At 44.9% G+C, this 144,179-nt stretch overlaps 2 protein-coding genes across 4 annotated transcripts; both read right to left on the reverse strand.

The window, feature by feature from the left end:
- Nucleotides 1-19,356: 19,356 nt before the first annotated feature.
- LOC129831796 (phosphatidylinositol 4,5-bisphosphate 3-kinase catalytic subunit beta isoform-like) lies at nt 19,357-97,595 on the reverse strand. 3 transcript variants are annotated; one of them, XM_055895254.1, is made up of 24 exons: nt 97,444-97,595; nt 82,180-82,253; nt 50,071-50,257; nt 43,395-43,623; nt 38,027-38,265; nt 35,754-35,936; nt 34,698-34,865; nt 33,493-33,582; nt 31,523-31,774; nt 31,234-31,330; nt 30,723-30,853; nt 30,577-30,627; nt 29,502-29,690; nt 29,179-29,300; nt 28,827-28,970; nt 24,704-24,803; nt 24,127-24,323; nt 23,903-24,012; nt 23,484-23,562; nt 22,767-22,934; nt 22,422-22,545; nt 22,172-22,317; nt 21,914-22,046; nt 19,357-21,802 (listed from the first exon to the last, which is right to left on the reverse strand). In XM_055895254.1, exons 3-24 carry the CDS (start codon nt 50,221-50,223, stop codon nt 21,665-21,667), a joined length of 3,243 nt encoding a protein of 1,080 aa, XP_055751229.1. In that variant the 5' UTR covers nt 50,224-50,257; nt 82,180-82,253; nt 97,444-97,595; the 3' UTR covers nt 19,357-21,664. The 3 variants fall into 3 exon arrangements, with proteins under 3 accessions (XP_055751229.1, XP_055751228.1, XP_055751226.1); XM_055895253.1 differs by lacking the exon at nt 97,444-97,595 and adding an exon at nt 96,534-97,099 and having other exon boundaries at nt 82,184-82,253; XM_055895251.1 differs by lacking the exon at nt 97,444-97,595 and adding an exon at nt 96,534-97,099.
- Nucleotides 97,596-117,324: 19,729 nt separating this feature from the next.
- On the reverse strand, nt 117,325-119,307 carry LOC129831797 (forkhead box protein L2-like). The gene has a single exon (XM_055895255.1). It carries the CDS (start codon nt 119,050-119,052, stop codon nt 118,135-118,137), a length of 918 nt encoding a protein of 305 aa, XP_055751230.1. The 5' UTR covers nt 119,053-119,307; the 3' UTR covers nt 117,325-118,134.
- Nucleotides 119,308-144,179: the final 24,872 nt, after the last annotated feature.

Raw genomic sequence — 144,179 nt, forward strand, 5'->3', positions numbered from 1 at the left:
ATGGGGTGCAAAGGAGCAAAATAAATTAATAAATAAATACAGTAGGTAAAGAGGTAGTTGTTTGGGCTAAATTGTAGATGGGTTATGTACAGGTGCAGTAATCTATGAGCTGCTCTGACAGCTGGTGCTTAAAGCTAGTGAGGGAGATAGGTGTTTCCAGTTTCAGAGATTTTTGTAGTTCGTTCCAGTCATTGGCAGCAGAGAACTGGAAGGAGAGGCGTCCAAAGGAAGAATTGGTTTTGGGGGTGACTAGAGAGATATACCTGCTGGAGCGCGTGCTACGGGTAGGTGCTGCTATGGTGACCAGCGAGCTGAGATAAGGGGGGACTTTACCTAGCAGGGTCTTGTAGATGACCTGGAACCAATGGGTTTGGCGACGAGTATGAAGCGAGGGCCAGCCAACGAGAGTGTACAGGTCGCAGTGGTGGGTAGTATATGGGGCTTTGGTGACAAAACGGATGGCACTGTGATAGACTGCATCCAATTTATTGAGTAGGGTTTTGGAGGCTATTTTGTAAATGACATCACCGAAGTCGAGGATTGGTAGGATGGTCAGTTTTACAAGGGTATGTTTGGCAGCATGAGTAAAGGATGCTTTGTTGCGGAATAGGAAGCCAATTCTAGATTTGACTTTGGATTGGAGATGTTTGATGTGGGTCTGGAAGGAGAGTTTACAGTCTAACCAGACACCTAGGTATTTGTAGTTGTCCACATATTCTAAGTCAGAGCCGTCCAAAGTAGTGATGTTGGACAGGCGGGCCGGAGCAGGCAGCGATCGGTTGAAGAGCATGCATTTGGTTTTACTTGTATTTAAGAGCAGTTGGAGGCCACGGAAGGAGAGTTGTATGGCATTGAAGCTCGCCTGGAGGGTTGTTAACACAGTGTCAAAAGAAGGGCCAGAAGTATACAGAATAGTGTCGTCTGCGTAGAGGTGGATCAGAGAATCACCAGCAGCAAGAGCGACATCATTGATGTAAACAGAGAAGAGAGTCGGTCCAAGAATTGAACCCTGTGGCACCCCCATAGAGACTGCCAGAGGCCCGGACAACAGACCCTTCGATTTGACACACTGAACTCTATCAGAGAAGTAGTTGGTGAACCAGGCGAGGCAATCATTAGAGAAACCAAGGCTGTCGAGTCTGCCAATGAGGATGTGGTGATTGACAGAGTCAAAAGCCTTGGCCAGGTCAATGAATACGGCTGCACAGTATTGTTTCCTATCGATGGCGGTTACGATATCGTTTATGACCTTGAGCGTGGCTGAGGTGCACCCATGACCAGCTCTGAAACCAGATTGCATAGCGGAGAAGGTGTGGTGTGATTCGAAATGGTCGGTAATCTGTTTGTTGACTTGGCTTTCGAAGACCTTAGAAAGGCAGGGTAGGATAGATATAGGTCTGTAGCAGTTAGGGTCAAGGGTGTCCCCCCCTTTGAAGAGGGGGATAACCGCAGCTGCTTTCCAATCTTTGGGTATCTCAGACGACACGAAAGAGAGGTTGAAGAGGCTAGTAATAGGGGTGGCAACAATTTCAGCAGATAGTTTTAGAAAGAAAGGGTCCAGATTATCTAGCCCGGCTGATTTGTAAGGGTCCAGATTTTGCAGCTCATTAAGAACATCAGCTGACTGTATTTGGGAGAAAGAGAAATGGGGAAGGCTTGGGCGAGTAGCAGAGGGGAGGGCAGTGCTGTTGTCCCGGGTAGGGGTAGCCAGGTGGAAAGCATGGCCAGCCGTAGAAAAATGCTTATTGAAATTCTCAATTATAGTGGATTTGTCGGTGGTGACAGTGTTTCCTATCTTCAGGGCGGTTGGAAGCTGGGAGGAGGTGTTCTTATTCTCCATGGACTTTACGGTGTCCCAGAACTTTTTTGAATTTGTGTTGCAGGAAGCAAATTTCTGCTTGAAAAAGCTAGCCTTGGCTGTTCTAACTGCCTGTGTATATTGGTTTCTGGCTTCCCTGAAAAGTTGCATATCACGGGGGCTGTTCGATGCTAATGCAGAACGCCATAGGATGTTTTTCTGTTGGTTAAGGGCAGTCAGGTCAGGAGAGAACCAAGGGCTATATCTGTTCCTGGTTCTAAATTTCTTGAATGGGGCATGCTTATTCAAGATGGTGAGGAAGGCATTTTTTAAAAAAAATGACCAGGCATCCTCTACTGACGGGATGAGATCAATATCCTTCCAGGATACCCCGGCCAGGTCAATTAGGAAGGCCTGCTCGCTGAAGTGTTTCAGGGAGCGTTTGACAGTGATGAGTGGAGGTCGTTTGACCGCTGACCCATTACGGATGCAGGCAATGAGGCAGTGATCGCTGAGATCTTGGTTAAAAACAGCAGAGGTGTATTTGGAGGGCAAGTTTGTTAGGATGATATCTATGAGGGTACCCGTGTTTACGGAATTAGGGTGGTACCTGGTAGGTTCATTAATAATTTGTGTGAGATTGAGGGCATCAAGCTTAGATTGTAGGGTGGCTGGGGTGTTGAGCATGTTCAAATTTAGGTCACCTAGCAGCACGAGCTCTGAAGATAGATGGGGGGCAATCAGTTCACATATAGTGTCCAGAGCACAGCTGGGGGCAGAGGGTGGTCTATAGCAGGCGGCAACGGTGAGAGACTTGTTTTTAGAGAGGTGGATTTTTAAAAGTAGAAGTTCAAATTGTTTGGGAACAGACCTGGATAGTATAACAGAACTCTGCAGGCAGTCTTTGCAGTAGATTGCAACACCGCCCCCTTTGGCCGTTCTATCTTGTCTGAAAATATTGTAATTGGGGATAAAAATGTCTGAATTTTTGGTGGTCTTTCTAAGCCAGGATTCAGACACGGCTAAAACATCCGGGTTGGTAGAGTGTGCTAAAGCAGTGAACAAAACAAACTTAGGGAGGAGGCTCCTAATGTTAACATGCATGAAGCCAAGGCTATTACGGTTACAGAAGTCATCAAAAGAGAGCGCCTGGGGAATAGGAGTGGAGCCAGGTACTGCAGGGCCTGGATTCACCTCTACATCACCAGAGGAACAGAGGAGAAGTAGGATAATGGTACGGCTAAAATCTATGAGAATTGGTCGCCTAGAGCTACCAGAGCAGAGAGTAAAAGGAAGTTTCTGGGGGCGATAAAATAGTTTAAAGGAATAATGTACAGACAAAGGTATGGTAGGATGTGAATACAGTGGAGGTAAACCTAGGTATTGAGTGATGATGAGAGAGATCTTGTCTCTAGAAACATCATTGAAACCAGGTGATGTCATCGCATATGTGGGTGGTGGAACTGCAGGGTTGGATATGGTATAGAGAGCAGGGCTAGAATCTCTACAGTGAAATAAGCCAATAAACACTAACCAGAACAGCAATGGACAAGGCATATTTACATTAAGGAGAGGCAAGCTTAATCGAGTGATAAATAAGGGTCCAGTGAGTAGAGGTTGGTTGGGGTCGTGGCGATCCAGACAGCTGGCCGGGTATATGGCTATCGGTAGCAGCATAGGATGGAGGTCTGTTTGTAGATACCTCGTGCGTTTCCGTCGGTAGGTTCCGTGTAGTGGGGTTTTGTTCAGATAGCAGCCGATAAGACAGCTAACGATTAGCGGGCCTCAGATGAGCGTTCAGGTAACGCCGGGACGGAGGTGCCGGTTGGATAAATCCCTCGGGCAGATAACGTCGGCAGTCAGTCGTGAAGGCCCGGTGGGGTTCCGTATCTGCAGCAGCAACAAAGAAGCGGGTCCGGATGGTGATGGAACTCCTCAGCTGGCTAGCTCCAGCATGATTTGAGTTAGCTCCGGGGTCGACGTAAGCCAATAGTCACACGGTATGCAGCTAGCTAGCTGCGAAATCAAGGTGCAAGTGTCCAGAGGCTGCGGTTGGAATCCGGGGAAACTGAGAGAAAAAAAAGTCCCGGAATGCTCCGGTCCGAGTCGCGTTGCACAGAAGTGCCGGTAGATTATCGAGCTAGAGGAATAGCTGATGACCGCAAAAACGTGGGCAGCTGAAACACCAACGCTAGCCAGCAAACCGGCTAATTTCGGGGCAGCTACAGATTAGCTTCTGGCTAGCTATCGGAGTAGCTTCTGGATTAGCTTTCAGGCTAGCTTCTGAACTAGCCCCTGGCTATCTTCCACGATGGATTTTCAGATTGAGGTAAATAGTACTTATTGTAATTGGTGAAGCGGGTTGCAGGAAAGCTTTTGCAGGAAAGCTTTTGTAGTTGAGTTCTTGGATAATAAAATAAATAAAAGATATGTGAAGAAAGGTGTAAATATATATATATACAGGACACGACACGACAACACGGAAAAATACGTCTGAACTGCTAAGCCACCTTGGTAAGATGCTTCAAAGTAGCCACCCTTTGCCTTGATGACAGCTTTGCACATTTTTGGCATTCTCTCAACCAGCTTCACCTGGAATGCTTTTCCAACTGCCTTGAAAGACTTCCCACATGTGCTGAGCACTTGTTGGCTGCTTTTCCTTCACTATGCCGTCCAACTCATCCCAAACCATCTAAATTGGGTTGACTTCGGGTGATTGTGGAGGCCAGGTCATCTGATGCAGCACTCCATCGCTCTCCTTATTGGTCAAATAGACCTTACACAGCCTGGAGATGTGTTGGGTCATTGTCCTGTTGAAAAACATATGATAGTCCCACTAAGCCCAAACCAGATGGGATGGCGTATCGCTGCAGAATGCTGTGGTAGCCATGCTGGTTAAGTGTGCCTTGAATTCAAAATGAATCCCTGACAGTGTCACCAGCAAAGCACCCCACACCATCACACCTCCTCCTTCATGCTTTACGGTGGGAACCACACATGCAGAGATCCTCCATTCACCTACTCTGTGTCTCAGATACAGCGGTTGGAAACCAAAAAAATCTAAACGACAGATTTCCACTGGTCTATTGTCCATTGCTCATGTTTCTTTGCCCAAGCTTGTCTCTTCTACTTTTCGGTGTCCTTTAGTAGTGGTTTCTTTGCAGCAATTTGACCATGAAGGCCTGATTCACGCAGTCTCCTCTGAACAGTTGATGTTGAGATGTGTCTGTTAATTGAACTCTGTGAAGCATTTATTTGGGCTGCAATTTCTGAGGCTGGTAACTCTAATGAATTTATCCTCTGCAAAAGAGGTAACTCTGGGTCTTCCTTTCCTGTGGCGGTCCTCATGAGAGCCAGTTTCATCATAGCGCTTGATGGTTTTTGCGACTGCACTTGAAGAAACTTTCAAAGTTCTTGAAATGTTCTGCGTTGACTCACCTTCATGTCTTAAAGTAATGATGGACTGATGCTTCTCTTTGCTTATGTGAGCTGTTCTTGCCATAACATGGACTCTGTCTTTTAGCAAATAGGGCTATCGTCTGTATACCACCCCAACCTTGTCACAACACAACTGATTGTCTCCAATGCATTAAGAAGGAAAGAATTTCCACAAATTAACTTAAGATGGCACACCTGTTAATTGAAATATATTCCAGGTGACTACCTCATGAAGCTGGTTGAGAGAATTCCAAGAGTGTGCAAAGCTGTCATCAAGGTAAAGGGTGGCTAATTCGACGAATCTCAAATATAAAATATATTTATTTTTCCTTTAACTTATTTTGACTTGTTTAACAATTTTTTGGTTACTACGTGATTCCAGGCTGTATCACATCCGGCCATGATTGGGAGTCCCATAGGGCGGAACACAATTGGCCCAGTGTCGTCTGGGTTTGGCCGGAGTAGGCCTTCATTGTAAATAAGAATTTGTTCTTAACTTGTGTGCCTAGTTAAATAAATGTTAAATAAAAAAAAAATATAAGAACGTGTTATTTCATAGTTTTGATGTCATCACTATTATTCTACAATGTAGAAAATAGTAAAAAAAGAAAGAACGAAAAAACATGGAATGAGTAGGTGTGTCCAAACCTTTGACTGGTCCTGTAAATTATAGGCGGTTTCAGAGGAAGGCCCCAAAAACCTGTCAAAGACTCCAGTCACCCAAGCACGGCCAGCAGTACTGGAGTGCCAAGTCTAGGACCAAAAGGCTCTTTAACAGCTTCTACCCCCAAGCCATAAGACTACTGAACAATGACTTAAATGGCCACCTGGACTATTTACATTGACCCTCCCCCTTTGTTTTTACACTGCTGCTACTCGCTGTTTATTATCTATGCATAGTCACTTTACAAGTGACCTTGACCAACCTTTACCCCCGCACATTGACTAGATACCGGTACCCCCTGTATATAGCCTCCACATTGACTGGATACCGGTACCCCCTGTATATAGCCTCCACATTGACTCTGTACCGGTACCCCCTGTATATAGCCTCCACATTGACTGGATACCGGTACCCCCTGTATACAGCCTCCACATTGACTCGGTACCGGTACCCCCTGTATACAGCCTCCACATTGACTGGATACCGGTACCCTCTGTATATAGCCTCCACATTGACTCGGTACCGGTACCCCCTGTATATAGCCTCCACATTGACTGGATACCGGTACCCCCTGTATATAGCCTCCACATTGACTGGATACCGGTACCCCCTGTATATAGCCTCCACATTGACTGGATACCGGTACCCCCTGTATACAGCCTCCACATTGACTCGGTACCGGTACCCCCTGTATATAGCCTCCACATTGACTGGATACCGGTACCCCCTGTATATAGCCTCCACATTGACTGGATACCGGTACCCCCTGTATACAGCCTCCATATTGACTGGGTCCCGGTACCCCCTGTATACAGCCTCCACATTGACTGGATACCGGTACCCCCTGTATACAGCCTCCACATTGACTGGGTACCGGTACCCCCTGTATACAGCCTCCACATTGACTGGGTACCGGTACCCCCTGTATACAGCCTCCACATTGACTGGATACCGGTACCCCCTGTATACAGCCTCCATATTGACTGGATACCGGTACCCCCTGTATACAGCCTCCACATTGACTGGGTACCGGTACCCCCTGTATACAGCCTCCACATTGACTGGATACCGGTACCCCCTGTATACAGCCTCCACATTGACTGGATACCGGTACCCCCTGTATACAGCCTCCACATTGACTGGATACCGGTACCCCCTGTATACAGCCTCCACATTGACTGGATACCGGTACCCCCTGTATACAGCCTCCACATTGACTGGATACCGGTACCCCCTGTATACAGCCTCCACATTGACTGGGTACCGGTACCCCCTGTATACAGCCTCCACATTGACTGGATACCGGTACCCCCTGTATACAGCCTCCACATTGACTGGATACCGGTACCCCCTGTATACAGCCTCCACATTGACTGCGTACCGGTACCCCCTGTATACAGCCTCCACATTGACTGGATACCGGTACCCCCTGTATACAGCCTCCACATTGACTCGGTACCGGTACCCCCTGTATACAGCCTCCACATTGACTGGGTACCGGTACCCCCTGTATACAGCCTCCACATTGACTGGATACCGGTACCCCCTGTATATAGCCTCCACATTGACTCGGTACCGGTACCCCCTGTATACAGCCTCCACATTGACTAGGTACCGGTACCCCCTGTATATAGCCTCCACATTGACTGGATACCGGTACCCCCTGTATACAGCCTCCACATTGACTGGATACCGGTACCCCCTGTATACAGCCTCCACACTGACTGGATACCGGTACCCCCTGTATACAGCCTCCACATTGACTGGATACCGGTACCCCCTGTATACAGCCTCCACATTGACTCGGTACTGGTACCCCCTGTATACAGCCTCCACATTGACTGGATACCGGTACCCCCTGTATACAGCCTCCACATTGACTCGGTATCGGTACCCCCTGTATACAGCCTCCACATTGACTGGATACCGGTACCCCTGTATACAGCCTCCACATTGACTCGGTACCGGTACCCCCTGTATACAGCCTCCACATTGACTGGATACTGGTACCCCCTGTATACAGCCTCCACATTGACTGGGTACCGGTACCCCCTGTATACAGCCTCCACATTGACTCGGTACCGGTACCCCCTGTATACAGCCTCCACATTGACTGGATACTGGTACCCCCTGTATACAGCCTCCACATTGACTCGGTACTGGTACCCCCTGTATACAGCCTCCACATTGACTCGGTACCGGTACCCCCTGTATACAGCCTCCACATTGACTGGATACCGGTACCCCCTGTATACAGCCTCCACATTGACTCGGTACCGGTACCCCCTGTATACAGCCTCCACATTGACTGGATACCGGTACCCCCTGTATACAGCCTCCACATTGACTCGGTACTGGTACCCCCTGTATACAGCCTCCACATTGACTGGGTCCCGGGACCCCCTGTATACAGCCTCCACATTGACTCGGTACCGGTACCCCCTGTATACAGCCTCCACATTGACTGGATACTGGTACCCCCTGTATACAGCCTCCACATTGACTCGTTACCGGTACCCCCTGTATACAGCCTCCACATTGACTGGATACCGGTACCCCCTGTATACAGCCTCCACATTGACTGGGTACTGGTACCCCCTGTATATAGCCTCCACATTGACTGGATACCGGTACCCCCTGTATACAGCCTCCACATTGACTGGGTACTGGTACCCCCTGTATACAGCCTCCACATTGACTGGGTACTGGTACCCCCTGTATACAGCTTCCACATTGACTGGATACCGGTACCCCCTGTATATAGCCTCATTACTGATATGTCATTTTCTTGTGTTACTTATATATATATTTTTTACTTTAGTTTATTTATTTTAAATATTTTCTTAACTCAATTTATTGAACTGCATTGTTGGTTAAGGGCTTGTGCTGTAAGGTCTACTACACCTGTTGTATTCGACACGTGACAAATGACATTTTATTTGATGAGATGTCCACAGTAGCCTACAATGAGACCACTATAAAAAGGACTTACTTTGAGGTTTCTAAATGAACCTGAAATTGTATTGTATTAGTGTATTAGGTCTACATGCAAGGCCGGCACAAGCTTTTTGGAGGCTGAAGCCAGATTTTGTTTTGGGGCCCAACCTCGAGGGTAAAATATTTTAGTGGTCCCCCTCTGTTGCAGTTTTAAAGCAAGTTTTATTCAATTCTACACTTTTTGCCGTGCGGTGGGGAGAAACATTTGCAGTTTTACAGCCAATATCGTGCAATTCTACATTTCTTGCCATAGTGGAGATAATTTTTTGCAGTTTTAAGCTAATTTCCTGCAATTCTACACATTTTACCATGACTTATGCCATGTTAGTATGACATCTGGATTAGAGGGACTACCAAAGTCAATGGGGGCACCCTAGAGGTCAGGGACCCGAGGCACTTGCCCTTCGTGGTCAGATGATTAGATACATTTAGATAGCTGACTAGATTAATTTACCAATCTACATATTGTTAGCTGACATAGCTAATTGAGTGACTGTCAGTGACTGGACATAAGAGAAAAACTGCTGATGCACAACCACATCTCCAAATTGCACCTGGTGTATTCTACTATTCTACCTGGCAACAGCAAGTTGAGACCCAGACTGAGTTCTTAAAAAATATAAATAAATTGTGACCACTTACTGTATAACGTTTCTTCCCTGCCTGTATCATCACAGCCTGCACTTCAACAGAAGAACTCTGTCCATCACAAATACAATACACACCCACACTATGACACTTATCCTTATCAAATCAAAATCAAATCAAATGTATTGGTTACATACACATAGTTAGCTGATGTTATTGCGAGTGTAGCGAAATGCTTGTGCTTCTCGTTCTGACAGTTGTTGATGATAATTCTTTTACTTGAGACAGGAGACCAAGTGGAGACATAGGACGAGGTGGATAATTTTATAATAAGGCAGGTTTATTCAAGTGTAAAAATATTATGCAAAGCGTGCAGCACGGCTCTTTTCTATCCGATCCGTATGGGGTCATTTGGAAAAAAGGGAGTTTCCACAGTCATACAGTTTTATATATAGACAACAAGCAAAGTAGGTTGATCTGCGAGTCTGGCCTTCCGATTGGTCGGTCTGGGTCTTGGGTAGTCCTGATCAGGCCTGGTGTCCACGTTCCATTGGTTCCTGAGAGTTCTTTGTCCTGAGGTCCAACCATGGGTTGGGTGTGTCTGTGTGATTGTCATGGGGGAGGGGAATTGTGGGTGCCGTGTATATGTCCTATGTGTCCAGCATATGTCCAAGAGAAAGAGGGGGTGTGTATGTTGTGTCAACTTATAGGTAATGTTGAGAAGTTGTTAGAACAAGTTACCAATATCTAATACAATTTCTTACACAGTGCAGCAATATCTAACAAGTAACATCTAACAATTCCACAACAAATACCTAATACACACACATCTAAGTAAAGGAATGGAAAAAGTATATATCATTATATGTATGAGCAATGTCAGAGCGCATAGGCTAAGATGCAATAGATAGTATAGAATACAGTATATACATATGAGATGGGTAATGCAAGATATGTAAACATTACTAAAGTGGCATTATTAAAGTGGCTAGTGTTCCATTTACGGTGGCCAATGATTTCAAGTCTGTATGTAGGCAGCAGCCTCTCTGTGCTAGTAATGGCTGTTTAACAGTCTGATGGCCTTGAGATAGAAGCTGTTTTTCAGTGTCTTACCAGCGGAAGTACTTAGTGACAGAACAGATTTATTTATCCAGAAATCCTCTCCATTTAAAACACACCCCAATATTACTGTACTAAATATTGTATTGATCTCAGATCTGTATGCATCTAACCATTGGAACATTTATGGATATATATGATTGAGCAATGCATATCCATGCAATGTCCATATGTTACGAAATTATTTGCTAAAATTACATATACTGAACAAACATATAAAACGCAACATTTTACTGAGTTACAGTTCATATAAGAAAATCTGTCAATTTAAATAAATACACAAATACACAAAATTTCACATGACTGGGAATACAGATACAGTGCATTCGGAAAGTATTCAGACCACTTGACTTTTTGCACATTTTGTTATGTTACAGCCTTATTCTAAAATTGATTAAAACATTAAAAAAAAAATCTACACATAATACCCCATAACGACAAATCAAAATCTGTTTTTAAATTGTTTTTTTTGCAAATGCATGAAGAAAAGAAAACGATATCACATTTGCAGAAGTATTCAGACCCTTTACTCAGTACTTTATTGAAGCACCTTTGGCAGCGATTACAGTCTCGAGTCTTCTTGGGTATGACGCTACAAGCTTTGCACACCTGTATTTAGGGAGTTTCTCCCATTCTTCTCTGCAGATCCTCTCAAGCTCTGTCAGATTGGATGGGGAGCGTAGCTCCACAGCTATTTTCAGGTCTCTCCAGAGGTGTTTGATCGGGTTTAAGTCCGGGCTTTGTCTGGGCCACTCAAGGACATTCAAAGACTTGTCCTGAAGCCACTCCTGCGTCGTCTTGACTGTTTACTTAGGGTCGTTGTCCTGTTGGAAGTTGAACCTTCGCTACAGTCTGAGGTCCTGAGCACTCTGGAACAGGTTTTTATCTAGGATCTCTCTGTACTTTGTGCCGTTCAGCTTCCCCTTGACTAGTCTCCCAGTCCCTGCCTCTGAAAGACATCCCTACAGCATGATGTTGCCACCCCCATGCTTCACTGTAGGGATGGTGCTCTTTGGCCAAGCGCCTCCAGATGTGGCGCTTGGCCAAAGAGTTCAATCTTGGTTTCATCAGACCAGAGAATCTTGCTTCTCATGGTCTGAGAGTCCTTTAGGTGCCTTTTGGCAAACTCCAAGCAGGTTGTCATGTGCCTTTTACTGAAGAGTGGTTTCTGTCTGGCCACTCTACCATAACGGCCTGATTGGTGGAGTGCTGCAGATATGGTTGTCCTTCCGGAAGGTTCTCCCATCTCCATAGAGGAACTCTGGAGCTCTGTCAGAGTGACCATCGGGTTCTTGGTCACCTGCCTGACGAAGGCCCTTCTCCCCTGTGTAACGGCTGTCGCTCTCCTCATCCTCGGATGAGGTGAGGAGAGAAGGATCTTCAGACCAAAACGCAGCATTTGGGAAATAAGCCATCTTTATTATAAATACGATGGCAACACGAAACGAAACAAAACACTTTCAAAACTACAAAACAAGAAAACGACGTTGACGAAACCTGAACATAAACTTACATAACTAAACATAAACTCACGTACAGGAAACAGACGACATTGAAACGAAACGAAACAAACAAACGCTACAGTCCCATGTGGCACGAACATACATACTGACACAGGAGACAATCACCCACAAACAAACAGTGAGAACGCCCTACCTAAATATGACTCTTAATTAGAGGAAAACGCAAACCACCTGCCTCTAATCAAGAGCCATACCAGGCAACCCAAAACCAACATAGAAACAGATAACATAGACTGCCCACCCAAAACTAACGCCCTGACCAATTACACATACAAAAACAACCTAAAAACTGGTCAGGACCGTTACATAACCCCCCCCTCAAGGTGCGAACTCCGGGCGCACCAGCACAAAGTCCAGGGGAGGGTCTGGGTGGGCAGTTGACCACGGTGGTGGCTCCGGCTCTGGACGCTGTCCCCACACCACCATAGTCACTCCCCGTTTTTGTCTTCCCCTCCTAATGCCCACCCTAAAACTCACATCCCCTAAATAAACATCCAGCACCAGGAGAAGGGGCAGCACCGGGACAAAGGGCAGCACCGGGACAAGGGGCAGCACCGGAACAAGGGGCAGCACCGGGACAAGGGGCAGCACCGGGACAAGGGGCAGTACCGGGACAAGGGGCAGTACCGGGACAAGGGGCAGCACCGGAACAAGGGGCAGCACCAGGATAAGGGGCAGCACCAGGATAAGGGGCAGCACCGGGACAAGGGGCAACACCGGGACAAGGGGCAGGTCCCGGCTGATAAACTCTGGCAGATCCTGGCTGAGGGACTCTGGCAGGTCTATGCAGGCTGACGGCTCTCGACGCTCATGGCAGGCTGACGGCTCTCGACGCTCATGGCAGGCTGACGGCTCTCGACGCTCATGGCAGGCTGACGGCTCTCGACGCTCATGGCAGGCTGACGGCTCTCGACGCTCATGGCAGGCTGACGGCTCTCGACGCTCATGGCCGGCTGACGGCTCTCGACGCTCATGGCCGGCTGACGGCTCTCGACGCTCATGGCGCTCTGACGGCTCTGGCTGCTCATGGCTCTCTGACGGCTCTGGCTGCTCATGGCTCTCTGACGGCTCTGGCTGCTCATGGCTCTCTGACGGCTCTGGCTGCTCATGGCTCTCTGACGGCTCTGGCTGCTCATGGCTCTCTGACGGCTCTGGCTGCTCATGGCTCTCTGACGGCTCTGGCAGATCCTGTCTGGTTGGCGGCTCTGGCAGATCCTGTCTGGTTGGCGGCTCTGGCAGATCCTGTCTGGTTGGCGGCTCTGGCAGATCCTGTCTGGTTGGCAGCTCTGGCAGATCCTGTCTGGTTGGCGGCTCTGGCAGATCCTGTCTGGCGGGCGGCTCTGGCAGATCCTGTCTGGCGGGCGGCTCTAGCGGCTCCTGTCTGGCAGACGGCTCTAGCGGCTCCTGTCTGGCGGATGGCTCTGTAGGCTCATGGCAGACGGGCGGCTTTGCAGGCTCATGGCAGACGGGCGGCTTTGCAGGCTCCTGGCAGACGGATGGCTCAGACGGCGCTGGGGAGACGGATGGCTCAGATGGCGCTGGGGAGATGGATGGCTCAGATGGCGCTGGGCTAAGGATAAGCACATCAGGATTAGTAGGGGGAGAAGATACAGTTTGTACAGGGCTCTGGAGACGCACTGGTAGCTTAGTGCGTGGGGCCGGAACTGGAGGCACCGGGCTAGATACACGCACTACAGGGAGAGTGCGTGGAGGAGGAACAGGGCTCAGGATACGCACTGGTAGCCTAGTGCGTAGTGTAGGCACTGTAGGTACTAGGCTGGGGCGGGGAGGTGGGGATGGAAATACCGGACCGTGGAGACGTACTGGCTCTCTTGAGCATTGAGCCTGCCCAACCTTACCTGGTTGAATGCTCCCGGTTGCCCGACCAGTGCGGGGAGGTGGAATAACCCGCACCGGGCTATGTAGGCGAACCGGGGAAACCATGCGTAAGGCAGGTGCCATGTATGCCGGCCCGAGGAGACGCACTGGAGACCAGACGCGTTGAGCCGGCCTCATGACACCTGGCTCAATACCCAATCTAGCCCTACCAGTGCGGGGAGGTGGAATAACCCGCACTGGGCTATGCACTCGTACAGGAGACACCGTGCGCTCTACTGCGTAACACGGCGCCTGCCCGTACTCCCGGTCTCCACGGTAAGCCTGGGAAGTGGGCGCAGGTCTCCTACCTGCCCTTGGCCCACTACCTCCTAGCCCCCCCCAAGAAATTTTTGGGAATTACTTACGGGCTTTTTGGGCTTCCGTGCCAGACGCGTTCCCTCATAGCTCCGGTTCCTCTCTCCGGTAGCCTCTGCTCTCCTCAGTGCCTCCAGCTGTTCCCATGGGAGGCGATCTCTACCAGCCAGGATCTCCTCCCATGTGTAGACACCTTTTCCATCCAATAAATCGTCCCATGTCCATTGCTCCTTCTTCTCCTGTCCCTTACTCCGTTTATTTCTCCCTTGCCGCTTGGTCTTAGCGTGGTGGGTGATTCTGTAACGGCTGTCGCTCTCCTCATCCTCGGATGAGGTGAGGAGAGAAGGATCTTCAGACCAAAACTCAGCATTTGGGAAATAAGCCATCTTTATTATAAATACGATGGCAACACGAAACGAAACAAAACACTTTCAAAACTACAAAACAAGAAAACGACGTTGACGAAACCTGAACCTAAACTTACATAACTAAACATAAACTCACGTACAGGAAACAGACGACATTGAAACGAAACGAAACAAACAAACGCTACAGTCCCATGTGGCACGAACATACATACTGACACAGGAGACAATCACCCACAAACAAACAGTGAGAACGCCCTACCTAAATATGACTCTTAATTAGAGGAAAACGCAAACCACCTGCCTCTAATCAAGAGCCATACCAGGCAACCCAAAACCAACATAGAAACAGATAACATAGACTGCCCACCCAAAACTAACGCCCTGACCAATTACACATACAAAAACAACATAAAACTGGTCAGGACCGTTACACCCTGATTGCTCAGTTTCACCAGGCGGCTATCTCTAGGAGTCTTGGTGATTCCAAACTTCTTCCATTTGAGAATGATGGAGGCCACTGTGTTCTTGGGGACTTTTAATGCTCCAGAAATGTTTTGGTACCCATCCCCAGATCTGTGCCTCGACACAATCCTGTCTCGGAGTTCTACGGACAATTCATTCGACCTCATGGCTTGGTTTTTGCCCTGACATGCACTGTCAACTGTGGGACCTTTATATAGACACGTGTGTGCCTTTCCAAATCATGTCCAATCAATTGAATTTACCACAGGTGGACTCCAATCAAGTTGTAGAAACATCTGAAGGATGATCAATGGAAACACGATGCACCTGAGCTCAATTTTGAGTCCCATAGCAAAGGATCTGAATACTAAATAAGGTACGTTTTTTATTCGTAATACACTTGCAAAAATTTCTAATAACCTGTTTTCGCTTTGTCATTGTGAGGTATTATGTGTAGATTAATGAGGATTGTTTTTATTTAATAAATTTGATAAGGCTGTAATGTAAACAACATGTGGAAAAAGTCAAGGGGTCTGAATATACTGTTGGTCACAGATACCTAAAAAAAATGAAATAGCGTTGTGGATCAGAAAGTCAGTATCTGGTGTGACCACATTTGCCTCATGCAGCTCGACATTTCCTTTGCATAGAGTCGATCAGGCTGTTGATTATGGTCTGTGGAATGTTGTCCCAATCCTCTTCAATGGCTGTGCGAAGTTTCGGGATATTGATGGGAATTGGAACACGCTGTCGTACATGTCGATCCAGAGCATTCCAAGAATGCTCAATGGGTGACATGTCTGCAGGCCATGGAGAACTGACATTTTCAGCTTCCAGGAATTGTGTACAGATCCTTGCGACATGGGGCAGTGCATTATCATGCTGAATGGCACGACAATGGGACTCAGCATCTCGTCATGCAGTCTCTTCTGAGCATTCAAATTGCAATTGATAAAGTGCAATTGTGTTCGTGTTCCGTAGCTTATGCCTGCCCATACCATAACCCCACCACCACCATGGGCCACTCTGTTCAAAACGTTGACGTCAGCAAACCGCTTGCCTACATGTGACCTACTTGTTGTGTGTATGTACTGACATGTATGTGTAACAGATAGATACACACACACACACATATACATGTTCATGTTTTTAAAAGTATGTAAATTGTAAAAGTATTTTATCCGTAACGTCTTGGACCCCAGTAAAGACTAGCTGTTGCCACTGGCGTCGCCTAATGGGGATCCTAATCAATCAAATCAAATGATGCCATACACGTGGTCTGTGGTTGTGAGGCCGGTTGACGTCCTGACAAATTCTCTAAAACAATGTTGGAGGCGGCTTATGGTGGATAAATGAACATTCAATTTTCTGGCAACAGCCCCGGTGAACATTCCTGCAGTCAGCATGCCAATTGCACGCTCCCTCAAAACTTGAGGCATCTGTGGCATTTTGTTGTGAGACAAAACTGCACATTTTAGTGTGGCCTTTTATTGTCCCCAGCACAAGGTACACCTGTGTAATGATCATGCAGTTTAATCAGCTTCTTGATATGCCACAACTGTCAGCTGGATGGATTAACTTGACAAAGGAGAAATGCTCACTAACCCGGATGTAAACAAATGTGTATGGAACATTTCTGAGATATTTTATTTCAGCTCATGAAACATGGGACCAACATTGTGGTTGCACAATCTCTGCTATTCTGCAGGCTTCAGAGGTTTCATTGATTTAATGGACTTCTGATTGATTACTCCATTTCTGGAGCTGCAGGTGACAACCATTACCCACATATAAAGGTCACAGTGAAGAGAGCGTTAATCAGCTGAACATGTAGAATATGCTCTCTCATGTTTATGACATGCGCATTGATGTGTAATGTATGATTTATGAATATGCATAATTTCTGAACATGCATATAAGATTTGCCATGACGTGAACTGCTGTCTTAGTGATGAGCTGGTCTAGTCTATCCTGTTACTGGAAGAGGACTAAATAAGTAGCTTCCTTGGCTCCCTCTGCTGGTCATTCCTGGAAGTCATAACATAGCAATGGGAAAAGGGGATACCTAGTCCGTTGCACAACTGACTGCTTTCAACCAAAATGTGTCTTCCGTATTTAACCCAACTCCTGTGAGTCAGAGAGGTGCTGGGGGCTGCCTTAATAGACATCCCCGGGAGGTTAACTGCCTTGGTCAAGGGCAGAACAGATTTTTACCTTGGCTGCTCCGGGATTCGATCCAGCAACCTTCCGGTAACTGGCCCAACGCTCCTACACGCCAGGCTACCTGCTGACTAATAGATACCCTTCTATTCCAGTACCCTTCATTTTCTAATATCACAACTTGTGGACCATACCCTTCCACATGTATCAACAAGGGTATTAGTTGATTGACAAATTTAATTACATTTACATTACATTTAAGTCATTTAGCAGACGCTCTTATCCAGAGCGACTTACAAATTGGAAAGTTCATACATATTCATCCTGGTCCCCCCGTGGGAATAGAACCCTGGTCCCCCTGTGGGAATTGAACCCACAACCCTGGCGTTGCAAGCGCCATGCTCTACCAACTGAGCCACACGGGACCACAATTTAGGGCATTTTTTTTTTAAAGCTCTCAACCCGCTCCACTACAGCCCCACTTGGACGGGGGCGCGCTCGACCATCCGTTTCCTGTAGTCCACGATCAGCTCCTTCGTCTCGATGACAATGAGGGAGAGGTTGTTGTCCTGGCACCACACTGCCAGGTCTCTGACCTCCTCCCGATAGGCTATCATAGACCATAACAGACACGTTGCACACAGATCTACAGAAGGCAGGAAAACACTCAATATCAAACAAGCCTCTTACGTACCCAGGAGACCAAGATCGAGGGCTCTAACCCCATTACCATTCAACGGTGGTGGACATTGAAAAGGAAGTTGGTGTCAAGCGTGAGTCACTGGCCAAATGCCACAAACACACATCACATGGCTTGTGATTATTAGACACCCAGTATCTGCTTCTCTGGCTTGTTACATTCACTAATGTCCGGGTTTAAGGCCGTTAATGACCTGTTTGGTATTCACGGAGGTCAACGCGGTCAGCTCGGACTACAGTCATTTACCTGATTGTCAACTTTGAACAAGGTTTGGATACATAGGAGAAAGATAGACAGGCCCTCTGACAACAACCTGTTTGGCCATCACTGACGTCAAGAGTGACCTATAGCTGTGTTATGACGAGAATATGGTACCGGAGGAAGATTCAGACAGAGTGAGTGGGCCTCCATCAGTGCCACTGGAAACAGAGCAATATAAAAGACCAGTTATTTCAACTGCAGACAGAGAATAGGGGACAAACACACAAAACTGTGTAGGAAGAAAATTGAATAGGGGAGGAAGGGGCTATCTACCCAACCATTCCCCTTTTTAATTCAGAGTTCTTGAAGTAAACAACTATTACCCAAGCTAGAGTGCTGGGGAAATAATAGAATGGTAGTTATTCCATAAATGCACCATAATTAGCCATTGCAATCAAAGATGACAGCACATGTAGTAGTTGAGTCAATGAGTGTTGCTGACTTGGAACAAGCTGTATGTAATTATTTCACTTCATTTTCACATGCATTTTTTCCCCTTCAGTTATCAATTTTGACCCGATAAAACAAGCTTGTGTTCAACTTGACAGCTCATAGGAGGTTGCCAAGATACCCACTGACACCTTTCGCAGAGAAACAACAACCTATTAATCATGGCATTTGCAGTTATTAACAGCTACATGGCACTGTGACCTGCTATCTCCAGATTGAATCCAGGTAGCTGTTGACCCACAACCAAGTTCTATTCAGGATCCATAACCTGGCAATAAGGGTTATTGGCTACTCCACCATGTATGGCATCACCACCACATGCCATCAGTAGAGAGGCATGTTGGTCCCCTCCAGCAGAGCAGAGCTGGGCCCCACTGTGCTCTCCCTCCTTCACTCACACAACCACAGTGGAAAGAATGCAGGCTCTCTGGGCCTGGAGTCAATCTGTATTCATCACAGTGCCATAGCCACAGGGATCAAATCTGTGCTCGTCCCTGTGCACTGCCAAGTTGTTATGCAAATATACCACATCTTATACACAGACTCGCTGGCACTGCAGTGATTGAAGGGGCACACACGCACGTTCGCACCCGCGCAAACACACAAAAATGTATTATTACAAAAGAAAAATGCAGTTAGATGGAAAATAACTTTAATAAAACACATATGAAAACAAAAAACTGCAAAACCATTAAAGCCTGTACATTTGACAATATTCAGTGTCTGAGAAACTTAAGAAGGCTAGCGGTGAGAAATACAGCAGCAATACACATTAACCCACAGTGACAACCATTATAGCCTCAGGCATTAGGGCCCAAGGGATCATTTACATAATATACATGTAGACTCCTATACAGATATTGCACAAAATCAAAACACAGATACTGGAAGAGCCCCTCATGACAAACCCAGGAAGTAGCTTTGAATCGCAGTGTTACGCCTTCTGCTGGCAAACCCCTCCCACAGGTCCTAAACTCTGCCCATTTCAGCTGATCTAAAAAACAAATACTCGTTAAAAAAAAAAGACACATTTTTCACACAAACATTCGATTTTTTAACAGATTATTAAAAACAGTCAAAACAAACCTAAAACGACAAAGTTCTCTCTTTGTTTTGGTCCTAAAAGGCATTTTAGTTACATGTTTCAGTTATTTCTTAGTGAGTTCTTTCATTGTGGTTATCATGTGAGCAGTTTTGTGCTTTGAAAGACTAGTTCTGGCATCCTTAGGCAAGTCTGTCTAAGACATGGGGTAGTGTGGGGTAGTGATAATACCTCTATGGGGTAGTGATAATACCTCTATGGGGTAGTGATAATACCTCTATGGGGTAGTGATAATACCTCTATGGGGTAGTGATAATACCTCTATGGGGTAGTGATAATACCTCTATGGGGTAGTGATAATACCTCTATGGGGTAGTGTGGTGATGACTCACCCTTTGTGCCCGTTCTGTTTGCCCAAAAACAACCATGATTTGATAAAATGGAACACAGGAATGTTACATCCACATTCCAAAGCAGGAACACAAAATAAAGTTTTAGAAACATTTTAAGCTCTCTTTCCCTCCCTCCCTCCTTTCTTTAAAATGGTGCCAGTGTTTGATGGTCCAATTCACCCCTTTTCTCAAAGGCAGAAGCTGCGTGACCAAATTGAACCGCCCCACCCCCATGGATGCCTCTTCCCTAAAGCTAAACCACCAAATCAATTGGCGAATGTTAACTCAGCCAAATCTTTCCCTACAGTTTGTTTTATTCCACGTAGGATAGCAGCCTTCATGAGAACTATTATAATATTGGTAACCATCTGGATGTCACCGGGATGGTCTATTCAGTGTGGAGCGTACAGCATGCACGCCAAATCTGTGTTACACAGTGTTCTTTGCCCCAGCATGCTGAGCACTGCTTTCCCGCAGTTCTGTTAAGGTTACAATGAGGGAAATAACTAGCTAGCTACTAGGAGGACAGCGGAGTGCGTAAAGTTGAAAAACCTGCACATAAACTTTTGTTTAGCTGTCGGGAGGAGGCGTCCAGAGAATTTGGTCATGAGTGACTCCGTTTCTCAAGACCACAGGATCAGAGGGTCTCTCTCTCTTTTCTCTCTCTAGTAGTCTGGCACATATACATCTTAAACATCTTAGATATAATTAAATCTTAAATGGCAATAAAATAACTCATGGAAAAAAACTAAAAGATACAATCTGTTCCAGTTTTTAGGCACACTTTCAAGATGAACTGGAGGCCTCGTGAGGATAAGTCCAATAAGACCCACTTCCTCTGGCCATGTGCACGTTTTGGTGTTATTTAAAGACACACGGGTGAGCCGCTTTGGTCCTCAGTCTTTACACACCCAGTCTTTACGTGTGCTGTCAATCAAACTGTCTGGTGCAAGGCCTGGAGTGGGTGTGGTCAACCCTGACCTCTCCCTTTAAGTCCAACACAAGGCAGATCAGAAGTCCTGCTGATAGGTGGGTGAAACCACTCCTGTCCCCTTCCTCATTAGTTCAGTCTAGTTCTGGCTCCATGGGGGCTTTCCATTTACAATGAGGGGGGGGGGGGGGGGGGGGGGTCGGAGAGGCCACACTATTGCTCAGGTGTTGGGCTCTGACTCTCACTGAGCGAGTGCAAAACACGCAACCACATTACCCACAAATATATGTCACAAGACCAGGGAGAGACAATGGGATTGCTTGACTGGCTGGAGGCACACAGCAGCTTCAAAAGCCAGAGGAAAGGCAAAGGGAGGGGGATTTTAGCCTGTAAGAGCATGTGTGTTTAAGATGGTCTTCTAGGTTCCCTTCTTTAAGGCCCCAAGTCCAGTCCTGTCTGGTCTTCACCCCTTAGCAACACCTTAACCCCCTCAATCACAGTTGTCCCTGCCCTGGATAGACCTCAGACCCTCCTAACCCCTGACCTTGAACCCTCCAGCTTCAGGATGTCTGTCTGTTCTAGGAGCGGTTGTCCTTGACCACGTTGTGGGCCATCCAGTTGACTTTGGTGGTCCAGCTCTCTCTCAGCGCCTCGTCAAACTTCTGGCGGAAGTGTTTCAGTGCCTCGTCGTCGGTCTTCCCCAGGGCCAGAGAGTCCTACAGGGGAGAAGGAGACTTAACTACTCTTATAACACACATTACTTCTGTACCACATGTAAACTGTAGCCCATGTGACGTGGCCAACTATATAGTGCGTGTGTGAATTACCTTAAGGTACTGTATATCCTTGACAGAGGTGAGCTCTGGCAGTCCAGCAGTCAGCATGAGGGCAAACAGGGTGATGAAGAGGTTCCCATTCCGCCTCAGAATCAGGTAGGCTTGTTCACAGTAATTACGGAAACTAGGCACAACACACACATTCAGTTCACAATACATTTACTCAAGTAGATAAATGATAAAAGCTAGGCAACAGATAGTGTTTCCCGGCCTGGATCACCTGAGTAATGAAAGGAGACAGAAGCTCACCTGCCAAACTTCTCAGTGTTGCCCGTCTTTCCCTGTTGGATGACGTGGATGAAGTCATGGGTCAGGATGAAGGGGACGCGTTCCCTCTTGATGCCAAACTTGGACTTGAAGTTCCCCAGGATATGCCCAAAGTCTATGTGGAAGAGCTGAGACACACACACACACACAATGTAAGAACTTGATTCCATTAAAAGACTCCATAAATGAACCTCTGATTTAGCCTGTCGTACAGGGGAGCAACTCTACCCACCTGTCCAGTGCTGCGGACCATGATGTTGTCACTGTGACGGTCACCGATCCCCAGGACGTAGGTGGCCACGCAGTAGCCTGCACATGACAGGGTGAACTCCTCGATCGCCTTCTCCAGAGCATCTCTGCATAGTACACAAACACAAAATAAAGTGTTGGCCAAGTGGGATCTTCACTGGGTTTGCACCGCCAAAGCATAGCAACTCACTAACATGTTGCCTGTTATATACATACAGTTACATATCTATGAAATAGGTCAGTAATACACAGAACTTTTGGAAAGTCACATTGAGAAAGAGCCCTGGTGTAAGAAACAAACAAACCCGTTGGCAAAGTGTGGTCTTACCCAGAGTTCTTCTCTTTGAGCCAGTTGAGCAGTGCATCCTTGTTGAAGGCTGCGGCGGCCGCCACGTTGCTACTGGTCAGCTGGATGTTGGCGATGGTATCTGCCGACGACACCACCTCGATCAGCCCTGACCGGTCACCAGTCGCTAGGCAACCGTAAGGCACGATTCTGCACAGACACATTTTGTTCCAATGAATCATCATCAACACCATTGAGATGCACCCTATAATTATCTCCATGTTGTTTCCTTTCCCCGGCTCTGTCTCAGCACGTGACCAGAACGTACGCATGATCACACTCCAAACAACACATCACAGTGGTTTTATGATCCTCTCTGCAGAGCTCCTTCTGCTCTCTGAACCCTTGTCCCTGTAACCTAATAGCCTGCCCCCCAGCTCAACTGTCAAAACAATCCCACACACTGCTCAGCTCCAGATGTGTTAGACTGTGTGTGTGTGTGTGTGTGTGTGTGTGTGTGTGTGTGTGTGTTAGAGTATGAGAGCGAGCGCTAGTGTATGTGGATTTGATTAGGATGAGAAGCGGGTAGTGGGTGTGTGATTCTGGGGGTATGGATGTGGGGAGGTAGAGGTCAGGCTAGCAGGGGGTGATTAAGGGACCCTCCCCCCCAACACAGCTTCCCTACAGAGAACAGGAACAAACAAGCCTTACTGACAGATTCTGACTGAGGACACATACCTTTTACATTAATATACACACCTAAGGTCCAGATTGGCCTCCTTCCATAGCAGGTCCATCAACCTCAAGATCTGCAGTGTCAACATGTCTTGTCTCAGGTCTGGAAAGAGAGATGAGTCTTTCATTCATACTTCCAGCTTCAAATCACCTTCCATAATACACATCCCTCCATCTTGACCTCACTATTCTTCCTTCGCTCTCTCCCCCTGAACTTTAGTGATCTTACATTTCATCTCTTAGAGGATGGTAGCCTAGCGGTTAAGGGCATTGGGCCATTTACTGAAAGGTCACTGGTTCGAATCCCCCAGCTGACTAGGTGAAAAATTGGTTGATGTCTCCTTGAGCAAAGCACTTAATCCTAATTGCTCATGTAAGTCTCTCTGGATAAGAGCGTCTGCTAAATGACTAACATGTTAATGTTAGATCCAACCCCCTTGTACCATCTCCATTCTTGAAGATGATTCCCAGGGTGTCTCCTCCCAGCAGCTTGTTGTTGTAGACGATCCACAGAGGCTTCATCTTAGAGTCCATGTACCGACATTTCTCCACACTGGCAGGGTTGAAAGAGGGGAGAAAAGCAAAAAATAGAGCAAGAGAGAGTCAAATCATAGTCATCCACATGCCCCTCTCCACTCCCATCTAACCCTCTCCCCCTGGCCCTTACTTGATTCCAGAGAGCAGGACACTGGGGTTGAGAGGAGAGTGCAGGTCAGAGAGGGTCTCTGTGTAGCCACTTTGTCTCAGACAAGTCATCATGGCCTCTTTGGTGAGCATTGCCTCCTTAGTCTTACTGCGGGCGTTCTTGATGGTGCCCAGCTTGATCAGCTCATTTACAGACTTCAGCTTGCTCAGAGCCTCCACCTAGATGTAGAGAGGGGCGGAATGTGGTTACAACATAGAAGCAACGCAATGTAATTATTATGAAATTACACCACTGCTGTATTGCCTTTCAAATCCGACACAGATGCTACGCATGACAGCATGGGCTTCCTGAAACATCCCACAGTGTGGTAGCTAATTCCAAAACAGGAAGGAGAGAAGGGATGGAGAGCAGTGAACAGGAAGCAGTAGAGGCCAGAAGTCAGGCTGCTGTCATCTGACTTCTTTATAAATAACCCCATTCTGAACTGAAGGGAAACTATAGAATTAGAGGTGGTGACAGAATTAGATGTACTGTAGTGATTCATTCACAGGTTAAGGTTGGAGTCAAGGCGTGAGCACGCCCGTGTCGGGGTCCTTACCTGTTTCTTCAGGACCTCAATGTGTGGGATGCTGCCGCGACAGTAAGCCTCCAGAATGAGAGAGAACTGGACAGCGACGGCTGGCATGTGCATCTCTGACCTACAGGGGGCAGCACAGTCACCCTACAGTTACAGTGACAGTCATACCTGGGGTGGGTTAATGCACATGACCTCACGGAACACACACCACCAAAAGAATACAGCCTGTGTAGAGGAAAATGTATTTTGAATCTTTACACCCTTACACACACGCGTGCGCACCCTTACTTACACACACACACACACCCTTACACGCACCCTTACACACACATGCACCCTTACACACACATGCACCCTTACACACACATGCACCCTTACACGCACGCACCCTTACACGCACGCACCCTTACACGCACGCACCCTTACACGCACGCACCCATTCGCACACACGCACCCTTACACATACACACACACGTCCTTACACACACACGCGCCCTTACACTGTCACGCCCTGGCCTTAGTATTATTTGTTTTATTTATTATTTTAGTTAGGTCAGGGTGTGACATGGGGTATGTGTGTATTTTGGGGTATTATATGGTAGAGGTTGTAGTTTATGGTTGTAGTTTATGGTTTTGTGTTGAGTGTATGTGTCTAGCTGTGTCTATGTTGGGTGTAGTTGTCTAGGAAAGTCTATGGTGGCCGGAATGGGTTCTCAATTAGAGACAGCTGATTTCTGTTGTCTCTAATTGGGAGCCATATTTAAGGCTGCCATAGGCTTTAGCTGTTTGTGGGTCATTGTATATGTATATGTCGACGTAAGTAGTTTGTGTGTGCACTTGCGTTTGAAGTTTCACGATCGTTTGTCGTTTTTGTTAGTGTGTATAAGTGTTACGTGTTATTCTTCGTCGTTATAATTAAAGAAGATGTATTCAAGTCATGTTGCGCCTTGGTCCTCTCTTTCACGTCAACACGATCGTGACAGAATGACCCACCAAATCCGGATCAAGCAACATGACCAGCGGCAACAGGATCAAGGCATTAAGGATTCATGGACATGGGAGGAGATTTTAGATGGTAAGGGACCTTGGGCGCAACCGGGAGAATATCGCCTCCCTCGTGAAGAGCTGGAGGCAGCGAAAGCCGAGAGGAGGCGATATGAGGAGGCAGCACGGAGGCAAGGCTGGAGACCCGCGAGTACTACCCAAAAATTTCTTGGGGGGGGGGAGGGGGGCTAAGAGGTAGTGGGCCGAGGGCAGGTAGGAGACCTGCGCCCACTTCCCAGGCTAACCGTGGAGAGCGGGAGTACGGGCGGACACCGTGTTACGCAGTAGAGCGCACGGTGTCTCCTGTACGTGTTCATAGCCCGGTGCGGGTTATTCCACCTTCCCGCACTGGTAGGGCTAGATTGGGCATTGAGCCAGGTGCCATGATACCGGCTCAACGCGTCTGGTCTCCAGTGCGTCTCCTCGGGCCGGCATACATGGCACCAGCCTTACGCACGGTGTCCCCGGTTCGCCTACATAGCCCGGAGCGGGTTATTCCACCTTCCCGCACTGGTCGGGTGACGGGGAGCATTCAACCAGGTACGGTTGGGCAGGCTCGGTGTTCAAGGGAACCAGTACGCCTGCACGGTCCGGTATTTCCGGCGCCACCTCCCCGCCCCAGTTCAGTTCCACCAGTGCCTACACCACGTAACAGGCTTCCAGTGTGTCTCCAGAGCCCTGTTCCTCCTCCACGCACTCGTCCTATGGTGCGTGTCTCCAGCCCGGTACCACCAATTCCGGCACCACGCACTAAGCCTCCTGTGCGTCTCCAGAGTCCTGTGCATCCTGTTGCTGCTCCCCGCACTAGCCCTGAGATGCGTGTCCCCAGTCCGGTACCACCAGTTCCGGCCCCACGCACTAGGCCTAATGTGCGTCCCCAGGGTCCAGTATGCCCCGTTCCTTCTCCCCGCACTAGCCTGAAAGTGCGTGCCTTTAGCCCGGTGCCTCCAGTTCCGGCACCACGCACCAGGCCTACAGTGCGCCTCATCCGGCCAGAGCCATCCGTCTCCCCAGCGCCGTCTGAGCCGTCCGTCTCCCCAGCGCCGTCTGAGCCGTCCGTCTCCCCAGCGCCGTCTGAGCCGCCCGTCTCCCCAGCGCCGTCTGAGCCGCCCGTCTCCCCAGCGCCGTCTGAGCCGCCCGTCTCCCCAGCGCCGTCTGAGCCGCCCGTCTGCCCAGCGCCGTCTGAGCCGCCCGTCTGCCCAGCGCCGTCTGAGCCGCCCGTCTGCCCAGCGCCGTCTGAGCCGCCCGTCTGCCCAGCGCCGTCTGAGCCGCCCGTCTGCCCAGCGCCGTCTGAGCCGCCCGTCTGCCCAGCGCCGTCTGAGCCGCCCGTCTGCCCAGCGCCGTCTGAGCCGCCCGTCTGCCCAGCGCCGTCTGAGCCGCCCGTCTGCCCAGCGCCGTCTGAGCCGCCCGTCTGCCCAGCGCCGTCTGAGCCGCCCGTCTGCCCAGCGCCGTCTGAGCCGCCCGTCTGCCCAGCGCCGTCTGAGCCGCCCGTCAGTCAGGAGCCGCCAGAGCCGCCCGTCAGTCAGGATCCGCCAGAGCCGCCAACCAGACAGGATCTGCCAGAGCCACCAACCAGACAGGATCTGCCAGAGCCGCCAACCAGACAGGATCTGCCAGAGCCGCCAACCAGACAGGATCTGCCAGAGCCGCCAACCAGACAGGATCTGCCAGAGCCGCCAACCAGACAGGATCTGCCAGAGCCGCCAACCAGACAGGATCTGCCAGAGCCGCCAACCAGACAGGATCTGCCAGAGCCGCCAACCAGACAGGATCTGCCAGAGCCGCCAACCAGACAGGATCTGCCAGAGCCGCCAACCAGACAGGATCTGCCAGAGCCGCCAACCAGACAGGATCTGCCAGAGCCGCCAAACAGACAGGATCTGCCAGAGCCGCCAACCAGACAGGATCTGCCAGAGCCGCCAACCAGACAGGATCTGCCAGAGCCGCCAACCAGACAGGATCTGCCAGAGCCGCCAACCAGACAGGATCTGCCAGAGCCGCCAACCAGACAGGATCTGCCAGAGCCGTCAGCCAGCCATGAGCGTCCAAATCTGTCAGCCAGCCATGAGCGTCCAGATCCGTCTGCCAGCCATGAGAAGCCGGATCCGTCAGCTAGCTATGAGCAGCCAGATCTGTCAGCCAGCCATGAGCCGTCCAACCAGGATCCGCCGGAGCCGTCATCCAGCCAGGATCTGCCCCTTATCCCGGTGCTGCCCCTTATCCCGGTGCTGCCCCTTATCCCGGTGCTGCCCCTTATCCCGGTGCTGCCCCTTATCCCGGTGCTGCCCCTTATCCCGGTGCTGCCCCTTATCCCGGTGCTGCCCCTTATCCCGGTGCTGCCCCTTATCCCGGTGCTGCCCCTTATCCCGGTGCTGCCCCTTATGACTATGGTGGGGTGGGGACCACGACCAGTGCCGGAGCCGCCACCGTGGAAGGAAGCCCACCCAGACCCTCCCCTAGACTATGTGCTGGTGCGTCCGGAGTTCGCACCTTAAGGGGGGGGTTATGTCACGCCCTGGCCTTAGTATTATTTGTTTTATTTATTATTTTAGTTAGGTCAGGGTGTGACATGGGGTATGTGTGTATTTTGGGGTATTATATGGTAGAGGGGGTGTTGGTTGTAGTTTATGGTTTTGTGTTGAGTGTATGTGTCTAGCTGTGTCTATGTTGGGTGTAGTTGTCTAGGAAAGTCTATGGTGGCCGGAATGGGTTCTCAATTAGAGACAGCTGATTTCTGTTGTCTCTAATTGGGAGCCATATTTAAGGCTGCCATAGGCTTTAGCTGTTTGTGGGTCATTGTATATGTATATGTCGACGTAAGTAGTTTGTGTGTGCACTTGCGTTTTAGGTTTCACGATCGTTTGTCGTTTTTGTTAGTGTGTATAAGTGTTACGTGTTATTCTTCGTCGTTATAATTAAAGAAGATGTATTCAAGTCATGTTGCGCCTTGGTCCTCTCTTTCACGTCAACACGATCGTGACATACACACACCCTTACACACACACACCCCTTAGAAACACACCCTTACACACACACACACACACACACTTACACACATTATCTTTCATGTACACACCACGTGCACATGGCTCTCTCTCACCTGAGATGCCAGAAGAGGAAGTGTCCTATGTTGCGGTTGCACTGGGCTCTGTTCAGCAGGAAGCGAGTGAGCGCACAGTCATAGTAGGGTTCATAACGTAACACCTGGACCAGCTGGAGCAGGTACTGAGACAACTCCTCATCACTGGGAGGGGGAGAGCAGGGGGCAGAAAAGGGGTGAGAGGAAAAGAGAGAGGAAGAGGGTAGAGAGCAGGAGCAGAAGAGGGGGTGAGAGAAAAAGAGAGAGGGGGGAGAGGAAGAGATAGTGAGTAAGACATTACAACAGTAAGTGAACTAGGAATAGGAATGTGTGCATTTGTATGTGTGAGCGTGTATGTGAGTGTGTGGACTACCTCATATCCCTCAGGCAGCCCACAGCGTACTCTCTGACGTACTGGTCTGGGTAGTTAAAGTCAAGCAGCTCCAGAGCGTCCCTGGGACTCAGCTTGGGCCAGATCTGCAGCAAGGCCTGAAGCTGAGAGACCGATCATTCACTATGATTAATAACCAATACAGGAGCACAGCAGATATTTGAAGGGGACTGATGAGGGGCATAGTGGTATGGGCTAGGGGTTCATTTAGGATCTGATCATTGAGGCACACTAGTTTATTGCCCTTGAGAAGAAACTGAGTGTGTTAAAAAACACAAGACAGGTTCATGTGGCACAGTATGTACCTGGGCCATGTCCTCATGTTTGCTCCACTTGACGGAGAGCAGCAGTTTGGGCAGTGACTGGGGGAAGTTCTCCATGCAGTCGTAGCGTAGTGTCCAGATGAGGTCCTTCTCGTTCTCACACAGCTGGGACAGAGGGTCCCTCTCCATGATCTCCTTCAGCTCAATGTGGAACTTCTTACCGCCTCGGCCCTGTGGGGAAACAGCAGAGGTGGTCAGTCACCTCTAGGTGGCAGCACAGGGTAAGAAATCACATTACGTACAGAGGAGTAGCAAGGGGTGCTAAAGGGAGCAGTCACCATTAACCACAGATCTGGAATCAGAGTACACTGCATGTAATCCTTTCCACCATCAGTTAAATACAAATAGATCTGTACTTGCATGCATGTTTGATTGCTTTGTGGATCAACAATGAAACATTGTTAGTCGACAGAATAAGAGCTTGAAGCTTGAGACCGTAAGAAAACCTCCACCACACACACACCTCTCTGCAAGGGACATGTTTTGGCAAGCCCTCTGCTTCACACGGTGTTACATAACTGTGTGTCCTGTTCCACAGGGGCTTTAGGGTGGGTGATTTTGTTGGTCCCCACAAAGTCAAATGCTACTTCTAGGGAGTTTAGGGTTAGAATTATGTTAAAGGTTAAGAGCTAGGGTTAAGGTTCGATTTTTAAGTTAGGGTTACGGTTAGGGTGGGGGTACAGGTAAGGAAAAATAGGATTTTGAATGGGACTGAATTGTGTGTCCCCACAAGGTTAGCTGTACAAGACTGTGTGTGTGTGTGTGTGTCTCTCTGTGTGTGTGTCTGTGGAACAGGAGGGCTGATCTTAGCCTCAGATTCCTCCGAGAGACACTATTGTGATAGTGCACCAGCCTGCCAACACCACCCTGGATCAGGGTTGCCTGGAAACCAGTCATAGCAATATCCTCCCCTCTGACACATTTGGTGTCTGCTTTCTGTCCTAGAAATGCTTGCAACATGCCTGGCGCCTGCTGCTCTGGAGTAAAGGGAGCACTTGTGTGTGAAGTACATATGTATGTGTGTAAGTGTTTGAGTTGTTGGAACTCACGACAGTACCATGGGCAAGCAGTCGCTGGACCCGGCGATCTCTGCAGCTTTCTCCAGAATCTGCAGAGGTAGACCACACACACATCCACATCAGTGGTCAAAATACTTCATAATGATAAGCATGTTTGAATACGTCAGTGTGTGTGTGTCCTCACCTTGTCGAAGGGGGGGAAAAGGATGGTGTGAGGGTTGTAGTCAGGGAGGTGGATGTGGAGTGCTGTAGTGTTCTCAGTGTAAGGGTTGGTCTGGATGGTTCCTATGGGGTTCAGCATCTCTTCAAGTTCATCTGGGGGACACAGAAAAATCACTCAGAAATGCCACTAACATTTAGTGTATAAGTATGTAGGTGAGTTTCAGAAGTGTGTGTGTGTAGGTGTGTGTGTGTGTGTAGGTGTGAGTGTGTAGGTGTGTGTGTGTGTGTAGGTGTGTGTGTGTAGGTGTGTGTGTGTAGGTGTGTGTGTGTAGGTGTGAGTGTGTAGGTGTGAGTGTGTAGGTGTGAGTGTGTAGGTGTGAGTGTGTAGGTGTGAGTGTGTAGGTGTGAGTGTGTAGGTGTGAGTGTGTAGGTGTGAGTGTGTAGGTGTGAGTGTGTAGGTGTGAGTGTGTAGGTGTGAGTGTGTATAGGTTAATTCAAGGGTTTGTAAAGTGCATGAGGGTGTGTGTGCTCACCAGGAAAGGAAGACCAGCTGTGAAGGATGATATCTCCAGTCTTCAGCTGTCCTTTATAGTCAAACACCATGGTGTTCACCCAGGCTACAGGGTAGTGCTGCAGAGAGAGAGCGAGAGCGAGAGCGAGAGAGCGAGAGAGAGAGAGGAGATAGCGAGAGAGAGAGAGGAGATAGCGAGAGAGAGAGCGAGAGCGAGAGCGCGAGGAGATAGCGAGAGAGAGAGAGGACAGAGACTAAATATACATGTATTTCTGTGTGTGCGCTGTCTGTGCTTTGTGTGTGTGTCATACCACTTTGCCAGACTTGCGGATGGTCTGGTACTTGTTGATGTGGGCGTTCTTGGTGGACTTCTGCTTCTTGACCTTGTCCATGACGGCGTAGACGGCAAAACAGAGGCGGGCCATGCGCGGCAGGTCGCTCACGGTAATGTCGAACTCTAGCGGGAGGTTCCACACGTGTTCAGAGCGTCCGCTGCTCTCGCTGCTCACCGCTGGTTTACACAGCAGCTCTGTGCCATGGAACAAGCCTGCGCGTACCTGGATCTGAAAAGAGAGAGGGGTTTACTTCACCATAACAGGATCATAGTGAGCACTAACAGGGCTCTACTGTCCATGGGTTATAAATACAGTTAAAGTCGGAAGTTTACATACACTTAGGTTGGAGTCATTAAAACTTGTTTTTCAACCACTCCACAAAATTCTTGTTAACACACTATAGTTTTGGCAAGTCTGTTAGGACATCTACTTTGTGCATGACACAAGTGATTTTTACAACAATTGTTTATAGACAGATTATTTCACCATCACAACTTTAAACAGCTTGGAAAATTCCAGAAAATTATGTCATAGCTTTAGAAGCTTCTGATAGGCTAATTGACATCATTTGAGGCAATTGGAGGTACCTGTGGATGTATTTCAAGGCCTACCTTCAAACTCAGTGCCTCTTTGCTTGACATCATGGGAAAATCAAACAAACAGCCAAGACCTCAGAAAAAAAATTGTAGACCTCCAAGTCTGATTCATCCTTGGGAGCAATTTCCAAACGCCTGAAGCTACCACATTCATCTGTACAAACAATAGTACGCAAGTATAAACACCATGGGACCACGCAGCCATCATACAGCTCAGGAAGGAGACGCGTTCTGTCTCCTAGAGATGAATGTACTTTGGTGCGAAAAGTCCAAATCAATCCCAGAACAACAGCAAAGGACCTCGTGAAGATGCTGGCGGAAACCGGTACAAAAGCATCTATATCCACAGTAAAACGAGTCCAATATCGACAGAACCTGAAAGGCCGTTCAGCAAGGAAGAAGCAACTGCTCCAAAACCGCCATAAAAAAGCCAGACTATGGTTTGCAACTGCACATCGTGACAAAGATCGTACTTTTCGTACAAAATCATTCAAAAATAGAACTGTTTGACCATAATGACCATGGTTATGTTTGGAGGAAAAAGGGGGAGGCTTGCAAGCCGAAGAACACCATCCAAACCGTGAAGCACGTGGGTGGCAGCATCATGTTGTGAGGGTGCTTTGCTGCAGGAGGGACTGGTGCACTTCACAAAATAGATGACATCATGAGGGCGGAAAATTATGTGGATATATTGAAGCAACATCTCAAGACATCAGTCAGGAAGTTAAAGCATGGTCGCAAATGGGTCTTCCAAATGGACAATTACCCCAAGCATACTTCCAAAGTTGTGCCAAAATGGCTTAAGGACAACAAAGTCAAGGTATTGGAGTGGCCATCAGAAAGCCCTGACCTCAATCCTATAGAAAATTTGTGGGCAAAACTGAAAAAGCGTGCGCGAGCAAGGAGGCCTACAAAGCTGACTCAGTTACACCAGCTCTGTCAGGAGGAATGGGCCAAAATTCACCCAACTTATTGTGGGAAGCTTGTGGAAGGCTACCCGAAACATTTGACCAAAGTTAAACAATTTAAAGGCAATGCTACCAAATACTAATTGAGTGTATGTTAACTTCTGACCCACTGAGAATGTGATGAAAGAAATAAAAGCTGAAATAATTCTCTCTACTATTATTCTGACATTTCACATTCATAAAATAAAGTGGTGATCCTAACTGACCTAAGACAGGGAATTTTTACTAGGATTAAATGTCAGGAATTGTGGAAAAACTGAGTTTAAATGCATTTGGCTAAGATGTATGTAAACTTAGATTTCAACTGTACATCCCAGAGCAAACAGTAAAAATGTAACATAAATTCCAGGTTTGCTATCAAGTAATCATCATCAGTGGTTACCTTGGCCGTCTCCTCAGCATTCACCTTGCTGCCTTTGATTAGGACGATCTTAAACTGGTTAGTCACCTCCCATACACACGTATTCACTTGCTAGAGAGAGAAGCAAAGTAACAGAGGAAAGAGAGGCGAGTAACAGAGGAAGGAGGAGAGAGAGAAGGAGCGGAACAGAGGGAAGAGGAAAGTAGAGTATCAGAGGAGATAAATATTTTCATGAGTCAGCAAGGAACAGAGTATACTTTACTGTAGGAATATCAAACACACATACACTGAAGGGTGAGTCACACTGTTGTCAAGCAGAGTAGACTTGCCAAGGTCAGCAGAGCAGGAAAAACACTCCACATGACTGGCCCTCAACTACAGACCACAAACATGAATAAGCAGCATACTTCCTGTGTGTGTGTGTGTGTGTCTGTGTGTGTGTGTGTGTGTGTAAATGAAAGTAATGTTTTTGTAAGTGTGTTTGTGTGTGTGAACAAGAGTGTTTTTGAATTTAAGCATATGTACTGTGTATCAGTGTGTGTATTTAGGTGAGTGCCTATGCGACAGAGGAGTACATGTATATTTTTGTAACGTCTTACTAGAGTACACCACCACATGAACAGTCGATCCTCTCAACCTCTCCTCACTACCTAGAACAAAGCTCTACCCTCCTGGAGAGCTGCTGGGTATACAGGCCTGTTGTGCTTGAAGTCCTACTCACTTCTCCTTTTGTCAATGGCTCAACTACCACAAGACATCACTGTCTGACCACAGTCTTTCTTCTTTTCAGATCAGATAGAGTCTTGTTGATGTTGACATTTAGTTGTAATGATTGACATTTGAAGCATTGACTGACAGGTGTGTCATTTACTGTCCAATGTCACCTGTCACTGTGGGACAGTCGTCATGGTACCTTGGCAATTAGGCTCTAATGAGCAATTAAACTGCACCTGGCCTTTAGAACCAGACGGAACGTCAGAGTGCAGCTGCTAAGAGCGGCTAGCAATGTCTGGAGAAAATGCTCACAAACATGCACCCACTACACACACACACACCTACTACACACCCACACACTACACACACACCTACTACACACACACCTACACACACACCTACACACACACACACACACCTACACACACACACACACACACACACCTACACACACACACACACACACACATACACACACACACACACACACACACACAGAGAGTGTGACTGACCGAGGGTCCCCTCCTCTTGGGAGGCAGTGGTAAGGGGGGGTTGGAGCTCTTGCGGTTGACCACAGCTCCGATGGCCGAGATCTCCTTCTCGAACATGGCCTGGACTGTGCTGACCTGGACTAGGGTCAGGTGGGGACACTCCTTCGCCTGGAGACAGGCTTTGATGTACTGGGACAGAGAGGAGAAGACATGTTAACACACAGAAAGTACTATTCTGTATGCAGTCTGAACAAACTGAATTTCTTTTAAATGTTTTTTTGTAATGTAGTAATTACATTTTTATTCTAACCAGCGACCTTTCGGTTACTGGCCAAACGCTCTTAACCGCTAGGCTACCTGCCGTCCCTTACAAATGTGAATGGTGCGCAGACAGACAGAGACAGACAAGCCTATATGTTCTGAAGAGATGACAGAAGAAGGAGAGTAAAAAAAACAGAGGAGCGATGAGAGGTCAAAGAGAGGAAATCAGCCACACAGATGGAAGGTAACCCATATCTAATGTACAGACATGGTTCCTGGATCTAAACACGGTCACAGATAGAACCGGACCCTTTTCTGCAGGGTGTAATGGTCACAGTCTGCTTCATCACACACGGAAACACACACACACACACTCATACACAGATGGATTCAGTCATGCACACATACCAGGTCTGTGAGTAACAGTAATGTGTTCCAGGAAGACAGTGTTATTAATGAGGCGTTATTAGGACAACAGTCAGATGACTGTTTCTGGATCACTGAGTCTCATTTATGGTTAAACACAAGGAGACATTCCTAAACCCACTCCCTACACGCTCTGACCTTGGAACGTTAACCGTTACGGTTATGACATTAATGATTAAGGAATGGTTGAGATAACTCTCCTCTGACAGTGACCTTGTTTGAGGTCATCACAGCACATGTAGAGGGTAAGAGAATGAGAAAAGAAGCAGTTTGATGGTAAGAAAGCACTCTACAGAGGGTTTGGGGGTTAAAGGTGAAGGGGTCATAGGGCATCATTAGGGTCCCTTTGCACTGTGTGCACTGAGGTTGAGCCTAAGAGTAAAGGGTCACCTTGTACTGTATGAGCGGGTGGTCTCCACAGAGGAACTCCAGCTTATCGCTGACCCTCAGAACGTACTGCTCGGCCTGGCGTCCCTCCTCCTCGGGGCCGTGGGTTGTCAGCCATTTCCTCAACGCCTGTTCCATCAGCTCACTGGGACTGGTGCTGGGCCACACTTTCAGACTGGCTGTGTCCTGGAGGGAGACAGCATTATCCTCATTAACGTCAACACACACAATAGAGAGAGACCAGAGACATGGTGGTGTACTTAAAATGTTCTATATATAAGTGAAATCTCATGATAGCGAGGTGAGAGGACAAAGGGGGGGGTGAAAAACAGTAAAATAACATTAGAGAGAAAGACGGGGGGGGGGGTAAAGGGATATAGACTATCCTGCAGTGTGTGACAAGGTTTAACACACAATCCCAGCAAGGTTTACAGACATCGAAGGCTTACAGAGCATTCAGACAGAGAAACACACACACCCCTACCCAACCTGCCTTGCAGTCTGGCGCCAAACCTGGTCGTTAGGGCACAGCCTTCACCCACTCACAATGCTATGACAACCACATACTGCACATCACCATGGTGACACCACCCAGAGTGGTCAAGTTCCAAATAGAGCGGTAATAATTATTCAAATGATTTCACTGTCATTACAGCCAATACATTAGGACTTTGGTGACTATGGGTACTTTCAGGTAATTGCCTTAAGTAAAATGGTAACTATAGCACCTTGTAGCTTCAAGTGCATGAGTGCTGTTTTACAATGTAATGTCCAAGTAAATATCATGTAAACAAGTAGTAAAATAAGGGTTTGTTCAGTCAACTGAAAACCAAGCCAACCAACCAATGAAAACCAACAAGAATAGACAATAAAAAGGTCCACTTCCTGACACCATCCACCTGTACAGAACACAGACGGTAAGGGGTTGAGCCATGTAGTGTGCAGTGGGCAATGACCCTAGCGTGGTGGTGACCCTAGCGTGGTGGTGACCCTAGCGTGGTGGTGACCCTAGCGTGGTGGTGACCCTAGCGTGGTGGTGATCTGAGATCATTTGTTGGCATGCCACCGAATCTATAAAAACAAAAGAGTTGCACACTCCATATGTATAACTACCAGTGATTTATTTAGTGAATGCCACCGAATTTACACACACTTATTTCAGATAGAACATACAGTAGTTTGTAGAGAAGTTAATAGTGAGAGGTGTGTTTGTGAGTGAGTGAGAGAGAGTGGGAGGGAGGGCAAGCGAGCGATACAGTCAGCGTCCTCAGATGTCTTCTTTTTCCATGTTTTCAATCAGTGGAGAGGCCCTTTGGTCAGGCGCTTGTGTGTGTGTGTCAGGGGCTTCAGTGTCTCAGTGAGGATGGAACTGTGACTGATGGTGGTGGTGACCCATTTAGTGCCGTCACTCTGCCAGTCTGGCTCAGTCATATGACCAGGTGCTATTAGTGGCCAGCCAACTGTCACATGAACTGGTCCCATTAGGGGCAAGCCAACAGAGGAGATAAAAGAAGGGAGAATATCTGTGTGTGAGAGAGTTTGTTTACTAGTCTGTAGCTTACTGAGTATACCAAACACTAGGAGCACCGTCCTAATATTGAGTTGAAAGGCCCCAGAGTCTGCAACACCACTAAGCAAGGGGCAGCACCAAGCAAACGGCACCATGAAGACCAAGGAGCTCTCCAAACAGGTCAGGGACAAAGTTGTGGAGAAGTACAGATCAGGTTTGGGTTTAAAAAAAAATCAAACTTTGAACATCCCACGGAGCACCATTAAATCCATTATTTTTAAAAACAGAAAGAATATGGCACCACAACAAACCTGCCAAGAGAGGGCCACCCAAAACTCTTCTTCAAGATGTTCAATCTGGCCTTAAATGGCCACGCACTCTTATAATCACCACCTGGAACAGCCAGAAGAGGACTGGCCAACCCTCATAGTCTGGTTCCTCTCTAGGTTTCTTCCTAGGTTTTGGCCTTTCTAGGGAGTTTTTCCTAGCCACCGTGCTTCTACATCGGCATTGCTTGCTGTTTGGGGTTTTAGGCTGTATAGCACTTTGTGACATCTGTATAGCACTTTGTGACATCTGATGTAAAAAAGGATTTATAAATAAATTTGATCGATGTATTGATTGATAAGAGCTGAGGGTGTGTAGTATTGTAAATGTGACTACTCGAAGACAGCGACATTCACCCCATTGTTGGGCATATGTTACTCTGAGTGTGTGTGTATTTCTGATGGGAAATATTGTGCTCCCAATGTGTACTGTTAGGTACCTGGGACTGGTCGAAGTGCATGGTGACTTTGAGGCTGGCTTCGGCCTGTTTGTCGTTGACACCGTCTGTGACGGTTGTGACTCCTCCCCCTGGCTCCAGCTGCGGAGAGAAGCAGGCCTGCAGCCACTCGCTCCAGGTCATCAGCTGTACCCGCTGCATCTTCTCCTCGCTGATACGGAACATCTTACTGCGGAAGTCCTTCACCTCCTGGTCCTGAAGAGCGTCCAGCTCGTGGAGACCTGTGAACGGTTCATGAAGCTTTATAAGCATTGCATAACAACTTCGCAGGTGATCGGGAGTGCATAACAAGGCCACAAGAGGTTTTACAGCATTTTATACCAAAGATGTATTTTATTGATTGTGTTCTGTTCGTGAACACCCGTGAGCAGTCATTAAGCTATATAAGCACGGTGTAAGAGGTTCTGAGCGGCCACACACACACCATAATGACATGAACACTACAGTGTGTAAAAAACAGTAAAACCTCTGCATGAGTGGGTCTAACGGCACTGCATTAAAGGGCATTACCATTCATGTTTAATGCACTCCCTCTGACTGACACATACCTGGCATGGTAACAAGTAGCAATTAATGTTTATGAGGGATTACAAATGACAATCCAATCGCAACAGTGTTGACCTCTAACCTACTGTTTTCACTGAAATACAACTCACTGGGTATAAAATATAGATCCTAAATTTATCATATCTACTAGTTGAACAGAGCTCGGTATTTTGGGGCCGTCAAATGCTTTGGATGATAAAAACATGTTGACATTTAAAACCATTAAACATTCATATGACCCTCAGCTCTCAGAGGATGCCTCTGGTCTGCATTATTAGCTTGTGTGTGCCTGTGTGTGTGGCGGGCCAGAACTCCCTCAGTGTGTGTGTGTTTGTGTGTGTGTGTGTGTGTGTGTGGCTAGCCAGCGCCTGAGGGATGTTTTGAGTACCGCTTACTGACAAAAGCCTTTTACAGATCACATCTGACAAAAGCGGAGCCAAGAGGGAGAATATCAACATGGGATGAGTCTCCTTCAATTACTATCACTGATTCCCTCTGAACAGGCCTGGTTGGCCAGCAGCCTAGGGGACCTCAATAGACCCCTACCATCTATGTCCCCACACACCCTCAGGCCAATACGACTGTGTGTGTGTGTGTGTGTGTGTGTGTGTGTGTGTGTGTGTGTGTGTGTGTGTGTGTGTGTGTGTGTGTGTGTGTGTGTGTGTGTGTAATAGCAGTGCGTGGGTCAGCTGTTTGTTCACCCACACCCGCAATTGCTAATAACCCATCCGCAACCGCCCAACTATATGTGAACTAAATAAACCCCTGTATGTGAACTAAATAAACCCCTGTATGTGAACTAAATAAACCCCTATATGTGAACTAAATAAACCCCTATATGTGAACTAAATAAACCCTTATATGTGAACTAAATAAACCCCTATATGTGAACTAAATAAACCCTTATATGTGAACTAAATAAACCCTTATATGTGACCTAAATAAACCCTTATATGTGACCTAAATAAACCCTTATATGTGAACTAAATAAACCCTTATATGTGACCTAAATAAACCCTTATGTGAACTAAATAAACCCCTATATGAAGACTAAATAAACCCATATATGTGAACTAAATAAACCCCTATATGAAGACTAAATAAACCCCTACATGTGAACTAAATAAACCCCTATATGTGAACTAAATACACCCCTATATGAAGACTAAATAAACCCCTATATGTGAACTAAATAAACCTCTATATGAAGACTAGATAAACCCCTATATGAAGACTAAATAAACCCCTATATGTGAACTAAATAAACCCCTATATGAAGACTAAATAAACCCCTATATGTGAACTAAATAAACCCCTATATGAAGACTAAATAAACCCCTATATCTGAAATAAATAAACCCCTATATGAAGACTAGATAAACCCCTATATGTGAACTAAATAAACCCCTATATGAAGACTAGATAAACCCCTATATGTGAACTAAATAAACACCTATATGAAGACTAGATAAACCCCTATATGAAGACTAAATAAACCCCTATATGAAGACTAAATAAACCCCTATATGAATACTAAATAAACCCCTATATGAAGACTAAATAAACCCCTATATGAAGACTAAATAAACCCCTATGTGAACTAAATAAACCCCTATATGAAGACTAAATAAACCCCTATATGAAGACTAAATAAAGCCCTATATGTGAACTAAATAAACCCCTATATGAAGACTAGATAAACCCCTAAATGTGAACTAAATAAACCCCTATATGAAGACTAAATAAACCCCTATATGAAGACTAAATAAACCCCTATATGTGAACTAAATAAACCCCTATATGAAGACTAGATAAACCCCTATATGAAGACTAGATAAACCCCTATATGAAGACTAGATAAACCCCTATATGAAGACTAGATAAACCCCTATATGAAGACTAAATAAACCCCTATATGAAGACTAAATAAACCCCTATATGAAGACTAAATAAACCCCTATATGAAGACTAAATAAACCCCTATATGAAGACTAAATAAACCCTATATGAAGACTAAATAAACCCCTATATGAAGACTAGGAAAACCCTATATGAAGACTAAATAAACCCCTATATGAAGACTAGATAAACCCCTATACGAAGACTAAATAAACCCCTATATGTGAACTAAATAAACCCCTATATGAAGACTAGATAAACCCCTAAATGTGAACTAAATAAACCCCTATATGAAGACTAGATAAACCTCCATATGTGAACTAAATAAACCCCTATATGAAGACTAAATAAACCTCTACATGAAGACTAAATAAACCTCTACATGAAGACTAAATAAACCTCTACATGAAGACTAGATAAACCCCTACATGAAGACTAGATAAACCCCTATATGAAGACTAGATAAACCCCTATATGAAGACTAGATAAACCCCTATATGAAGACTAGATAAACCCCTATATGAAGACTAGATAAACCCCTATATGAAGACTAGATAAACCCCTATATGAAGACTAGATAAACCCCTATATGAAGACTAGATAAACCCCTATATGAAGACTAGATAAACCCCTATATGTGAACTAAATAAACCCCTATATGAAGACTAAATAAACCCCTATATGAAGACTAAATAAACCCCTATATGAAGACTAAATAAACCCCTATATGAAGACTAAATAAACCCCTATATGAAGACTAGATAAACCCCTATATGTGAACTAAATAAACCCCTATATGTGAACTAAATAAACCCCTATATGAAGACTAAATAAACCCCTATATGAAGACTAAATAAACCCCTATATGTGAACTAAATAAACCCCTATATGTGAACTAAATAAACCCCTATATGTGAACTAAATAAACCCCTATATGTGAACTAAATAAACCCCTATATGTGAACTAAATAAACCCCTATATGTGAACTAAATAAACCCCTATATGTGAACTAAATAAACCCCTATATGTGAACTAAATAAACCCCTATATGTGAACTAAATAAACCCCTATATGTGAACTAAATAAACCCCTATATGTGAACTAAATAAACCCCTATATGAAGACTAGATAAACCCCTATATGAAGACTAGATAAACCCCTATATGAAGACTAGATAAACCCCTATATGAAGACTAGATAAACCCCTATATGAAGACTAGATAAACCCCTATATGAAGACTAGATAAACCCCTATATGAAGACTAGATAAACCCCTATATGAAGACTAGATAAACCCCTATATGAAGACTAGATAAACCCCTATATGAAGACTAGATAAACCCCTATATGAAGACTAGATAAACCCCTATATGAAGACTAAATAAACCCCTATATGAAGACTAAATAAACCCCTATATGAAGACTAGATAAACCCCTATATGAAGACTAGATAAACCCCTATATGAAGACTAAATAAACCCCTATATGAAGACTAAATAAACCCCTATATGAAGACTAAATAAACCCCTATATGAAGACTAAATAAACCCCTATATGAAGACTAAATAAACCCCTATATGAAGACTAAATAAACCCCTATATGAAGACTAGATAAACCCCTATATGAAGACTAAATAAACCCCTATATGAAGACTAAATAAACCCCTATATGAAGACTAAATAAACCCCTATATGTGAACTAAATAAACCTCTATATGAAGACTAGATAAACCCCTATATGAAGACTAAATAAACCCCTATATGTGAACTAAATAAACCTCTATATGAAGACTAGATAAACCCCTATATGAAGACTAAATAAACCCCTATATGAAGACTAGATAAACCCCTATATGAAGACTAAATAAACCCCTATATGAAGACTAAATAAACCCCTATATGAAGACTAAATAAATCCCTATATGTGAACTAAATAAATCCCTATATGTGAACTAAATAAACCCCTATATGTGAACTAAATAAACCCCTATATGTGAACTAAATAAACCCCTATATGAAGACTAGATAAACCCCTATATGAAGACTAAATAAACCCCAAAATATAACCAACAGTGCAGTTCAAGAAGAAAATATTTTGCCTCTGTATTGATGTTAACCATCTCTGTCTGTTCCTAAAGCATTATTTGGCGATTGGCTGTGTAGGCTATTTGGTACGTGTACAGTTAAGCCGTAAAGCTTAGGCTCAGGATAGCCTAAAAGAATGAAATAAAAAATGTCAATATAGCAGATAGATATACAATTGTCTTTACAGATTGACTAAAGAGAAACAACCTGTACGCCACCCAATATTTAATTAATGTCCCTCAACCCTTCCGCCCTGGATATAACCGTGAGGAGCGCAGGTAATGAGTAAAACCGCACATCACTAGTGTGTAAGCCTGCATGCATATATGTGTGCAATAATATTTATTTTTGTGTGCATCAACTCAATAGACTGACCGTGCCACCCAGGGGCGTTATCTTCCCTACCATTACAGTGGTGGTCTGGCTTGCCGCCTCCACTCAGCACAGCGCCTTATCACCATCACAGATAATACTGAGAGACGGACGATGTAACAGACATCAGGAGCCTGTCTATTTTCACCGGATTGTTTTGCATCCGATGGGCCTGACTTCAGCTGATATTGGGATGATGACATGAAACATCTGAAAAGACGACTCACATCTGACAGCCAAGGCAAAGACATCAATATACTGGAGACAGAGATTAACCGGTGGTGGTGGTGTGTCTGCAGAGTTTGTGTGAGATCACTATCTAGGAACATCACTAATCTGTTCAAACCACAGGTCACATAGGTCAAAAATCAGTTTGTCAGAGTGTCTGTGTGTGTGTCAGAGAGTGTGTGTGTGTCATAGAGTGTGTGTGTGTGTGTGAGGTGTCACCTTTTCCGATGAGCACGCCGATCTTGGAGTCGAGTAGGCGTTCGGCGCGGCCACAGTTACGTGTGACCAGTTTGAGCATGGGCCAGAAGGGCCTGACGTCACAGAGGCGCCTGGTCTCATCCTCCAGCTCCTCGTGTACCGCTGCCTGGTTCACACACTCAAACATGTGGCTCTCCATCTCCCCCAGAGAAGGGAACAGGGGGTATGACTGGGCCTGCTTCCATAGGAGCTATGAGGAAGAAGAAGAGGGGGATAACAGATTTATTACAGAAACTACGACAAGACAAGTTGACAATCTACCTGTATGATCACAGGCGACACAGACAGGCTCAGCCTCTACAATACAGGATCTACAAAAACAAGTGGAACCTCAATTATTAGCCAATAGCATCATAACTCGCATCACAAAAATACAGAGTCTAAAGCCAACAGTAGTTCTAAGAATCAGCATGACTGAAATGCTATCAACCAATGGATGAACAACAACCATATGATGATGACAGGGAAATATAAACATGACACGGGTCCTGTATAAACCAATCAGGACATGAATCATACTTCCACAAACCAATCAGGACATGAATCATGTCCCGTTGCGCAGTCACAGGGTGTGTTTGTGTTTGAGCCAAAAGGTCACTAAGAAGATAAACATGGGGACAGAGTAGAAGACAAGGAGTCATGTCAACTCCATTCAGACAAACAAGTTAAACCCCTTGCCACAACATTCTTCTGTCATAACCAACATACTGATCATAAAGTCAGACCAAGTCCCTACAAAATTTAAACCTATAGAGGCTAAAACAAAATACTCCCGGTTTTCAACTTTTACCGCATTCTAGATTGAATTACTGTTTACCATTTGGCTGTACTACGTTCACATGACAAATAATTGCTGTTACTTAACAAATCTGTTGTTATTATCCATTGTGTGACATCTAATTATCTGTCACATTTAACCACCATACTATGTGTAGCCATCCAGAGACCACATGATGATCACTACTGTTACCTAAAATGACACTCCCTCTTAGAAGTCAGCACCTTGAAGCAACAGAATAACAGCCTCACTTAAGAGGCATTTTATTCAAACTTCTCCATTTCTTTCAACAGTATCTATTCAATATTTTTGTCTTACATTGAGTGAATTTTTTATTTCATACACATTGGATGGATATGCAAGGTAACAACAATGCATTTTTTCCCTAAAACACTTATCAAGTCACAACGGTTCCTGTGCTGTTGGCTAGTCGAGGACGAATCAGGCCACATTTCCTTATATTAGAATAAAAGTGAAAGATTAGGTATTCTAATGGTGGCTGAGCGGTTGTGTGTCATTGTGTCCCTGATAAATGTCATGCCCACGTCCTGTCTGAGCAGGGGAGACACTTTTATTCTCCACCCAGCTACTGTGTTGTCTAGAAAACAGTCTCTGGGTGGGGTTTAATGTTGTTAGCTGGCTGGCAGGCCTTTTGTCTGGGGACGTCTCTCCTCCTAAACATCTTTAGTTGGGGAAATACATCTCCCCCCTCCCCCAATTGGCTTTATTAGCATGCGAAACATACGTCTACATTGCCAAAATAAGTGAAAAAGATAAACAAAAGTGAAATAAACAAAATTAACAGTAAACATGACTCAAAAGTTCCAAAAGAAAAGACATTTCAAATGTCATATGTCTATATACAGTGTTGTAACGATGTGCAAATAGCTAAAGTACAAAATGGAAAATAAATAAACATAAATATGGGTTGTATTTACAATGGTGTTTGTTCTTCACTGGTTGCCCTTTTCTTGTGGCAACAGGTCACAAATCTTACTGCTGTGATGGCACACTGTGATACTCCACCCAATAGATATGGGAGTTTTGTTTTTCTTTGTGGGTCTGTGTAATCTGAGGGAAATATGTGTCTCAAATACGGTCATACATTTGGCAGGAGGTTAGGAAGTGCAGCTCAGTTTCCACCTCATTTTGTGGGCAGTGAGCACATAGCCTGTCTTCTCTTGAGAGCCAGGTCTGCCTACGGCGGCCTTTCTCAATAGCAAGGCTATGCTCACTGAGTCTGTACAGTCAAAGATTTCCTTAGTCACACATGGTCAGGTATTCTGCCACTGCATACTCTCTGTTTAGGGTCAGTCACACATGGTCAGGTATTCTGCCACTGTGTACTCTTTGTTTAGGGTCAGTCACACATGGTCAGGTATTCTGCCACTGCGTACTCTCTGTTTAGGGTCAGTCACACATGGTCAGGTATTCTGCCACTGCATACTCTCTGTTTAGGGTCAGTCACACATGGTCAGGTATTCTGCCACTGCGTACTCTCTGTTTAGGGTCAGTCACACATGGTCAGGTATTCTGCCACTGCGTACTCTCTGTTTAGGGTCAGTCACACATGGTCAGGTATTCTGCCACTGCGTACTCTCTGTTTAGGGTCAGTCACACATGGTCAGGTATTCTGCCACTGCGTACTCTCTGTTTAGGGTCAGTCACACATGGTCAGGTATTATGCCACTGCGTACTCTCTGTTTAGGGTCAGTCACACATGGTCAGGTATTCTGCCACTGCGTACTCTCTGTTTAGGGTCAGTCACACATGGTCAGGTATTCTGCCACCGTGTACTCTCTGTTTAGGGCCAAATAGCATTCTAGTTTACTCAGTTTTGTTAATTACTTCACACATGGGAAATAATTCTATTTTTGTTTTCTCATGATTTGGTGGGGTTTAATTGTGTTGCTGTCCTGGGGCTCTGTGTTTGTGAACAGAGCCCCAGGACCAGCTTGCTTAGAGGACTCTTCTCCAGGTTCATCTCTCTGTAGGTGATTGCTTTGTTATGGAAGCCTTGGGAATCACTTCCTTTTAGGTGGTAGTAGAATTTGAACAGCTCTTTTCTGGATTTCGGCCTAATTCTACTTTGCAATTCGCCCACTGGCGGGTCTCTCTCTTCGCGCGCACTGGCGGGTCTCTCTCTTCGCGCGCACTGGCGGGTCTCTCTCTTCGCGCGCACTGGCGGGTCTCTCTCTTCGCGCGCACTGGCGGGTCTCTCTCTTCGCGCGCACTGGCGGGTCTCTCTCTTCGCGCGCACTGGCGGGTCTCTCTCTTCGCGCGCACTGGCGGGTCTCTCTCTTCGCGCGCACTGGCGGGTCTCTCTCTTCGCGCGCACTGGCGGGTCTCTCTCTTCGCGCGCACTGGCGGGTCTCTCTCTTCGCGCGCACTGGCGGGTCTCTCTCTTCGCGCGCACTGGCGGGTCTCTCTCTTCGCGCGCACTGGCGGGTCTCTCTCTTCGCGCGCACTGGCGGGTCTCTCTCTTCGCGCGCACTGGCGGGTCTCTCTCTTCGCGCGCACTGGCGGGTCTCTCTCTTCGCGCGCACTGGCGGGTCTCTCTCTTCGCGCGCACTGGCGGGTCTCTCTCTTCGCGCGCACTGGCGGGTCTCTCTCTTCGCGCGCACTGGCGGGTCTCTCTCTTCGCGCGCACTGGCGGGTCTCTCTCTTCGCGCGCACTGGCGGGTCTCTCTCTTCACGCGCACTGGCGGGTCTCTCTCTTCACGCGCACTGGCGGGTCTCTCTCTTCACGCGCACTGGCGGGTCTCTCTCTTCACGCGCACTGGCGGGTCTCTCTCTTCACGCGCACTGGCGGGTCTCTCTCTTCACGCGCACTGGCGGGTCTCTCTCTTCACGCGCACTGGCGGGTCTCTCTCTTCACGCGCACTGGCGGGTCTCTCTCTTCACGCGCACTGGCGGGTCTCTCTCTTCACGCGCACTGGCGGGTCTCTCTCTTCACGCGCACTGGCGGGTCTCTCTCTTCACGCGCACTGGCGGGTCTCTCTCTTCACGCGCACTGGCGGGTCTCTCTCTTCACGCGCACTGGCGGGTCTCTCTCTTCACGCGCACTGGCGGGTCTCTCTCTTCACGCGCACTGGCGGGTCTCTCTCTTCACGCGCACTGGCGGGTCTCTCTCTTCACGCGCACTGGCGGGTCTCTCTCTTCACGCGCACTGGCGGGTCTCTCTCTTCACGCGCACTGGCGGGTCTCTCTCTTCACGCGCACTGGCGGGTCTCTCTCTTCACGCGCACTGGCGGGTCTCTCTCTGCGCTCATCTCAGACTGGAGGAAAACACCAGGAGGGAGAACCAGTAGGAAGAGAGATCTTAAAGGGTAAAAAAAAAAATACCATCCTCCAAAGTATTTACACTTTAAACCCAAATCATTAAAAAAACATTAATTGTGACCGAAATATGACACCTTAAATGATGGTAACGACTACAGTGCATTGTTACATTGCTGACCTTTGGCCTCCATCTCACCCAAACTCTAGCCACTAGCCGGGTCACGCATGATGTCATAGCATTATTCGCATGCAGTGAGTGCAGCTCAGAGAAAAACAAACCTTGCCAGCAGCCAGCTGTGTCATAACACCCATTAGACAGCGTCTGTCTGGACTGAAGAGGAGACGGCAGTCTACAGCTTGTTCTAGAGTTGTTATGATGGCCTTTTACAATGGCTCAGAACCAGAACTTCAGCCAGTCAACACATTCATTAAAACAATCCTAACCAATCTGCGTTAAACTAATGAATGTTGTAAACTAATATGTTGCTTGTGGGTTGATTCTAATTGAAGAGATAAAACAGCCTGTAAGGTTGAAGATGCTGTAGAGCTGGGTAGGCAATGTGGATAGAAATCCATAGCATTATAATTGTACTGAATTCATGAGAAAAACATCTTGATGCACAGTAGGCCTTTTCTAGGCTATACTTTCCAATGCTGCTCTAAATGGCAACTGCACAAATTTGACTGCTGTCTGAAATGATTAAAACATAGGATATAGACACTAGAGGTAGCCCGAATAATCTGAATGGCCGATTGTTAATTCATAACAACCGAAAATCGGGTCAAAAAAAAAAAATTACACCTTTATTTAACTAGGCAAGTCAGTTAACACATTCTTATTTTCAATGACGGCCTAGGAACGGTGGGTTAACTGCCTCGTTCAGGGGCAGAATGACAGGTTTTTACTTTGTCAGCTCAGAGATTCAATCTTGCAACCTTACGGTTAACTAGTCCAACGCTTTAACCACCTGCCCCACGAGGAGCCCGCCTGTTACGCGAATGCAGTAAGAAGCCAAGGTAAGTTGCTAGCTAGCATTAAACTTATCTTATAAAAAACAAACAATCATAATCACTAGTTATAACTACACATGGTTGATGATATTACTAGTTTATCTAGCGTGTCCTGCGTTGCATATAATCGATGCAGTGCTCATTCGCGAAAAAGGACTGTTGTTGCTCCAACGTGTACCTAACCATAAACATCAATGCCTTTCTTAAAATCAATACACTGAAGTATATATTTTTAAACCTGCATATTTAGCTAAAAGAAATCCAGGTTAGCAGGCAATATTAAACAGGTGAAATTGTGTCACTTCTCTTGCGTTCATTGCACGCAGAGTCAGAGTATATGCAACAGTTTGGGCCGCCTGGCTCATTGCGAACTAATTTGCCAGAATTTTACGTAATTATGACATAACATTGAAGGTTGTGCAATGTAATAGGAATATTTAGACTGATGGATGCCACCCGTTAGATAAAATACAGAACGGTTAACGTATTTCACTGAAAGAATAAACGTTTAGTTTTTGAGATGATAGTTTCTGGATTCGACCATATTAATGACCTAAGGCTCATATTTCTGTGTGTTATTATGTTATAATTAAGTTTATGATTTGATAGAGCAGTCTGACTGAGCGATGGTAGGTACCAGCAGGCTCGTAAGCATTCATTCAAACAGCACTTTCGTGCGTTTTGCCAGCAGCTCTTCGCTATGCTTCAAGCATTGGGCTGTTAATGACTTCAAGCCTATCAACTCCCAGGATTAGGCTGGTGTAACCAATGTGAAATGTCTAGCTAGTTAGCGGGGTGCGCGGTAATAGCGTTTCAAACGTCACTCGCTCTGAGACTTGGAGTAGTTGTTCCCCTTGCTCTGCATGGGTAACGCTGCTTCGAGGGTGGCTGTTGTCGATGTGTTCCTGGTTCGAGCCCAGGTAGCGGCGAGGAGAGGGATGGAAGCTATTCTGTTACACTGGCAATACTAAAGTGTCTAAGAACATCCAATAGTCAAAGACATATGAAATACAAATCGTATAGAGAGAAATAGTCCTATAATAACTACAACCTAAAACTTCTTACCTGGGAATATTGAAGACTCATGTTAAAAGGAACCACCAGCTTTCATATGTTCTGAGCAAGGAACTTAAACGTTAGCTTTCTTACATGGCACATATTGCACTTTTACTTTCTTCTCCAACACTTTGTTTTTGCATTATTTAAACCAAATTGAACACGTTTCATTATTTATTTGAGGCTAAATTGATTTTATTGATGTATTATATTAAGTTAAAATAAGTGTTCATTCAGTATTGTTGTAATTGTCATTATTGCAAATAAATAAAAATACAAATCGTCCGATTAAATCTTTTTTTTGGGGTCCTCCAATAATCGGTATCGGCGTTGAAAAATCATAATCAGTCGACCTCTAGTAGACACTCCTGTTAACTACAGACAACCCAGCAAAAACACCTACAAGCATCATAAAATCATATAATTCCAATGACACACAAGACTAACACATACCCACTCCCCCAAAACACATACATACTCGCGCCTACCCCCTGTCCCCCTCTCTCCTACCAGTTTGATGTGTTGTATGGTGGCCTCTCTGGGGACGTCCATCTGAATGTAGATGCCGGTGGGTAACAGGAAGTCCACAGTGACCAGGTCCTCTCCAGACAGCTGGGAGTGGGCTGCCCACAAGTCCATGAGGTTTGTCATGGCGGGAGGCATCGCAGGGACCAATACCCAGCTCAACCATAAGGACCTGGGAGGAGGAAAGAGGACCGTTAGGGGGAGTAACCATGAACTGCTGAAGAACCACACAACCGCATGGTACACAACTCAGACTTCTTCCAATTCCTATTGTCCTATTGAGATGCAGGCATAGTCTGATGCCCTTTACTAATGACTAAAGGTTGGATGGTGTCTGGCTGAGGAGCCTGTTATACTCCATCTTCACCCCCGGGTGGAGCCCTATATAACACAGACAAACTAGCTATGGTTGGGTGAGCGCCAGCCCTCAGAGGAATGCCCACTAAGCAAACACAGGAACAAAAAGGTCACCAACCTCTCTCCTCACCCATGACAACATGCTCTGGTTTCCCCCCCTCGCCTGGACCTGAGGCCGTTGCCAAGGCAATTATCAAGTAAACGGGGAGTCAAGGTAAATTTAGCTGCCATTTCTCAAATCCTCCTGTGAGTGTGCAATGACGGATGTTAGTGTGGGACTAGAGTTGCCAGGTTTTCAAAATTCCCTTCTAAAATGTAACGGATGTGATGTTTCTGGTTTTAGGGGGTGGTTCAAGTACCACCGCCCAAACACACACAACAGTAAGTGCTTCAGCAGCTTTGGTAAAGAACCGCATGCTTCCCAGTTTCCATTCTGGCTCAGTGTTTCACCACAATAGACCATCCACACTCACAGTTGCCTTTCTGTAATGTCCTATTCCTAAAGAGCTTGTGTTTAAGTGCTCCAACAGACCACAGTTCAATCTCCATTTTGGCTCAATAACACTAGGCCAGTAAATCAAGCAGCAGCCCCATTGTCTCTAATGGTGTTAAGTGCTTGGGTCCATTTCGGCTCTGCAGCGAGTACAGGATCATGCCCATTTGGAGCCACCATCTTGGCCACTTAACATGATCAGCTATGCAGATACAACTGTTCTTTGACTGCCATTCAACACTCTGAACTAGAACTGGGCCATTCTCTCAGAGAGACAATTACTGAGCCATCAAGACAGGGCTAAGTAAACACACACACCGACCCATTGGTAAGTTGTAGAACTAAGCACTAGAACAATAAACAAAAAAGGATCAACAGCGACCATATCGATCACTTATCGCAGGCATTTTGCTGATGTCATTCATTATGATAAGTAGCCTATACTAGAGAAATGTGAAGTTTGAAATGAAATAAGTTTGCTGATATGGGTGATTGTTAATATGACAATTGATGGTGATACAACCATCAAACTAGTAGTAGTAGTTTAAAGGCATTGTTCTATTTCTCGTTATCTCATCAATTCAGGTAATTCATCGTCCCATGGATTTTTGTCCATATCCCCCAACTCTACTAAGCACCTCGTCAAATGTGCAGTTGAACGCCTGTCTCAGACAAACAATGCAGGAAGCCAGAGGGTGACGTCATGGAGGAGCCCAGTTACACACATGAAAGGAAACGTGACACCACAGTGCGTCTGTCTGACACAGTCACAACTAACATGAGGAAACACACACTGGACATCAGTAGACTGGCGACAATTGCAATGGGTGTGCTGTACAACGACATACTATGGCATGGATGGAGCTGCCTGACATGTCTGCTTCTGCCACACACACACACACACACACACTCCAGGTGAGCAGGGTTACCAGGTGCATGATGGAAGCCAGCCAGCCAGAGGTCTGATTCTGGGTCAGGTTTCACAGGGAGAGGGAGCTGATGTGAGAACAGAGGACAGGCCTGGGGGGAGAGGGGAGGGTGTGAGAATAGAGGACAGGCCTGAGGGGAGGGGCTGGTGTGAGAACAGAGGACAGGCCGGGGGGAGAGGGGAGGGGCTGGTGTGAGAACAGAGGACGGCCGGGGGGAGAGGGGAGGGGCTGGTGTGAGAACAGAGGACAGGCCGGGGGGAGAGGGGAGGGGCTGGTGTGAGAACAGAGGACGGCCGGGGGGAGAGGGGAGGGGCTGGTGTGAGAACAGAGGACAGGCCGGGGGGAGAGGGGAGGGGCTGGTGTGAGAACAGAGGACAGGCCGGGGGGAGAGGGGAAGGGGTGGTGTGAGAACAGAGGACAGGCCGGAGGTTAGAGGCTGGTGTGAGAACAGAGGACAGGCCTGAGGGGACTAGAACCTCACATATCCAAATCAAATCAAATCTTATTTGTCACATATACATGGTTAGCAGATGTTAATGCGAGTGTAGCGAAATGCTTGTGCTTCTAGTTCCGACAATGCAGTAATAACCAACGAGTAATCTAACCTAACAATTCCACAACTACTACCTTATACACACAAGTGTAAAGGGATAAAGAATATGTACATAAAGATATATGAATGAGTGATGGTACAGAACGGCATAGGCAAGATGCAGTAGATGGTATAGAGTACAGTATATACATACGAGATGAGTAATGTAGGGTATATAAACATAAAGTGGCATAGTTTAAAGTGGCTAGTGATACATGTATTACATAAAGACGGCAAGATGCAGTAGATGATAGAGTACAGTATATACATATGAGATGAGTAATGTAGGGCATGTAAACATTATATTAAGTGGCATTGTTTAAAAGTGGCTAGTGATACATTTTTACATAAATTTCCATAAATTTCCATTATTAAAGTGGCTGGAGTTGAGTCAGTATGTTGGCAGCGGCCACTAAATGTTAGTGGTGGCTGTTTAACAGTCTGATGGCCTTGAGATAGAAGCTGTTTTTCAGTCTCTCGGTCCCTGCTTTGATGCTCCTGTACTGACCTCGCCTTCTGGGTGATAGCGGGGTGAACAGGCAGTGGCTCAGGTGGTTGTTGTCCTTGATGATCTTTATGGCCTTCCTGTGACATCGGGTGATGTAGGTGTCCTGGAGGGCAGGTGCCCCCGGTGATGCGTTGTGCAGACCTCACTACCCTCTGCAGAGCCTTACGGTTGTGGGCGGAGCAGTTACAGTACCATGCGGTGATACAGCCCGACAGGATGCTCTCGATTGGGCATCTGTAGAAGTTTGTGAGTGCTTTTGGTGACAAGCCGAATTTCTTCACCTGAGGTTGAAGAGGCGCTGCTGCGCCTTCTTCACAACGCTGTCTGTGTGGGTGGACCAATTCAGTTTGTCCGTGATGTGTACACCGAGGAACTTAAAACTTACTACCCTCTCCACTACTGTCCCGTCGATGTGGATAGGGGGGGTCTCCCTCTGCTGTTTCCTGAAGTCCACAATCATCTCCTTTGTTTTGTTGACGTTGAGTGTGAGGTTATTTTCCTGACACCACACTCCGAGGGCCCTCACCTCCTCCCTGTAGGCCGTCTCGTCGTTGTTGGTAATCAAGCCTACCACTGTGGGGTCGTCCGCAAACTTGATGATTGAGTTGGAGGCGTGCATGGCCACGCAGTCGTGGGTGAACAGGGAGTACAGGAGAGGGCTCAGAACGCACCCTTGTGGGGCCCCAGTGTTGAGGATCAGCGGGGTGGAGATGTTGTTACCTACCCTCACCACCTGGGGGCGGCCCGTCCGGAAGTCCAGTACCCAGTTGCACAGGGCGGGGTCGAGACCCAGGGTCTCGAGCTTGATGACGAGTTTGGAGGGTACTATGGTGTTAAATGCTGAGCTGTCATCGATTAACAGCATTCTCACATAGGTATTCCTCTTGTCCAGATGGGTTAGGGCAGTGTGCAGTGTGGTTGCGATTGCGTCGTCTGTGGACCTATTGGGGCGGTAAGCAAATTGGAGTGAGTCTAGGGTGTCAGGTAGGGTGGAGGTGATATGGTCCTTGACTAGTCTCTCAAAGCACTTCATGATGACGGAAGTGAGTGCTACGGGGCGGTAGTCGTTTAGCTCAGTTACCTTAGCTTTCTTGGGAACAGGAACAATGGTGGCCCTCTTGAAGCATGTGGGAACAGCAGACTGGGATAAGGATTGATTGAATATGTCCGTAAACACACCAGCCAGCTGGTCTGCGCATGCTCTGAGGACGCGGCTGGGAATGCCGTCTGGGCCTGCAGCCTTGCGAGGGTTAACACGTTTAAATGTTTTACTCACCTCGGCTGCAGTGAAAGAGAGCACGCAGGTTTTGGTAGCGGGCCGTGTCAGTGGCACTGTATTGTCCTCAAAGCGAGCAAAAAAGTTATTTAGTCTGTCTGGGAGCAAGACATCCTGGTCCGCGACGGGGCTGGTTTTCTTTTTGTAATCCGTGATTGACTGTAGACCCTGCCACATACCTCGTGTCTGAGCTGTTGAATTGCGACTCTACTTTGTCTCTATACTGGCACTTAGCTTGTTTGATTGCCTTGGAGGGAATAGCTACACTGTTTGTATTCGGTCATGTTTCCGGTCACCTTGCCCTGGTTAAAAGCAGTGGTTCGCGCTTTCAGTTTCACGCGAATGCAGCCATCAATCCACGGTTTCTGGTTTGGGAATGTTTTGATCGTTGCTGTGGGTATTACGTCGCCGATGCACTTTCTAATGAACTCGCTCACCGAATCAGCGTATTCGTCAATGTTGTTGTTGGACGCAATGCGGAACATATCACAATCCACATGATCGAAGCAGTCTTGAAGCGTGGAATCAGATTGGTCGGACCAGCGTTGAACAGACCTGAGCGCTGGAGCTTCTTGTTGTAGTTTCTGTTTGTATGCTGGAAGCAACAAAATGGAGTCGTGGTCAGCTTTTCCGAAAGGAGGGCGGGGGAGGGCCTTATATGCATCGCGGAAGTTAGTATAACAATGATCCAAGGTTTTACCAGCCCTGGTAGCACAATCGATAAGCTGATAGAATTTAGGGAGTTTTGTTTTCAGATTAGCCTTGTTAAAATCCCCAGCTACGATGAATGCAACCTCAGGGTGTGTGGTTTCCAGTTTACAAAGAGTCAGATAAAGTTTGTTCAGGGCCATCGATGTGTCTGCTTGGGGGGGATTATATACGGCTGTGATTATAATCGAAGAGAATTCCCTTGGTAGATAATGCGGTCGACATTTGACATAGTTATAAAAACACAGAATATCTGTGGAAACAGCAAATGGGCAAATTAAGTGTGTCAGATAATTGGTGTGTATGCCCATGGCCTGCCCTAGTCTTTTGGTTGGCGTGCCCCCCGCGTCACAATGGGATTCAATAAACTATTAGCGTCCGTTGCTATTTCAACGGTGTGATGACCTAATTCACCGAATTCTAGAGATTACAGCAAAAATTACATTATTTTCATCCCCACTATGTAAATAAAGCTGATTTTTGCAACAATTCAGCTGTTTAAACTATTAAAAAACGAACTAAAAAGATGACCGTATTTTGCATGACAGGCCCACCCACTTCGTGGGCGAAACATTTTAGGGGCCCCCCTCTTGACGGGCGACAAAAAAAATCTTCAAAAAATCTCTTTCAAGTAATTTTCCTACAGTTCTACACATTTTTCCACGGGGTAGAGAGAAAATGTCACAGTTTTAAAGCAAGCTTTCTGAAAATGTGCAGTTTTAAAGCTAATTTCCTGCAATTCTACCCATTTTGCTATGGGGTGGAGAGTTTTTATGTTTACCTATATTTAACCAGGTAGGCTAGTTGAGAACAAGTTCTCATTTGCAACTGCGACCTGGCCAAGATAAAGCAAAGCAGTTTGACACATACAACACAGAGTTACACATGGAATAAACAAACATACAGCCAATAATACAGTATAAAAAGTCTATATACAGTATGTGCAGATGAGGTAGGATAAGAGAGGTAAGGCAATAAATAGGCCATGGTGGCAAAGTAATTACAATATAGCAATTAATCACTGGAATGGTAGGATGTGCAGAAGATGAATGTGCAAGATGATACTGGGGTGCAAAGGAGCAAGATAAATAAATAAATACAGTATCGGGATGACGTAGATTGGATGGACTATATACAGATGAGCTATGTACAGGTGCAGTGATCTGTGAGCTGCTCTGACAGCTGGTGCTTTTAACCTTTTGTCAATAGGGGGAGCTGTTAGCATTTTTTATTTCTGGGTGTCGCCAAATTAAACTGCCTCGTGCTCAATTCGTGCTCGTACAATATGCATATTATTAATTCTATTGGATAGAAAACACTCTCTAGTTTCATAAACCGTTGGAATTATGTCTGTGGGTGACCCAGAACTCTTTCTACAGCGAAATCCATGACAGGTACTGCGATGGTCTGAGAGCGAAGCTCTGGTCTCAGATCAGTTTTAAAAGTCTGTGTGTATCCTATGGAACGACATGAACTGCACCCGCCTTCCCCTGGATGTCAGTAACCAATGAGAAGTGGAATGGGCTTGCTACGTAGCTCTCAGAGGTTATAAAAGGCCAAGGAGTGAGGGTAGCCTTCCTTTCGACGCTGACCATTGCGCAGAGAGGGACCTCAGGATGCCATTTTCAAACGCTCAATTATCAACGTTAGATGTATCCGTCTGTAATTTAATTAGATATAGGTGTTAGAAGCATCATAACGAAGCTATCTATATTTAGATGCTACTATTTAAAATGTGACGCTATGCTAGTGATGCTAATCAGTGTGGGGGGGGTGGGGGGGTGATCCCGGATCCGGGTTTCTGAGGCGGTAAAAGTTAAAGCTAGTGAGGGAGGTATGAATCTCCAGCTTCAGAGATTTTTACAGTTCGTTCCAGTCATTGGCAGCAGAGAACTGGAAGGAGACGCGGCCAAAGGAAGATTTGGCTTTGGGGGTGACGGGTGGGTGCTGCTATGGTGACCCGTGAGCTGAGAAAAGGCAGGGCTTTACCTAGCAGAGACTTGTAGATGACCTGGAGCCAGTGAATTTGGCAACAAGTATGAAGCGAGGGCCAGCCAACGAGAGCATACAGGTCGCAGTGGTGGGTAGTATATGGGGCTTTGGTGACAAAACAGATGGCACTGTGATAGACTGCATCCAATTTGTTGAGTAGAGTGTTGGAGGCTATTTTGTAAATTACATCGCCGAAGTCAAGGATCGGTAGGATGGTCAGTTTTACGAGGGTATGTTTGGCAGCATGAGTGAAGGATGCTTTGTTGCGAAATAGGAAGCCGATTCTAAATTTAATTTTGGATTGGAGATGTTTAATGTGAGTCTGGAAGGAGAGTTTACAGTCTAACCAGTCTAGTCAGAACCGTCCAGAGTGGTGATGCTGGACGGGAGGGCAGTTGCGGGCAGCGATCGGTTGAAGAGCATGAATTTAGTTTTACAAGCATTTAAGAGCAGTTGGAGGCCACGGAAGGAGAGTTATGGCATTGAAGCTCATCTGGAGGTTAGTTAACACAGCGTCCAACGAAGGGCCAGAGGTATACAGAATGGTGTCGTCTGCGTAAAGGTGGATCAAAGAATCACCAGCAGCGAAAGCGACATCATTAATGTATACAGAGAAGAGAGTCGGCCCGAGAATTGAACCCTGTGGCACCCCCATAGAGACTGCCAGAGGTCCGGACAACAGGCCCTCCAATTTGACATATTGAACTCTATCGGAGAAGTATTTGGTGAACCAAGCGAGGAAATCATTTGACAAACTAAGACTGTTGAGTCTGCCAATAAGAATGTGGTGATTGACAGAGTCGAAAGCCTTAGCCAGGTCGATGAATACGGCTGCACAGTAATGTCTCTTATCGATGGCGGTTATGATATCGTTTAGGACCTTGAGCGTCGCTGAGGTGCACCCATGACCAGCCCTGAAACCAGATTGCATAGCGGAGAAGGTACAGTGAGATTCGAAATGGACGGTACTCTGTTTGTTAACTTAGCTTTCAAAGACCTTAGAAAGGCAGGGTAGAATAGATATAGGTCTGTAGCAGTTTGGGTCTAGAGTGTCTCCCCCTTTGAAGAGGGGGATGACCGCAGCAGCTTTCCAATCTATGGGATTCTCAGACGATAGGAAAGAGAGGTTGAACAGGTTAGTAATAGGGGTTGCAATAATTTCGGCAGATAGTTTTAGAAAGATGGTCCAGATTGTCTAGCCCGGCTGATTTGTAGGGGTCCAGATTTTGCAGCTCTTTCAGAACATCAGCTATCTGGATTTGGGTGTAGGAGAAGTGGGGGAGGTTTGGGCAAGTTGCTGTGGGGAGCGCAGGGCTGTTGACCGGGGTAGGGGTAGCCAGGTGGAAAGCATGGCCAGTCGTAGAAAAATGCTTATTGAAGTTCAATTATTTTGGATTTATCAGTAGTGACAGTGTTTCCTAGCCTCAGTGCAGTGGGCAGCTGAGAGGAGGTGCTCTTATTCTCCATGGACTTTACAGTGTCCCAGAACTTTGAGTTTGTACTACAGGATGCAAATTTCTGTTTGAAAAAGCTAGCCTTAGCTTTCCTAACTGCCTGTGTATATTGGTTCCTAACTTCCATGAAAAGTTGCATATCACGGGGGCTATTCGATGCTAATGCAGAAGGCCACAGGATGTTTTTGTGCTGGTCGAGGGCAGACAGGTCTGAAGTGAACCAAGGGCAATATCTATTCCTAGTTCTACATTTTTTGAATGGGGCATGCTTATTTAAGATGGTGAGGAAGGCACTTTTAAAGAATAACCAGGCATCCTCTACTGACAGGATGAGGTCAATGTCATTCCAGGATACCCCGGCCAGGTCGCTGAAGTGTTTTTGGGAGCGTTTGACAGTGATGAGTGGTGGTCGTTTGACCGCAGACCCATTACGGATGCAGGCAATGAGGCAGTGATCGCTGAGATCTTGGTTGAAAACAGCAGAGGTGTATTTGGAGGGCGAGTTAGTTAGGATGATATCTATGAGGGTGCTCGCGTTTACAGATTTGAGGTTGTACCTGGTAGGTTCATTGATAATTTATCTGAGATTGAGGGCATCAAGCTCAGATTGTAGGGTGGCTGGGGTGTTAAGCATGTCCCAGTTTAGGTCACCTAGCAGCACGAGCTCAGAAGATAGATGGGGGGCAATCAATTCACATATGGTGTCCAGGGCACAGCTGGGGGCAGAGGGTGGTCTATAACAAGCGGTAACGGTGAGAGACTTGTTTCTGTAAAGGTGAATTTTTAGAAGTAGGTCAAATTGTTTTGGTACAGACCTGGATAGTAAGATAGCCTGCAGAGTTCTCTCTTTGCAGTAGATTGCAACACCGCCCCCTTTGGCAGTTCTATCTTGGCGGAAAATATTATAGTTAGGGATGGAAATTTCAGAGTTTTTGGTGGTTTTTCTAAGCCAGGATTCAGACACGGCTAAGACATACGGGTTGGCAGAATGTGCTAAAGCAAACTTAGAGAGTAGGCTTCTAATGTTAACATGCATGAAACCAAGGCTTTTACGGTTACAGAAGTCAACAAATGAGAGCAACTGGTGAGTAGGAGTGGAGCTAGGCACTGCAGGTTCTGGATTAACCTCTATATCACCAGAGGAACAGAGGAGAAGTAGGATAAGGGTACGGCTAAATGCTATAATAACTGGCCGTCTAGCACGTTCGGAACAGAGAGTAAAGGGAGCAGGTTTCTGGGCACGATAGCATAGATTCAAGGCATAATGTACAGACAAAGGTATGGTAGGAAGAGAGTACATTGGAGTTAAACCTAGGCATTGAGTAATGATCAGAGAGATATAGTCTCAAGAGACGTTTAAACCAGGTGATGTCAACGCATATGTGGGAGGTGGAACAACATGGTTGGTTAAGGCATATTGAGCAGAGCTATAGACTCTACAGTGAAATAAGACAATAACCACTAACCAGGACAGTAATGGACAAGGCATATAGATATTAGGGAGAAGCATGCGTAGCCAAGTGATAGTATGGGTCCAGTGAGTGGTTGGGCTGGCTGGGTACACGGCGATTCAGACAGTTAGCAGGCCGGGGCTAGCAAGCTAGTAGTTAGCAGGCCGGTGCTAACAAGCTAACATAAGGGCCTTAGAGGGACGTTGCGATGGGGGAAAGTCTGTTTTTGCCTCCTCGTGCGGTGATGTCGATAGACCAGTCGTGGAAATAGTAGGGTTCCAAGTAGCAGAGGGGTCCGAGTCCAATTGGCAAAATGGGTATAGTGGTCTAAGAAACTGGCCGATGGATCAGCTAACAGTCCATTATGCTCTAGATAGCTAGCAGGCCGCGGTTAGCAGAATAGGCCTTCAGGGGACGTCGCGCCTGAGGGGCCTGTTGGGATCCTCGGGCAGATTATGCCGGTATTCCAGTCGTGAAGGATCGGCGGGGTTCCGTGCCCCGTATCGGCAGTAGAAGGGGTCCGGATATTGTAGCCGAGAAGTGGGCTTCAGGAGTAGCCCAAGAGCCCTAGCCGGGAGATGGGTCAAGCATGGGCTGGCGCCATGCTAGTTGGTGCTTGCCCTGGGACGGAAACGTGAGCCAGGAGTAGTCAACCCGGGTTGCGGTTAGCTAGCTGCCATGATCCAGATGAAAAGTTTCAGAGTTTGCGGTTGGAACCCGGGGATATGGAGAGAAAAATAGGTCCAGTATGCTCTGGATTGAAACGCGTTGCACAAACTGGCAAGAGCTTTCCGAGCTAAAGGTTAGCTGATGACCGCTAACAGTGGTTAGCTGACTGATAGCTGGTAGCTAGTTAGCTAGCTAGCTTCAGTTGAGGTATTCCAGTTCGGAGGTTAAAAAAAATACTTTAGAAAAAAACAGATCCACACCACATTGGGTGAGGCGGGATGCAGGAGAGTATTTTGAAGTTGATGTTTAGGAAAAATATTAAAAAGAATGCAAAGAAAAATATATAAAACGATATATACATGGGACGAGACAAGACAAAGACTGCTACGCCATCTTCGAAAGATCTTTTTTTTGCCGTTTTAAAGCTACATTTCTTGAAATTCCACTAGCAGCCCTAAGCGTCCACTTATACCTGGAGCCGGCCCAGTGTGCGTATTTCTGTAAGAAATTTAACACTGGGGACTGAATACAAAACGTGTGATACATGTGTCCCGAACTTAGCTAAATGAACATACAGTTGAAGTTGGAAGTTTACCAACACCTTAGCCAAATACATTTAAAATCAGTATTTCACAATTCCTGACATTTAATCCAAGTAAAAAGTCCCTGTCTTAGGTCAGTTAGGATCACCACTTTATTTTAAGAATGTGAAATGTCAGAATAATAGTAGAGAGAATGATTTATTTCAGCTTTTATTTCTTTCATCACATTCCCAGTGGGTCAGTAGTAAAACTATACACTCAATTAGTATTTGGTAGCATTGCCTTTAAATTGTTTAACTTTGGTCAAATGTTTCGGGTAGCCTTCCACAAGCTTCCCACAATAAGTTGGGTGAATTGGTCCATTCCTCCTGACAGAGCTGGAGTAACTGAGTCAGGTTTGTAGGCCTCCTTGCTCACACACGATTTTTAAGTTCTGCCCACACATTTTCTATGGGATTGAGGTCAGGGCTTTGTGTTGGCCACTCAAATACCTTGACTTGGTTGTCCTAAAGCCATTTTGCCACAACTTTGAAAGTATGCTTGGGGTCATTGTCCATTTGGAAGACCCATTTAAGACCAAGCTTTAACTTCCTGACTGACTGATATCTTGAGATATTGCTTCAATATATCCACATACATTTGGATCATCCTCATGATGCCATCTATTTTGTGAAGTGCACCAGTCCCTCCTGCAGCAAAGCACCCCCAGAACTTGATGCTGCCACCCCCGTGCTTCACGTTTTGGATGGTGTTCTTCGGCTTGCAAGATTTGCAAGCCTCCCCCTTTTTTCTCCAAACAAACCAATGTTCATTATGGCCAAACAGTTCTATTTTTGTTTCATCAGACCAGAGGACATTTCTCCAAAAAGTAGAATCTTTGTCCCCATGTGCAGTTGCAAACAGACTGGATTTTTTATGGCAGTTTGAGCAGTGGCTTCTTCCTTGCTGAGCGGCCTTTCAGGTTCTGTCGATACAGGACTTGTTTACTGTGGATGTAGATATTTTTGTACCTGTTTCCTCCAGCATCTTCACAAGGTCCTTTGCTGTTGTTCTGGGATTGAGTTGCACTTTTCACACCAAAGTACGTTCATCTCTAGGAGACAGAACGAGTCTCCTTCCTGAGCTGTATGATGGCTGCGTGGTCCCCTGGTGTTTTTACTTACGTACTATTGTTTGTACAGATGAATGTGGTAGCTTCAGGCGTTTGGAAATTGCTCCCAAGGATGAACCAGACTTGGAGGTCTACAATTGTTTTCTGAGTTCTTGGAAATCATTTTTTTGATTTTCCCATGATGTCAAGCAAAGAGGCACTGAGTTTGAAGGTAGGCCTTGAAATACATCCACAGGTACACCCCCAATTGACTCAAATTATGTCAATTATCCGATCAGAAGCTTCTAAAGCCATGACAACCTTTTCTGGAATTTTCCAAACTGTTTAAAAGGCACAGTCAACTTAGTGTATGTAAACTTCTGACCCACTGGAATTGTGATAGTGAATTATAAGTGAAATAATCTGTCTGTAAACAATTGTTGGAAAAATTACTTGTGTCATGCACAAAGTAGATGTCCTAACCGGCTTGCCAAAACTATAGTCTGTTAACAAGAAATGTGTGGAGTGGTTGAAAAAAAGAGTTTTAATGACTTTAAACTTCCGACTTCAACTGTAGCTAAATGAACATACCTAAATGCAAGTCTCACAGGTTGAGTTAACCGGATGAGAAGATTTCCCTGGGATCGTGAGTTGACTGTGTGTGAGACATACAGGTGATTTCATTATGACAGTGTAAAGGTTATGGGAGAAAGTGTAGGGTGTCTGTGATAGCAGAGCAGTCACTGCAGAACTAGGACATTCTAGTCCATATTAATGACCCTTAGAAAATGACACACGTATTACACTGTCACACTTAATGAAATAATTCCATCATGGTCAGTGTGGAAAGAAAGGACTGTTGTCAAGGTAACACTGTTCTATTAAAAAGGTCTCCAACGACTTTGTGACAAATACTCTATGATTATGATTATTAACACCTATGTCCTTATGTTCTTCGTAAACTGTCGCGGAGTCTCACTCTAGTACTCTAGTCTACAGTGGGGCAATATGTGTGTGTGTGTGTGGAGGTATGAGGCCCCTGTGACACTTAAAACTATTACAGTAAGTTAAGAAAGAGGATCTACACCCCGCGCTCCACTAGAAATACAATACTGGTGTAAATGAGGAAACATTCTCACTCACACACTCTATATACTAGTGCAGCCTGAGTCAGCGTTTCCTCTAGCTGTGGGGGTGTTCAGGAGGGGAAGGGGGTTTAGGGACTGTACTGACCACATCCAGTCACACTGATCCACATCAGCCCACATGTTGCTATGTCATACCCCTTCCCGCTCTGAACATGGTAACTCCCCTTGTGAGTGGGGAGGTACATGGTGTGTCTGTGTGGGGGGAAAGAGTGTGTGTGTGGTCAGCAGGGTGCTGAGTGGGGGGGAATAGTGTGGTCACTAGGGCGATGAGTTGTGGAAGTGTTGTGGTACACAGTGGTAGCACTTGTAGGTGACCAGAACACATTCTGATGTAGCACTGGTATATGTGCAAACCTGTGGTTCTGACTCAGTGATGCCTCACCTAACAGGTGTGCTAGGAGTGTGTGTGTGTGTGTGTGTGTGTGTATGAGGGTTGTGAAAGGTGTGTGTATGTGAAAGTCCCACCCTCACTGCTGCTCAAACATGACAGAAAATATAGAAATCACTAGACGGTCCTACTTGTGGATTTAGTGTGGCTGTGGACTTCAGACAGGATATGATAACAACAGGAAATGATAGAAAAAAACTGAAGAGGATAAATACCCTTTACTGTAGTTCACATGTAGGCCTACTGTAGCTAAATCAGTGGTCAACAATCAAATGGACACAGTAGGCCTACTATAGTGGATGGTATTGAGAATGTGTACTGTATATGGTGGAGATAACATCATTGTGTGTGCAAGGGTTTGATTGTATTTACTCAAAACACACACACTGTGGTTTTCCCTCTGTTCCTGTGGTAAACATCAGTGTCATCTCTTGTATTTGTCCATTTGGGGGGAAATGGCCCAGGATATTGGATTTAGCAACCCCCCTCTACCTCCTCTCTGCTCTGTCCCTCTCCCCTCTCTCTCTTACCCCTGTATCAGAGGGTACTGACTTGGCCAAGAGTTATGGCCAGGCAGACATCACAGATCATTGTGACATAAAACTCAAGTATTGTGACATCATAAATCATCCACAGTGACGTCATAAAGGCTTCTTGCGACATCAAAGCATCCATGCCGACTATATAACCCATCCATTGTGACATCATAAAGGCCTGTTCTAAACCCCCCCCCCCCCCCCCCCACTTATGGCTGCAGGGTGACTGTGTGTATAATAGTACTACTGAGATTGGGGATGGAGATGCAGGTTCTGATTGGAAGGGGTAGGGAGTAGAGGGAAGGATAAACCTTTGGAAGGAGCAGCACAGCCTAAAGTTGACATACCACATGCTCAACACACGCCTGAATACTGAACATCACTCTACCAATCATCTCCCACTCTTTGAAACTGTTCCGACAACACTGCTAAGCGTGTGTGTGTAATGACAGTTGTGTGATGCAGCATCACTACAGCAGGGAGATTGGTGGTGGATTGTTCCAGTGTGTCATAACCCCTCTGAGACGACACAAGTCTGGCACCCCCCCTCCTTCGTGGTATGTAAACACATACACATACTCATAAACAAGGACCATTCACCGACGGCTAGAAGATACAGATACAGTAGTGAACGCTCTATCCAGACACACAATACAAGCGCTCCACAGCCAGACGTGAACGCTCCGCAGCCAGACGTGAACGCTCCGCAGCCAGACGTGAACGCTCCGCAGCCAGACGTGAACGCTCCACAGCCAGACGTGAACGCTCCACAGCCAGACGTGAACGCTCCACAGCCAGACGTGAACGCTCCACAGCCAGACGTGAACGCTCCACAGCCAGACGTGAACGCTCCACAGCCAGACGTGAACGCTCCATAGCCAGACACACTACACTCTCCATAGCCAGACACACTACACTCTCCATAGCCAGACACACTACACTCTCCATAGCCAGACACACTACACTCTCCATAGCCAGACACACTACACTCTCCATAGCCAGACACACTACACTCTCCATAGCCAGACGTGAACGCTCCATAGCCAGACGTGAACGCTCCATAGCCAGACGTGAACGCTCCATAGCCAGACGTGAACGCTCCATAGCCAGACGTGAACGCTCCATAGCCAGACGTGAACGCTCCATAGCCAGATGCATGAGCTCTATAGCCAGAAATTGTTCTTATATCATGTAGTCTTTGGAATCCACTCAGTGTGCAGCGTGGCTGCACTTGACATGAACCTGAGGCCTCTGGGAGAACATTTGGGTGGAGGCAGAGAACTCACTCCTGCCAAACATAACGAATGGAGAGAGAGCGAGAGAGTAACAACGAGATGGAGGGAATGAGGAGAGAGGAAACAGCAAGAAAGAAGATTGAGAGATGGCAAGACATGATGTTAATATGCATTTCTCTCTGTGTGGATGCAGTAAGCTGCAGTGGTAGATGTGTTCAACTGGAGGCCCGGTGGTCCACAATGTGGTTTAAGTTTCTTTAATTCGTATAATTTTATTTTTTGCTAACTTGACACATTTTGTCACTGGGCTGAGAAAAAAATTGTTTTAACGCTAATTTCCTTAAAATTCAACACATTTTACAATGGTGCTGAGAAAAAATTTGCAGTTTGAAGATAATTTAATGTAATTCTACAGACTTTGACATGGCTTCTTATTCTGAGTGACTCAAAACAGTAAAACAATTAATGGGATGCCATGACATTTTGGAATTTTAGATTTCCCTGACTGTAAATTTAGATTTCGGTGCTAGTTCTCAAATCTCTTTTTCAATCATATTTTTGGGAGTGGCAGTAACAATTTAGCAGCAGTGGCCCATCACTGCTAAATGGATATAGGGAAGACTGCACACACTCACAGTAAAGGTCACAATAACAAGCAGCTCTTCTAACAAGGAGCTCTCCATTAGTGAGTTTTAGAATGTTCACACCTCCCTCAGGGAATGAGAGAGGGAGCGAGTGGAGGACAGAGTGATTGTCGAGAGGAAGATAGAAAAAGAGGAGGAAAGGGCAAAAGAGGAGTGTAGAGTAACAGAAGAAGCATACTTTTATTAAGAAATATTATTTCAGGATTAAAGTTGCAACAGACAGGGAATCAGAGATAGAGGGAAGAGGACAGAAAGTTGTTTATGGATGGAGGGAGAGAACAAGAGGGTTAAATGGGGATATATGGTGCTGGCAATAGAGGGAGAGAAAGAGGAGAAAGAGAATAGAGAGGGGAAGAGAGAGATGGGAGTTACAATATTTGCCTGTGGCGGGCGAGCTGGCCTGGGTCTCTACAATAGTCCTCTGTCCCCGGTCAGCTCAATCATCAGTGTGTGTGTGTGTGTCTTTCAGAGTGTCAGTGAAGGCAGTCCCGTGCCCCACCCCACACAAACACTGGCCTTGTGTCAACCCTGCCCCCACCCCTCTCACCTCATCAGACCCGTTGCATTCCCCCTGCAGGAAAAACAGTTAGGCCACAGAAGCCAAACAGGCCATTACAACCCAGCAAAACAAGGGCCGCAGAGATCAGTTACGATGGCGCTGGAGGGGAGGGCTGCAGAGATCAGTTACGATGGCGCCGGAGGGGAGGGCCGCAGAGATCAGTTACGATGGCGCCGGAGGGGAGGGCTGCAGGCTTATTGGCACTTAACCAACCATGCTATCTTGTTTGCTTTTTTGCGTTGTTCGTAACTTGTTTTTGTACATAACGTTTTTGTACATGCTGCTACTGTCTCTTATGACCGAAAAAGAGCTTCTGGACATCAGAACTGTGATTGCTCACCTCAAACTGGACAAAGAGTTCTTCTTCAATGAGTTGGACGTGAGGGATATACTACTACAGACACCCGGCCAGGCTTGAGATTTAGTGGGAAAAGATCAGGGTGCCTTGTGAGGATCAGGCGACGAGTGGATAATCTGCCCTTGCCTTCCGTCCAGCTAGTTAATGTTCAATCGCTGGAAAATAAATGGGATGAGCTGAAAGCACGTATATCCTACCAACTGGACATTAAAAACTGTAGTATCTTATGTTTCACTGAGTCGTGGCTGAACAACGACATTAAGAACATACAGCTGGCGGGTTATACACTCCATTGGCAGGACAGAACAGCAGCCTATGCATATATGTGAACAGCAGCTGGTGCACGATATCTAAGGAATTCTCGAGGTTTTGCTCGCCTGAGGTAGAGCATCTCATGATAGTGTGGTCCACAGTATATCTACCTAGAGAGTTTCATCTGTATTTTTTGTAGCTGTCAACATACCACCACAGACCGATGGTGGCACTAAAACCACGCTCAATGAGCTGTATACCGCCATAAGCAAACAGGAAAACACTTGGAGGCGGCGCTCCTAGTGGCCGGGGACTTTAATGCAGGGAAACTTAAATCACTTTTACCTCATTTATATCAGCATGTTAAATGTGCAACCAGAGGGGGGGGGGGGGGAGAAGAAAAAAAACTCTGAACCACCTTTACGCCACATAGACGCGTACAAAGCTCTCCCTCGCCCTCCATTTGGGAAATCTGACCATAATTATATCCTCCTGATTCCTGCTTACAAGCAAAATTAAAGCAGGAAGCACCAGTGTCTCAGTCAATTAAAAGGTGGTCAGATGAAGCAGATGCTAAAACTACAAGACTGCTTTGCTAGCACAGACTGGAATATGTTCCGGGATTCTTCCGATGGCACTGAGGAGTACACCACATCAGTCAATGGCTTTATCAATAGGTGCGACGAGGACGTCAACCCCACAGTGACTGTACGTACAAAAGGGAAGCACAGCTGAGAGTTGCCCAGTAGGCACGAGCCTACCAGACTAGCTAAATAACTTCTATGCTTGCTTTGAGAAAAGTAACACTGAAACATGCATGAGAGAATCAGCTGTTCTGTGTGATCACGCTGTCCACAGCTGATGTGAGTAAGACCTTTAAACAGGTCAACATTCACAAGGCCGCAGGGCCAGACGGATCACCAGGACGTGTACTCCGAGCATGTGCTGACCAACTGGCAAGTGTCTTCACTGACATTTTCAACCTCTCGGTCTGAGTCTGTAATGCCTATATGTTTCAAGCAGACCACCATAGTCCTTGTGCAAAGAACACTAAGGTAACGTGCCTAAATGACTACCGACCCGTAGCACTCATGTCTGTATCCATGAAATGCTTCGAAAGGCTGGCCATGGCTAACATCAACACCATTATCCCAGAAACCCTAGACCCACTCCAATATGCATACCGTACCAACAGATCCACAGATGATGCAATCTCTATTGCACTCCACACTACCCTTTCCCACCTGGACAAAAAGAACACCTATGTGAGAATGCTGTTCATTGACTACAGCTCAGCATTCAACACCATAGTGCCCTCAAAGCTCACCACTTAGCTAAGGACCCTGGGACTAAACACCTCCCTCTGCAACTGGATCCTGGACTTCCTGTCGGGCCGCCCCCAGGTGGTAAGGGTAGGTAACATCTGCCACACTGATCCTCAACATGGCGGCCCCTCAGGGGTGCGTGCATAGCCCCCTCCTGTACTCCCTGATCACTCATGACTGCACGGCCAGGCACAACTCCAACACCATTACGTTTGCTGATGACAACAGCCTGATCACCGACAACGATGAAAGCCTATAGGAGGGTCAGAGACGTGACAGTGTGGTGCAAGGACAACAATCTCTCCCTCAACATGATCAAGACAAAGGAGAGGATTGTGGACTACAGGAAAAGGAGGACCGAGCACGCCCCCCATTCTCATCGACAGGGCTGTAGTGGAGCAGGTTGAGAGCTTCAAGTTCCTTGGCGTCCACATCACCAACAAACTAACATGGTCCAATCACACCAAGACAGTCGTGAAGAGGGCACGACAAAACCTATTCCCCCTCAGGAGACTGAAAAGACTTGGCATGGGTCCTCAAAAAGGTTCTACAGCTGCACCGTCAAGAGCATCCTGACGGGTTGCATCACTACCTGGTATGGCAACTGCTCAGCCTCCGACGGCAAGGCACTACAAAGGGTAGTGCGTATGGCCCAGTACATCACCGGGGCCAAGCATCCTGCCATCCAGGACCTCTATACCAGGCGGTGTCAGAGGAAGGCCCTAAAAATTGTCAGACTCCAGCCACCCTAGTCATAGACTGTTCTCTCTGCTACCGCACGGCACCAGAGCGCCAAGTCTAGGTCCAAGAGGCTCCTAAATAGCTTCTACTTCCAAGCCATAAGACTCCTGAACGGCTAATCAAATGGCTACCCAGACAATTTGCATTACACCCCCCCAGAACGCTACTGCTACTCTGTTATTATCTATGGATAGTCACTTTAATAACTCTACCTACATGTACATAGCACCTCAATTACCTCGACACCGATGCCCTCGCACATTGACATTGACTCTGTACAGGTAACCCCTGTATACAGCCCCGCTATTGATATTTACTGTTGGTCTTTAATTATTTGTTATTCTTATCTTACTTTTTATTATTTCCTTTTTTTCTCTTCTATGAATTTTCTTAAAACTGCATTGTTGGTTAAGGGCTTGTAATGAAGCATTTCACTGTAAGGTCTACACCTGCTGTATTAGGCGCATGTGACAAGTAACATTTGATCACACAACACTGGGGCCCACACCGGACTAGTGTAATGTGTGTACTCTGTGTGGTTTATTTTGGCATGAAGCTGTCGGACTCATCTTCTCCTGCTGCCACGCAAACACACTCACACCCAAGTATATCCATCTATATAGCAAACACTGGCTACACATACTGCATGTATTTTGTGGGCTGTGTGCACATAGCCAATCTTCTCTTGAGAGCCAGGTCTGCCTATGGCAGCCTCTCAATAGCAAGGCTATGCTCACTGAGTCTGTATATAGTCTGTCCCTCTTTCCCACGTTTTAGGCCACGCCCCATTCCCTGACTGTTAAATGAGCATCAAGCATACACCCTCTGACAGTAAGTGGCTGCTATGGCCCTTCCGGTTTCGTTGTGATCGCGGTTGCGTCTTCACAGCAGCGCATCAAGGATTGAAACAGGTTCAGCTCTGTCCTCTGACACAATCAGCTCATTTAACAAAAACGAACATTGAGGAAGTACCCCTCTATGAGCAAATGTGGAAACTATGACGACAAAAGAGGAAATATGATGAGCGATAGAGCCATGAGGAGGCTCAAGACAAGGGCTGCATGGTGATAGTTCCTCAATAGTCTCCTCTCCTTAAATCATATTCATTCATTTAGAAAATAAGGTAAGTGAAAGAAATATGACGGATGCCTCAAGGTGATTAAGCACCTAGGTCCAAAAGTGTATCTATTTGTCCGTCCCATTTTACCAGGAGAAAGAGGAGAAACAGAGACTGATACCTATGAAAGAATAGTAGGCCGAGGCAGGAACAGGGAAGTTGAGCTCTCCTCTTTCAAAGCAAGACTGATGAAGAGGTATTCTAATGTCACTGTCAAAGCACAATGCTACGAGTGTCTTCAAACCAGTCGCTGGCTCCAGACTAGCTATAAACAAGTCCCAAACTGTCTCTGCTCCCGATAATACTCAGACAGAGAACACCAGGAACAAACGTATAAAAATAACACCAAGCTGTCTTGAATGTAACACAATGTACACACACACACACTTTCTCCCTCTTCCTGTGTGCGTCTCTCAAACAAAGGCACAAACAGGCTCCAGGTGACTATTGCCAGGGACACTGTGCTCTAGTAAGCAATACTTTAGCGTACTTCCGATAGTCTGTCGGTCTCTCTCAGTCTGTCTGTCCTTCCCTGCAGGTTGTAACTTTCCAACTGTCAGTCTGAGCTCTTTTACATTAAAACCAATCTGCACTGTTGCTGTACATACATTGAATGAGAGTACAATAACATACATCAACAATAGGTTTCCATATCACTATACCGTATACAGAGCATTCTGAAACTACTCAGACCTCTTGACTTTTTCCACATTACAGACTTAATGACAATTACAACAATACTGAATGAACACTTATTTTAACTTAATATAATACATCAATGAAATCAATTTAGCCTCAAATAAACAATGAAACACGTACCAATTTGGTTTAAATAATGTCATCCGAAAACATAATGTTAACTTTCACTGCTATGCGGATGACACACAGCTGTACATTTCAATGAATCATGGTGAAGCTCCAAAATTGCCCTCGCTAGAAGCCTGTGTTTCAGACATAAGGAAGTGGATGGCTGAAAATGTTCTACTTTTAAAAACTCGGACAAAACAGAGATGCTTGTTCTAGGTCCCAAGAAACAAAGAGATCTTCTGTTAAATCTGACAATTAATCTTGATGGTTGTACAGTCGTCTCAAATAAAACTGAAGGACCTCGGCGTTACTCTGGACCCTGATCTCTCTTTTGACGAACATATCAAGACTGTTTCAAGGACAGCTTTTTTCCATCTACGTAACATTGCAAAAATCAGATATTTTCTGTCCAAAAATGCAGAAAATTTTCCATCCATGCTTTTGTTACTTCTAGGTTAGACTACTGCAATGCTCTACATTCCGGCTACCCGGATAAAGCACTAAATAAACTTCAGTTTGTGCTGAATACGGCTGCTAGAATCCTGACTAGAACCAAGAAATTTGATCATATTGCTCCAGTGCTAGCTTCCCTACACTGGCTTCCTGTTAAGGCAAGGGCTGATTTCAAGGTTTTACTGTTAACCTATAAAGCGTTACATGGGCTTGCTCCTACCTATCTTTCCGAGTTGGTCCTGCCGTACATACCTACACGTACGCTACGGTCACAAGACGCAGGCCTCCTAATTGACCCAAGAATTTCTAAGCAAACAGCTGGAGGCAGGGCTTTCTCCTATAGATCTCCATTTTTATGGAATGGTCTGCCTACCCATGTGAGAGACGCAGACTCGGTCTCAACCTTTAAGTCTTTACCGAAGACTTATCTCTTCAGTAGGTCATATGATTGAGTGTAGTCTGGCCCAGGAGTGTGAAGGTGAACGGAAAGGCTCTGGAGCAACGAACGACCCTTGCTGTCTCTGCCTGGCCGGTTTCCCTCTCTCCACTGGGATTCTCTGCCTCTAACCCTATTACAGGGGCTGAGTCACTGGCTTACTGGTGCTCTTTCATGCCGTCCCTAGGAGGGGTGTGTCACTTGAGTGGGTTGAGTTACTGACGTGATCTTCCTGTCTGGGTTGGCACCCCCCCCCCCTTTGGTTTGTGCTGTGGTGGAGATCTTTGTTGGCTATACTCGGCCTTGTCTCAGGATTGTAAGTTGGTGGTTGAAGGTATCCCTCTAGTGTGCGGGGGCTGTGCTTTGGCAAAGTGGGTGGGGTTATATCCTTCCTGTTTGGCCCTGTCCGGGGGTATCATTGGATGGGGCCACAGTGTCTCCTGACCCCTCCTGTCTCCGCCTCCAGTATTTATGCTGCAGTAGTTTGTGTTGGGGGGCTAGGGTCAGTTGGTTATATCTGGAGTACTTCTCCTGTCTTATCCGGTGTCCTGTGTGAATTTAAGTATGCTCTCTCTAATTCTCTCCTTCTCTCTTTCTTTCTCTCTCTCGGAGGACCTGAGCCCTAGGACCATGCGTCAGGACTACGGGGCATGATGACTCCTTGCTGTCCCCAGTCCACCTGGCCGTGCTGCTGCTCCAGTTTCAACTGTTCTGCCTGCGGCTATGGAACCCTGACCTGTCCACCGGACATGCTACCTGTCCCAGACCTGCTGTTTTCAACTCTCTAGAGACCGCAGGAGCGGTAGAGATACTCTTAATGATCGGCTATGAAAAGCCAACTGACATTTACTCCTGATTATTATTTGACCATGCTGGTCATTTATGAACATTTGAACATCTTGACCATGTTCTGTTATAATCTCCACCCGGCACAGCCAGAAGAGGACTGGCCACCCCTCATAGCCTGGTTCCTCTCTAGGTTTCTTCCTAGGTTTTGGCCTTTCTAGGGAGTTTTTCCTAGCCGCCATGCTTCTACACCTGCATTGCTTGCTGTTTGGGGTTTTAGGCTGGGTTTCTGTACAGCACTTCGAGATATCAGCTGATGTACGAAGGGCTATATAAATAAACTTGATTTGATTGATTTGATGTCATAATTACGTAAAATTCTGGCAAATTAGACGGCCCAAACTGTTGCATATACACTGACTCTGCGTGCAATGAACGCAAGAGAAGTGACAATTTCACCTGGTTAATATTGCCTGCAAACCTGGATTTCTTTTAGCTAAAAATGCAGGTTTAAAAATATATACTTCTGTGTATTGATTTTAAGAAAGGCATTGATGTTTATGGTTAGGTACACATTGGAGCAACGATACGCCCCGCATCGATTATATGCAACGCAGGACACGCTAGATTAACTAGTAATATCAACCATGTGTAGTTAACTAGCGATTATGATTGATTGATTGTTTTTTATAAGATAAGTTTAATACTAGCTAGCAACTTGCATTCGCGTAACAGACAGGCTCCTTGTGGAGTGCAATGTAAATCAGGTGGTTAGAGCGTTGGACTGGTTAACTGTAAGTTTGCAAGATTGAATCCCCCGAGCTGACAAGGTAAAATCTGTCGTTCTGCCCCTGAACGAGGCAGTTAACCCACTGTTCCTAGGCCGTCATTGAAAATAAGAATGTGTTCTTAACTGACTTGCCTAGTTAAATAAAGATTAAATAAAGGTGTAAAAAAATAAATAATAATCTGCCAAATCGGTGTCCAAAAATACAGATTTCCGATTGTTATGAAAATTGGAAATCGTCCCTAATTAAAATCGGCCATTCCGATTAATCGGTCAACCTCTACTATCTACACACACACCCCGTAATGACAAAGCGAAAAACGGCTTTTGGAAATGATTCCAAAAAAAAAACTAAACAAATTAAATACCACATTTATATAATTATTCAGACCTTTTACTCGGTACTTTGTTGAAGCACCTTTGGCAACAATTACAGCCTCAAGTATTTTTTGTTTATTTTATTTAACTAGGCAAGTCAGTTAACTTTTGGGATAGGGGGCAGCATTTTCACGTTTGGATGAAAAGCATGCCCAGAGTAAACTGCCTGCTACCCAGGCCCAGTTGCTAATATATGCATTTTATTACTAGATCTGGATAGAAAACGCTCTGAAGTTTCTAAAACTGTTTGAATCATATCTGTGACTATAACAGAACTTATTTGGCATGCGAAACCCCGAGGACAAACCATTCAGATTTTATTTTTTTAGGTCACTCTCTTTTCAATGGGTTTTCATTGGGAATCCAGATTTCTAAGGGACCTTCTTGCAGTTCCTATCGCTTCCACTGGATGTCAACAGTCTTGAGAAATTGGTTGAGGTTTTTCCTTTGAGAAATGAAGTAGCCATGTTCAGAATGCTCGAGTGAAGTGTACTGTTTGTTAGAGGCGCGTGACCTGAAAGTATTTTCCTCCGGTATTGAACACAGATCATCCAGTCTTCAATTTTATCGATTATTTATAAAAAATAATAATAATAAAGTTCTTTTACAAAAGTATTTTGAAATGTTTGGACAAAGCTTACAGGTAACTTTTGTAGTCATGTTGAGCGAGTTGGAACCTGTGTTTTTCTGGATAAAACGCTCCAAATAAATGGACATTTTGGATATATATCGACGGAATTAAATCGAACAAAAAGGACCATTTGTAATTTTTATGGGACATATTGGAGTGCCAACAGAAGAAGCTTGTCAAAGGTAAGGCATGAATTAAATCTTTATTTCTGCGTTGTGTCGCGCCTGGAGGGTTGAAATATGATGGTCTGTTATTTTTTGCTTGGGTGCTATCCTCAGATAATAGCATTGTTTGCTTTCGCCGTAAAGCATTTTTGAAATCTGACACGTTGGCTGGATTCACAACAAGTGTAGCTTTAATTTGGTATATTGAATGTGTGATTTCATGAAAGTTAAATATCTATAGTAATTTATTTGAATTTGGGGCTCTGCATTTTTTTTTTTTTTTTTTTTTTTTTTTTTTTCACTGGATGTTGGCCAGTTGAGACGCTATCGTCCCACATATCCCAGAGAGGTTAAGAACAAATTCTTATTTACAATGATGGCCAACACCGGCCAAACCCTAACCAGGACGACGCTGCGCCAATTGTGCGCCGCACTATGGGACTCCTGATCATAGCCGGTTGTGATTCAGCCCGGGATCAAACCAGGGTCTGTATTGACGCCTCTTAGACCACTGTGCCACTTGGGTATGACACTACAAGCTTGGCACACCTATATTTGGGGAATTTCTCCAATTCTTCTCTGCAGATCCTCTCAAGCTCTGTCAGTTAGGATGGGGAATGTCGCTGCACAGCTATTTTCAGGTCTCTCCAGAGATGTTCGATCGGGTTCAAGTCCGGGCTCTGGCAGGGCCATTCAAGGATATTCAAAGAATTGTCCCGAAGCCACTCCTGCATTGTTTGGCTGCGTGCTTAGGGCCGTTGTCCCGTTGCAGAAATGTTTTGGTACCCTTCCCCATATGCGCCCTTGACACAATCCTGTCACGGAACTCTACGGACAATTCCTTTGACCGCCTGGCTTGGTTTTTGCTCTGACATGCATTGTCAACTGTGGTACCTTATATAGACAGGTGTGTACCTTTCCAAAGCATGTCCAATCAATTTAAATTTACCACAGGTGAACTCCAATCAAGTTGTAGAAACCTCAAGGATGATCAATGGAAACAGTATGCACCGGAGCTCAATTTCAATAGCAAAGGGTCTGAATAATTAAGTAATTTCTGTTTTTAGTTTTTAATCAATTTGCCACAATTTCGAAAAACCTGTTTTCACTTTGTCCTGATAGGGTATTGTGTGTAGATTGATGAGAAAAACAAATAATGTAATCCATTTTAGGATAAGGCTATAATGTAGAAAATGTCAAGGGGTCTGAATACTTTCTGAATGAACTGCAAAAGACTCAGCAAAAGACTCAGTCTTTCAAAGATAATTCGTAAAAATCCAAATAACTTCACAGATCTTCATTCTAAAGGGTTTAAACACGGTTTCCCATGCTTTTTCAATGAACCATAAACAAATCAAATCAAATGTATTTATAAAGCCCTTCTTACATCAGCTGATATCTCAAAGGTCTGTACAGAAACCCAGCCTAAAACCCCAAACAGCAAGCAATGCAGGTGTAGAAGCACAATTAATGAACATGTACCTGTGGAACGGTCGTTAAGACACTAACAGACGGTAGGCAGTTAAGGTCACAGTTATGAAAACTTAGGACACTAAAGAGGCCTTTCTACTGACTCTGAAAAACACCAAAAGAAAGATGCCCAGGGTCCCTGGTCATCTGCGTAAACGTGCCTTAGGCATGCTGCAAGGAGGCATGAGGACTGCAGATGTGGTCAGGGCAATAAATTGCAATGTCCGTTCTGTGAGATGCCTAAGACAGCGCTAAAGGGAGACAGGACGGACAGCTGATCATCCTCGCAGTGGCAGACCACATGTACCGATCCCGTGCTGGTGTTTTTACATCTGAACATCACATCTGCGGGACAGCTACAGGATGGCAACTACTGCCTGAGTTACACCAGGAACGCACAATCACTCCTTCAGTGCTCAGACTGTCTGCAATTGGATGAGAGAGACTGGACTGAGGGCTTGTAAGCCTGTTGTAAGGCAGGTCCTCACCAGATATAACCGGAAACAATGTTGCCTATGGGCACAAATCCACCGTCGCTGGACCAGACAGGACTGTCAAAAAGTGCTCTCCACTGACGAGTCGCGGTTGTCTCACCAGGGGTGATGGTCAGATTTGCGTTTATCGTCAAAGGAATAAGCGCTACACCGAGGCCTGTACTCTGGAGCGGGATCGATTTGGAGGTGGAGGGTCTGTCATGGTCTGGGGCGGTGTGTCACAGCATCGTCGGACTGTCATTGCAGGCAATCTCAATGCTGTGCGTTACAGGGAAGACAACCTCCTCCCTCATGTGGTACCCTTCCTGCAGGCTCATCCTGACAACGCCACGAGCCATACTGCTCGTTCTGTGCGTGATTTCCTGCATGTGAGGAATGTCAGTGTTCTGCCATGGCCAGCGAAGAGCCCTAATCTCAATACCATTGAGCACGTCTGGGACCTGTTGGATCAGAGGGTGAGGGCTAGGGCCATTCCCCCCAGAAATGTCCAGGAACTTGCAGGTGCCTTGCTGGAAGAGGGGGGGTAACATCTCGCAGCAAGACCTGGCAAATCTGGTGCAGTCCATGAGGAAGAGATGCACTGCAGTACTTAATGCTGCTGGTGACCACACCAGATATGGACTTGCTTTTGATTTTGACCCCCCCTCCTTCGTTCAGGGACACATTTTTAAATTTCTGTTAGTCACATGTCTGTGGAACTTGTTCAGTTTATGTCTCAGTTGTTGAATCTTGTTATGTTCATACAAATATTTACACGTTAAGTTTGCTGAAAATAAACACAGGTGACAGTGAGAGGACATTTATTTTTTTTGCTGAGTTTAGAAATAGATCTACCATAGTCCTTAGTAAATACTGGCTAGTCTGAAATGCAGTACAATAACCTTATGGGCAGTGGCCACACTGTAGTGACGTGTTAATAATACCACCAATACATTAAGAATAGGCACCACAGAAGGGTTTCCTAGGACTGTATGTGGAAGGGTTCATGGTAGAACACCACATATCAACCAAAAGGCATTCCAGTGAAAAGAATCCAACTATAAATCAAAACACAAAAAATTATATTCTTGAGAGTAAACCAAGTTTGAACTCCAATTCCAGGAATGGCCAGTGCCATGCCATTCCACTTTAGCGCTTAGACAGTCCAAAAAGGTTTGTGCCACCGTCGTAACCATTTCTCTAGGGTGATGGCCAAGGTAGGAAGACGGGAAGAGCGACAGGATCAAAGAGACAGGCTGAACCAGAGATATTAGAAAAAGGGTATTTTTCCACATTATTCTGAGTGGCAACAGATGAACTGAGCTCAGCTGAAGAGAGGGAGCAGGTTGAGAGAGGGAGTGAGAAGAAGAAATCCGGCTTGTCATCAAAAACACTCAAACTTTTACAGATGCACAATCGAGAGCATCCTGTCGGTCTGTATCACCGCCTGGTACGGTAACTGCTCCGCCCACAACCGTAAGGCTCTCCAGACGGTAGTGAGGTCTGCACAACGCATCACCGGGGGCAAACTACCTGCCCTCCAGGACACCTACACCTCCCGATGTCACAGGAAAGCCAAAAAGATCATCAAGGACAACAACCACCTGAGCCACTGCCTGTTCACCCCGCTATCACCCAGAAGGCGAGGTCAGTACAGGTGCATCAAAGCAGGGACCAAGAGACTGAAAAACAGCTTCTATCTCAAGGCCATCAGACTGTTAAACAGCCACCACTAACATTGAGTGGCTGCTGCTAACATACTGACTCAACTCCAGCCACTTTAATAATGGAAGAATTGATGTAAAAAATTTAGCACTAGCCACTTTAAACAATGCCACTTAATATAATGTTTACATACCCTACATTACTCATCTCATATGTATTCGATACCATCTACTGCATCTTGCCTATGCCGTTCTGTACCATCACTCATTCATATATCTTTATGTACATATTCTTCATCCCTTTACACTTGTGTGTATAAAGTAGTTGTGGAATTGTGAGGTTAGATTACTCGTTGGTTATTACTGCATTGTCGGAACTAGAAGCACAAGCATTTCGCAACACTCGCATTAACATCTGCTAACCATGTGTATGTGATCAATAACATTTGATTTGAGAAATAAGTGAGAAGAGGAGCAACAGAATGATGAAGGGAGAGAAAAGCAGGTTGACAACATCCGCTCCTCATTCACTCAGCCTACAGAGTCCCACCCAGCCCACACACAGAGTCCCACCCAGCCCACACACAGAGTCCCACCCAGCCCACACACAGAGTCCCACCCAGCCCACACACAGAGTCCCACCCAGCCCACACACAGAGTCCCACCCAGCCCACACACAGAGTCCCACCCAGCCCACACACAGAGTCCCACCCAGCCCACACACAGAGTCCCACCCAGCCCACACACAGAGTCCCACCCAGCCCACACACAGAGTCCCACCCAGCCCACACACAGAGTCCCACCCAGCCCACACACAGAGTCCCACCCAGCCCACACACAGAGTCCCACCCAGCCCACACACAGAGTCCCACCCAGCCCACACACAGAGTCCCACCCAGCCCACACACAGAGTCCCACCCAGCCCACACACAGAGTCCCACCCAGCCCACACACAGAGTCCCACCCAGCCCACACACAGAGTCCCACCCAGCCCACACACAGAGTCCCACCCAGCCCACACACAGAGTCCCACCCAGCCCACACACAGAGTCCCACCCAGCCCACACACAGAGTCCCACCCAGCCCACACACAGAGTCCCACCCAGCCCACACACAGAGTCCCACCCAGCCCACACACAGAGTCCCACCCAGCCCACACACAGAGTCCCACCCAGCCCACACACAGAGTCCCACCCAGCCCACACACAGAGTCCCACCCAGCCCACACACAGAGTCCCACCCAGCCCACACACAGAGTCCCACCCAGCCCACACACAGAGTCCCACCCAGCCCACACACAGAGTCCCACCCAGCCCACACACAGAGTCCCACCCAGCCCACACACAGAGTCCCACCCAGCCCGCCCACAGAGTCCCACCCAGCCCACAGAGTCCCACCCAGCCCGCCCACAGAGTCCCACCCAGCCCACAGAGTCCCACCCAGCCCACAGAGTCCCACCCAGCCCACAGAGTCCCACCCAGCCCACAGAGTCCCACCCAGCCCACAGAGTCCCACCCAGCCCACAGAGTCCCACCCAGCCCACAGAGTCCCACCCAGCCCACAGAGTCCCACTCAGCCCACAGAGTCCCACTCAGCCCACAGAGTCCCACTCAGCCCACAGAGTCCCACTCAGCCTAGAGTCCCACTGGTTCCACTCAGCCTAGAGTCCACTGGTTCCACTCAGCCTAGAGTCCACTGGTTCCACTCAGCCTAGAGTCCACTGGTTCCACTCAGCCTAGAGTCCACTGGTTCCACTCAGCCTTACGCCTTGACCTCTTTCTCCCCTCTCTCTCTAGAACCTGCGACTAGTCAGGCTGTCTGACCTGCCTGCTCGACCTCATCCCCTCCTCCCTTCTTCAGACCATCTCTGGAAACCTCCCCTACCGCACTTCCTTCATCCTTGACCACATTCTCGGACTTCAAAATGGCCACCCTCGACCCCTCTGACAAGTATCCCCTTTTTCCCTTTCCAAAACACTTGTGTGCTGTCTCTGACCGACTCTTGCTATTTCTCTCAGAACAATCTTCTTGACCCTAACCAGTCAGGCTTCCTCTGTGTTACCGAGGCTCTCCACACTGCCAAAGCTGACTCTCTCTCCTCTGTTCTCATCCTCCTAGATCAATCCACTGCATTCGACACAGTGAACCATTAGATCCTCCTCTCCACCCTCTTAGGGCTGGACCTCCCAGGATTGTATTATTTTTAATTTCACCTTTATTTAACCAGGTAGGCTAGTTGAGAACAAGTTCTCATTTGCAACTGTGACCTGGCCAAGATAAAGCAAAGCAGTTTGACACATACAACAACGCAGAGTTACACATGGAATACACAAACATACAATCAATAATAAAAAGGTAGGAAAATCTATATACAGCATGTGCAAATGAGGTAGGATAAGAAAGGTAAGGCAATAAATAGGCCATGGTGGCAAAGTAATTACAATATAGCAATTAAACACTGGAATGGTAGGATGTGCAGAAGATGAATGTGCAAGTTGAGATACTGGGGTGCAAAGGAGCAATATAAATAAATAAAAAGTATGGGGATAAGGTAGATTGGATGGGCTATTTACAGATGAGCTATGTACAGGTGCAGTGATCTGTGAGCTGCTCTGACAGCTGGTGCTTAAAGCTAGTGAGGGAGGTATGAGTCTCCAGCTTCAGAGATTTTTACAGTTCGTTCCAGTCATTGGCAGCAGAGAACTGGAAGGAGAGGCAGCCAAAGGAAGAATTTGATTTGGGGGTGACCGGTGAGATATACCTGCTGGAGTGGGTGCTACGGGTGGGTGCTGCTATGGTGACCAGTGAACAGAGATAAGGCGGGGCTTTAGAATAGATATAGGTCTGTAGCAGTTTGGGTCTAGAGTGTCTCCCCCTTTGAAGTTAATTCATTTTTAAGATGGCCAAGTCACACTGGATAAGAGTGTCTGCTAAATTACTCAAATATAAAAATACATTTTAAAAACTAAAAAAGAGAATGATGGAAAAGATACGTGACCAAGAGAATAAAAACATGTTTGGCTTTACATGACATATTTCTCTCACACAAAGCTCTCAGACAGACCATTGCTTATTGAGTTCATTGGATTCAATAAATCTTGCTAGGACACTACTTTGGTATGTATGCAGGCATCTATGTACACTGTACACACACACAATTATGGAGTCAGCCATAGCTCCATAGTCACAGACTTAGTCATAGCCCCATGTTACTACAGAAGATTCTAGAACTCTGGAGGAGACACTATAGTTCTTCCATCCTGGTCCTGGGGATTCATAAAACAGACATCTGAACACAGGCCAGAACTAGGGATGGAGAACAGTGACTTACTTACTAGAGCAGTGAACTAGGACAATATTTCAGGTTGTAGTTAGACATCAAAGCGAAACTGCATGGTGGCTAGGCTACGTAGTGTTCACCTAGCAGATTTTCCCAAACTATGCTGGTGGATTTCCAACATTCTCCACCTGTCAGGACACTACCCTACCAGATTCCAGCACACTCAGTGCAATGCATTCCAGAACACGCACGCAAACATTCGCAGGTGTCCTTTACAATCATTTTGCATTTTCTTTACCGTAATGTAGGTGGGAAAAGCACCTTCTAACTTCCCAAACAATTTGGCTATCACATATTCGCTTGGTGCTTTCCCTAAAGACACAAACACATGCAAGTCTTACCTACAGTCTCCTGGAGGCTCTTATTCCCTGTGGCTCTCCTCCATGCTGGGGGTGTCAGGGGAGGGACACTGCATCTGGGGGGCAGAAGGAACAACATCAGTGTGTGTGTGGTAGCGTGAGCGAGTAAAAAATATAAGCCCAGTTTCACAGAATCTGATAGGGCATGACTACTTTGCGTGTGTGGTTTTTCCCTGGAGTGTGTGTGTGATGATGCTTTGAATAATGATCTTTGACACGCATACATTATATATATTACATTGTATATGTACACACACACACACATTACATTGTGTGTGTGTATATGTATATATATATATATATAAATAATCAGTTACAGAGAATCAATGGGAGGTGTCATAGTGTTATTTGTGACATGCGTCGTAAACAACAGGTGTAGAATAACAGTGAAATGCTTCCTTATGGATCCTTGTCCAACACAACAGCGTAAAAAACAAACAAAACAAATCATGACATGTAATAAAAGCACAGTGAATAACTATAACATGGCTATATACAGCAAGTAGCAGTAGCGCCGATGTGTTGGGCACAAGGTAATTGAGGTAGCCATGTACATCAACATATCAACAAAAGTATGTGGACGCCCCTTCAAAATTAGAGGATTTGGCTATTTCAGCCACCCCCGTTGCTGACAGGTGTATATAAAAAATAAAATGGAGCACACAGCCATGCAATATTCATAGACAAACATTGGCAGTAGAATGGCCTTACTGAAGAGCTCAGTGACTTTTAACATGGTACAGTCATAGGATGCAACCTTTCCAACAAGTCAGTTCGTCAAATTTCTGCCTTGCTAGAGCTGCCCTGTCAACTGTAAGTGCTGTTATTGTGAAATTGAAACATCTAGGAGCAAACAACGGCTCAGCCGCGACGTGGTAGGCCACACAGGCTCACAGAACCGGATCGTTGATTGCTGGGGGAAAAGAAAAAGTGTCTGTCCTCAGTTGCAACACTCACTACCGAGTTCCAAACTGCCTCTGAAAGCATTTGATTAGCTGTTTAACTGTCTTATGACTTGGGGGTAGAAGCTGTTCATGGTCCTGTTGGTGCAAGGCCTCATGCCAAATTATTTCAGCCTCTTGAAGAGGAAGAGGCGCTGCTGTGCCCTCTTCACAACTGTGTAGGTGTTTGTGGACCAAGGGTTGGAACCAGTTCAGGGAACTGAACCAAAAACTGGAAAAAAAATAATTGTTGAGGAACAGGACCCAAACCTGAACCGAAAGTGATCCATCTTCCGGGAACAGAACCTTCATTTTAAAAGCATGGGAAACTTAATAGTGTTCCAGAAATGTTTTTCCAGTCCGACAGAAATTGTAACAAAGTGCCTGCGCAAAGCCCTCACTGTCAATCAGAAACTTATTCCAGCATCTGTCTGCCAGCTGGAAATCTTTGCCAGTGGGTGTGCGTTGGTTACCTGCCCCTCCCCTGTGAAGCATACTGTAGCCTCGAGACGACATTAGAAGTGTTAAGAAATTAGGGAGAGATGTTTAATTAGAGAAGAACAGATTCACTTTAACGTTAGTTAAGGATACTATAGTCATGTTTCAAATTGGATTTATTAACTACAAAAAAGGTGAGACGTGTTTTTAATTCTATTGCTGCACTGCGCACACGCTTATTAGCTAGCTAGCCGGTCCAACATCAAACCAACTCGAAAGTTCAAAGGCATTCAAAGTACCTCCATAAAAGTCGCTCCTCCGTAGGTATAATTCTATGATTCAACAATGCTGTTATGGCAAAATACAACTTTCCTATACAGACTAAAATCGCTTACCCATCGATTTCAGAAAGGAAAAATAAAACCAATACTTTGTCCCCCGTTAGAACAGGTTCAGAACTTTATTTTGCTGGTGGGAAAATTGGAACCGAATTTGTAAAAATATGGTTCCGTTCAGAAAGAAACGATTGGAAAAATTATTTATGTTCCATCCCCTGGTGTGGACCATGTTAATTCCATAGTGATCTGGACACAGAGGAACTTAAAGCTTTCGACTCGCTCCACTACAGCCCCATCGAGCAGCTCCTTTGTCTTGCTGACATTGTGGGAGAGGTTGTTGTCCTGGAACCACACTGCCAGGTCTCTAACCTCCTCCCTATAGGCTGCCTCATCATCATCGGTGATCACGACCACTGTGGTGTTGTCAGCAAACTTGACGATGGTGTTGGAGTCGCCCCGTGTTGATGGTAGGCATGGTGGATGGGTTGTTGCCTACCCTCAACGCCTGGGGGCAGCCGTCAGGAAGTCCAGGATCCAGTCGCAGAGGGAGTTGTTCAGTACCAGAGCTAGCAGGGGATTATGATGTTGAAGGCTGAGCTGTAGTCAATGATCAGTATTCTTACATTGGCATTCATTTCGTCCAGTTGGGTGCAGGCAGTGTGCAATAGAGATTGTGTCATCTGTGGACCTGTTGGGACAGTATACGGGTCCAGGGTGTTTTGGATGATGGTGTTGTACATGTGACATTCAAATTTGAAACTGATGTGAGCAATGAATAGCCTTTTAAAACATTTCATGGCATAGTGACAGTCATTCAGGCAGGTTACCTTGACGTTCTTGGGCTCAGGGACTATGAGAGTATATGTATGGCCCTTCAACCAAGGTGGCATTTCACTCCCCCTCTTTCCTCTCCAGCCAAGAGAAGACAACAGGTATTGCAAGCACTTCAACTCAGATATTTCTGCAGCTCACCCTTCCTCCTCTCCCCCCATCCCCCCTTACTCCTGCATAAAAAAACTGTGTGCAGGTGAGGTTGGAAGCCCAAAAGGACTTATGATACCACAAGCCCCCCCCCCCCCCCCAAACAAAGCATTTTAATTATAAATTGTACATAATATACTCAGTACGCACATACCACAACATTACCCTGCTGTTTACATAAAGAACATGTATTACACCACCTCCGTCATTTAAAGGGCTATATCCACTCAATATGGGCAGAGGAAATGTTAACTCCGTGGTATGGTAGATAAACATATTGCAGGCACACACACACACACACACACACACACACACACACACACACGAGGAGGAGGAAGGCTGCAGACTTCCTGTGTTTTCCCAATGGCAAAGATGGCCAATCTTGTTAAGGAGGGCGTGACCCTGGGCAGCCCAGGAAAACATGCCAGAGTTTAGTTGTGTGTTTTTGTCTGTCTGTCTGTTCACTACACAGTGACACTCAGGATGGAACACATCAACCACCTTTACGGGACTGGATAAATTCACAGAAAGAGAGCGATGAAATGGCCGTAATCAAATATACTGCACGCAGTCACGCACACAGTCCATTTTGAGTTTCTCCAGAATAGGGTTTGGAAATGGACAGCTGAACACGTCAAACAAACAAGCACACACACAAACTGCAAAAAACGCTACAAGCGGCAGACTCATGCTCATTCCAGGAACTGTGTGGCTGTAGCAGTACTGATACGATCTTGTAGTCTGGAGAGTCAATGTTTAACTGACTGGATGGATTCATAGGTATCTGGGCTTAAAGCTCTCACATCACATGACCCAATACATCCAAGAGCTGTGTGTTCCTCAGTCTGTCAGAGTCTTCTTTTATGTGTGTGTGTCTGACTGAGTATACGGTTCATTGCCGTCTGTCCATCTATGTCAGTCTCGGCCTGTATCGCTCTACCAGGAAACCCTGATGCTAAACGCTAACCAAAACGCCAAGCCCCTAGCAACACAGCCCACAAATCAAATGTTATATTTGTCACATGCTTCGTAAACAACAGCTGTAGACTAACAGTGAAATGCTTACTTACGGGACCTTCCAAACAATGCAGAGAAATATATAGAAAAAAATAACAAGGAATTTAAGTAACCATCTCAACACTGTGGAATTGTCTTCTTCTAACAAGTTATCGTTACATAATGATTAACGATAACTTGGCTATATACACTGGGTACCAGTACTGAGTCGATGTGCGGGGAATAAGGTAATTTTGGTAGACTTGTACATATATGTAGGGGTAAAGTTATTAGGCAACAGGATAGATAGACAGTAAGAGCAGCGAATGTGATGAGTCAAAATAATTAGTGCAAAAAGGGTCAATGCAGAGAGTCCTGGTAGCTATTGATTTAACTAACAACACAAATAAAAAATACAAATGCAACATTATTCCCATGAGCTGAAATAAAAGATCCAAGACATTTTCCATACCCACAAAAAGCTTATTTAACATTTGTTAATAAAAAGATAAACCATCCACCTGACAGGTGTGGCATATCAAGAAGCTGATTAAACAGTATGATCACTAAACAGGTGCACCTGGTGCTGGGGACAATAAAAGGCCACTAAAATGTGCAGTTGACACAACACAATGCCACAGATGTCTTCAAGTTGAGGGAACGTTCAATTGGCATGCTGACTGCCGGAATGTCCACCAGAGCCGTTGCAAGAGATTTTAATGTTAATTTCTCTACCATAAGCCATCTCCAACATTGTTTTAGAGAATTTGGCAGTACGTCCAACCAGCCTCACAACCGTGGACCACATGTAACCACGCCAGCCCAGGACCTCCACATCCAGCTTGGTCACCTGCGGAATTGTCTGAGACCAGCCACCCGGACAACTGATGAAACTGTGGCTTTGCACAACCGAATAATTTCTGCCCAAGCTGTCAGAAACCGTCTCAGGGAAGCTCATCTGCGTGCTCATCGTCCTCACAAAGGTCTTGACCAGACTATAGTTCGGCGTCGTAACCGACTTCAGTGGGAAAATGCACAAATGCACACCTTCGATGGCCACTGGCATGCGGGAGAAGTGTACTCTTCACGGATGAATCCCGGTTTCAACTGTACTGGGCAGATGACGCCATACACGTTGCCTGCCGTGTGGGCATGCAGTGAGCTGATGTCAACATTGTGAACAGAGTGCCCAATGGTGGTGGTGGGGTTATGGCATGGGCAGGCATAAGCTACAGACAACGAACACAATTGCATTTAACAACGACACATAGATACTGTGAGGAATTCCTGAGGCCCATTGATCGTGTCATTCATCCGACACCATCACCTCATGTTTCAGCATGATAATGCTCGGCCCCATGTTGCAAGGATCTGTATACAATTCCTGGAAGCTGAAAATGTCCTAGTTCTTCCATGGCCTGCATACTCACCAGACATGTCACCTATTGAGCATGCTTGGAATGCTCTGGATCGACAGCGTGTTCCAGTTCCAGTCAATATCCAGCAACACACAGCCATTGAAGAGGAGTGAGACAACACTCCACAGGCCACAATCAACAGCCTGATCAACTCTATGTGAAGGAGATGTGTCGCGCTGCATGAGGCAAATGGTGGTCACACCAGATACTGACTGGTTTTCTGATCCACACCCCTACATTTTTTTTTAAGGCATCTGGGACCAACATATGCATCTGTATTGACAGTCATGTGAAATCAATAGATTAGGGTCTAATGAATTTATTAACTGCTCCCCTGTGTCTCTGCCATAAGACTGCTAAATATGCTGAACAAAAATATAAAAGCAACATGAAAACATTTCTGAGATGTTACTGTTCATCTGATCCATTCCTGTAAAACAGCACACCCCTCTACTAGAGATGAGGAGACTAGAAATAGATCCATCGTCCGTCTAATCTGCCTGGAACCCCAGTAAAAAAGGGGCATTGTTGTTCAAGCGTGCTTTGCAGGCTAAAATAAGACTGGGCTCTTCACTGAATCAATGGCTAACTAGCGGGCAGGCTCATGGTGCTAGTGGAACAACGACAGCGTGACGTAGCACTACGCACAAAGCCGTGGTGGATGATGCAGGTCTGGGTGCTGCGTCGGTGCTCTGAGCGTAGATGCTTACACAGACAGAAAGCTTTAACACGCAACCAGTATACACTTCTTCAAAATAGTCCGAATTAATCTAACTCAAGAAATATGCCATTAATGTTTACGTATTTGCAGAGGAGTTCTTAGTTGCTCAATTTTGCATCTGACAAAGATGTTTGGTGCAGTATTTCTCAAGTGAAAAAATATGCATGAGGACAAATCGTCTCTCGTTGAATGACAGGCACTTCCTTTAAGAATCCCTACAGTTGACCAATCGCTGAAGAGGGAGGTCGTAGACTTCGGCTTGTCTCAAAAAAAAAAAAAAAAAAAAAAAAAAGGTGCTCAAACAGTTAAAAGCATACAAAAATGTCACAAAATACGCACAAACTATTCCTAACTGTTTTGGCTGGGAAGCATGCAGACACCGTCATCCAATTACGATTGAGGTTTTTTTACTTTTTCTTAAATTAGGAACATTTTCTATAACTTTGGAAATGTGGAGTAGGTGGTGTCGATCCGGAGGAAAACCACAAATTGAATCCCTTTTTAGATTAAGTTCACGGGGGTGTAGAATTTCCATAAGCACTGTACGTAACAGCCCATTTCACCTTGTCTAGAGAACACTGCCTACATGACATGAAGACAGACACGTATCAACTGACTAGATCTGAAGACCCACCAGCCAGAGACACACCACAACCTACACTCCCAAACTGTTCCACTCTTATCACTGTACCAACACCACACTGTCAGCCTGGTTCAGTCACAGACCCTTTCTACCACTTACCTTTCCCATCACACACCCCCTTCCTCTCCTCCACCCATCCCCTCTGTGGTATGCAAGGAATGTAGATTCTGAGGGGTGAATCCTCACACTCTCCCCACCCAACTCTGTCTCCCTCTCTCCACCCCCCCCACTGACCCCACTCCCACTTCTTACCCATGTCTTGCTACCCCCCACCCTCATAATTATACCACCCCCCTTTCATTACATTCCAAAATGGCACCCCCTGAGGTGCAGTGTCACCGTCTCAACACTGTGGAATTGTCTTCTTATATCACCAGAGGCTGGTGAGGGGAGAATAGATCATAATAAAACAAGGCCTCACACTTAGTGGTGATAGTACCTTCAAACCATGAGTGTCTGAGTACAATGATCCACTTACTGTTTTCTCAAGCTAGATCGGTTGTCCTTCCACCTGAGAGCCATTGGGGATCCATTCAAAATGCTGCACTTACAACCGTCTCCATTGAGCATGCTTTAAGACCAGGACTAGGCTTAATATCTGGATCTGAGTTTGGGTTATATATCTGATAACGGAGTCTCAGTTGAGCATGCTTTAAGACCAGGACTAGGCTTAATATCTGGATCTGAGTTTGGGTTATATATCTGATAACGGAGTCTCAGTTGAGCATGCTTTAAGACCAGGACTAGGCTTAATATCTGGGTCTGAGTTAGGGTTATATATCCGATAACGGAGTCTCAGTTGAGCATGCTTTTAAACCAGGACTAGGCTAGGTCTGGGAAAACTGGCCCTAGTAGTTGTACTCGTCACATCCTCTCAGCAACAACTAGACAAGATGGTGCCGGCAGACATGGCAGCTCTGCTTCTAGCTCCTAAGCAACTTTGAACAAGCATTTCGCTACACCGCAATATCTGCTAAATATGTACAGTATGTGACCAATAACATTTGCTAAATATGTACAGTATGTGACCAATAACATCTGCTAAATATGTACAGTATGTGACCAATAACATCTGCTAAATATGTACAGTACCAGTCAAAAGTTTGGACAAACATACACATTGAAGGGTTCTTCTTTATTTTTACTATTTTCTGCCAAGAGCGTGCAAAGCTGTCAAGGCAAAGGGTGGCTACTTTTAAGAACCTCAAATATATTTTGATTTGATTAACACTTGTTTACTACATGATTCCATATGTAATTTCATAGTTGATGTCTTCACTATTATTCTACAATGTAGAAAAGAGTCAAATAAAGAAAAACCCTTGAATGAGTAGGTAAAACCAATAATATCTGCTAAATATGTATGAACTCAAAGGCTCCTTTAGTCTTAATCACACACTGATCTCAGTGATCAAGAGCACGATCTCTCTCACACACAAACACAGGAATGCAACATAACACACATTACGCTCTCACCAAACACACACAGGTCCTCAAGGGGGCTTTACAGAGGATCATGCGTCATCACGGCCTGGCGTAAACAAAAGACCTCAGTCTGTCCATCACAAGCACAATACACAGCCACACTAGGACACTTATATTACAGCTCTGCTTAGATCAGTACAGAATCACACACTTAAAGTCCATACATTTGAATTATCTAAGAGAACTGTGATGATGGTGAGAGGAATGTGTGTTTCTCTCTTTACCTTAACCCCTGTTCTTCTCCCAGGTGGGAGTGGGCTGTGTGTGAGGGGGATATAGTTGTCAGAGTACCCCTGGCTGTTGTAAATCAGTTACCTTCTGCCTGCCTGCCTGAACAAAGGTCTGGCCCAGCCTAGGACATGGTGCACCGCACCACACACACACACAAGAGGGTGAGAAGAAGGAGTAGCAGACATTTCCATGATGTCTGCTCACCAGTGCACAAATACTAGCACAATATACTGTACGTTTACATGTACATTAAAATCCACACGTGCACATTTTTGTGTAGGTGTCACAACACACCTTACCTGTATGAGTGACATACAGTATTTGGTTAAGAACAGCCAGAGGTCAGGTGGTAAACAACAGGCAGATGAGGGAGAGGAAATGCAGCCCAGACGGACCAAAGTGTTCAGGCGGGTCCATCTATCTCACAGCAGGGCAGGGGAGAGAAGGTCATGAGGTTTCTTCACCATAATTAACACAACTAGAAAATATCCCATTGTCATCAACTGAAAATGTCCCTGACTGTATATACACACACAGAGTAGGTAGGCGGCAGGTAGCCTAGTGGTAAGAGCGTTGGGCCAGTAACCGGAAGGTCGCTGGTTCGAACACCCGAGCCGAGAAGGTGAAAAAAAATATGTCTGTGTGCCCTTGAGCAAGGCACTTCACCTTTATTTCGCTCCAGGGGTGCAGTAGTACTATGGCTGACCCTGTAAAACAACATGTTTTGTAAGGTTCACTAATCTGTGTGCGTAACTGTAGCAGTTACGTAGCAGCCTTAAGGCGGCGTTGTCATGGTGAGTAGGGCAGTGTCACTCCCTCAAGTTAGAGAGGAGTCTAAACCTCCAGGTCAGGACCACATCCCCCTTCTCTACCTCAGTCTACCCTTGCCTGACAACTCAAACTGAATTCTTCCACTACTATGTTCACCACAGACTTCAGTCAGAGACTGAAGTAATCTGCAGTGATGTCAAAATGAGGAGTGTTGTACAAAACAAAGCCATTAGTGATTGGCTCATCTAAAGAGTATCAAAGCCAATGCCGGATTTACAAAACAGAGCTTTACTCACAGGTTTTCTGACTTTGGCCCAACCCATTTGTTTCTGTGACCAATCAAAATGATTAGAATGTGTCTGCATTCTAGAAATTGTCAGGGAGGTACTCCGATTCAGACTCATTGCGGAGAATAAACAAACGACCGTGGGTATAGCATTTGGCCAGAGCAAGGAGTTTGGGTAGCCTGGGAAAGTCTACCCCTCCTCTCATCAAGCTCTTCTTTTCTACCTCCCTCACTTCTCTTTCTCTACAGTATATCCATCCAACCCCATTCTACACCAAGCAAACCTCAATCCAACCCCCATTCTATACTAACACTCAATTCAAAACTAGATCTGTCTATGCCCTTCTGCATCTTTCTTTCCTTCCATTGACCTCTCAACCTTTTCAACTTCTATTTCCTCTCTCCTTTACAAAACAAACTAATGTATATTAACCTCCTTCTATCCTCATTTGTTTTTTGCCTGCATAGCTGTACCTCTCCTTCCTGCCTCTTCATTTCTCCCCGATGTCCATTGCTCCTCCTCCTCCCCTTCTCTGAATTCCTCTGCAGGTCTTGGCTTGTGAAGCAGGAAAGTGAAGAATTCCATGAGGCTGCTTTTCTCTCTGGTTCACTTACTGGACATGCCACACTTCCTATATGTCTGCCTGTCCTGTATATGCTCATTAGATATTTAAGCACCACTATATGTGTAAACCTATCTACTGTATATATCTGTATGCATGTGACCTCATCGGAGGATATTAAGCCACAGAAGGTAGTTGGCTCATGGGATACGACTGTTTGATGGGGCATGACACACACCCACCCCAAACATACACACACAGGAGCACAGCTGCTCACACACGGGCTTCCTTTCAGATTTCCAAGGGGATATTACACAAGCCATCAACGGCTGTGAGGGGTGATTACATTTGACTGTGACAGCAGGAAGTGTGTGTGTGTGAACCAGTTTGGGAGCATGGGGACAGTTGAGGATGGTGGGTGGGTGGCAGAAGTATTTGAAGACGCAGGTGTCTCATTTCTTTAACAAGAACACTGACTACTGTACAAAACACACCTGACCTCAACTGTATAAACAGGCAGGTGGGGAGTACATTTCCCTGAAGAGTGTTTCAGTACAGTAAAATGTATTTGAATGAATATAGAAAAGGAAAGAGTATGAAGAGGGGGAAGGAGGATGAAAGGTGGGAGATGGCAGAACACCAGCAGGGGTCTCTGAGATGGAGAAGGGGATGTCAATCCCAAGAAAGCTGAAATGGAGGATGGAATCCAGATGAGAGGGAAATCCAGAAAAGAGACGTTCAATTCTAAAACCATCTAAAAGGAAGTGATTCCCAAACTTTCCATTACAAAGCCATCACCTACAGAGACATGAACCTGGAGAAGAGTCCCCTAAGCAAGCTGGTCCTGGGGCTCTGTTCACAAACACAAATAGACCACACAGAGCCCCAGGACAGCAACACAATTAGACCCAACCAAATCATGAGAAAACCAAAAGATAAATTACTTGACACATTGGAAAGAATTCACAAGAAAACAGAGAAAACCAGAATGCTACTTAGCCCTAAACAGAGAGTACACAGTGGCAGAATACCTGACCATTGTGACTGACCCAAACTTAAGGAAAGCTTTGACTATGTACAGACTCATTGAGCATAGCCTTGCTATTGAGAAAGGCCACTGAAGGCAGACCTGAGTCTCAAAAGAAGACAGGCTATGTGCTCACTGCCCACAAAATGAGGTGGAAACTGAGCTGCACTCCAAAGTTATAGAAAATGCACTTCACTGCAGCAAGATCTGTGACCTGTTGCCACAAGAAAAGGGCAACCAGTGAATAAACACCATTGTAAATACAACCCATATTTGTTTATTTACTTTCCCTTCTGTACTTTAGCTATTTGCATATCATTACAACACTTTTAGTAGACATAATATGACATTGTAATGTCTATTCTTTTGGAACTTCTGTGAGTGTAATGTTTACTGTTCTTTATTTCACTTTTGTATATCATCTACTTCACTTGCTTTGGCAATGTTAACATGTTTGTCATGCCAGAAGAGGAGAGATACACACACACACACTGCAACTGGCTAATTTAAAGGTGTAGGAAGTGTAGAAACCAGTCCTTTTAGCTATCACTGTTCACTATGAGGAGATCACCGTTCTCATGCGACGCAGATCTTTTTATAACTTTTACTCCGTCATTAAGTTTCTTAGGAGAGGCCTGGTTGTGGAGTAAATAGCAGGTTGTCTAAAGGGCTGCATTGTTAAGGAGACTGGAGACTGACGTCAGCAGCGTTATCAGTGCCCCCCCCCCCCCCCCCCCCACTACCTCAGAGGGGGCTTGGAACAGCCCCGCCCTACATGGGGCAGCCTGGACCGCTGCCAGATTAAAAATCTCTCCTCTGTTTCCCACAGGGTTAACAGACCAACTCAAAATAACATTCTCCTTCAAGAGAGAACTAAATACAAGTCCAATTGATTAGTAGACACTCATTTCAATGAGAAGCTACAGTAAATACTTATAATTAACTGTGTACAATCAGTGCTCCAAATGTCAACTTAATCATGACGTGTTCACTAATGATCCTCGCTTTCTGCACTATTGAACACAGTGTAATCATGAGGCTACACACAAACACGTATAATAGTTTAATATTATCACTCACAAACAGGCAATTCAGATCTAACCTTTCTTTCCAATAAGTGCATTAAAGCTCTGAAATACAATTTGTTCTGCAATTATGGCCACCCTCTGGGCACTCTTAAAATAGTGTGTGTGTGTGTGTAGAGCACAGCTACTATAACTGTGTGTGTTTCTGTGTGCGTGTCTGTGCTTGTGTACTGTATGTGGAAATAAGTCAAGTGTGTGTATTAAGTGTTTATGCAGACAAATTGTCCCTTCGGAGGAACAGAGCTCTCTCTCACATGACTGAGAGAAATGCTCCATTCATGGCTCCGGTCGCCACCACCTCTCCCCCAGACCCCGTGTGTTAGTGCTTCGGGGGGCTGTGTGTGTGTGTGTGTTGTAATTGGCTCTCATAGCCACACTATAGTAGACACACACTCCTATTTGTGTCCCTGACGGTCCCCTGACCTGTGACATCATGGCTCCCTCGTCTCGTCCGGCTGGGAAGCTTACTGACTTACTGTCACATGGTGCTTGGGTCCCAGCCAGGCACTGATTCACAAAACCAACACCACTGCAAACACACACACAGTCTAAATTCAATGATTATTTAGACAATAATAGAGCAATGGGAATTGTGTGTGGCGTGAGATGGTAAAAAAAAGAAGAAAGAAACATGTCTAAGTTGTAACGTGTCGATTCCGTTGTCTTATCTTGAAATGGGAGTGAAACGGGTGTGTGGACCAAATGTACACACCTCAGTCATACAGTGAAGCTAAGTCACACACTGTTTGTATCCACTTTAACCACTATAGAATATGCTGCCAAATAATTAGACCTGGCCTAGTTAAAAATGCACTATTCAAAAATCGCTCCACCATTTCCTGGTTGCTAAAATTCAAATAGTTTGCCTAATTTCAGTATATGTGACAAAATAACCAAGTATAATCATTGTGCCATCTAAACCACTGTAAAATATCTTTACCATAACCAAAAATATAGCATTTTCAGCTGTTTAAAGCTGGTGTACACAACCTAAAGAAAAAGATGCAAAAATGAAACTTAAGACAGGGAAGCATAGAAATAGTGCACATAGGACAGATCTACCACGTCTTAGACTTGTTTACAACAAGAATGACAGATCTATAACTTATATTTCTATGTGAACTTCGTCAGGTCGCCGAAGAGGTTAATATTGCTGCTTAAGGGAGAAAATCTGAGATACAGACATGCTCAAACTTGCATGAGCATTTGAGTTCATGAAATATAAAGTGAAATTGCATCTAAAATTGCGATACTTAATTCACAAATATTTTAAAAGACAGGTAAGGTGTCATCACATTGGCTAAGCAATAACTATGTCAAAGTCTCAAAGACATAGGCCGCTTGGAATTATAGTACTAGACATTTGTTTTTTTGTCACCAAGTGTGCTCGGAGGTAGCCTATCCAAGTGCTGGCAGAGGCCTACAAGTTGACAAAGTAGAACAAAAAGGCCTGGCGAAAATGACAAACAATGTGCTACTACAATTACTTGAATAACATATTCATACATTTTTGGGGACATGGCAGACAGTCATCTATAACGGCATTGACAGGCAGGCAGTCACGACTCTACTCCAGAAATGCACTATTCACCGGTCAACTGCTCAATTCTACCCAGCCTCTCCAAAAACTTCCCGGTTTTAAAACTACCGCGAGACAAACGTCGATGCGACTTGACCTATTTTACCACTCTGTCAATGTTCCACGGCGGGATTCCCTTCCGTTTGAGAACGCGAAGGCATAGATTACATAAAAAATTAATCCTGACATAGCATAGCTTTTCTTTGCTGTCGGTTATCAAGTGTAGCCTAAACATGTCCCCATCGTGTCATCCGTAGCCTAGAGTCGAACCGTGGTTCTGTATAGGCTGAGATGAGAAAGGCGAAAAGCAGCAGCGAGTGCGTCAAACCCGAGTTTTAATGACAAGTCACAAAATAAAACTATAAAACGAGACCTAACATACCCGACCCAGCTGCATTGTAAATAAATTGTCTAATAATTTTGAGACCAAAACATGTCGCTGCTTTCAAAGGCCCATATTAATAAACGACTACAATCCGATGATATTTTGCATAGTCTACCTAACTCGGGTGGTTTGTAGTTCACATGGTCCCTGGTGTGGGCGATACTTACGGATGAGAACACTAGGGATAAGGCAGAATGCATCATTGGGTGCTCAGAGAGTAAACCAATCATGAAACTCGTTTCGAAACGTTGCCTATTGTTTAACAAAAATAGGAAACTAATATTTTCCCGACAAAAGTGCAAATGTAATTTATAACTTTAAACAACAATCTGGGTGAGGTCTCGACACAATGTAGCACTTCAACTCCACCTCGGTCGATTTGCTCAATGACTCCATGTAGGCTAGCCTACTAATTCGAGGTAGCGATGGAATTGTGCCAGTGACTTACCTTGAGTTATATTCTTGTTGGGAATATGAAAAATAACGACCGTACGAATGAGGAAATAGGCCTAGTTAAAAGTTGTTTTCTCTCGATTGAATCCACAAAAACGACAGTTTTTCTCGCAGTTGAATCCACAAGAACGAGAGTTAGGCTTTAGAGAAATAATATGCCTATGCGTGGCAAGAAGAGCCGTGAGAGCCCGCTGTCTTCTCCCTGCAGGACAATGCGGCCAGGTAGGCAGATCGGCGTTTGCTTCCTGTTTTTCAGAAGGTGAAAAACGCACCGCTCAGCTGCTGTTCGTTTTTTTTCTTATTCTCTCCCTTCCCTTTCTCCCGGTCCCTGCGTAGCCTACACTGTTCTTGCAGCCGCCTAGTGCTCAGCCGGCTTTGCGTCTCCTATGCTCATATCCCCGGCATGAAACTTCGGGCCAGAGATTTCACCCGGAAACACAAAGTTCTGAAACCTCTCCAACTAATTGAGATGGGGAAAAAACGTGAGTGGAATTTGCCAGTTGAAACATTCCAACGTTGCCGAAGGCGCGTCGATTATCCCGGTGCATTATTTTGGGAGGGGGTCGCGTATTGACTTGAGCCAGTCATTATACAGGGCTTTCTGTGCCAGCTGGTGCCTGCCTGGTTGTGATGCTGTGTTAAAAAAAATAGGTACACTATGCCTTATTTTGAATGCTAATAACTGTAAAGGCAGTGCATTAAATATATAGCTTAGCCTACTATGAATAGGCCTACATAACCAACATGTAGCCCCATAGGCTAATAGTCCACATTAAACTAGGCTATATGATTCATCATGGTTATGACTTCAACTGTCTCAAAGAAAGTAATGATAAGCCAGGGGTATTTATTAGATATTATTAATTGAATAATAATGTTTGCACCATGCAACACAAGTCAGTTACCTCATCGTCAATTGAAGGGGCATCAAGTTGACCCTTTGGCAAGTTGGTCGTGTGTCCTCTGATCCATCCTATTTTGTCAAGCACAGTGGCAAAACGCAGGAAAAAAATATGATTTGGTCAGATACATTAGTCCACTGTTGAAGCAGGGAGAAAAGTAACCGATTAATGAAATAGCTGTGTCGCCCCCTGCTGGTCTGGTTATATAAACGAATACATTTTCTTACGTCATTCTTGACCGAGAACAGGGGTGCGTTCAGTTCGATTCAATGTTTGCTACGTTGAGTGAAGGTTTGTACTGAACGACGGGTTTCCCCAAAACAGTGAGCACCGTTCTTCAACAGCCTTTGAGGTACGTTTTCTCCCTTTTGGTAAGTTTTCAACAAAGTGTGGCCTGATTTAATATGGGTCTGACCATTTGAAATAGCAAAACCCATGCAGCATACCATATGGTAATCCCCCTCTGGACCACCATAATCACAAAGATTTTCAACTGGTCGTTCAGTATCATTTCCGTTGAATTCAACGTTGCACACCGTCATACTGTACACACCCCATGAGTGAGTTTAGGAAACGAGATAATGCACTGGCTGTCTCAGAACTAACCAGTAGTGTTCCAAAGATGGCCAAATGCTGTGCACTGTATGGGGAATATGATGTAATGTGTGGGTTACTATAACACTGATTGAGAAATAACATTACTAAAGTAATCTAACCTATAACACTGATTGAGAAATAACATTACTAAACTCATATGACCTATAACACTGATTGAGAAATAACATTACTAAAGTCATCTAACCTATAACACTGATTGACAAATCAAATTTATTTATATAGCCCTTCGTACATCAGCTGATATCTCAAAGTGCTGTACAGAAACCCAGCCTAAAACCCCAAACAGCAAGCAATGCATGTGTAGAAGCACGGTGGCTAGGAAAAACTCCCTAGAAAGGCCAACACCTAGGAAGAAACCTAGAGAGGAACCAGGCTATGAGGGGTGGCCAGTCCTCTTCTGGCTGTGCCGGGTGGAGATTATAACAGAACATGGTCAAGATGTTCAAATGTTCATAAATGACCAGCATGGTCAAATAATAATAATCACAGTGGTTGTCGAGGGTGCAACAGGTCAGCACCTCAGGAGTAAATGTCAGTTGGCTTTTCATAGCCGATCATTAAGAGTATCTCTACCGCTCCTGCGGTCTCTAGAGAGTTGAAAACAGCAGGTCTGGGTCAGGTAGCACGTCCGGTGAACAGGTCAGGGTTCCATAGCCGCAGGCAGAACAGTTGAAACTGGAGCAGCAGCACGGCCAGGTGGACTGGGGACAGCAAGGAGTCATCAAGCCAGGTAGTCCTGAGGCATGGTCCTAGGGCTCAGGTTCTCCGAGAGAGAGAAAGAAAGAGAGAATTAGAGAGAGCATACTTAAATTCACACAGGACACCGGATAAGACAGAAATAACATTACTAAACTCATATGACCTATAACACATCCGGTTTGGAGCGAGCGGTCGCATTTGCATTCGCTCTGCAGGTAGTATAAATTTTCATTACATTGTATTACATTTCATTATATTCCAACGGTTTAATTTGTCTAACCTTAGCAATTTCTTCTTAGCTAGCTACTTAGCCGTCTGTGTATAAAAGATAATTGCGTATTTATCGTATTTCGTCGCCTATCGTAGCCCAGCAGCTAGCAAACGTCCACCGTCTACCGTATAACTTTTCATTACATTTCATTATAGTACAACGGTCTGATTTTCATTTCATTACAGTACAACGGTTTGATTTGGTTGATCTTAGCTAGCTACATAGCCGTCTTTGCATCAAACATAATTGTGTAGTTATTGAGGTTCGCCAGCCAGCTATTTTCGCCCCAACGTAACGCAACGTAGCCAACACGGCTACCTAGCCAGCTTGCCACCGAATAGCAGCATTGTAGAAACGAGTGCATTACAACGTAACGACTTGATCAGTGTAGTGTTGGCTGACTACACAGTTGTCTTTGCTATCTTTGATTTGCATTTGTTCGATCTTAGCTAGCTACTTAGCTGGCTACATAGCCGTCTTTGTATCGGTGATAATTGTGTAGTTATCAAGGTTCGCTGAGGTTCGCTAGCCAGGTATTCTCGCCCTAACGTAACGTAACGTAGTAAACCCTGCTAGCTAGCCAGCTAGCCACCAATTAGCAGCACTGTAGAAACGATTACATTACAACGGAACGACTTGACTTGTGTAGTGTTAGCTAGCTACATAGTTTTCTCTGCTATCTTTGTATCTAAGATAATTGTGTAGCTTTGAGTAATTATCGGTTAGCTAGCCAGCTATTTTTTCGCCTGCCGCGCTGTCGTCCTCCTACCTAGCCAACGCTGCTAGCTAGCCAACTTCTACCGAATAGCAGCACTGTAGAAACTTACATTACAACGGAACGACTTGATTAGCGTAGTGTTAGCTAGTTGTCTTTGCTGTCCTTGTATCCACGATAATTGTGTAGTTTTAGAGAAATTTAGTGAAATTGTCGAGGTTACCTAGCCAGCTTCACTTTCAACAACGTAGCCACTGCTAGCCAGGCTACTTCACCAGCCAGCAGTACTATATCATTTTAGTCAATAAGATCTTGTATTTTATTTTTATTTTTTTTTGCAACGTAAGCTTAACTTTCTGAACATTCGAGACGTGTAGCCCACTTGTCATTCTAATCTCCTTTGCATTAGCGTAGCCTCTTCTGTAGCCTGTCAACCATGTGTCTGTCTATCCCTGTTCTCTCCTCTCTGCACAGACCATACAAACGCTTCACACCGCGTGGCCGCGCCCACCCTAACCTGGTGGTCCCAGCCCGCACGACCCACGTGGAGTTCCAGGTCTCCGGTAGCCTCTGGAACTGCCGATCTGCGGCCAACAAGGCAGAGCTCATCTCAGCCTATGCGTCCCTCCAGTCCCTCGACTTCCTGGCACTGACGGAAACATGGCTCACCACAGATAACACTGCTACTCCTACTGCTCTCTCTTCGTCTGCCCACGTGTTCTCGCACACCCCGAGACCGTCTGGTCAGCGGGGTGGTGGCACCGGGATCCTCATCTCTCCCAAGTGGTCATTCTCTCTTTCTCCCCTTACCCATCTGTCTATCGCCTCCTTTGAATTCCATGCTGTCACAGTTACCAGCCCTTTCAAGCTTAACATCCTTATCATTTATCGCCCTCCAGGTTCCCTTGGAGAGTTCATCAATGAGCTTGATGCCTTGATAAGCTCCTTTCCTGAGGACGGCTCACCTCTCACAGTTCTGGGTGACTTTAACCTCCCCATGTCTACCTTTGACTCATTCCTCTCTGCCTCCTTCTTTCCACTCCTCTCCTCTTTTGACCTCACCCTCTCACCTTCCCCCCCTACTCACAAGGCAGGCAATACGCTTGACCTCATCTTTACTAGATGCTGTTCTTCCACTAACCTCATTGCAACTCCCCTCCAAGTCTCCGACCACTACCTTGTATCCTTTTCCCTCTCGCTCTCATCCAACACTTCCCACACTGCCCCTACTCGGATGGTATTGCGCCGTCCCAACCTCCGCTCTCTCTCCCCCGCTACTCTCTCCTCTTCCATCCTATCATCTCTTCCCTCTGCCCAAACCTTCTCCAACCTATCTCCTGATTCTGCCTCCTCAACCCTCCTCTCCTCCCTTTCTGCATCCTTTGACTCTCTATGTCCCCTATCCTCCAGGCCGGCTCGGTCCTCCCCTCCCGCTCCGTGGCTCGACGACTCATTGCGAGCTCACAGAACAGGGCTCCGGGCAGCCGAGCGGAAATGGAGGAAAACTCGCCTCCCTGCGGACCTGGCATCCTTTCACTCCCTCCTCTCTACATTTTCCTCTTCTGTCTCTGCTGCTAAAGCCACTTTCTACCACTCTAAATTCCAAGCATCTGCCTCTAACCCTAGGAAGCTCTTTGCCACCTTCTCCTCCCTCCTGAATCCTCCTCCCCCTCCCCCCCCCTCCTCCCTCTCTGCAGACGACTTCGTCAACCATTTTGAAAAGAAGGTCGACGACATCCGATCCTCGTTTGCTAAGTCAAACGACACCGCTGGTTCTGCTCACACTGCCCAACCCTGTGCTTTGACCTCTTTCTCCCCTCTCTCTCCAGATGAAATCTCGCGTCTTGTGACGGCCGGCCGCCCAACAACCTGCCCGCTTGACCCTATCCCCTCCTCTCTTCTCCAGACCATTTCCGGAGACCTTCTACCTTACCTCACCTCGCTCATCAACTCATCCCTGACCGCTGGCTACGTCCCTTCCGTCTTCAAGAGAGCGAGAGTTGCACCCCTTCTGAAAAAACCTACACTCGATCCCTCCGATCTCAACAACTACAGACCAGTATCCCTTCTTTCTTTTCTCTCCAAAACTCTTGAACGTGCCGTCCTTGGCCAGCTCTCCTGCTATCTCTCTCAGAATGACCTTCTTGATCCAAATCAGTCAGGTTTCAAGACTAGTCACTCAACTGAGACTGCTCTTCTCTGTATCACGGAGGCGCTCCGCACTGCTAAAGCTAACTCTCTCTCCTCTGCTCTCATCCTTCTAGACCTATCGGCTGCCTTCGATACTGTGAACCATCAGATCCTCCTCTCCACCCTCTCCGAGTTGGGCATCTCCGGCGCGGCCCACGCTTGGATTGCGTCCTACCTGACAGGTCGCTCCTACCAGGTGGCGTGGCGAGAATCTGTCTCCTCACCACGCGCTCTCACCACTGGTGTCCCCCAGGGCTCTGTTCTAGGCCCTCTCCTATTCTCGCTATACACCAAGTCACTTGGCTCTGTCATAACCTCACATGGTCTCTCCTATCATTGCTATGCAGACGACACACAATTAATCTTCTCCTTTCCCCCTTCTGATGACCAGGTGGCGAATCGCATCTCTGCATGTCTGGCAGACATATCAGTGTGGATGACGGATCACCACCTCAAGCTGAACCTCGGCAAGACGGAGCTGCTCTTCCTCCCGGGGAAGGACTGTCCGTTCCATGATCTCGCCATCACGGTTGACAACTCCATTGTGTCCTCCTCCCAGAGCGCTAAGAACCTTGGCGTGATCCTGGACAACACCCTGTCGTTCTCCACCAACATCAAGGCGGTGGCCCGTTCCTGTAGGTTCATGCTCTACAACATCCGCAGAGTACGACCCTGCCTCACACAGGAAGCGGCGCAGGTCCTAATCCAGGCACTTGTCATCTCCCGTCTGGATTACTGCAACTCGCTGTTGGCTGGGCTCCCTGCCTGTGCCATTAAACCCCTACAACTCATCCAGAACGCCGCAGCCCGTCTGGTGTTCAACCTTCCCAAGTTCTCTCACGTCACCCCGCTCCTCCGCTCTCTCCACTGGCTTCCAGTTGAAGCTCGCATCCGCTACAAGACCATGGTGCTTGCCTACGGAGCTGTGAGGGGAACGGCACCTCAGTACCTTCAGGCTCTGATCAGGCCCTACACCCAAACAAGGGCACTGCGTTCATCCACCTCTGGCCTGCTCGCCTCCCTACCACTGAGGAAGTACAGTTCCCGCTCAGCCCAGTCAAAACTGTTCGCTGCTCTGGCACCCCAATGGTGGAACAAACTCCCTCACGACGCCAGGACAGCGGAGTCAATCACCACCTTCCGGAGACACCTGAAACCCCACCTCTTCAAGGAATACCTAGGATAAAGCAATCCTTCTGCCCCCCCCCCCCCTTAAAATGATCTAGATGCACTATTGTAAAGTGGCTGTTCCACTGGATGTCATAAGGTGAATGCACCAATTTGTAAGTCGCTCTGGATAAGAGCGTCTGCTAAATGACTTAAATGTAAATGTAAATGTAAACACCGATTGTCAAATAACATTACTAAATTAATATGACCCCAGATTTCATAAACATGTGGAATATGTGAGACATTTCTCCTAGAGCTTTAATCTGATGGATGGAAATGTTTACCAATTCCAATGGCATTCCAATGTCTCTCTCTCTCAAACACACACGCACACACACATTATTGAACTTCAAGAAGCACTTTTATTATTTGGTGTAGTATAATATTTAATTCCAGAAGAGGGCGGTACATAGCAGCATGTGCATCAACCTTTATTCCAAAGACCTCTAAATATATTTTGTATGGCCAGGTTCACGGCCAAGAGCATGCCTCGTTTTCATTCAGTAAAAGTCATGAATTGAATGTACGCTTCCCTCATTGGCTGAAACCTAAAAAATGTACCCCTACCCCTCATTATTACATTTGTAAAATAGTAAGGCAAATAATGTAAATATGTATACAGTACATGCATGAATAAAATACTGTAAGTATTATCAAGTCACTTGGCGACTTTGGTTCCACCACTTCAGCATGGGAGACAGCAGCCTACATTGGGAATGTAATACATGCCTCTAAAACATAATAAAAATGGCACCAATTTGAGGACAGCCCCACTGAATACAATACCCCAATCCAACCCCTGTTGGTTGATTCAGTGGTGGTTATATAGAAGCAGCCCTCACATGCAGCTTTCCAAACCATTCCCAGCCTCTGCGGCAAGCTGGGAATATGACTCATGAAATAGATTGTCTTTCAAAGGAAACCCTCTGCTCTGTGAAGCTGGCCAGAGCCATGGACAGGCTGTGTCGTGTCATATGGCCTACATAGGCAGCCCCCTCATAACATTCTCATTATCTTAAATTTGCTAAACATAATCCGGGCTCAAAGGGAATGGCCAGAGTGCTGTATCACTGACTCCAGCATGCTTCTATTATGGAGTTATTCTCCTCATTCAATTAAATGTACCGTAACTCAATCCAAACCTGCTCGCTGCATAATCTCATAACACGAGATAAGCGTGTAATAAAAAGCACATTGGACTTCAAAGGAGACCTCATGCGAATGCGTATAATTACGGGTATCAAAATATAATCATTTGTTTAATTGTGAGCCCTTGCCAAGAGGTATGTAATTGTTTGAAAGGAATACGTTGTTTCTGTGGCTGAAATTGGATTGTACTGTGATGTGATCTGGGATGTGACGAGGCTACGCTTGATTGGAGAGTCGGAGACCCAGGGTCAAGTTTAAGGCAAACTTCCTGTTTTATGCCCATACACAGCCAATGGAGAGAAAAACTCACTGGAGAGACATCCTCATCGTTTTTGATGGCACAGTACATAAATAAATGACATAACTCATGAAAATCATGTTGTAATCAACATGCAATTATATGCATTATTGTATTTTAACTGGGCTACTTAAATCACCTGCATACTGCCATGTCACTACATCATGGTCCTATACCTCTAGCCTGGATATGCTGGTCATTTTTCAAAATAATTCCTGTATCAGTGAGGTTTAATGAAGCATTTAATGAACACAGAATGGAACCGTGCAACGTGTAATGGTTTACAGGGGTATGCCCCTAGAGAATGAATGTGGCCATAAACTGGCATGTGTAAACAGACTCTTTCAGGGGTACAGAAGGAGTGAATTGGAAACACTGACTAGCACCCCAGCCCTAGGACAACAACATTCAAAGTCAAGATATTATCATTGTTGTGGTAAAGGGGCACCAAAGGATATGCTTGTTTTAGTCAGTTCTATCCTTATACAAAACCCCCAGGTGAGCCTGGCAACCCCATCCACATTGCTCCAGCCAACTGACGTTTCTTCTCAATGATGAGTCTCCCCGAATTTGTAGAATGGGAACACATTCTGTCCTTTCTGATTGGTCCCAGAAACCAATCGTTTTGGCCAGGCTTGCATGATCAAGTTATTCACTTTGATGCTCTGATTGGTTAGATTTGTTAGAGATGATGTAATCGCTGATTAATTGGTTTTATACAACGCCCCTCATTTTAAATTCACACAAACGACTTCTAGAATAGCAGTTTCAGACAATATATGTAGGCGGTAGGATCGATAGAGCTGAGGAATTAAATTCAGGGTGAATCGTCAGGCAAGCCAAATATGTAATATTTCCCAATGAAAATGGATATAGACAAATACCTAAAACTAAACAATACAGATATGTAATTACAATTCTGTTTAGCAGGTTTTGAGCCATAATGGGCCCCAAGGGTCCCATGTTTCACGATTAATCCGTGGAAATTAGAAATGGCCCCGGAGAGCTGCTTAGCCTACTCTTGCCAATTCACCAGAAGTTTTCTTAAAGCACAAGGAGGGGAAGAGGTTAAAAATAGCCTCCATCAACGGGCACTATGGGAAAAGGATTCGCATTTAAAAACAGACAAAGCAATTTAGAGCTCATAATCAAGAGAAGGGGAAGTGCTTTTTTAGAGTGGATCGCATTTCCCTTTGCAGAAGCGGCCAGCCACTTCTGCCATTCAGAGGTAAACCAGTGGTAATTCAGCAGTTCGTGTGAAGGTAAAATTCAAGCAGTTTGAACATGTTGATACATGGATTTATCCTAAACTAGCCTATATTCCATTAAATTTCAGATGGTCATATAGCCTAGTCCTAGGTATGCAACTAGTTGAAGTTCTACAATTTCAACCCATATGCCAATTATTTCTGTAAATGACAAATTGGAAACATTTATGAAATGCACATAAATTAATCACTTATAAGTATTCCGTTACAGTGTTACCCCACATTTCTGGAGCTCCAGACTTATTTGCAGACGCGCGCGGAGCACCATAGCCTATCAACGATGCCCTGTTCCTTGGCAGTGGTGCGAGGTGACATTTTGGTGGCCCCATTGTGGCGGGGACAGAGAGAGGTCGGTGCGTCACGTTACCCTGGGCACACGGTCAGTCATTCTCCCTGAGTGGATGACAACTCATCCTGCGTATTTATAGTCACGTATTAATTATATACGTTTAATGAACTTCTGTCTTCTTTTGGCCGAGGGTCCTGTCAACAAACCCGTGTGTATATTTCTTATTATAATCTATCGTGGTGTATCAAAACATATCGTCATTATTATTTTGGTGGATTAGGGTTTTATTTCATGTAATTTATTGTTTCTCTGATACAGATAAAAATCCACTGTAACTGAAAACATCACGTAGATCAGTGGGACAAGTAGATTACATTGGAGATCCACCAAGGGATGTTCCGAAAATAACTAAAACCGTGTTTGCAATGTCATACAAATAGGACAAAGCTTTTGGACCGAATTAACTTTTAGTATTTCTGGTACAAGGGAGGAAAAAATTCACGCTGATCCTAACAATTGCCGGATTTTCTGCGAATCAAATCTTTGTATATTTTCCTGTTTCGAGCTGGTGTATACCAAACAGTGGTGACCCCACTCTCCTTTTCAATGGGTTTGGGGTGATATGCGCTACGTCCAAATGGAAACGGTTGCGCTTAAATCTCAAACATTCCCAAGAATGCCATAAATTCAATTGTGTGAGAGCATTGGGAAACCGGCAACCTGTGAGTGACTCGGGCGTCCGGGTTGCCCTGGTGTGCGCAGCTGCCGCACTTGCCTGTCACCTCACGAGCCGGGGATGGACGCACGCACACAGGCGTTCCCAAAACGAGTTTAGGTACGCCTGGCGTAGAGGGGTTGGATGGAGGAGGAACTTGAGGGTCAAATGTGTTCTGTGAGAATGATTTGACCTCATTCGTCTTTTTGATTATAATCTGTCATCTCTGAGAGCACAACAAATGATACAATCACGGTTGTTCACTGAGTGCTCAACGGAAAGACACGCAAAAACAAAAAGTGTGCGAAACCTTTTCACCTAATCATGAAATAATAAAGAAATAATAAAAACATCCCTTTGACCCCTCATTGGATGCAAGGCATGTGTGTACCCCCATTCCTGTCACACCGACACACACCAGTGGTGTAAAATACTTAAGTAAAAATACTTCAAAGGTGTCTACTACTTAAGTATTTTGGGGCGGTATCTGTACTTTACTCTATTTTTGACAACTTGCACTTTTACTTCACTACATTCCTAAAGACAATTTTGTACTCCATACATTTTCCCTGACACCCAAAAGTACTTGTTACATTTTGAATGATTAGCAGGACATGCAGGAAAATTGTCCAATTCACCACTTATCAAGAGAACATCCCTGGCGGTCTCACTAAACACAAATTCGTTGTTTGTAAATGAGTGTTGGAGTGTGGCCCTGGTTATCCGGGGAAAAAAATAAAATTGTGCCTTCTGGTTTCCTGCTGCAACAAGGCACTTAAGTAATACTGCAACTGAACAAATAAGAAAAGGCAAAATCCTAGAGTAAAACCTGGTTCAGTCTGCTTGCCACCAAACACTGGGTGTAACGGCTCTCTTTTGGTGAGTGAGTTGACCAAGGCGCAGCGGGTGAGGAATACATAATGTTTTATTGACAAGACGGAAAAACACGAAACGAAATACAACTTGAAATGATTAACAAAACGAACTAGACAGACCTAAACTATGAACTTACATGAAACGAGGAACACATAAACGACCGAGACGAGACAGTACCGTGTGGTGCAAAATACACAGACACAGCGACAATCACCCACAAACAAACAGTGAGAACCTCCTACCTTAATATGACGCTCAATTAGAGGAAAACGCAAAACACCTGCCTCTAATTAAGAGCCATACCAGGCAACCCAAAACCAACATAGAAACAGAAAACATAGACTGCCCACCCAAAACTCACGCCCTGACCATCACACACATACAAAACAACAGAAAACAGGTCAGGAACGTGACACTGGGAGATGAATTCCCCTTTCAGCAGGACAACAACCTAAAACACAAGGCCAAATCTACACTGGAGTTACTTACCAAGACAACATTGAATGCTCCTGAGTGGCCTAGTTACAGTTTTGACTTAAATTGGCTTGAAAAGCTATGGCAAGACTTGAAAATGGCTGTCTAGCAATGATCAACAATCAACTTCACAGAGATTGAAGAATTTGTAATATTGTACAATCCAGGTGTGCAAAGCTCTTAGAGACTTACCCAGAAAGACTCACAGCTGTAATCGCTGCCAAAGGCGCTTCTACAAAGAATTGACTCAGGGGTGTGAATACTTATGTAAATTAGATATATCTGTATTTAATTTTCAATATATTTGCAAACATTTCTAAAAACATGTTTTCACTTTGTCATTATGGGGTATTGTGTGTAGATGAATGAGAGAACAACATATTTAATATGAATTCAGGCTGTAACACAACAAAATGTGGAATAAATCAAGGGATAGGAATTCTAAATGCACTGTACCAGACATATAGGCTATACTGACGGACAAGCTAAGGTTGTAAAAAAACAAACAGATTGTGCCTGACTTGAGTATGAGGTTCTTCATCATCATCATCATCATCATCATAAAAATAAACGTTTTACTTCATGATAAAGGCGTTACGAGTTGTGATTGAACTACATTCCATACTGAAATGTTGGCTACATTGGGGGCCTACTCAGAAGAGCACGCTCAATAGCCTTGTTTTGCAGAAAGTTTAAGATTAGGCTCATTTACATGTTGTACCAATATGATTATTTATTTTGGTTTTGTAATAGTTTACATCTCTTATTATTATGGTATCATAATTAGTGTAATAGTGTGCATTAGCCTCGCGTAGCTTAATAGGTTTACACATTTTTGACGTATGCTAATTCGATTGGATTCAACGCTCCATTCTGCTGAAAAAGACTCTCCAGCTAAGATACAGTGAACTCCTGATATAAGCAACTGTTTTGAATTCATGTATATGAGAAACTTACAGGAATAATATGTACTGCATTGCAATTAAAGGTATCGTATACATTTGAACATGTGGATATAATTTGGACTCCACGTGAGGCCTATTCAAATGCAATCCTCTTCAGTGAAGTGATGCAAGCATTGTTGTGATAGTTTTACACGTGCCACCATAATAGTTTGTATACTTGACAAAGGTTTTATAAGCACTCATATGTTTCGTGCTTTCTGTTGGTAATATGGATCAAATGTTTATAAATGTTTATTAAACGCCAGGCTACTATGGTACCTAATTCTTGCCTACTCCGTAACCCAAGGTACGACATGTTCTGGACATGCTGTAGGACCTACATATCTCTCCTAAATGATCAAATCAATGAGCTTCCAAGAGAGATTGAATAGGCCTGTTAGAGCACTGACCATCAGTGAATTAAATTAAATGACTCTATATTAAATGACTCTATATACTCTATAAGTCCTAATTATATGGCAATTACCGCATCTGCATGTTTCATATAGTGTGTGACACTCACACTTTGTCTTACTATTTTTACGCTGAAGGAGCGAGGAATTCCTGATTCGAGCTAGTCTTATCTCCCGCAGCCGTGGGGACATCTTGCATGCAGGACCACTGTTCCTGCGCGTCTGGCTCAGCTCAGCTGAACTGGCAACCTTTCTGCTAAAATGCACACCTGTCGCACCCACACACTGAACAAAGACATGCATGGGGCCGCAAATGTATGGTCTGTATGTGTGTGTGTGTGTGTGTGTGTGTGTGTGTGTGTGTGTGTGTGTGTGTGTGTGTGTGTGTGTGTATGTGTGTGTGTGTGTGTGTGTGTGTGTGTGTGTGTGTGTGTGTGTGTGTGTGGTGTGTTCAAACAAGATCTCACGGCTTTCCCAAATTTACTTCAGATTCTGATGTTTATCCACGTTTCTCCAAACGTCAAATTTCGAAGTTTCTCCAAAAGTCAAAATTCCAAGTGTTTTTGACATGTTGGGTTGACGACTCCTGCATCATTCATTTTTTCCAAATGTGCAATTTCGAAGTTAAGGGTTAAGGTTTTGGATATGATTAAACCATTACGTTTAGGGATTCATTCCTAATATTTAAGTTAAGGGTTAAGGTTTGGGATAGGGCAAAAAAAATAAAATAAATAAATGAACGTCTACCACTGGGATTGAACATACGACCTTCGGATCTGGAGTCATGGCACTGTTTATTGAACAGACGACCTTCGGATCCGGAGTCATGGGACTGTTTATTGAACAGACGATCTTCGGATCCGGAGTCATGGGACTGTTTATTGAACAGACGACCTTCGGATCCGGAGTCATGGGACTGTTTATTGAACAGACGACCTTCGGATCCGGAGTCATGGGACTGTTTATTGAACAGACGATCTTCGGATCCGGAGTCATGGGACTGTTTATTGAACAGACGACCTTCGGATCCGGAGTCATGGGACTGTTTATTAAACAGACGATCTTCGGATCCGGAGTCATGGGACTGTTTATTGAACAGACGACCTTCGGATCCGGAGTCATGGGACTGTTTATTGAACAGACGACCTTCGGATCCGGAGTCATGGGACTGTTTATTGAACAGACGACCTTCGGATCCGGAGTCATGGGACTGTTTATTGAACAGACGACCTTCGGATCCGGAGTCATGGGACTGTTTATTGAACAGACGACCTTCGGATCCGGAGTCATGGGACTGTTTATTGAACAGACGATCTTCGGATCCGGAGTCATAGGACTGTTTATTGACACCCTGGGTTGACTCCTCTTGCTCAGTATCATTTCGTTTCTCCAAATGTCAAATTTTGAAGTTAAGGTTTGGGATAGGATTTTTTTAAAGTCTACCACTGGGATTGAACATGCAAGTTTAGGCATTAATTCCCAATGGTTAAGTTAAGGGTTAAGGTTTGTCCACAACTCCCAAAACCCAAGCCTACTTGATGGTAATAGCGCTCACTGTTGCCACTAGTGGCTGGTTTTTAAGGCATTTCCTGACTACTTCAGGACATGGACAAAGGTCCAATTTCTAAGTCAATCTTGAGCGATATGCTTAGTGTGTTATACTGTATCTGTGAATACAATGTTATTGGGTCTGGTTTTATGCACAGACAAACAGCGCCTTCAGAAAGTATTCACACAACGTGACTTTTTCCCCCGCATTTTGTTGCGTTACAAAGTGGGATTAAAATTGATTTAATTGTCATTTTTTTGTCAACAATCTACACAAAATACTCTGTAATCTCAAAGTGAAAGAATTTCTAACATTTGTAAAAAAAAAAAAAAAAAGCATTAAAAACTAAACATTAATATATCTTGATTACATACATAACTATTGAACTCCCTGAGTTACAATCACCTTTTCACAGTCTCTAAGAGCTTTCCACACCTGGATTGTGCAACATTTGCCTATTATTCTTTTTAAAATTCTTCAAGCTCTGTCAAATTGGTTTTTATGTCTTGCCATAGATTTTAAAGCAGATTTTACATTTACATTTTTTTTTTTTTTTTACATTTTAGTCATTTAGCAGACGCTCTTATCCAGAGCGACTTACAGTAGAGTGCATACATTTTATTACATACTGAGACAAGGATATCCCTACCGGCCAAACCCTCCCTAACCCGGACGACGCTATGCCAATTGTGCATCGCCCCACGGACCTCCCGGTTGCGGCCGGCTGCAACAGAGCCTGGGTCGCGAACCCAGCCCAGCCTGGGCGCAAACCCAGAGACTCTGGTGGCGCAGCCCTAGACCACTGCGCCACCCGGGAGATTTAAGTCAAAACTGTATCTCGGCCACTCAGGAACATTCACTGTCTCCTTGGTAAGCAACTCCAGTGTAGATTCGCTCTTCTGTTTTAGGTTATTGTCCACTGAAAGGTGAATTCACCTCACAGTGTCTGGTGGAAACCAGACTGAACTAGGTTTTCCTCTAGTATTTTGCCTGTGCTTAGCTTCATTCCATTTATTTTTTATCCTGACAAACTCCCCAATCCTTAACGATTACAAGCATACCCATAACATGGAACCACCGCTATGTTTGAAAATATGGAGAGTGATACTCAGTAATGTGTTGTATTGGATTTACCCCAAACATAATACTTTGTATTCAGTACAAAAAGTACATTTCTTTGCCACATTTTTTTGCAGTATTACTTTAGTGCCCTGTTGCAAACAGGATGCATGTTTTGCCAATTAGGTTGGTATTGTGGAGTAACTACCATTAACAGCCATTAAACTCTGTAACTGTTTTAAAGTCACCATTGACCTCATGGTGAAATCCCTGAGCGGTTTCTTCCTCTCTGGCATCTGAGTTAGAAAGGACACCTGTAACTTTGTAGTGACTGGATTTATTGATACACGATTCAAAGTGCAATTAATAGCTTAACCATGCCTAAAGGGATATTCAATGTCTGCTTTTTATTACATTTTTACCCATCTACCAATAGGTGCCCTTCTTTGCGAAGCATTGGAAAAGCTCCCTGGTCTTTGTGGTTGAATCTGTGTTTGAAATTCACTGCTCGACTGATGGACCTTACAGATAATTGTATGTGTGGAGTACAGAGATGAGGTAGTCATTCAAAAATCTTGTGAAACACTATTATTGCACACAGAGTGAGTCCATGCAACTTATTCTGTGACTTAAGCACATTTTTACTCCTGAAATGCTAATTGACGCAAGACATTTCAGCTTTTCATTTTTCATTAATTTGTAAAATTTCTAAAAACATAATTCCACTTTGACATAAAATTTGATCAATTTTAGATTCAGGCTGTAACACAACAAAATGGAGGAAAAGTCAAGGGGTGTGAATACTTTCTGAAGGCGCTGCATATTGTACTAGCAGTAAACTAAAAGAGAAAGATCTATTGCGACATCTAAAGTAGGCCTAAATGCATTGGTCATGTCTTTGTCAAAGCATGTACTCAACAGATGTAGATAAACAAAACGCAACTCTACGGTTGCATGTGCAAGGACATTGTTTTAGCCGACATGTTCGGCTCCTCTATACCGATACTCAGACATATTCAGAATCCTGTACCTGCTCATATCATCAGCATGAATGTTGGCTGTGGAATTGTAACAATTAACACAACATATTGTATGTTGAATGTTGAAAATAGCGATGATAACAATTATAATTATTATACTATTCTAATATAGGCTATCATAATCATAATTTTACGAATGCATTAATACGTTCAGTTGGATAAATAGACAAAGCAAGATATTAACTACATATCCATCATCGGCTAAATGTAGGCTAATCTCCGAGATGGTTCATTTACCAGGTCGCTGACAACATGCTTTATTTTTCGTGAAACGTTGTATTTATTAATAAAATAAGCATAATTAGAAAACACTGGCATTTCAAACGCGCCCTTGTCTCCTTGTTGTTTACAAAACATTCATGTGAAAAAGCAGAAAATACACAGAGCTAGGCCTACATTTCAACCTTGTCGCTTCCTCTGCGCGCGCACAGGATAGAGATGTGTCAAAGGTGCTGTACGCGCGCTGCTCAATCCAACTCGCTAAACAGAGAGACAGACCAGGTACCAGGCTTCGCTGAGCTTGAATGACTGCACAACTAACAACTAATTAGTCTATGTCTTTGAACGACTGTGTTATTTTTCCTCTTTGCTGAGGTGGTTTTAGTCCCCAAGTTAAATAAAAATGTGTATTAGAGTGCACAATTATAAAGTTGGATGAATTATATATAGATTCATTTTCCAGGCCTAATTAATTCGGTCTTCTATTATTAATATGAGTATTATGATACATGGAGTTGTTTCTCGTGTTTTATTATTTATATCCTACAAAGATTTGTTGAATTTAGCTTCTGCTATAACAACATAAATCACTCTAATGACATTTCACAATAAGCATTTTTCCTCCATTCTAGGCTATGGCTAAATGCATTGACTTTCGTTTGTGGGTCGAAGCGATTTTTTCTCTGATATTCAATATTCAAATACATTAAAGGACTATTTGTTTAGGTTAAAAATAACAAATTGGTCGCTTGGTTGTCTGTGTTTAAACGAGAGATGCTATACACAGTTCAATACGTTATATAGGCTCATATGTAAATCTAGTCTCCAGTTATGGAAAACTCCCACACAGAAAGCTAAAAACGTTAACCATTATGGTTTCTGTTGGGCTGCATTTATCTACATTTTGCCTCATATACGTGTGATTACAAAGGTGGGCTAAAGCGTTACACCATTCTTTTCAACCGAGGCCCTTCAGCTGAAAGTAAAACGATGCAAAAGTGGCCCTAGGCCTATTGATTAACATGCACCTGCTGATAGTATGATTAAACTGCTTTATATACAAGGGCTGTTTATCAGCAGTGCTTCAAGGCATAGATTATAACTGGGAAAACACTATATAGGTCAATAGGTCATGAGTTTCATTTTCATCATAATGATCTTCTCCAAGCGTACAAACGACAAGGACAGGTGCTCTTTTCGTGACTCACCTTGCCCGCACAATGTATAACGATTTAAGGAAAGGGTCACAATGTCCTCTGTTCGCATCACTTTTGAATCCATACAAGCATATCAAGCAAACACGTATTTGCTTATAATATATTAATGGCAACTTGTGCTAACTTGTATGTATAAAAATCCTCCCAAGGATTGTTTTGTATGTAATGAATTAAATGCAATTGCATTTTATCCAACTTAACTGAATAATGCACATTTTGTCAAATTTACCTGGCAATTTAGTTTAGTAAGCAAGCATAATTATTTTGGGACTAATCCACAAAAAAATATGGACTATTTAAAATGTAGCAAACACTGTTGGACACCACAACTCCATTTCTCACCGATGGTTAGTGTGTAATATGCGTGTCATGAAGGACGCTGCGATGGGGACAAGGACGTTGTTTAACAGTTGCTATGGAGCGGGGGTGGATCAAGGTGAATGATATACGTTTGCATGATTACTGTCTACAGTCATATAAGGATCTTGTCAGTCTAAAATAAGGCTCGAACCTAAACTCACTGAAAGTGGACATGACATTCAGAAGATCCTATTGCATAACCGAAAACCTATATGACCCCATATAGGCTTGGTGGTATCAGCAGCCTATCGTAAAATCGAAAATAATGGCAGAATTGTTGAAAAGGAATTCCTTTCAGAGCTGCAATAGTGATATGAATGTTATTCATAATTATCAAAACAATGAAAATGCTATTATGAAATTATTAATCGTTATATTTTTTAAATCATCATTGTAAAAACGTTTTAAACCATACAATAGTCACCCGATAACTCTTCGAGTATGAACCTGAGTGTTATGAAATTGATAATAGGTGGAAGAGGGTTGAGAATAGACCTGTATTGAAAGCGTTTTACTCGTCACCACGTCTCTCTTTTAAAGAGCGTCACTGCCCCAAGGGTTGGCAACAGCTCTCTTGGGCCTCACGAGGAAGTGCACGTAGGCCTACATCTGATTCAGCGCGTTCAGACAAAAACGACAAGGTTGGATAGACGTGTGTAAAGTTATAGCATCAATCTCCAGTGATAGCCCATAGCAATTTAGGCATCAACATGAAACATCGTTTCAATCTAGGCGGATGTATTTGTTTTGTAGCCTGTAGGTCGGTTAAATGTAGGGATTGGAGAGATTGAAATACGTTTTAAACGTTCACGACACGACATATTGCCTACAGGCTTACGTTTTATGTTTTACGGTTTGTTTAGCAAAAGATTCTGGAAAACAGTATGGTGCCATCCATTACTTTACGCTCAACCCAGCCCACTCGCACGTCACTTGTCTTAGCTCATATGTAAGAAATGCTCTTAGCTCAAATTAATACAAATAGCTTGATTTCCAGCAGTTAGGCCCATAAAGGTCTAGGCCATATAAATTGAAAATATTTGGCCAACATGCCTTAGGATAATTTATTCGAATATCTGGACAACCCAACTGATAGCCAAGCAAGGTGTAAGACACGTCAGTCCACGTCAATCTTTAGATACGAATCGTGCAGTAATGGTAAACTCCATAGTGTAACAGAACCATTGTTTTGGGTGGATGCCAAAATTATTTCGAATTCATCCATGACCAAACTCCTTGGTTCACCAAATTCACCTTATTGTAAATGATAATAACAGGCCATAATAATAATAATCATAATAACAATAATAATAACATTAATTTATAATAATAATAATACAGTAGTAATAATCAAGTGCCACTGCGCAATTATGCATGAGCAGTTAATATTCACACAGAGAAAACCCTCCATGCTCCTTGGAAAAGCTCACTGAGCTGAAGCCACAATTAGTTTAAACACATAATGGAGGTTAGCCTACATCATATGGGGATAATGATTAAATGGAATGACTGGGATGGCGACCCTTAACTTCTGCAGCATCTGTTTCTGCTAAGCATTCGCACTCGGACTGCCAAAATACCCTCTAAGAAGTTCACATCGTCTTCTTAAACACGCACAGCTTTTTCTTTGATTTTCTCTCTTCAATTGTTGCACTCTGCTGACAAATGAGTTGCCGTAGATGTATTTGGTAACTCTAATAATGAATGTAGACTATTCAGATAAAGCAGAAGTTCACGCTTTCATTTTGGCCAATAGTTGCAATGCATGCAAGGTCCCAGATCAGGCCACGCTGTTTTCATGTGTTAAGCAACAGGGTTGGCGCTGGAATCAAACGAACGTCTATTTAATAGCTTAGCAGCTCTAATGGTGTAGAATTAAATGGCATTTCCCAAAACTACTTTCGAATGGAAGAATATATATTTAGTGTATAAAACTGAAATATCCAACCAACTCCCCAGTAAACTAAACTTCAGCTAAACTGTACAAAAGTATTAGGACTTATCTACTAGATATTTGGAGATGTTTTACGCAAAGGATTTACATGCCCAAAATGTTGAAATACCTGGAATTTAACATGAACATTTTCCAGACAAAAATACACATTCGGGTTTAGACCTAAGTGAACAACTTTCACGGATAGAATTCCAATTAACTTCATCTGTGGAATGTATAGTTCTAAGCCTACATTGCAAGCCTGATAATAATGGCCATGCATTTGTTTAGTGATAGACCACATAATAATAATATTATTAATAATAATAATGATCATAATATTATCGTTGATAATTGTTGAAATTTGTGGTTAGACAATACCGTTTTTGCACAAATAACGATTAATTCATGACCAATGTTTTACGTTGAAAGAAATACAAGTTTATTAAGAAATTCAAAATACTAGAAAAAGAGGGAAAGGTGCTAATTTCACATGGTCCCAACATGTATGAGACAAAAATAATTACGTTTATAAAAAACAAGAAAGGTAAAAAAAATCTGGCACTGGACTGAATGTTATCGGAAACCAAAACATCTCTATCAGAGGTCACGAAGCCTAAAAAGTCAATGACCCCAGAAGTAACACATATTTGGTATTGCTCCTTCTGACGGTGCTCTATCTCCCCACCTGAATCCCGAGAAAGAACTGTGACACGGTAATAAAAAACTGAAAGACAGGCTAAAGAATCAACATTTCACCTGGTCTTACTGGAGTCCGCTCAGTGCACTATACTGGTTCAAATACGTAGGAGTTCTAATTCAATTATCACTCGTTCAGGTGATGTTTAAAATTCCAAGACAGGGAGAGGGCTTTGTTTGTTTGTTTTGTTTTCATGGAATTCGTATCCCCGTGAATAGGGAACTGGTCGGATTTAACAAATATAACATACAATAGCACGGCCTTCTGTCCAATGCAACAAAAAAGTTCTGCTACCTCGTGCAAAGTCGTGAACACTTAATCTCACAATTTCCAGTTTTTGAAAATTCTCTCAGCATCCCCACTTGTATGTCTTTCCATATGGATTTTCAGTACATTATTTGGATCAAAGGAGCCCGTCATAGTATTGTCTCTTCAAAAATAATTTTGTTTCTGGTTTGAATACACAGGAATAGACTTATTGTCTTTCTCTCACAAGAGTGCATTTTACAAGTGGCCCTCTGGTAAACTCTAAATGTCAATTCTCGTGTGTAACGCGGAGTGTTTGCTCTCGTGATCCCAATACGAACAGTGCATCATGGAGAGCTCGGTAGGCTGGCGGGAGCAGGCGAACTGCAGGCCACCTCCGTTGCTGGAGGAGACCGGGGGCGGCGCAACGGTCGCGGGGCTCAGCTGCTGGGCATGGTGAGCGTGCGGGTGGTGGTGATGGCTCATGCCATTATAAGAGTTCACCATGCTGGGGAGACCCATGCTTTGCACCCGGGAGTACGGGTTGTATGAGGAGGGACCGGACAGTCCTTTCACATTTACTGGACTTACGTTGCCACCGGCCATCTGACAGGAGGTGTAGGACATCGGGGTGGGCGGCTGGCCCAGCGACCACGAGTTGTTCATGAAGCTGGACTGCAGGTACTTTGGAGGGGACAGGTAGCCGTACCCATCACCGCCGAAGAGGGATTTCCCGGGCTGGAAATGGGTCGGTGGAGGTCTGAAGGGACGTTTCATTCGACGTCTCCTTCTGTAGTTTCCCTTCTCGAACATGTCCTCGCACGCCGGGTCAAGGGTCCAGTAATTCCCCTTTCTCTCGCCGCCTCCCTCGCGAGGAACTTTGATGAAACATTCGTTCAGACTCAAGTTATGCCGGATACTGTTTTGCCAGCCTTTCTTGTTTTTCTCGTAGAAAGGGAATTTGGTGATGATATACTGGTAAATGCCAGATAGAGTCAGGCGCTTCTCTGTGCTCTCCCGGATGGCCATGGCAATGAGAGCCACATACGAATATGGTGGTTTTTGAGACGGGTCCGTTTTCTCCGAACCCTTTTCCTGGACCGGTTCCTCCTTGGGTCGCTCCTTATCCTTCGCGGTGTTGGTGTCGTGGACCATCAGGGCCATTGCGTCATCCTCTGGGTTTTGGTAAGTGTCCATCATTTCGCACACCAAAACAAAAACAAATCCAGCACAAATAAAGAACAACAAACGCGATTAACTACACTTGCAGAAAATTATTTTAGCCGTAGCACCTCAAAATGGACTCCAATACAAAACTCTGACGCTGCCTCCTTAACGTTTAGCGCGCAGAGAAATCCGTGTTTTGAGCCACAGTTTGTGACTTGTTAGGCACTAGCCTCTCCTCTAGAACATACTTTCTCCCAAACTGGTTTGTGATGGAAGCGCAGCCCAGGTTGTGGTTTGACTCCTCTCTTAGCCCATCCCTTTTCGCTTTTTTTCCCACAGGCAGGCGGTAGGCCTGCTAGTGGCCATAGCTCTACAGTGCGTCGTGCGACGTACTGCTCTGTGATTTGAGCGCATTGGACGAGTCCCGCCTCTGTTGGTTTACAGCTGCGTGGTGAGGAATCTCTCTTGTCTGCCCACTTCACACTATCAAATAAATATTCATATTCACACACGGTACAAAAATAACATGTGTTAGAGTGGGGTTTAGACAATATACCACTCCTTGCAAATGATTAGGAAACAGCTCAGAGAAAAGTTTGTGTGTCAAATATAAATGATTAAGAGGAAGAGAACTTCAAGGTACCGTAAATAATTTCGCGAATTTCAATGCCATTAAAAAGCACTTGTTGCATGGGACACAGTTATATTTGACAAAATAGCCAACTATTACTTCCTGTATTTATCGACTGATCAGATTTTTGTTTGCATTGACTGCACTTTTCAATATTGTCCAATGATAAAACAATGTAGGCCTAATATAAATAGTATTTTCAGCTATTGTAAGTGAATAGCCTCGGCCTATATCCTCAGATTTACCTCAATATGTTACTGCATTCAGTCTGACTGCAGGCTGAAGCCTCATTAGCTACTGACCGCTTGTCCGCAGCAGCCGCAGAAAACCTGGATTGATAGTGCCGCTTAATTAGCAGGCGTTGTGGTGGAGGTGTATGGAGGGGGTATACATTTCCCTGGCCACCCATGTGGGTCCCGTCGGATTTCTCCGGGATGGTATTTCCGTGCTATGAGAGCTTACGTAGGTGGAACAGCATTGGCATGTGTGTCATCGCCCGCCACCGGCCCACAGTCTGGACCCGGCCGGTCGCTGTAGAGAAGCCGCGGCTCTCCTCACCGGGGAACAGCTGGACAGCAGTAAGAGCCAACCGTCTCTCAGCGCGCAATTACTTGAGGATACAGAGGGCAGCTTCCAGCGCTAAAAGAAAGACTTTTCTCAGGTTCCTGATTATTTTTTTTCACGTGTGTTTTTGGACCATAAACACATGCTGAAAATATATTACTCTGATTAATTGTGTCTAGTTCAGATAGCGTCGACAAAATAAATTAAGTGGTTACTTTTACTGTAAGAGTACTTTTAAAATGGGTGTCAACTTCTACAAATAGCAATGAAATAAATAACAATAACAATGTATTATCATACATAGTCTCTCATAGGCCTACAATGCATAGAAAGGCCAATCAAATCTTAGATTTCTGCATGAGTGTGGAAAAATGCACCAAATAAGTGTAGGAACGTATTTTGTTGATTAATATGCTATAAAACCTCCACGGAGTGCTACATATTTTGGAAGTGTTGTATTATGCATGGTCAAGACAAATGTGTTTGGGGATATCATTTCACCAAAATGCCCAAACATTCGTTTTCACAAAGATTACAAATATATTTTGGAGAGCAAACACACATGAAAATCAAGGATACAGTTTGTTGGTTTTATTATTTTAAATCGAGGTGAATACAGGCCTATACTTCATTTACGTTCTTCTTTAACAAAGCGACACAGATGCGGTAAAGTGGTTTTTAAGTGAGTGAAAACAAAGAAGACACCACAAAACTCGACCGTTTCGTTGGGCAGTGCTGACAGTGGCCGTGTGTTTAGTAATACCTCGTGATTTGGGAAGTTGTTTAGTCTGTATTGTTGCGGAGAAAGGGTGGTCTCTTCTGTTCCCATGCGCCCAACTCCATGAGGATTAGAACATGGAACACAAATTGATAGAGAGAAGAGAAATTGCTGAACGGTCAACAATCATAGATATTTTCATACAATAATTTTGTTATTATCCTATTGTTATTAAACAATCAGTAATAACAGCAGTGACAGTAATGTATATTGCACAATAACACCAATGACTGTAATAACACCCGTCGACTACCAGTAGGCCTCTACTTAAGGTTCAGAAGGTTGAAGAAAACCAAAAGAAAACGATAAAAACATTTTGGAACATCGTGGGAAGGAAAACAAAATAGAGCATTTCAAAACAATGTTTAAAAGGCTACAAAGTCTCAAACTCAAGGCTACAATTGTAGATCTGTTTTAATAACTGTTTTTGTTAAAACTGGAATATTTTGAAAAACAATTTAGCATTCCTGTTACAATAAATAATGTATTGTTGCCTAGGTCAGAACTTGTCCATGCCCTCCCTGCATGGTTTACAGTCGGAACGCTTTTTGATTTCAAGGAATCTCATGGCAAAATCGGTTCTACTTTATTGGAACCAAGTATTGGTCTATAGGTATTTATTAGCCATTAATGGCACTTATATGGTTTCTATTTTCCATCTAACATTTTTTGAATACCACAAGATTGTTTATTTTGATCAATAATACATACCTTTTATTGACTGAAACTCTGGACGCTTGCTTGAGTCTCACTCCAAACGACTGCAGGAGAGGTCGACCTTTCCCCGGGACACCTCGCTCACCTGCGCGCGGCATCTGGGCCTGGCTGCCACAGTCACGCGCGTCACGTCACAACAAGCTGTAAATAAACATGTTAAGAATCAGTAAACAGCCCTAGCGCGAGGCCAATGTGTAACCTGAACTATAGTTTGGCTTTAGAGCTCGCTGTGGAATGTTAATTCGATTGTCGCTTGTTTTCTTTATATCACGTTTTAAATTGGATAAAAGTGAATGAAGGAAAGTTGTTGGTTGACAAAATAAGGTGAATATTTTTAATTAACCTATTAAAACCTTTACACTGTGCTAAGACATGGTTTAGGCGCACTGACAAATTAACAGTCTATTGAGACTAAGATTGCACCAAACGGATCATGCAAATATTCACAATAAAATGGTGCAGAAAGAGAATAGTTGTATAGAGGGCAAGATGGGTATAGCTTCTGGATATACTATTGAAGCTAGGCTATACTGTCTAAAACACAAGGCATAATGTTTCGTCAAAGACTGACTGATTTCAATAGGACTTCTCATTGCCAATGGGCACTCGTCATTTGGTGAGGGATATGTTCAAATATTAAACTAAATGACGTAACATGCATACGATTTAACTAGGCCTACTACCAAGTTTAAGCTAAATAACAATTCAATTGTTATATTGAACGAATTCATAGCCTATCTGGACAAAAAAATGCATACATGCAATAAACCATAGGCAAAGAACGCTTTATCACTGATGTACAACAGAGAGAATAGGAGAGAGCCATGAGAGAGACGCAGGGCAGCCTATGTTTTGCTCTTACATAAATACACACCCTCTACAAATCCCTCTCAAATTATCTCTTGATCCCCAACAATCATCGGCGAATAAACGCTTACTGCAATAAAAAGATACAATGTAAAACAACTCCACAGCTGACAGGGTTCTGTTGCGGCTTCTCAGACACGTGAATTGCAGTAATGATATATCACGTCGTAAATTCACCGAGGTTGTTATATAGTTTTCTGTCAAAATAATAATATGAACAACGACATTAATAAACTATCCGATTATTAGTGGCAACCACCACAATGATACAGAGAAATAACAACAACAAAAAGTGATAGAGCGCGTGAATACGCCTCTGTGTGTCGAAAAGCCCGTTTTGTAGGCCTACTATAGGATAACAAACCAAACATGGCAGCACCATCTCTTAACCGGCCCTCAGCTTTAATGCACTTTGAAAGAGTGAAATTCCTGTCCTCGCGCACTTCCTGCGCTCGGTCTAGGCGAGGATGTTTATGATAGGGTGCGCGAGAGGAATGCGGAGGACGAGATCCGCCAGGTCAGGCAGAGACCAGGCCGGGGCGAACCCACGGAGTCACAGCCCACGGAGTAAAGCCATGCACTGGCAGCAGCATATCCATTTGAACAAGACAGAAATTAGGTTTAGGATAGGGTAGTCTATAAACATAGAACATGCATTTATAATTGTGGTTAACAATACCCATCATTTTTGAATTATGTAAATGTGAATGTTCTCATTAATAATAATAATGACAATAATAATAATACGTTTTCACAAATTCTCGATCAATATTTGTTATAGTAATTTAACTGCTTCAATAATATTTTCCCCCACAGTGGGGCTATTCTGCATCTGGCCATCCAGGGCCATCACATTCCGACGTAGCCATGCGTAGCTCTTATAGATGAGCCGAGCATTATTAGGCGATGTGCACTGTTTGGTATTTAATCTAATCTGCATACATTATTATAACCATCAAACAAATTTCCTGAACCGTTGAAGAACAGATCTTTTTTAAACATATTTTTTGCATGCCTATACATGTTTTCGTTTAGTCTTATATCGAATAAATCCCTCACAACTTTTACTATTTGGTCAGTTAAAAACCAAGACTCAGATCCCCCTTTCCCTTTTTACCGTTTAAGCCCAAGCCATATCTCTGTGTGACACACGTTTTTGTCTGTTTCTTGGGCCATGTGGAAGAAGAGATGGATCCTTCTGTGAGGAAGGAGGACGCGTCACAATGCTGCTCCATCAGGGTTTCTAGGCTATACCGACCTGCAAAATATCCGATGTGCTGATGATTAGACAATGTTTGTAGGACTATACAAAATTCGCCTGATGTTGCAAGGACGATCCCAAAACACATTTCATCCGTTCCTTACCTGGAAACATAATGACAACATCTGGGGAATGTTCTGTAGTTGTCATAGATTTTAGTGAACGTTAGGAGAACATTCCAAAGATATTTCAGTAAAATATTTTTTTCTTTAATTACATTTTGTTATCAAAAACATATACGCTGTATATTTATTTTATCCTAATGTTAGATATATCCTCAACTAGAACTTCATGGGAATCTTAACTGATGTTCTGGGATTGTTGCTGCTTTTCTGGGATAACTGGTGAGTGAATATCACAATGTGGTTGAAAATAAAATGAAACCAACCCTGATCTGAACTCACAAGAAAAGCACTCTCTCTTTTAATGATTACTAAATGTTTCTCAGTCTTAAATGAGGAAAAAAAACATTTTGAAACGTTATGTTGTTATGTTATATTTCTAATAGAGACTGATGAATACAGATATGACAAGTAGGCCACCTCAGGTGTTGGTGCTTGAATGCACTTTGGTTTGTCTAATCAGGCCTTGTTGCTCGGGTCTCTGGAGTAATCTGTACCAAAACACACCCTGCAAAACACATCGTATTAAACATGAATGAGTTCACTGTTTGATGCAGGTATGTGTGTATTTGAGAGTGCTTGTGTAAGGAAGTGTGTTTTTGCATGCATGTGTATGTGTGTGCATTGCTTGTGTGTGTGCACACAATCATTTTATCATGACAGAAATGAGCAATGCACAGAAATGACAACAACAAAACCATGCTCCATCAGCCCCTCCAGGGTCACCCAGTGCATGACGGTGTCGGTGCATCTGCATTGGGCAGGTTAATAATGGCGCAGGAGGGGATGGCTCCCGTTTTACGGGCTCCTAACCAACTGTGCAATTTGGTTTATTTTTTCGCATTTTTTGTAATTCATATTGTACATAATTTTGCTGCTACTGTCTCTTATGACCAAAAAGAGCTTCTGGACATCAGCACAGCGATTACTGACCTCGAACTGGACAAAGATTTTTTATTTAATGAGTCCGAAGCGAATGATATACTGCTATGTCAAGTCAAGCTCAACAAGCTGTATAAGGCCATAAGAAAACAAGAAAATGCTCATCCAGAAGTGGCGCTCCTAGTGGCCGGGGACTTTAATGCAGGCAAACTTAAATCCATTTTACCCAATTTCTACCAGCATGTCACATATGCAACCAGAGGGGAAAAAAACTCTAGACCACCTTTATGCCACAGACAGAGATGCATACAAATCTCTCCCTCGCCCTCCATTTGGCAAATCTGACCATAATTCTATCCTCCTGAATCCTGCTTACAAGCAAAAACTAAAGCAGGAAGCACCAGTGACTCGCTCAATACAAAAGTGGTCAGATGCTATGCTACAGGACTGTTTTGCCAGCACAGACTGGAAAATGTTTCCATGATTCATCCAATGGCATTGAGGAGTACACCACCTCAGTCACCGGCTTCATCAATAAGTGCATCAACGACGTCATCCCCACAGTAACCGTACGTACATTTTCCAACCAGAAGCCATGGACTACAGACAACATTCGCACGAGCCAAAGATTAGAGCTGCCGCTTTCAAGGAGTGGGACACTAATCTGGATGCTTATAAGAGGGGAGGACAGGAGAAGGGGGAGATGGAGGGATCTGATGAAAAATAAGGAAGTAACTACAGCCCTCATGCAGCGCCTCAAATGTGTCTCTTCCTCCCCAGAAAGGAGAGGACAGAGGAAATAAACAGGGACCTCCCCCCTGCTATCTTCCTTCTATCCCCCCTCTACCTCCCCCTGCTATCTTCCTTCTACCCACCCTTTACCTCCCCCTCTACCCCCCCTCTACCTCCCCCTTGTTATCCTCCCTCCAAACCCCCTCTACCTTCACCCAGTTATCCTCTCTCTACCTCCCCCTCTAACCCCCTCAACTTCCCCCTGTTATCCTCCTTCTACCCCTTTTACCTCCCCCTGTTACTCCCCCTGTACCCTCTCTACCTCCCCTGTTATCCTCGCTTTACCCCCCAACTTCCCCCTGTTATCCTCCTTCTACCCCTTTTACCTCCCCCTGTTACTCCCCCTGTTACCCCCTCTACCTCCCCCCTGTTATCCTTTCTCTACTTCCCCCCTGTTATCCTCCCTCTACCCCCCCTCTACCTCCCCCGTTATCCTCCCTCTACCTCCCCCCTGTTATACCCCTCTACTCCCTCTACTTTCCCCCCTGTTATCCTCCCTCTACCACCCCCGTTTATCTTCCCTCTACCCCCTCTACCTCCCCCATGTTATCCTCCCTCTACCCCCTCTACCTCCCCTGTTATCCTCCTCCTACACACACACACACACACACACACACACACACACACACACACACACACACACACACACACACACACACACACACACACACACACACACACACACACACACACACACACACACACACACACACAGACAAACACCTTCCAAGTTATAATGTGACGTTATACCCTGTATCCACTCTCAAAATAACTAGTGTGATTGTGTGTGTGTTTCTGTGTCGGTCTGTTTTAAGAGAGAAAATGTGTTAAAAATGGGTGGGGGGCTTTCTTACTTTCTAAATCCCCCGTTCCAACACACAGATCATTGTCAAAAATGATAAAGGAGCCCCCCTCCTCCATGTCTCCTCTCTCCCCTATCCTTCACCCTGAGCGGAAGATGGCTGTGGTTTATTCTGGTGGCGCTGTGTGTTTGTCTCCCTTATCGCCCAGGCGAAGCCTATGGGAAGCACTAAGCTCATCTCTCCCCTGCGTTCCCCTGCTCTCCCCTGCTCTCCCCTACCCTGATGTCTCAGTAATATCATCCATCACTCCCTTATTAACTAACAAGCCTGTAGTATCTACAGTAACCTAACAGTAACGCCACAACGGGACTGCTGCGTGGACAGTAAAGTATCTATTCTGTTGGTTGTCCTCTGCCTAGGTCTATGAGCTGCATTCCTATTCCTCTATGGTGTAAAACAACAGATGATCTAACCATGGTGACCGACGACAGGAGAAGAGGGGAGAGGGGAGAGGAGTGGAGAGGAGGGGAGAGAGACAATGTGTTCCTGTTAACCTCTGCTGAAAGGTGAAGCGTTGGAGACTCCTGCCAACAAGATTCTCTTTGAGGTTTTCTTGAACCGGGGCAGGGCCTAAATGACTCACAGGAGCGTGTGTGTGTGTGTGTGTGTGTGTGTGTGTGTGTGTGTGTGTGTGTGTGTATATATGTTTGTGTGAGAGAGAGTAAGATAGGGTTATGTTTGAGAAAATCGGTGTGAGTGTGTGTGAGGTGTGTGTGTTTGAGAGTTTGTGCGTGTGAGAGAAGCAGCCTCACCTTCCAAAATAAGAGAGAGAAAAAACAGCTCATTACAATTTAAAGCCAGGCATTACAGGCTAATAGGGATTTTTTCCTTTATTTTTGCCTGTGGTGCCTGGCTTTAAAGCGTTAAAACCCACCTTTCACAAGGCTAACCTTCCAAACACACCCGTCAAGTTAGAATCACACTCAAATCTTCCCAACCAACAATAGTAAAAAAAAAAAACTTTTCCTCATCGTATCCGATGGGATTAGATTCCAGACCAAATCATAACAAGTCACTTCGTTAGAGGTAATTGCCCAGGTAGAACGACTTCTCTGACCAAACAAACATGGCTGCCGAAAGACACTCTGAAGACAGATCAAGCTACTGTTTGACAGGAAACAGCGGACAGAACTCAAACAACCGCCATTTTACAACCCACACAACTCAGTCCCTCTCTCTCTGGCTTAGTGTCAATACAAACTACACACTGATTACACTGTTCTGACGTCTCAATGCAGAAACACACAGATAAAAAGAGGATTAAACATTGAATGACATAATGGAAAAGACGGCTGGAATCAATCTTGAATGTGTTGACCTTCACAGTTGAGATGTGTGTGAACAGTTGCACATTAATGGTGTAGAACCAGAAAGATACAGTCAGGTGGGTAAGACTGGGTTCAATTCTGCATAAGTGGTATGTCTGGCTGGCTGTGGCTGGGGTTAGTGAGGATATTGGGGCCTGCCTCTAGCTCTACCCTATGAATCAGAATACCCCCTACCTACGCTTCATGCTCACTTTCCTCATATCCCAGCCAATACCTTGCCTCCTCCTTTCCCTCAGTGTTGCCAAGTTACAAGAGTTACTCTACAATGTAATAATTTATCTGTGTTCTCTGTGTCTACTATTCAATTCAATTCAATTCAAAGGGATTTATTGGTGTAACGGATGTGAAATGGCTAGCTAGTTAGCGGTGGTGTGCGCTAATAGCGTTTCAATCGGTTACGTCACTCGCGTTGAGACCTTGAAGTAGTGGTTCCCTTTGCTCTGCAAGGGCCGCGGCTTTTGTGGAACGATGCTTCGTGGGTGTCAGTTGTTGATGTGTGCAGAAGGTCCCTGGTTCGCGCCCGGGTTGGGGCGAGGGGACGGTCTAAAGTTATACTGTTACATTGATGCTGTTGACCCGGATCACTAGTTGCTGCGGAAAAGGAGGAGGTTGAAAGGGGGGTGAGTGTAACGGATGTGAAATGGCTAGCTAGTTAGCGGTGGTGCACGCTAATAGCGTTTCAATCGGTTACGTCACTCGCTTTGAGACCTTGAAGTAGTGGTTCCCCTTGCTCTACAAGGGCCGCGGCTTTTGTGGAGCGATGGGTAACGATGCTTCGTGGGTGACTGTTGTTGATGTGTGCAGAGGGTCCCTGGTTCGCGCTCGGGTCGGGGTGAGGGGACGGACCAAAGTTATACTGTTACATTGGCATGGGAAACATATGTTAACATTGCCAAAGCAAGTGAAGTAGATAATGAACAAAAGTGAAATAAACAATACAAATGAACAGTAAACATTATACTCACAGAAGTTCCAAAAGAATAAAGATGTCATATTATGTATATATACAGTGTTGTAACGATGTGCAAATGGTTAAAGTACAAAGGGGAAAGTAAATAAACATAAATATAGGTTGTATTTACAGTGGTGTTTGTTCTTCACTGGTTGCCCTTTTCTTGTGGCAACAGGTCACACATCTTGCTACTGTGATGGCACACTGTGGTACTTAACCCTGTAGATATGGGAGTTTATCAAAATTGGGTTTGTTTTCAAATTCTTTGTGGGTCTGTGTAATCTGAGGGAAATATGTGTCTCTAATATGAGATGTCATACATTTGGCAGGAGTTTAGGAAGTGCAGCTCAGTTTCCACCTCATTTTGTGGGCAGTGAGCACATAGCCTGTCTTCTCTTGAGAGCCAGGTCTGCCTATGGCGGCCTTTCTCAATAGCAAGGCTATGCTCACTGAGTCTGTATATAGTCAAATCTTTCCTTTACTTTGGGTCAGTCACGGTGGTCAGGTATTCTGCCAATGTGTACTCTGTTTAGAGCCAAATAGCATTCTAGTTTGCTCTGTAGCAAGGCTATGCTAAATAGCAAGGCGATGCTCACTGAGTCGTAGAGTCAAAGCTTTCTTTCAATTTGGGTCAGTCACAGTGGTCAGGTATTCTGCCACTGTGTCTCTCTGTTTTGTTTTTTGTGTGAATTCTTTCCAATGTGTCAAGTAATTATCTTTTTGTTTTTTCATGATTTGGTTGGGTCTAATTGTGTTGCTGTCCTGGGGTCCTGTGGGGTCTGTTTGTGTTTGTGAACAGAGCCCCAGGACCAGCTTGATTAGGGGACTCTTCTCCAGGTTCATCTCTCTGTAGGTGATGGCTTTGTTATGGAAGGGTTGGGAATCACTTCCTTTTAGGTGGTTGTAGAATTTAACGTCTCTTTTCCGGATTTTGATAATTAGCGGGTATCGGCCTAATTCTGCTGTGCATGCATTATTTGGTGTTCTACGTTGTACACAGAGGATATGTTTGCAGAATTCTGCATGCAGAGTCTCAATTTGGAGTTCGTCCCATTTTGTGAGTTCTTGGTTGGTGAGCGGAGCCCAGACCTCACAACCATAAAGGGCAATGGGTTCTATAACTGATTCAAGTATTTTTAGCCAGATCGTAATTGGTATGTCGAATTTTGTGTTCCTTTTGATGGCATAGAATGCCCTTCTTGCCTTCTCTCTCAGATTGTTAACAGCTTTGTGGAAGTTACCTGTGGTGTTGATGTTAAGGCTGAGGTATGCATGTTTTGTGTGTGCTCTAGGGCAACGGTGTCTAGATGGAATTTGCATTTGTGGTCCTGGCGACTGGACCTTTTTTGGAACCCCATTATTTTGGTCTTACTGAGATTTACTGTCAGGGCCCAGGTCTGGCAGAATCTATGCAGAAGATCTAGGTGCAGCTGTAGGCCCTCCTTGGTTGGTGACAGAAGCACCAGATCATCAGCAAACAGTAGACATTTGACTTCAGATTCTAGTAGGGTGAGTCTGGGTGCTGCAGACTGTTCTAGTGCCCTCGCCAATCGTTGAGACATATGTTGAAGAGGGTGGGGCTTAAGCCTCATTCCTGTCTCACCCCACGGCCCTGTGGAAAGAAATGTGTGTGTTTTTTGTCAATTTTAACCGCAGACTTGTTGTTAGTGTACATGGATTTTATAATGTTGTATGTTTTTCCCCCAACGCCACTTTCCATCAATTTATATAGACCCTCATGCCAAATTGAGTTGAAGGCTTTTTTTAAATCAACAAAGCATGAGAAGACTTTGCCTTTGTTTTGTTTGTTTGCCAATTAGGGTGTGCAGGGTGAATATGTCGTACGATAATTTGGTAAGAAGACAATTTGACATTTGCTCAGCACATTGTTTTCACTGAGGAAATGTACAAGTCTGCTGTTAATGATAATGCAGAGGATTTTCCCAAGGTTGCTGTTGATGCATATCCCACAGTAGTTATTGGGGTCAAATATGTCTCCACCTTTGTGGATTGGGGTGATCAGTCTTTGGTTCCAAATATTGGGGAAGATGCCTGAGCTAAGGATGATGTTAAAGAGTTTAATGATAGCCAATTGGAATTTGTTGTCTGTATATTTTATAATTTAATTGAGGATACCATCAACACCACAGGCCTTTTTGGGTTGGAGGGTTTTTATTTTGTCCTGTAGTTCAAGGTAATGGGAGAATCCAGTGGGTTCTGGTAGTCTTTATTAATATCTGATTCTAAGATTTGTATTTGATCATGTACAGAATATAGTTTTGTTGTTTGTTCATTGTTATTGAGCCAAAAATATTGGAGAAATGATTTACCCATTCATCTCCATTTTGAATAGATAACTCTTTGTGTTGTTGTTTGTTTAGTGTTTTCCAATTTTCCCAGAAGTGGTTAGAGTCTATGGATTCTTCAATTACATTGAGCTGATTTCTGACGTGCTGTTCCTTCTTTTTCTGTAGTGTATTTCAGTATTGTTTTAGTGTTTCACCATAGTGAAGGCATAGACTCAGGTTTTCTGGGTCTCTATGTTTTTGTTTTGACAGGTTTCTCAACTTCTTTCTTACATTTTTTGCATTCTTCATCAAACCATTTGTCATTGTTGTTAATTTTCTTCCGTTTTCTGTTTCTTTTTTTTTATTTGATAGGGAAGCTGAGAGGTCAAATATACTGTTTAGATTTTCTACTGACAAGATTACATCTTCACTATTACAGCAGAACGTTTTTTCAGCATTCCATGTAATTCCATGTAATTCGGTCCAAAATCAGGTAGTAGGTTTGCGTTTGGATTTGGAGTGAAGGTCATGTTGTGGAGGGTAGTATCCCGTATATGTCCCTGCCAAAAAAATCCAAGTTTATCTAACTCTAAATCGATCTTCTTTTTAAACATGCTGGAAAATGTGGGAGCTCATCTGCTCATGCATGACCTCTCTCTCACTATCTCTCTCCCTCTCTCTCTCTTTCTCTCTCTCTCTCACACACACACAAAACCCAGGGTTGCCAAAGTAACCAGACTTTTTTTTCTCTCTCTCCAGCATGCCACCTTACCACTGTAAAATAGCTCAGAGTGCATGTGGGTGGCTGTGAATAAGGTAAGAGATGTTATCATCCTGCTCCACTGATTGAGCCCAATGAGAAACACAGTCTCTATAAGTCCTGACTGGGTCCACCAGCTGGCCTTGTCTCTCTCTCTCTCTCTCTCTCTCTCTCTCTCTCTCTCTCTCTCTCTCTCTCTCTCTCTCTCTCTCTCTCTCTCTCTCTCTCTCTCTCTCTCTCTCGCTCTCTCGCTCTCTCTCTCTCGCTCTCTCTCTCTCTCTCTCTCTCGCTCTCTCGCTCTCTCTCTCGCTCTCTCTCTCTCTCTCAATTCAATTCAATTCAAGGGGCTTTATTGGCATGGGAAACATGTGTTAACATTGCCAAAGCAAGTGAGGTAGATAATCTCTTACTCTCTCTCTCTCTCTCTCTCTCTCTCTCTCTCTCTCTCTCTCTCTCTCTCTCTCTCTCTCTCTCTCTCTCTCTCTCTCTCTCTCTCTCTCTCTCTCTCACACATTATTTCTTTGTCTGTCTGTTCCTCTCTACCGCTCTCCTCTATCAACAGGTTATTCATCCATCGTTCATTATTCATTAACCCATCCTACTAGGTTGGGGAGGATGCTACGCTACTCTGCTAATACTAGTCGCCTTGATTGACCCACCATACACTGCATCATTAGTAACCATCTGTTAGTGCTGTGCTGCCAGCAGATAAAATAATGATCTAACTGACATATGAAGTAACTGAAAAACACACAGAGGGGCAACAGTGTTTGTTAAGAAAGCACATTGACAGGGCCTCTCAAGATGCTCAAGAGTTAACAATACTGAATTGCCAAAATCATCTCAACAGAACTATAAAAAATGTATACCAGGCAGGTCACCCATGATACAAGTTAGCATTCACCGTCCATCGATGTCTGAGGACGTCGGGAGAGGACCTGGAAACCGTCCACTAGGGGCAAAAGTGAGCGCTGTTACCTTCAAGTAGGTTTCGGTTTTGCTAGGGTGTTGTGGACGGGGAGGCGGATGGGCGTAAGCATCTGCCTTTGGTGCTAAAGTTTGCATGTTTGAATCCAGCGATAGACAGTTGTTTTTGATATTTTTACTTTTAAGCCTATCCCAAACCTTAACCCATACCTTAACCATTTGGAGTTAATGCCTGAACTTAACACTAACCTTAATTTTTGGGAGTAAATACCTAAACATAAACCAAACCGTAAACACATTGACGTTTTGAACAACTTCGAAATTTGACGTTTGAGAAACATGGATGACGTGAGACTGTGAAAGCCTGTAGCGTATACAGTATGTCATCTTAATGTCACAGTGGCCTAAACCTCTCCAGAACTACAGTATGTCTGACCTACCAAACCTCTCAGGAACTACAGTATGTCTGACCTACCAAACCTCTCCAGAACTACAGTATGTCTGACCTACCAAACCTCTCTAGAACTACAGTCTCTCTGACCTACCAAACCTCTCCAGAACTACAGTGTGTCTGACCTACCAAACCTCTCCAGAACTGCAGTATGTCTGACCTACCAAACCTCTCCAGAACTACAGTATGTCTGACCTACCAAACCTCTCCAGAACTACAGTATGTCTGACCTACCAAACCTCTCCAGAACTACAGTATGTCTGACCTACCAAACCTCTCCAGAACTACAGTATGTCTGACCTACCAAACCTCTCCAGAACTACAGTATGTCTGACCTACCAAACCTCTCCAGAACTACAGTGTGTCTGACCTACCAAACCTCTCCAGAACTACAGTGTGTCTGACCTACCAAACCTCTCCAGAACTACAGTATGTCTGACCTACCAAACCTCTCCAGAACTACAGTTTGTCTGACCTACCAAACCTCTCCAGAACTACAATCTGTCTGACCTACCAAACCTCTCCAGAACTACAGTATGTCTGACCTACCAAACCTCTCCAGAACTACAGTATGTCTGACCTACCAAACCTCTCCAGAACTACAGTATGTCTGACCTACCAAACCTCTCCAGAACTACAATCTGTCTGACCTACCAGAACTACAGTATGTCTGACCTACCAGAACTACAATCTGTCTGACCTACCAAACCTCTCCAGAACTACAGTATGTCTGACCTACCAAACCTCTCCAGAACTACAGTATGTCTGACCTACCAAACCTCTCCAGAACTACAGTGTGTCTGACCTACCAAACCTCTCCAGAACTACAGTATGTCTGACCTACCAAACCTCTCCAGAACTACAGTGTGTCTGACCTACCAAACCTCTCCAGAACTACAGTATGTCTGACCTACCAAACCTCTCCAGAACTACAGTATGTCTGACCTACCAAACCTCTCCAGAACTACAGTATGTCTGACCTACCAAACCTCTCCAGAACTACAATCTGTCTGACCTACCAGAACTACAGTATGTCTGACCTACCAAACCTCTCCAGAACTACAATCTGTCTGACCTACCAAACCTCTCCAGAACTACAGTATGTCTGACCTACCAGAACTACAATCTGTCTGACCTACCAAACCTCTCCAGAACTACAGTATGTCTGACCTACCAAACCTCTCCAGAACTACAGTATGTCTGACCTACCAAACCTCTCCAGAACTACAGTATGTCTGACCTACCAAACCTCTCCAGAACTACAGTATGTCTGACCTACCAAACCTCTCCAGAACTACAGTATGTCTGACCTACCAAACCTCTCCAGAACTACAGTATGTCTGACCTACCAAACCTCTCCAGAACTACAATCTGTCTGACCTACCAAAACCTCTCCAGAACTACAGTATGTCTGACCTACCAAACCTCTCCAGAACAACAGTATGTCTGACCTACCAAACCTCTCCAGAACTACAGTATGTCTGACCTACCAAACCTCTCCAGAACTACAGTATGTCTGACCTACCAAACCTCTCCAGAACTACAGTATGTCTGACCTACCAAACCTCTCCAGAACTACAGTATGTCTGACCTACCAAACCTCTCCAGAACTACAGTGTGTCTGACCTACCAAACCTTTCCAGAACTACAGTATGTCTGACCTACCAAACCTCTCCAGAACTACAGCATGTCTGACCTACCAAACCTCTCCAGAACTACAGTGTGTCTGACCTACCAAACCTCTCCAGAACTACAGTATGTCTGACCTACCAGAACTACAGTATATCTGACCTACCAAACCTCTCCAGAACTACAGTATGTCTGACCTACCAAACCTCTCCAGAACTACAGTATGTCTGACCTACCAAACCTCTCCAGAACTACAGTATGTGTGATCTACCAAACCTCTCCAGAACTACAGTATGTCTGACCTACCAAACCTCTCCAGAACTACAGTATGTCTGACCTACCAAACCTCTCCAGAACTACAGTATGTCTGACCTACCAAACCTCTCCAGAACTACAGTGTGTCTGACCTACCAAACCTCTCCAGAACTACAGTATGTCTGACCTACCAAACCTCTCCAGAACTACAGTATGTCTGACCTACCAAACCTCTCCAGAACTACAGTATGTCTGACCTACCAAACCTCTCCAGAACTACAATCTGTCTGACCTACCAAACCTCTCCAGAACTACAGTATGTCTGACCTACCAGAACTACAATCTGTCTGACCTACCAAACCTCTCCAGAACTACAGTATGTCTGACCTACCAAACCTCTCCAGAACTACAGTATGTCTGACCTACCAAACCTCTCCAGAACTACAGTATGTCTGACCTACCAAACCTCTCCAGAACTACAATCTGTCTGACCTACCAGAACTACAGTATGTCTGACCTACCAAACCTCTCCAGAACTACAATCTGTCTGACCTACCAAACCTCTCCAGAACTACAGTATGTCTGACCTACCAGAACTACAATCTGTCTGACCTACCAAACCTCTCCAGAACTACAGTATGTCTGACCTACCAAACCTCTCCAGAACTACAGTATGTCTGACCTACCAAACCTCTCCAGAACTACAGTATGTCTGACCTACCAAACCTCTCCAGAACTACAGTATGTCTGACCTACCAAACCTCTCCAGAACTACAGTATGTCTGACCTACCAAACCTCTCCAGAACTACAGTATGTCTGACCTACCAAACCTCTCCAGAACTACAGTATGTCTGACCTACCAAACCTCTCCAGAACTACAATCTGTCTGACCTACCAAACCTCTCCAGAACTACAGTATGTCTGACCTACCAAACCTCTCCAGAACTACAATCTGTCTGACCTACCAAACCTCTCCAGAACAACAGTATGTCTGACCTACCAAACCTCTCCAGAACTACAGTATGTCTGACCTACCAAACCTCTCCAGAACTACAATCTGTCTGACCTACCAAACCTCTCCAGAACTACAGTATGTCTGACCTACCAAACCTCTCCAGAACAACAGTATGTCTGACCTACCAAACCTCTCCAGAACTACAGTATGTCTGACCTACCAAACCTCTCCAGAACTACAGTATGTCTGACCTACCAAACCTCTCCAGAACTACAGTATGTCTGACCTACCAAACCTCTCCAGAACTACAGTATGTCTGACCTACCAAACCTCTCCAGAACAACAGTATGTCTGACCTACCAAACCTCTCCAGAACTACAGTATGTCTGACCTACCAAACCTCTCCAGAACTACAGTGTGTCTGACCTACCAAACCTCTCCAGAACTACAGTGTGTCTGACCTACCAAACCTCTCCAGAACTACAGTATGTCTGACCTACCAAACCTCTCCAGAACTACAGTATGTCTGACCTACCAAACCTCTCCAGAACTACAGTATGTCTGACCTACCAAACCTCTCCAGAACTACAGTGTGTCTGACCTACCAAACCTCTCCAGAACTACAGTGTGTCTGACCTACCAAACCTCTCCAGAACTACAGTATGTCTGACCTACAAGAACTACAGTATGTCTGACCTACCAAACCTCTCCAGAACTACAGTGTGTCTGACCTACCAAACCTCTCCAGAACTACAGTATGTCTGACCTACCAAACCTCTCCAGAACTACAGTATGTCTGACCTACCAAACCTCTCCAGAACTACAATCTGTCTGACCTACCAAACCTTTCCAGAACTACAGTATGTCTGACCTACCAAACCTCTCCAGAACTACAGTATGTCTGACCTACCAAACCTCTCCAGAACTACAGTGTGTCTGACCTACCAAACCTCTCCAGAACTACAGTATGTCTGACCTACCAGACCTACAGTATATCTGACCTACCAAACCTCTCCAGAACTACAGTATGTCTGACCTACCAAACCTCTCCAGAACTACAGTATGTCTGACCTACCAAACCTCTCCAGAACTACAGTATGTCTGACCTACCAAACCTCTCCAGAACTACAGTATGTCTGACCTACCAAACCTCTCCAGAACTACAGTTTGTCTGACCTACCAAACCTTTCCAGAACTACAGTATGTCTGACCTACCAAACCTCTCCAGAACTACAGTATGTCTGACCTACCAAACCTCTCCAGAACTACAGTATGTCTGACCTACCAAACCTCTCCAGAACTACAATCTGTCTGACCTACCAGAACTACAGTATGTCTGACCTACCAGAACTACAATCTGTCTGACCTACCAAACCTCTCCAGAACTACAGTATGTCTGACCTACCAAACCTCTCCAGAACTACAGTATGTCTGACCTACCAAACCTCTCCAGAACTACAGTATGTCTGACCTACAAGAACTACAGTATATCTGACCTACCAGAACTACAATCTGTCTGACCTACCAAACCTCTCCAGAACTACAGTATGTCTGACCTACCAAACCTCTCCAGAACTACAGTATGTCTGACCTACCAGAACTACAATCTGTCTGACCTACCAAACCTCTCCAGAACTACAGTATGTCTGACCTACCAAACCTCTCCAGAACTACAGTATGTCTGACCTACCAAACCTCTCCAGAACTACAATCTGTCTGACCTACCAGAACTACAGTATGTCTGACCTACCAGAACTACAATCTGTCTGACCTACCAAACCTCTCCAGAACTACAGTATGTCTGACCTACCAAACCTCTCCAGAACTACAGTATGTCTGACCTACCAAACCTCTCCAGAACTACAGTATGTCTGACCTACCAAACCTCTCCAGAACTACAGTATGTCTGACCTACCAAACCTCTCCAGAACTACAGTATGTCTGACCTACCAAACCTCTCCAGAACTACAGTGTGTCTGACCTACCAAACCTCTCCAGAACTACAGTATGTCTGACCTACCAAACCTCTCCAGAACTACAGTATGTCTGACCTACCAAACCTCTCCAGAACTACAATCTGTCTGACCTACCAAACCTTTCCAGAACTACAGTATGTCTGACCTACCAAACCTCTCCAGAACTACAGTATGTCTGACCTACCAAACCTCTCCAGAACTACAGTGTGTCTGACCTACCAAACCTCTCCAGAACTACAGTATGTCTGACCTACCAGACCTACAGTATATCTGACCTACCAAACCTCTCCAGAACTACAGTATGTCTGACCTACCAAACCTCTCCAGAACTACAGTATGTCTGACCTACCAAACCTCTCCAGAACTACAGTATGTCTGACCTACCAAACCTCTCCAGAACTACAGTATGTCTGACCTACCAAACCTCTCCAGAACTACAGTTTGTCTGACCTACCAAACCTTTCCAGAACTACAGTATGTCTGACCTACCAAACCTCTCCAGAACTACAGTATGTCTGACCTACCAAACCTCTCCAGAACTACAGTATGTCTGACCTACCAAACCTCTCCAGAACTACAGTATGTCTGACCTACCAAACCTCTCCAGAACTACAGTATGTCTGACCTACCAAACCTCTCCAGAACTACAGTGTGTCTGACCTACCAAACCTCTCCAGAACTACAGTATGTCTGACCTACCAAACCTCTCCAGAACCACAATCTGTCTGACCTACCAAACCTCTCCAGAACTACAGTATGTCTGACCTACCAAACCTCTCCAGAACTACAATCTGTCTGACCTACCAAACCTCTCCAGAACTACAGTATGTCTGACCTACCAAACCTCTCCAGAACTACAGTATGTCTGACCTACCAAACCTCTCCAGAACTACAGTATGTCTGACCTACCAAACCTCTCCAGAACTACAGTATGTCTGACCTACCAAACCTCTCCAGAACTACAGTATGTCTGACCTACCAAACCTCTCCAGAACTACAGTATGTCTGACCTACCAAACCTCTCCAGAACTACAATCTGTCTGACCTACCAAACCTCTCCAGAACTACAGTATGTCTGACCTACCAAACCTCTCCAGAACCACACACACGCACACACACACACACACACACACACACACACACACACACACACACACACACACACACACACACACACACACACACACACACACACACACACACACACACACACACACACACACACACACACAGTTGCAGCTTTGAGGATGGTCTAAGAGGCGGGTGTCTGTGGGGAGAGGAGGGTTTTGGGTTACCCAGAATACAGCTGGAGCAGCCCAGTCTCCCTGGTCCAATCATCATCACCTAATTACTGTTGGACAAGGCTATAGGATTCAAAAGCAGGATCAATGGAGAAACTGAATTCAATGGGAGAATAAGCATTGACTTGTGTCCCAAGTCATAGATCAATCAACTTTCACATCTGAGAATGAAGAGAGAGAGAGAGAGAGGGGGAGGGTTTAGAGATGTGAGAGGGAGTGTAAAGGAGGGAAAGAACAGAAAAAGGAGGATGAAGGAGGAAGAGAGTACTCCTTCATCAGCGTTCCTAGAGGAGGACTGAGGTCCGTCTCCCAGAGGATCTCAAGATGTCCTGTTTTTATTTTCCCCCACTGCCCCTCTTCCTGCAGGAAACAACATCCCGCTGGGAGCTAAAGCCTTCACAATCACTGACCATTTTGAATCCCACCGTACCTTCTCCGCTGTGCAATCCAGTTTCCGAGCTGGTTACGGGTGCACCTCAGCCACGCTCAAGGTACTAAACGATATCATAATCGCCATCGATAAAAGACAATAGTGTGCAGCCGTCTTCATCGACCTGGCCAAGGCTTTCGACTCTGTCAATCACTGTATCCTTATCGGCAGACTCAACAGCCTTGGATTTTCAAATGACTACTTCTCAGACAGAGTTCAGTGTGTCAAATCGGAGGGCCTGTTGTCCGGACCTCTGGCAGTCTCTATGGGGGTACCACAGGGTTTAATTCTCGGGCCGACTCTTTTCTCTGTATATATCAACAATGTCGCTCTTGCTGCGGGTGATTCTCTGATCCACCTCTACGCAGACGACACCATTCTGTATACATCTGGCCCTTCTTTGGACACTGTGTTAACCTGTTGAGGACAGAGGGCGCTGTTTTCACTTTGGGGAAAAATCGTGCCCAATTTAAACGGCCTCGTACTCAATTCTTGCTCGTACAATATGCATATTATTATTACTATTGGATAGAAAACACTCTCTAGTTACTAAAACCGTTTGAATTATATCTGTGAGTAAAACAGAACTCCTTTTGCAGCAAACTTCCTGACAGGAAGTGGAAAATCTGAAATCGATGCACTGTTTCTAGGGCCTGCCTATTAAAGTCCTTGATATTTAAAAGTGTAGATGCACTTCATACGTCTTCCACTAGATGTCGACAGGCAGTGAGAGAATAAATATAGTGTGTAACTTGATCTGGTGTCGAATAATAGCTCTCGGCATGACGTGTCACCAGTTTCCTGTTTTCTGGAGCGCGCGAGAAGGGACCTGGATTTGCCTTCTGATAAGCTGTCGTTATGGACGACTAATATCTCCGGTTTTGATTTTATTTGATACATGTGACAATATCATCGTAAAGTATGTTTTTTCAAAATAGTTTAATCAGATTATTGAAATTTTTTCGGGAGTTTTGCCGTGTTCCGTTCTCTGAGTTTGTTGACGATGGAGAGATTCGCGCCACTTGGCAAGTGTGCTTGCTAAATCGAGAGGGAAAAAGGCCGTTCTAAATCCAAACAAGGATTGTTCCCGACAAAGGACCCCTTGTACAACATTCTGATGAAAGATCATCAAAAGTAGGAGCCATTGTATGATGCTATTTCATATATCTGTCGAACATGTTGTACTAGTCGTTTGCGCCCAGATTTTGGGTACTCTCTCGCTATACCTAAGCTGGATGTCGTAATGAAGTTATTTTTAGAATTCTAACACGGCGATTGCATTAAGAACTAGTGTATCTATAATTTCCTATACAACATGTATTTTTTAGTTATGTTTATGAATAGTTATTTGGTCAGAATATGTGTGTCAGAAAAAGTGTCGGAAAAATATCCGGACGTTGTGGGAAAAAGATGCTACGTTAGCACAATGTATAACCACTGATTTCAGCTCTAAATATACACATTTTCGAACAAAACATAAGTGTATGTATAACCTGATGTTATAGGACTGTCATCTGATGAAGCTTATCAAGGTTAGTCAAAAATTATATAACTTGCTGGTTTATTCGCTATCGCTAACGTGCCTATTGCTATCGCTAACGTGCCTTGATGAATGAATGCGGTAGTGTGGTAGGCTATTGTAGTAAGCTAATATAATGCTATATTGTGTTTTCGCTGTGAAACACTTAAAAAATCGGAAATATTGGCTGGATTCACAAGATGTTTGTCTTTAAGTTGAAGTACACCAACGATTTTTCAGAAATGTTTTATGATGAGTATTTAGGTATTTGACGTTGGTGTCTGTAATTACTCTGGCTGCTTCGGTTCTATTTCTGACGGTAGCTGTGATTGTAACTGCAATGTAAAACTGATTTATACCTCAAATATGCACATTTTTCGAACAAAACATAGATTTATTGTATAACATGTTATAAGACTGTCATCTGATGAAGTTGTTTCTTGGTTAGTTTGGTTGGTTCTTGGTTAGTTAGGTTGGCTTTGTGCATGCTACCTGTGCTGTGAAAAATTTCTTTCCTTTTTTGTATTTGGTGGTGAGCTAACATAAATATATGTGGTGTTTTCGCTGTAAAACATTTTAAAAATCGGACATGTTGACTGGATTCACAAGATGTGTATCTTTCATTTGCTGTATTGGACTTGTTAATGTGTGAAAGTTAAATATTTCTAAAAAATATCTTTTGAATTTCGCGCTCTGCCTTTTCAGTGGAATGTGGGAGGAGTTCCGCTAGCGGAATGCCAGAGCCAGACAGGCTAACTAACCTCCAAACGAGCTTCAATGCCATACAACACTCCTTCCGTGGCCTCCAACTGCTCTTAAATGCTAGTAAAACCAAATGCATGCTTTTCAACCGTTCGCTGACATCACCTGCCCGCCCGCCCGACTAGCATCACTACTCTGGACGGTTCTGACTTAGAATATGTGGACAACTACAAATAGCTGGGTGTCTGGCTAGACTGTAAACTCTCCTTCCAGACTCATATTATTAAACATCTCCAATCCAAAAATACCAAAACCACCCACCACTGCGACCTGTATGCTCTAGTCTTCTGGCCCTCGCTACATATTAGTCGCCAGACCCACTGGCTCCAGGTCATCTATAAGTCTATGCTAGAAAAAGCTCCGCCTTATCTCAGCTCACTGGTCATGATAACAACACCCACAGGTAGCACGCGCTCCAGCAGGTATATCTCACTGATCATCCCCAAAGCCAACACCTCCCTTGGTTGCTTTTCCTTCCAGTTCTCTGCTGCCAATGACTGGAACGAATTGCAAAAATTGCTGAAGCTGGAGACTTACATTTCCCTCACTAACTTTAAACATCAGCTATCTGAGCAGCTAACCGATCGCTGCAGCTGTAAATAGCCCATCTGTAAATAGCCCACCCAACCTACCAACCTCATCCCCATATTGTTTTTATTTACATTTCTGCTCTTTTGCACACCAGTATTTCTACTTGCATCATCATCTGCTCATCTATCACTCCCTCGCTATACCTAAGCTGCTAAACTGTAATTACTTCGCTACTATGGCCTATTTATTGCCTTACCTCCTCACGCCATTTGCAGACACTGTATATAGACTTTCTTTTTTTTCTATTGTGTTATTGACTGCACGCTTGTTTATTCCATGTGTAACTCTGTGTTGTTGTTTGTATCACACTGCTTTGCTTTATCTTGTCCAGGTCGCAGTTGTAAATGAGAACCTGTTCTCAACTGCCCTACCTGGTTAAATAAAGATGGAATAAAAATGTTTTTTATTAAAAACTTCAAGCTGCATACTGGACCCTATTCCAACTAAACTACTGAAAGAGCTGCTTCCTGTGCTTGGCCCTCCTATGTTGAACATAATAAACGGCTCCCTATCCACCGGATGTGTACCAAACTCACTAAGTGGCAGCAATAAAACCTCTCTTGAAAAAGCCAAACCTTGTCCAAGAAAATATAAAAAACTAAATCGGCCAATATCAAATCTCCCATTCCTCTCAATCTCACTGCCTTCCTGAAGACTAACAATGTATATGAAACGCTTCAGTCTGGTTTTAGACCCCATCATAGCACTGAGACAATTGTGAAGGTGGTAAATGACCTTTTAATGGCGCCAGACCGAGGCTCTGCATCTGTCCTCGTGCTCCTAGATTTGTAAGTCGCTCTGGATAAGAGCGTCTGCTAAATGACTTAAATGTAAATGTAAATTAGTGCTGCTTTTGATACCATCAATCACCACATTCTTTTGGAGAGATTGGAAACCCAAATTGGTCTACATGGACAAGTTCTGGCCTGGTTTAGACCTTATCTGTCGGAAAGATATCAGTTTGTCTGTGGATGGTTTGTCCTCTGACAAATCAACTGTACATTTTGGTGTTCCTCAAGGTTTCATTTTAGGACCTCTATTGTTTTCACTATATATTTTAACTCTTGGTGATGTCATTCAGAAACATAATGTTAACTTTCACTGCTATGCGGACGATACACAGCTGTACATTTTGATGAAACATGGTGAAGCCCCAAAATTGCCCCCCCTGGGCAGCTTTTTTCCATCTATGTAACTTTGCAAATATCAGACACTTTCTGTCCAAAAATGATGCAGAAAAATGTATCCATGCTTTTGTCACTTCTATATTATTCTACTCCAATGCTCTACTTTCCAACTACCCGGATAAAGCAATAAATACACTTCAGTTAGTGCTAAATACGTCTGCTAGAATCCTGACTAGAACCCAAAAATTTGATCATATTACTCCAGGGCTAGCCTCTCTACACTTGCTTCCTGTTAAGGCTAGGGCTGATTTCAAGGTTTTACTGCTAACCTACAAAGCATTACATGGGCTTGCTCCTATCTATCTTTATACCTAGGAGGGGTGCGTCACTTAAGTGGGTTGAGTCTCTGACGTGATCTTCCTGTCCTGGTT

This window comes from Salvelinus fontinalis, chromosome 33 (assembly GCF_029448725.1).
Source record: "Salvelinus fontinalis isolate EN_2023a chromosome 33, ASM2944872v1, whole genome shotgun sequence".
NCBI classification, from domain to species: domain Eukaryota; kingdom Metazoa; phylum Chordata; class Actinopteri; order Salmoniformes; family Salmonidae; genus Salvelinus; species Salvelinus fontinalis.

Bases quoted from the DNA above. Each gene is read 5' to 3' on its own strand.
- LOC129831796 (XM_055895254.1), bottom strand. From the start codon at position 50,223: ATGCCTCCCGCCATGACAAACCTCATGGACTTGTGGGCAGCCCACTCC. The intron at 31,775-33,492 runs GTAACCACTGAT...CTCTCTTTTCAG, and splicing joins ATGCTGAGGAGACGGCCAAG to ATCCAGGTACGCGCAGGCTT. The intron at 21,803-21,913 runs GTAATTCACACA...TCTCCCCTGTAG, and splicing joins AGGATATACAGTACCTTAAG to GACTCTCTGGCCCTGGGGAA.
- LOC129831797 (XM_055895255.1), bottom strand. From the start codon at position 119,052: ATGATGGACACTTACCAAAACCCAGAGGATGACGCAATGGCCCTGATG.